Source organism: Lynx canadensis, chromosome D3 (genome assembly GCF_007474595.2).
Source record: "Lynx canadensis isolate LIC74 chromosome D3, mLynCan4.pri.v2, whole genome shotgun sequence".
Lineage (NCBI taxonomy): Eukaryota > Metazoa > Chordata > Mammalia > Carnivora > Felidae > Lynx > Lynx canadensis.
The window spans coordinates 71,547,672-71,685,508 of NC_044314.2; the positions used below are offsets into that span (position 1 = coordinate 71,547,672).

Sequence of the window (137,837 nt, forward strand, 5' to 3'; positions counted from 1 at the left end):
GGAGCTGAGGTTTAAAAGGTAGACAGTTTTAAGCGCCCAGAAGCCAATGAAGAGTAGGCAAACTATAAAACTTCCTTATCCCTACACTGAGAATAACAGTTAAGATTCTTTTGGTCCAAGTGGCAGCAGTCCAAATGGGCTTACCCCCAAACTGCATTTAGTGGGTCCTATAACTTAAAAGAAATTCATAGGCAAATGAGCTTCAGGAGCAGTTTGATCCAGAAATTGACAAGGGAGAGCAGCCTCATTTTCCTCTTTTCCCTTTTCTTTTTGTCCTCCTTCCTGTGGTTACCTTCATCTGAAGCTAGAGCCCCTCATGGCAGCAGCTACAGGCTCACATCCTTCCTCCACACATCAATACAACAGAATCTTCTGGTAGCTTCTGTTCAATAGTGAGGTGGAGGCATTCCTTCATGTATCATGTTCACACTAGGATACGCGCCTAACCCTAATCTAATCACCATATCTCAGGGATAACACTGACTGGACTCAGTTAAAGGCAACAGTAGTACCTTCTCTGTAACGATACAAGGAATAGGAGTATCTCTTGTCTTGCTTCATGGATTATATGGCTCAGGAGTTATCTATAATTATTCACTTACTTTTTAACAAAATATAACAATATAGAATAGTTGAGAGCAAATTCCCAAACTAGAGTTAATAACGTTAATTTCAAGATGGTACATTTTAGGGGTGCCTGGATGGCTCAGTCAGTTGAATGTCCGACTTCAGCTCAGGTCATGATCTCATGGTTTGTGGGTTGAGCCCTACATCAGGCTCTGTGTTAACAGCTCAGAGCCTCGAGCCTGCTTCAGGTTCTGTGTTGCCCTCTCTGCCCCTCCCCTGCTTGCTGTCTTTCTCGCTCTCAAAAATAAACATTAAAAAAAATTTTTTTAAACGGTACATTTTACTTGTATTAAAAAAAATAAACTAAAGGGGCGCCTGGGTGGCGCAGTCGGTTAAGCGTCCGACTTCAGCCAGGTCACGATCTCGCGGTCCGTGAGTTCGAGCCCCGCGTCGGGCTCTGGGCTGATGGCTCAGAGCCTGGAGCCTGTTTCCGATTCTGTGTCTCCCTCTCTCTCTGCCCCTCCCCCGTTCATGCTCTGTCTCTCTCTGTCCCAAAAATAAATAAACGTTGAAAAAAAAAATTAAAAAAAAAAATAAACTAAAAATCTTATATACTAGTATGTGTACCCTTAAACACGTTAAGCCGTATTGTATTTTGCCTTTAATTGTGAATTATTACATATGAGAACTGCTATCGAGTATGCCTATATTTCCATTTAAGTATATACCCTAATGTAACCTAATATAACTTTTATATATATTCCCTAATACAATATTTAATTTAAAAAAATGAAACGGGTATAATCATAGGTGGCTTCCTCTCGGCTACATGACAATTCAAGCAGCTGGTAGAGTTGAAAGTGAAATTCCTAATGTCTATAATTCCCAATGTCTTCTTTGCCTAAGTCTAAAATGACAACCACTCTGACAGCATTAAGTCCTGCCCATTTTCCCAGCAGTCCCACAACAGGAACATCTCTCCCTTCCACTGGTGAGGCAGTAGGACAGCGTGGTCTCCAGGAATATAAGAGCTATTTTGGCCTTCCAGAGCCCTCACTGGCTACATGACCTTGGGTATCCACCTAATCTTAAAAATGGGGCAGATAATTCTCAGAGAATTGCAGCGAGATTCAGAAAAGCTGTGTGAGCAAGGCATTGCCTTCATGTTGCATACCCTAACCCAGAAGTACAGAGTGCTGTGCCCGAGGCCAGTGATGGTCACAAGGCTACCCTGGTCAATGGCCCTTCTTCAACAGGAGTAAGCCAGGACAGATGTCCACTCAGGAGCTCTGGGAAATTGGGTTTGGGCCCCAGAGGGTGGCTCAAAGGACCCATTCACTCATATTCTACCCAAATACATTCCTAGCCTCCAGTCACAGCCTCCGTGATCCAGAGCCCTTGGGATCTGCCATCTGTGGGGGACAGTGCCCAACACCACACTCTACTCCCCATCCTCAGAGTCAATCTGTGGAAGAAAGGAGAGCTTGGAGCACAGGACTCCCCCAGGTCTCCTGACCCCCTTCCCAGGTGGTGTTTAGTGTTTTTGGTGTTGACTACAGAGAAGCAACCAGCAGTGCCTTCATTTTAGGCACCCAAACCATGGAACCCACTCTGCCCCTGGGGGGGAACTTCCAGTAAATGTCAAACAAGGTGAGGAAGAACATCCCTCTGACCAAGTTAAAAATGTGAGGGATCCAGCAGTGTGTAATGGAGCCACGCAAGTGGCCCTGCAGAAGGGCCATCTGTGCCCCAGGTCTAGAGTAAGAAGCTTTAGCTTGCAAGTGTATATTAGGTACAAGGAATAGGAGTATCTCTTGTCTTGCTTCATGGATTATATGGCTCAGGAGTTATTCACTTACTTTTTAACAAAATATAACAATATAGAATAGTTAATTCTATATAGTGTGCAGAGTAGAGCAGGGTGGTGACTAGAATACTGGTTCTATGACCTTGGGAATGGCCTCACCCCCTGAGCCTTGGAGAGGACCTCATGGAGCAGCTAGGAAGATCGAATGGAGGGACTGCAAAGGCATTACAAACTCTCAAAAGATAAACACACGTGAAATCTTCAGAATAAAATGGGATTTAGGTTTCTTTTTTTTTACTTTTATTTTTTTTTATTTTATTTTTTTTTTTTTAATTTTTTTTTTTCAACGTTTATTTATTTTTGGGACAGAGAGAGACAGAGCATGAACGGGGGAGGGGCAGAGAGAGAGGGAGACACAGAATCGGAAACAGGCTCCAGGCTCTGAGCCATCAGCCCAGAGCCTGACGCGGGACTCGAACTCACGGACCGCGAGATCGTGACCTGGCTGAAGTCGGATGCTTAACCGACTGCGCCACCCAGGCGCCCCGGGATTTAGGTTTCAAACCAGGAAACAGTTTTCAACAGGCTCTCACCTTCCTTCCTCTAAACACCCACAGCGGCGCCTATGTCCCTGTGATAGCATAATTCCAAAAATAATAGCTGGCGTCTGGCTCTTACTAGGGAGCAAGGCCTGTGACAAGCATTTTGCACACATTCTTTTCATCTTCTTACTGCGTGGCTGTGGGCATATGATCCACCTTCTCTGTGCCTCAGTATAAAACAGGAATACTCAAGATTATGTAGGTTAAAACTGATGAAACACTTAAAACAATAAACAGTAAACTGGTTAAATTTTATAAAATCCTTGGAATGGTTCAAGGCTGTGGCACAATTTAGCATTTTGTAAATAAGTAAGTTTAAAAAACGTCATGTCCCTGTGCTCACTCAGGGTAAGCCACCTGCCTAAGGTCATAGAGCCAATCAGGTGATGGGTGATTCCAGGTCTGCAGAAAACTATACTGCCCCCCCACCCCCACCCCAAGTCTCATCTACATGTATCTCTCTGCTGCCCACTGGCCCAGGAAGTGCATCACACTTGTCCTTGTTCTTCTGTGATCCTGGCATGTTAAAGGCATTTTGTAGTAATCTGTTAAATACGCAGGGTATGCCTTTGAAAGGTCCAAATGTTTTAAACGAGCCATAAAAAGAAATCTAAGACGGATTCATGAAAGACTTGGTGGCAACAAGAATTTAGTTAAAAGTCCAGCACTCCTCAGAGCAGAAGAGGAGCCAAGTCTCAGGACACTGATTTCACAAGAAGGACACAAGAGGTTTATTAGACAACCCATGGCAAAATACAAAATGATTAATAATGAGAACAACCATATTCTATCAGCCAAGTGCCACTTGGCACTATGATACTATCCCACAGGACATCTCTGGGTTCATATCTCCTAATATGCTACCTAAAGAAATGAATCCCCTCAAATCAAGACTCAAACACAAAGGGATTCCAGAGACCACTGGGAAGGAGAGTGGCTTAGAAAGCTCAGGACCATTTGAATTTCCAAACTTAGTAAGAAAGAAAGAAATGTGCAAGGCAGGGTCTCCTGGGTCTGGGGCAGAGGGTGGGGCAGTAGGGGATAGTAGAGGCAAAAACGGCAGTGGCTGAGATCTGACAGCAGGTTTCCCTCTACTTCTTCCTCCCGCCTCTCTCCTTGAGGGCCAGGTGGATGACAGCGCCATTGGCCATGTTGTAGTAAGCCAGTGAGTTGGAATCCTTGATGAAAATGCCCTGGAAAACAGATGGTGTGCTTTAGCACAGGGCAATCTGGCCTTTAACAGTATATAGCCTCACAACTCCCAACATCCATTCACTCTGAACTCAGAGAATACAGGGGCCTGAAAGAAGGTAGGACAATGGCAGGGGAGTGGGGGGGTGGGAGGGTGTAAGGGTGGGACTGAAGGTCTCTGGTTCCCTCCCAGAATGCTCTGCTTTTCCCTCCTTCCTAGTAAGTCACGCTCTTCCTCTTTGTCAACTCCCCAAGAAGTTGGCCCAGACCAACCCCCATGAAATTCTGACTCTCAAATCAGAAGATCTTTAGAGATCAACTTGTCCAAGTCTCATCTGACAGAGCAGGAAACTGAGACTCAGAGTAGGGATTTGTCAAAGTACTGAGACAGAGAATAAAGCATGCCAGGCGGACACCAGGTTGAGGTGGACTATGACCTCTGTGTCCCTGCACAAAGCCAGGCTACCCCAGACCACACTGGCTGGGATGGCTCTACCTCCCGTTCGTACCTCTACCTCTGGGCCAGAAACCGACCAAATGTCCACCCTAGTCATTAAGGCAAAAAGTTTTTTGGGCCTCACACAAGACTATACTGTGACCCCAGCAGAGTTTCATTCTGTCAGGCTAACCTGCCCTGGCACTCCTAGCCAGCATCATCACTTCTAGGATAGACTCACATGGCCACCCCACACGTCTCCCCACTCCTTTAGATTCCACAGGTCATTAAGCTTCTGCGATGGCAGAGGTGTTGAACCCAAGGGGCAGGAGCACTGACATGTGACCCACCTCATACTGCAGCTTCTGTTTCCCTGCGGGCATACCCGTGGCTTCGTGAATCTTCACCTTGATGACAGAGACCTGTGGGACAGAGAGAGGTCATTCACCTCTTTGCTAAGGTCAGCTAAAGAAAGCTGCCCCCTGAATCCTGGGATCCAGTGCACCTGATGCCAGTTAGCAACACCAACTCATACCTGATCTGTCAGAGGGAGGGTGAAGACCAGAACTTGTCCATTCAGTTTCCATTCAGTCTTATCCTGCATGTTGGGCACTTGGACTTTGATGGACACTGGACCCTGCAAAATAGGACATGGCCATTATGGCCAGGGAACCCTGAGCCCATCAGCAACTATGCTCTCCTATTCCTGGACCAGTCTGAACAATGTCTCCTGTCCATGTGAACTCCTGGACTCTGCTCCAATTCACTATTAAGGCCATTAGTATGATGTCACAACTCATCCCCCCCATTTTCAAGATTTGGGATTAAAGGTCTCTGGTTCCCCCCAGCATGCTCTGCTTTTCCTTCCTTCCTAGTAAGTCACATTCTTCCTCTTTGTCAACTCCCTAAGAAGTTGGCCCAGACCAACCCCATGAAATTCTGACTCTCAAATCATAAGATCTTTAGAGATCAACTAATCCAAGTCTCATTTTACAGAGCAGGAAATATCTTTCCTTACCTTTACAGAGCAAAGAAATCTTTAAAACGATCTCTACCCTGCCTTTTGGTGAGTCTGGAACTGAAAAAGTAGTAAGAAAATGCCCTGCAAACCCCAGAAGCACCACAGAGAGAATATAAACTGCAAGATCAGAGACCTAGGCTCCCAACTCAGTTTCCCTGCTAACTAGGTCTCTCTGAGCCTCAATGCCAAGTTTATAAAACAAGTGATCACAACGACTGCATGGTACTGTTGTAAGCACTGAAGAAACAAGTGCCCATAAAACATGTAGCTCTTGGCACTTCAGCTGGTACTCAGAAAATGGGAACTGCTATCAGAAAGAAAAAAAAAAAATCTGGTCAAATGCACTGGGGGAGTGCGGCTAGGACTGTTTCTGCCTCCTCACTAGAGGCGGACAGCTTCCTTAGGCACTGGAAGTATCAAAGTTCTCCTTATTTCTAGCACCCCAACAGGATCCCCACAACAGGGAGAACTTCAAAGGACTGGAGCCACAGAAGAAGGTCGCAAAGAAATTAAGAACTACACCCGGGATTTCTTCCAGTATTCAAGGTCCCTTCACACTCAAGTCCTGCTGCCTACGTTAGTCCTGCTGCCTACCAGCTAGTTTTCCTACTGGTCTCCATGATAGTTCACAACAGAGGGACTGCCTATTTGGTCCGGTCCTTCAACTGTTGACTATGCATCTACTGTGTACCCAGAAGCCCTTACAGGCTTCCAATAACTGACCCAGGCCCCAGAAGCCAAAACGGTGGGAGAAGAGGGTGCGCCAGGGAGTGTGTAACTGGGGCAAGACTGGGTCCCCCCACTAGTCACTCCAGGCCACAGGTGGCACTCTGGTATCACATACCTTATTTCTGCGTAGGAACTCCTCCTCAGGCACAAGGCTGTCCTCTGTCTTCAGTTTCTTGGAGGCAGGCTCATCCTCCATGGGAGGTGGGGGGTGGACAGGGGGCATGGGGGCTGGAGCTGGGACAGGTGCCACAGGAGGAGCAGGCACAAATGCTGCCAAGACAGGAATAAGCAGCCGCATGAGTGGGAGGAAGGGCCCTGGGACTCAGGGATGGTGATAAATGAGGAAAGACTGCAAAGGTGTCCCACTTCTCACACTCAGGGGTGTGAAGAGTCACTCCTGGCTCAGTCTGAGAGCCAGTAAGTTCCCTGGCAGGGAGACCTAAGAGACTGCCCACACTGGGCAACAGAAGCCTAGAAGAGGGGCAGGATTGATGGATGGAGTAGGTGCCAGCTGACAGCAAGTCTCACTAGGCCTCTGCACCTGTCTGGGGCCTGACCACTCTAGGTGCACAGACCCCAGCTCTGCCACATCAGCCTATCTCCCCTAGGACCACCAGTTCCCCAGCTCCTAGCTCAGGGATTGTTCACATGGGGAAACCAAGGCTCTTCTCTGAGCTGGACGCCCAACTGGAAAAGCTGGGCACTACCATCAGCCACTGCTGATGTGCCTGGTCCAAAGTCCTGACCCAATGGCTTGGAAAGCTACATGAGAGACACTGACCTGTTGGCACAATCATGGGGGGTGGGCGGGGTGCCATGATAGGAGGGGCTGAGGGAGGCATGGGCACCACATTGATCCTGGGTGCATGGATGATTGGCGGCATGGGGGCAATCACTGAGCCTGGGGGTAGTCGGACCACTGATGCCATCGGGGGGCGGGGCATGACAGGTACTGCAGACACAACCGTGGTACGAACAGGAGGTGGCATCTGTGGGGAAAAAGGGACACATAGATCACAGAAAACCAAAGGTGGACCTCAATGGCACATATGGCTGGTGATTAGCCACCAGCAACCTTTGAGGATGGGGGCTGGAAAGCTCCGACTCAATCCCCTGGGACTGACAAACTGCAGCCCATGACTAAACTCTGACAGGAACTACGCCAAGAGAGGCCCAGGGTGACATTCTTTCCTCCTGAGACTCAACCAGCTGCTTGTGGCAGACACTGAAAAAGCCACTAAAGAGGCTGACCTCAACTTAGCTTCCTGGAGACAGGCCAACAGTCCTCGAAGACATGTTAAGCCCTGCAGCCCTTCTCTGCCCCAAGCCTGCTTCTCACTTTTGCCTCCTGCTTCCCTCCCTGTTCCAATCCTCCCACACAGACTAGAGGTTCCCACTTACTATTAAAGAGTTCTTTGTCTCTCAACTTAACCCAAGCAGCCCTTGGGCCCCACTGCAAAGAAGCTGTCCTTCTCAGCCAATAGTGTCCAACCCCAAAAAGCAAATGCTAAAAGATTAGTCCCAAAGTGGCTACTGGCTTACTGCGGGTGGCCGAGGCACAGAGGTAATGGGAGGGGCAGAGCTAGGAATGTTGGTGGCTGAAGATGGAGGTGGTGGCTGCTGAGGAAGTTCATTGGGTTTGCTGGGACCAATCTTCTCCTTCGTATCATCCTCTGGCACTAGGCCCTTGGCCTTGTGGATGGCCTCAATCTGCTCCTGGAGGGTGATATTGGCCTGGGCAGCCTGCTGGGTCCGCGCCATGCTGCCTGAGTGACCGTCCCAGGTCACCTACAAAGGAAAGCAAAGCCGCAGCTTGTCAGGGCTTCTGAAACTGAGCCCAAGTATAGGAGTGTGAGGGTGGGGAAAGTACTAGGATCCATCAGAATGTCACCTTTTCCTCTGGCTTCTGGATCTCCTCCTCACCAATCTTCTTACCAATAGCTGTTTCCTCTACACCGAAGATGTCAGTACGCCGCTCAGCCAACTGTTTCAAGCTGCTTTCGATATCCAGACCTGGATAGTCACAAAATGGAGGCAGGGAGCAAAAAGGAAACTAAAACCAGGTGTCCTTCCAACATACCAGCAACTCTCATGGTGCAGGGTAGAGGCTGGTCCCATGGAGCAGGCCTGAATCTGGGTCCCAACATAGCATGCCTATCCACTGAGCCTGGGGAAGGCTGCCCAACCAGCAAAAAGCCCGTACACTAGAGGCTATCCAATTGCTTAACTTACGAAAAGCAACTGGGAGGACAGGGTCACAAAAGCGACAAGTAGCAGTCAGGACTAAAAGCTTAGTCTCTGCTTCCGGGACAGTTTTCTCCCTATCGTGTCTCATTTCAAATTGCTCAAGGTGCTCCAGCCACCAGAGCCCTCATTCTAAGACAACTCCAAGACGAGCACCCTTCCAACTCTGGGATGTCTGGGATGCCATCCATGTCAGGTGTCTGCCTCTGGAGGAGTCTTACGAAGAGTCCTTCTGGAAAACGGGCAGTTCTTTTGTAGCATCACAGACTATACCTATCCTCCAAAGTTTTTGTTGACCTCAATTCTTGCTTTTCGTTTCTTTAAAGTCTAGAGGTGCCCATGGGTCAAAGGGAGTCAGGGCGGAGTCAGAGAAGGGGTGTGGACTGGGTGGGAGAACCCCCACCTCACCTGGTGCATACACCTCATCATCGCTCTGCTTCTCACGGATGGAGCGGTCTCGCTGCTCCAGCCAGCGGGGATCGAGAAGCCCGATGCGCATGTGTTCCTGCATTTTGCTGGCAGGGATCTTCTCCCCCGTGATGGGAGACACGAGATATTCATCTGGTGCAGGGGCTGGAGGCAGGGGCTTGGAAGCTAAAAAAAAAAAAAGCCAAAAAACAGAGATGCTTGAATGAGAATACTGGGAAGCAACAGACGTTAAGAAATTATTGTTTTATTCATGTGTTACTCATCCAAGACCCATCCATTTAGTGCCATGCTGTACCTAGCACTGTGCAAGGCACCTGGGCACCAAAGAGGACTAAGCTCTGTTCCCTATCACCAGGCCTGCAAAGGAAAAGACTATCAATGCCTTCGCGACCAGCAACCTTGAGCCCTCTTAGAAACAGAAGGTCTGAGGAATATGTGAAGGGAGGAAAGCAGGCAGGCCCTACCTTTAGGGTCATAATCCTTCCGAACAATGACTTGGTCTGGAGTCGGGGGCAGAGGAGGAGGCATGGGTGTCTCTGGGGGTGGGGGCACTTTCTGCCCTTCTTCTTCATCATCTGAACCCTGAAAAGCAAAGCAATGGCAGGACTTAGAGAAGGGCCGACAGGCCATCCCCCTGCAGCTGAGCCCTGGCAGCTCTCAGAGTGGCAAGGAACCTAGGTCCCTGCCAGCCAGTGTCCATGTGCTAAGCCTCTGGGGGCAGCCGAGGCCAGCCGGCAGCCAGCCAAGCTGCTTCCTCACAACATGAATGAGAGTGCTGGGGGCTGTGGTGCTAACACTCCGCCCAGGCATTTCCAGCAGCTGGCACCAGGCAGTCCCAGGAGGCCAAGGGCACTTAAACATGCTGGGGAGGGGTGCGGGAGGCAAGCTGGCACTCAATGGTAGCTGCTCATGGAGCAATGCTGGGAGGGAGAGAAAAAGTCAATTCCCACAGACACAGGAGCCTTTCTTCTCACACACAAATTCTTTCCAAGGGGAGGAGGCAGCTTGGCTCTAGAGGCTCTATGCCTGCTCGGAGGGCCTGCCTCGGAGGGGGTAGAGGCGGTCGAAGGGAAGCAACAGGCTACACTTAGAAAAGGTCTGGGAACTGCTGATCATTTGGGCCCAAGCTCAAATGTATCAAAGCATGTGGTGCAAAGCGTTCCTTAACTGAGAGCTGGCACAGGAGCAGTGGGGAGCAGGGCCTCTGGGCAAAGGGGGAAGGTCACAGAACAGAGCCAGCACAGCTTTCAGATCATTGCCTGTGAATGAATCTTTGTTGCCTGAGCTGGAAAGAGGTTCTATGCTGCCTGAGTTTGGGCAGCTGCTCAACCAGGATGCCTTATTCAGGACCTGTGCCTCCTTCCAAGGTTCACAAGGGAGGTGGATCTCTGACTCTGGTGGAGAACACCCCCATCTCCTTAAGCTCCAGAAGGAAAGGCCAGCCCCACAGGCCCTCCCAGAAGCACACCTCATCCATGTCTTGCACTTGGGTGTCCTGGTCCAACTGGGAAGGAGGCTCCTCCGTTTTTTCTTGTTTCTCATCCTCCTCATCAGACTCGACCTCCATCTCAACCTCTTCACTTTCCCCGAACTTCTCATAGCGCTCCTGAATAAGGATTCGGGCCCCCAGCTCCTCCGGCGTGGTAGGGGGAGGGAAGTTTCCTGGCAGAAAGCAATCCAGAGTCAAAGGGAGACCTCCACAGACGCTCTTTATCAAAGGCCCATCCGTCTGCCCTTCCCGCACTGTGAGCTCTCCAAGGGCCAAGGCTGTCTGACTTCTCTCCCAGCTCTAGACATCCACCCAAGGTCTGGCACTAAGTTTGCTCAATTGGGTTTAAGTGGGGGCAATGTGGTAAATCTAAAGTCTTCTGAGAGCAGAGATGAAACATACTGATAAAACCCTCGGGGGCACTGTGCTGCTCCCTGGGAAGAGATGTGTATCTGAAATATCCCAGGATGGTTCTAAGCTCCTGGCTCCCCATCTGGAGTCACACACCTCCCTTCCTCACAGACCTACCTTGCTCATTGGGTTGGAAGTCTACTGTTTCTACCACAACAAAATCATGCCAGTCGATCTGTGCATACGCGACCCGCTCCTTCTCCTTTTCCTCTTCTTCCTTCTTCCTCTCTCGCTCCTGGAACTTGGCCCACTCCACCCGGTAACACACCTGAAGAAACAGAAAACAGCATGATACTATGCTGAATCAGGGTCAGCTCCTGATGGAGCAGCCACCTTCAATACCTTTACCAAAGCCAGCATCTCCCTTGGAAGAGGAGACTGTTCTGCCTACAAGAGGAAATTCCTGATATGTGCATCTGGTCTCAGTCAGGCCCAAAGCTTGGACAGAATAAAAATTCTAAATGTCGGGGCACCTGGGTGGCTCAGTCGGTTAAGCATCCGACTTCGGCTCAGGTCATGATGTCACAGTTTGTGAGGTCGAGCCCCATGTCAGGCTCTGTGCGGACAGCTCAGAGCCTGGAGCCTGCTTCGGATTCTGTGTCTCCCTCTCTCTCTCTGCCTCTCCCCCACTTGTGCTCTGTCTCTCTCTCAAAAATAAATAAAATGTAAAAAAAAAAAAAAATTCTAAATGTCACAGAAACCTTGTGTCTGGGCCCCAAGGGCAGCCATTTGTTATAACCTCAGAGTTTTCTGCTTGATTTGGCAAGAGGCTCTGTTCTCACAGAGCATCAAACTCCGTCCCAGGAAGTCTGTGTGACAACCAAGTACCCACAAAAGCAGCAGCAATCTGAGAGTCTGAGAACAAAACCTTCATGCAGCTACCCAAAACAGGCAGCACCAATATGCCTTCTCTCCTTGACTCTTGAGAACTTGGGGCCTCAAAAGGCATCTGTCACCAGAAAACCTGCTCAGGAGTTGGCTTCTAGTGAGGGCAAAAAAGAGAAAGATCCAGTAAAGCTGAGAGAAAAACAGAAAGTTAGCGACCAGACAATCTAGGTTTCTTTGGCTTTTTGTGGCCACAAGGCCTTTCTTCTCACCACTCCTGTGCCTGGAACACAGCAAGGTACCACCTCAGAGACTATTTCCAAACATGAAACAACCCAAAGTAACTTGCACCATCAGTAACTGGTTATAATTCAGTTTACCTGGTCCAAAACTTCTCGGGGATTCTCAGCCTCTTTCTTGAGCTTTGTAAATAACCCTTTAGGTGGAATCAAGATCTGAAACACAAAAGAGTTAAAGCAACTGTCAGTGCACAACACAGGACAAAGAGGTTGCCTTCTGGAGCCTGTGGAAAGGCATAAGAAAAGTGAGAGCATAGGGTTCCAGGTCCCAATCTCAGCTCCACTTGGCTATGCAACAACTTTGGGCAAGTTACTTAACCTCTGTAACTTGGCTTCCTTCTACAAATGGTGACACCACCACTTAAAGTCAGCATGGTCAACATTAAAAGGTTGCTGCAAGAATCAGCAGGAAAATACACAAATGCACTGCCTATATCACCCAGGGTACAGTCAGCATGTGCTGGCTGCTCTCAGGGCACAGAAATGCTCCTACCCTTTTGCACATGCTCCCCTGATGACCCTACCCAAGACTGCCACCCACAGGCCCTATCTCCTAGATCTCTGTCCCCTGCTTTCTATTTCTCCACAGAATTTATTACCAGCTAACATCCACTGACATTGCACTTGCCTGTTGCCCCCTCACTAGACCAGAAACTCCATAGACAGAAATTAATCTGTTTTCTGTTCACTACTAATTCCAGAATTTGAAATGAATTCTGACAATGAACATACGTTTGACAACAAATGATGGCTTTGTTCAAAACAGCCAGTCATTCTACTGCCCCAATAGTTTTTTTAATTTTTTAAAAAATACTTATTTTTGAGAGGGAGACAGAGAATGTGAGCAGGGGAGGGGCAGAGAGAGAGGGAGAAACAGAATCTGAAGCAGGCTCCAAGTTGTCAGCAAGAAGCCCAATGCAGGGCTTGAATTCACAAACCGCAAGATCACGACCTGAGCCGAAGTCAGATGCTTAACCATCTTGAGCCACCCGGGCACCCCCCTCCCCCCACAAATAGTATTTATTGTTACTGATAAACTGGCTCAGCCCACCCCTCCCCCGCCCCCATCCTCTCTATACCTCTATCCCAGGAATAAATCTGCTCCTGGAATCTCCCATGGCTAAAGACAGACACCAGTGCCCTCAGGTTAGAGTACTAAATGTCTATATCCAAGTTCTGAGGGAGAAGAAACAGGAAAGTAACAGAGTAAAAACGTATCTGGGGACCTTTAACCCTGGAAGTAGTCCACTAGGGAAAATTAACACAGGGCTCACTTAAAATTGATACTGTGTAATTACACTAACCCTTTGGCCTTCAAATGATTGTTTAAATTTTAGCTACTCTACCATTTTTGGATTTGATCATTTTCTAAACGCATACATCTTTGTAATTCTTTCTAGTTACATACTCAGATCAAAATTAGAGGAAATCATTATGAGTCCTTTTAAGTCAGATCTTTAATGTACTGTTTCTAAATAACAAGAAAAGATGTACAAATCATGCCACTAATCAGGAAGACAACCTCCACTACATGTATAACAAGAAAAACAAGCCACTGGCAAATCTGTTATCAGTGTTCTTTACAATAAATTAATGATCTAATTTTTTTAAATTTATTTTGAGAGAGAGAGAGAGAGAGAAAGAGAAAGAGACAGAGAGAGAGAAAATGGGGAAGGGAATCCCAAGCAGGCTCCACACAGTGTAGAGCCTGATGTGGGGCTCAAACTCACAACTCTTATGTGAGATCATAACCTGAGCTGAAGTCAGACATTTAACCAACTGAGCCACCCAGGGACCCCAGATCCAACTATTTGTCAATACCAATATTGACTTGTCCAGATTCTTGATTACAACAACGTAGTATAATAATTAAGATATTTTTAACAGGATAATTAAGATCCAGGTCTTAGGGTCTGGAGTAAAAACGCCAGAAGTCATGTCCCAGCTCAGCAAGCCCTGGCTGTATAACTCTATCCAAATTAACTTTGCTGTGCCCATTTCCTCTACTGTAAAATAAGGAGACCAGTGGCTACCTTAGAGTTTATTAGGAATTAAATGAAAACATGCTACATATACAAGTATTCCATCAATACTGGCTATGCTTATGTTGAATTGTTTCTCAATACCTACTTACATTATATTCTAATTCAAGGTACTTTTTAGGGTGAAAAACAACATAGGTGTTAAGAGTCAGTGCAGCCACTTACTAGCTGAGACCATGAGTAAGTGATTTCAACTCTCTAAGCCTGTTTCTATTTCTGAAAAAGGGGAGAGGGGAACACATCCTAGGTTCTTGTGAAGATTAAACTGGGCAAAAAGGAGGCAATTATTAACGGCTTGCTTCTTCTCAGGTACTATGCAAGGCAACTGAAAATTTAAATGTACTTAAGAGCAGCTAGTACCACTTGGCCTTGTCACATAGCAGGCACTAACCTAATGACAGTTATCAATCACACGTTTCACTTCTCTTTAAAACCAGCAATCTGTTACATTTAAAAAGAAAAACTCAATAGAAATCAAGACTTTACACTAAACTGGAATTTTTACATCTGCCCAGGGACCCACGGTGGAGTACTGTCCTTGTAGATATGAATAGATTCAGTGCTTCCGCAAGATGCCTTCCTTCCCTAGGCCCAACACCCCGGCCCCTGCCCTGCCCAGGCACCTTGGTGTACTGCTCCACCAGCTTCGTGAAGTAGTTGAAAAGGCTGTGCTGAGGGCGGAGGAAGTCAAACTGGTAGTTGCGCTGTTCTTTCTGCATCAGCTGGGTCAGAAACTGGCGGCCATTCCTGGCCACAAACTGAGCCGTCAGCTTCACCACATCCAGGTCGAAGGCTGAGATGGAGGGGGGGTCTGCGATGAACTCAAACTCAGGAGGGGGCTCTTTGGGCACGATGGTCTCTTGGATTACCTGGGCTTGGACCTACGATGCAGATAGAGGGAATGTGAGGCTCGAGGGGGGTGGGAAGACACCCCCGATAGGATGGCATGGACCTCTACGCTTCTGTTAACCATGTGCACATCACTGGCCCATGGTGTGAGAGAATACTAACTCACAAGAGCACCAATTAGTTGGCCAACTGTGGCCTCAACTCCCTGCATGGCTTTGAGCAAGAACCATGCCCCTCTGTATTTCTGCTGTTGCCCTGAAACTGAGGGCCAAAACTTGGTGGCAGAAGATTCTACAGGAACATGCCATATTAAATCCCATCCGAGGGATATGGAGGCCACGGTAAGCCCTACATGTGTGCAGAGGACCCACTGGAGAGGACTCCACGGTTGTTACCTCATCTGGCCTCCACACAAACCACGAGGTGGACAGAACAGGTACTGTGAATCCTTTTTACAGATGAGGAAACTGAGGTAGCCTGAGGCCCTAGGAGTAGTAAATTGCAATGCAAGGTAACAGAATCTACTTGAACCTTTATTTCCCACTGTAAAACAAAAGGTAGCCTTTGCCACCATGGTTCAGGAAAACAGCAAAGAGAAAGGACCAGTCCAGGTCTATACAGGAGGGAAATTGTGCCAGCCCTTCTTGTCCACACCGACAACCCTTAATTGTCCCTATTTGTGGACCTAGTGAGGATTAGGGTATTAGGGCAGGCCAGATGGAGGGGCCCTGGGAAGGTGAGATGGAAGGGAGGGATGCTCAAGAAGGGGATCACAAGCCACTGTCCTCACTCCACGGTCAAGGCAAAGAGCAGGGGCCAAGAGTTTGAACTCTGGACTCCTGACTGTGGCCTGGGTAAATTGTATTTCCCCAAGCCTTAGGTTCCTCAGCTGTAAAATGGTCACTTTGCTGTCCTCCTTAAGCAGCTGCTGTGAGGTGACAGGAAGACTCCTAAAGCACTGAGCAAAGAGCTGGACAAGCAGTGCTCAGAAAATGCCAACTGTCAACAGTACTTTGCTATCTGAGCCTCAGTAGATAAAAACCTCGTGTCTCTCCCTGGCTGGTAGAGAGGTTTGGAGAGCAGAGTTCATTATCCTCCCCTCTGTGTCCAGGCTTCCCTCTTAGCCCTGGGGATATGAAGGGAGGGGTGAGCTCCAACCTTCTGGGGCAGCTGCTGCTGGGTGGCCTGCTGCTGCTGCTGCATGACCTTGGGGATGGCAGCCGAGGGCTCCTGAGCCTTCCCCTCCTTGAACTCGCTGACCTTGTGGCGGTAGTAGGCATGGTAAGGGTCATTGGGGTTCAAGAAGTTAAACTTGGGATTGTTGATCTCATTCTGTCGTATCCTAGCTTCAAATTCAGGTCCATTTCTACAAGGAAGGAAAGAGAATTAACACTACAACCCTTACAATTGCCTAGACTCAGATACCCATTCAAGCCCCCTTCTTGTCACCACTCATCAAACTAGCCCATCCCTAAGCACTGTAGAGGTCCTCCTGAAACTCTTGGTGTCACCAGCCAGAGTTGTCTACCTCCTTCAAGCCTGGGCCAGAACACCTCTACCACAGGGTGTCCCAGAGCTCTGTCATTCCTGCAGCCCTTCTGCTAGTCTTGCCATTCCCAAAATTATCTAAGCTACTGTGTTCTTTTAATGAAGTTTATTCATTTTAAGAGTTACTCAAAAAGGAAAGCATATACTACTACTTCAAGTAAAAATCAGTATGGCTTTACTAACAAAAGGAAACATAAAATTAAACATAATGAAAACAAAATACTATCATTAAAGTCTAGTTCAAGGTTTCCTGAGACTGAGGCCAGATCTTAGTTAAAAAGAGAGAGGACAAAAAAAAAAAAAAAAAAAAAAAGAGAAAGAAAGAAAGAGGACAGAGGGCTGGAGTACTGTTAAAGATACACTAGCACCAAACTGACACTTTGTCCTTTGGGTAACCACAAGGATTGAGAAAAACATCAAAACATAGACCATTTGATGTAATGCTTTGTCAAAGTACTACCTTGTCCAAAGTAGTACTTTGTCCAAGTACTACCAAATCACCCCATTTACTAAGTGAGGCCCACACTGGAAAAACTGCTCCCCAAGGACATGATCTGTGCTGCTATGTAAGGCACATTCAGATAACAAGGGGAGCGGTAAGAATAGAAGGGAGGTCTCTACCTCTCTCGGTAGCTGAGACAGTTTTCCACATAAACCCTAGGTCCCCAGTTTGCATTCCTTTAAAACTTCAGGATAAAAAAAAAAAAAATCCCTGTCGTGAAATTTAGGAAACCCTGATTTTTAGAGAGCCCAATGGCAATACTTCAAGGTGTCAGACATATACACCATCTGTGTCAGTCAGAAAGCACGTTAACCCTAAAGACATAAGATATGGACAATATTCATATTTTGGGTTCACTAATGATTCTTCAAGTTACCAACCCTCCCCACTCTTTTTTTTTTTAATTTCCTAGATTACCAGTTTATTTAAAAAAAAAAAAAAAGATATTTTAAAGGGTAAAAATGAACAGCCAGATGAAAAGACACACAGGGATAGGTCTGGTAGGGTCCTGAGCACAGGAGATTCTGTCCCTGTAGAGTGTGGGGTGCACCACCCTCCCAGCACCCCCTCAGATGTGTTCTTACTTACCGACCTGGAAGCTCTCTGAATCCCATCAGTTAGGGTTTTTTATGGAGACTTAGTTACATAGGCATGGTTGATTAAATCACTGGCCACTGGCGAGTGAACTCAATCTCCAGCCCCTCTACCCTCCCCACCCCCAAAGTTGGGAACCCAACCTTCTCTTTGACTCAATTTCCCATGTGTAAGATGCAACTAATACTACCTTCTCTCTCTACCCTGGTGTACTGAGAAGATCAAATCAGCTAAGGAGATGCCAAAGTTTTTCTGAATCATAGGGTGGCCTGAAATCCAAGGGTTGTCACTCCTATGAAACTTAGAAAGGGCTGTTCCACAAACATTAGAGATGATCTGGGTATTAGATGTCTGTGGGGCTTCCCTCACTACTCCAGACAGAGCCCAACACTCAGAAGATGCTCCAAAATCATCAAGGGATGGTTCTAGGGGCTGCTGGTAGCAGGTTGCTCCCTTTCTTCAGACTTTCACACCCTGGCCCTATTAGTTGAAGAGAGGGCAGGAGACAGGGTACATAAAGGCAACGCTGTGCCCCAGATTAGCAACCATAACAAACTGCCATGGCGGTGGTAAACACCCAGGCTAGCTACTTTGCAAGCTCTGGCCACACCCTGTAGCATGAATAACACCATGAGGTCTCAATTTGACAGTGTATTAGTCCAACTGGAACCTCCTACTTGGGGAAGAAGCATCTTTCCCTTTCTTATAGTGCAAACCATATATGAAGAGGAAGGTAAGTGCACACTTAGATATTGCTAAACTAGACAATCATACCCAGCAAACGCCCAGGGCAGACAAAGGGCTGCTAAGAAAAGGGGGCTCTGGTTGCTTCTTCTATCACTGCCTCCTAAGCCATAACCTTACCACATCTGGGAATAATCTGAAAGAAAAAAAGAAGGCAAGAATGTTTGTTCCAAGAGATTCTGTTCTTTTAAATTAACTTAATGTTAATTTTAGAATTATGTTCTCTAACACAAGGAATAGATTTCAGCAGAAAAAGACATGATTCTGAGTCAACCCAGCTGGTGGGACTTTTTAAGGGTAATTTCCACTTCAGTTTCTTGACAGGAAAATTCAGGAAAGACCAAACCAAGAGAGAAAAAACTTCTTTTGGAAAAACATACTCAGTGATTTTTACTGTATGCTCCATCAATCAATATATGTGACCCAACAGAAGTGAAGTAGAGGGTCCTGCATGCTTTCTTTATCCCCGAGTGGGATGGTGCTGGTCTGTTCCTTCATTGCAATGTACATGAAAGCATGTCCAGATTTTAAAAATGCCTACAAAGCAATCACCTTAGCCAAAAATAAATCTAGAAATATGGAAGCATACATTTTTATTTTTAAGAAAACTTGGAAACTCTTATTTCTATGGCAGCAGAGGCTGGCACAAAATTATTGGAAAGCTACTTGACAAAATGTTTAAGAAAATCTTTAAAAACCCTCTTTCAGCCAGTTATGTGCCACACAGAATTCTCTTCTAAGGAAACAATCTAGAAGGGAAAGAAAATGCTCAGATTTCCCCACAGCTTCATTTGCCAAATTGAAATGTTGGAAACAACCTTGAAGGAAAATATAGAGGAGACTGCCAAGTCCAGGAAGGAACATCACCTCAGCATGGTGTATCAAGGACGGCGCAGCATCAGGGGACCATGGAGCTACATGGGAAAAGGCTTATAACACAACACAAAAGGGAAAAGCAGGATGTGAAAGTATCTACTAGTATTAAAGGATCTAAAAAAGGATGCCAAGGCCCAGAAGGAAACCGGAAAGTGAAAACAGCTGGTAGAAACTATTCTGGTAGTGAGACTGTGGTGATTCTTCCTCTAACACCCTATTTATTCTGTTTTTAAATTATCAGGGGGAAGAGAGAAGTATGAGCGTTGCTATGAGATACTAAACATTTATCATAAACACAACACTTACTGCCCTAAATCTGACTGTTCAATCAAGCACAGAACAGATTTAACGCAATACCCAAGTTAATCAAAGCCTTTGAAATGTAATAATATGAATCTGCATGGAGCCTGACAAGTGAAAGCCATCAAGCAGAATAACTTCTACCTTTCATTATATTAGGGGGTTGGGAAAAGAAGAAGTCCTGTATTACATGATGTACTGTGATGGGGATGCTGCCTTGGGGTCAAGGAGTGGCCCTTTGGAGTATAGGCCCTGACTGAAGGCAGGAGTCTATTCTAGGCCAGCTACTTCTTCCATGCATTGAGCTGTCTGGTTGCCCACAGAAGCCAGAAATCCAGATTTATTGTGCAATCTCCACATTTTTCAACAGTGGCAACTAATTCTAGTTTTAAAAAAATATACTGTGAAGAAAAACAAGAGCTCTGTAGGTTGCATGAGGCCTGCTGGCTGCCAAAGAATATTTTAAACTAGGGGACGTGTTGACCTTTGGAGTCAAGTGGCCATCAAGAAGATTCCATCTGAGGAAGTGGGAGCGTATATAAGATGCGGAAGAGTGAGAGGAACTCAGACTGACTTCCATGCCATCCACGAAGACTGCTGACACGTGCAGCTCAGTCCCACTCCTCCTCTCCTGCCTTACAACAACTCTGAGGTGGTATTTTATTCCATTTTACAGATGGGTCAGTTGAAGCTCTGAGCACAGTTCTTACATAATGAGAACAATCAACTCCTTTCTTTGTCTTCCTCAGGTCAGCAGCTCAGACTATCATACTATCATACAGTAGTACAGACACACATACTATCCATGACAAAGCAACTTTCCAGGCACTTCCTCAGGCCCATTTTGGAAGCACAGGTTCCTGGTGACTCTGGGACTGGGTGTGATTCACATTCTGCCCCTACCATGCTGTGCTGTAGACACCAATCTTGCCCACTGCCTACCTCACCGCCAGCTTGTGGTGTCAGATGAGCTAACAGGCCTAGGCTGACAACGCAGAAGCAGCTACGTTACCTGGCCACAAAGCTGGCAGTCTTGTCAACGATATTCCTGACCTCTGGAGGAGGATAAATAATTCCCACCACTGGCTTGGAGGGAGTAGAATCCTCCTTTGAAGAAGCTTCTTCTTCTGTGGGCTGTGAAAACAAGAAAAGGAAAATAATGTCTTAAAGTTCCTGATTTGGGACTGGATCCCCACTGTCAAACTCCTCTAAGATATTATTGAGAATATAGACTCTCTTCCGTGGACATTCCTCTAGTTAGGATCCTCTGTTCCAGAAAAGTGGTTATCTTAACTGCACTATACTTGAATGGGACTCTCCTGGGGAAACCAGTGAAAAAAGCAGCCTCCTTGGCTCCCTCACAGGCAAGTGGTCTCAGTGACACTGGGAATCTACATTTTTACCAAGTGCCCCGGTGATTAAGATGGGGGATGGGGGTGAGAATCTGACCACATTCTAAGAAACCATCTCCCAGAATTCAGAAGGCCATGTCTGCACCTAGGGATGTGCCTGGCATGGAATATTTAATGATTGTTTGCTGAATAAAGAAACAGGAAACTCTTTGCTGACAACTCCTTATGCCCCTTTCCTCTGCATCTATTCCAGTCTTAACTACCACTCAATGCACAAATGTTCTGTGAAACCCCACTGGAATACCCAACATCAACTGTCCCATAAACTCCAATATTCTTTCTTTACTAGCTTCTTCTCCTTAGTAAACAAAGGGTCCATCTCTCGTCTTAAAAAAAAAATAGCAGCACCCCTGCCCTCACATTCTTTTCTGCTGTTGTCCTCTCCCCCTCTTCCTCTGGTAAATATCCTGAGTTCTCTGTCTTGCCATTCCTACCTCCTCACGTCCCATCCATTTCAAGTGCTCTTGCCAAAGTAAAAAATGCCAAATACAGCAGCCATCTGATCATGTGACCAGTGACCATGCCTTCACAAAACTCTCTACTCCTCAACTCCTAGGTCCCATTCTCACCTGTCTTTCCTTCTTGCTCACCATTCCATCCAAGTTTCCTTCCTAGCTCCTGTTTCATCTTCTGCTCTAGGGCTCCCCCAAATTCTATTCTCCAAGGTATTCACACTGTACTCAGGCACTCACAACCATGTCCTCTACTTCCCCTACCACCTCTAGGTTGAACAATCCAGCCCAAACTGATGTCCCAGATCACTCTTATGTGCCAGAGAACTCTAGATCCAGCTGACTCCCGGGCACTTTCTTCTCTAACCACTTTCCTTATGAATGGTCAACCATGCACTCAGTCATTCAGGCCAGAAACGTGGGTCTCCTCTCCCTTCCTCAGCCTCCACATTCGATGATAACATTTACCAAGAACGTAGTGGGTTCCATATACTTTTCTAAAAACTTTAAATAGATTAACTCTTATAAGAGCCTTATGACGTGAATACTCCCATTTACAGATGACAAAATTGAGGAATGTAACGCTTAACTGGACCAAAGAGCAGAACCAGGATTCCAACACATCACTTTAGCTGCAGAGTCTGCACCACCAGCCATTTTGTGACTTGAGCTTGCCCATCCCGTCTGTCTCACCCCCTGCCACGATCTAAGCTAGGCCCTCAGCATCTTTTGAATAACTGTGCTCCTAGCATTTCTCATCACAACCTACCTGAATTTCTGAAACACAAACATGTCATTATCCAGCTTAAAACTCTTCCCTTTCTCCCCACTGTGTACTAGAAAAAGTTCAAATCCCCCCAAATGCATCTTTTGCCACCCCTTTCCAACCCTACGCTTCAACCACACTTTTTAATTTACTCTTGATCTGAGACACCACCTGATGCCTACCCTGGTGTTTTTGCAATTATCTGGTATTACCTTGTTTACTTTTCCCCAAATGACTGGGAAAATACCAGGGATACTGACATACTTAAATATTTGTGCTAAGGGTATGGACCTCTTCTCTCCCATACTCTGCTGTATACTGAACCCAAAGCAGTAATCAGCACACCTGTATGTGCTCAATAAAGGTTTGCTGAATGAATAAAGGATGCTATTTCCCCTTTCCAATCACCTATCTGACAAACCAATTCATCTTTCTAAAAACAATTTACTTAGCATTCACGTGGGCTTCACCTACAGGGCATATCACACCACACTGCAATGATTTACACACCTCTTTCCCTCTCGGTTGATTTAAGAGCTGGCTGGTATCAATTCTGGTGATTAAAGCAATAAACATTTGTTGAGAATTCACTTATATCTGTCTCCCCACTAGAACCGTGAACTTCATAAACTAGCTGTGCTCCATTCATTCTGGTTCAGTCGGAGCCTCACACGGTGGTTGGCTTAAGGGTACGCAAAGAGTAGATACTGAGAACTACCACAAATGTACCCTACAGGCTGGGAAATTAGGGATTACTGGGCAAAAGCCAGAGGGCAGGGTGAGGAGAGGCACTACCACAGAAAACCTGCAAGTGAGCTGGATCGGTGTTTCTCAACCTTTAACCAATCACCTTGAGATCTTGCTAAAATGCATTAGTATTTAGTTCTGGCATTTCTAATGAACTCCCAGGTGATGCTGATGCTGCTGGTCCGCGAATCACACTTTGAAAGACCGCTTGTTTCGCTACCCGAAGGCAGCGTACGGCGGGAAGCGCGCTGCCTCCTGGGACTTGCAGTCCCTCCAAGCCCTCGTAAGCGGCCGCTTCTTCCTCTACATGAGTGAAGAGCGCCCGCGCCGGAGAGGAGGGCCCAGGCCGAGGCTTAGGCTGCCGATTAAGGTGCGGGGGTCGCGGTACCTGTTTGGGCTCGGTGGCCGCCGGCGGCGGCGGGGGCACCGCCTGCACGGGTCCGGCCGGCATGACTGCGACGCTCAGGGCTGCCAGTCCGCCTTGTTGAAGGTGAGCGGTGCTGCGTCAAAGCAGCTCCCCGCACGGACGATACAACAAGCTCGCAAGATGGCGGCGGCCGAGAAAATCGTCGCCGGGGAGGAGAGGCTGACGCACTTCCGGGACCGCCCCTTCTTCGTGATGCAACTTCCTGCCCCTTTCCTAGGGCTGCCGGCGCGAGACGCCGTTGCCATGGCAGCGGTCGGGGCACCAGGCTAGGATTTGTTGGCGATCACAGGAGCAGCAGGCGCGCAGGGGACAGTTCATGAGCCGACCAGACACTGGGCTGAGGCTGCAACGCAGGAGACTGGGGAGACGTCCTATATCACCCTCCGGACACTCTCCGCCCGCACCTCACGACCTTGGCCCCCCTCTCCTTTAGTCCTAAGGTGGGTTCCTCGCTCCCTCACATTGGCCTGTCCCTTTGGAGAGCCCCTTCCCCTCGAGGCTGCCTTCTGAAAACCCCGCCTTCCTTCTCCCTTAAACTCCTCTTTTGCTTCAGGTCCACCTCCTCTATACCCCCTTCCCAAGTCTCAAGCCCTAATTCCCACTGGTCCCTTTTCCCGTGGGACTGCCTTTCTTAGGTTCCACCCTCTACCTCCCATAGTCCCGCCCTCAAGCCCCACAGACCATCTCAAATCAATACCTTTTCAGGTGCGTTCCTGCTGACCCCAGCTTCCCCGAGGCTCACCTCGAATCCCGCCCATTCCACTTCCTCTCCTGAGATACTGTCTTCTTTGTCCAGTCACCCCTCCCTCCCAGCTCCTTAATCCGGGCCGGCTTTTACCCTGTCTGGATAGTTTAACAGTTTCTTCACCTGTGAAATGGAGCCCGGGTAGGAAGAGATGCCCTCCCAAGTGTCTTACCCCAACCCTCTTTCTCACACGCACACACTCCATAGCTGGTTTATGTCATTGTTGTTATTATTAATGTAGAACGATGATAGCTAGGATTTATTGACCCTGTGCCAAACACTACATGCTTTACATCACTTATTTCTTATAGCAACTTATTTACAGATGAGAACAGTGAAGTTTTGAGTTGGTGGAGTGGAAATCCAAACCCATTCTTGTTCCTTTACTAGTGCAGCTACTTATTCCTTTGTCTTCATTCAGGTCCTTTATTATCCCCAGGGATCCAGGCAATTAGCAATCCTGAGTCAGAGGCTGACAACTCGTTTTAGAATTTCCAAAGTGTTTGATGACCTTGAATCTCAGCAGGGGCACTGACCAGGAGGTAGGCAAGATCTTTTTTTTTTTTTTTAAACGTTTATTTATTTTTGAGAGACAGAGACAGAATGCGAGCTGGGGAGGGGCAGAAAGATAGGGAGACTCAGAATCCTATGCAGGCTCTAGACTCTGAGCTGTTAGCACAGAGCCTGACGCAGGGCTCAAACCCAAGAACCTCGAGATGATGACCTGAAATGATGACCTGAGCCGAAGTCGGACGCTTAACAGACTGGGCCACCCAGGCACCCCAGAGGTGGGCATAATCTTTACCAGAGGGGTAGGGTCCTATGGCTCAGAGAAGGAAAGAGCTTTCATGTTGAATGGGAGTGGAAGAAAGGCCCCTTCCCTTCTCTGCAAGTCAAAAGTCCACCTTAAGCATGAGGGAACTCAGAGGCAGGGTTAGCTGCTGCTCCTTCCTCAGGGCAATGTTAGCACAATTAGTGCCATCACCTATATGATCTCAGTCAGTACAGGGCTGGCAGCTTCAGGCTGAGGGTTCCACTCAAGACCCAGGAATTACAGAGAAAGCCCATGTCAAATGCTTCTTCACTTGACACAAAACTAAGTGGTTCTCAAAACACGTTTATAACTGCAAATCTCTAGTGTTCAGAAGAAAACGACGGGTGGTAACCTTGGATATTTTTCAGTGTTGTTTTCCTTTCACATATTACTGATGCTTTGGCATTTGTTCTACTTAACAGAACCAGAGTTCAGGAGTTGGTATCTCAAATGGTCCCAGATGGCAGCTATAGTTATTTGAGGGTGAACAGGTCAGTGTTTCTTGATGTCTTCACAAGCAAGCTCCTGAGTTCCAGGTGCTTTGCCACCTGCATATGCCTCCTGCCAGGATGGGATTGCTTGCCTTATTTATTTCCTCCCTCCCATTCCAGGAAGGAAACCCAGAATCTTTCAGTCTGTTTTTTCTGTTTGTTTCTGCCTCATTCCTTGGGGATATAAATAAAATCTCACAGGTGGCAATATCTCACGAGAGGCGGTCACCGCGGCAACATGAGTTTGCGGGATGTGAGCCAGTGTGTGTTTATGAGTGTTGGAGGGTGGATACTCATTGCCCCGTGGGTGGAACTGACAGAACTGACACACCAAAGACCTGCCCCCCGTAGGGGTCCTCAGAGGTGGTCCCTGGGGACAGGGCTCTGTGTGTCCTTCTCTGTCTGTATTCTTGACACAGTGCCCAGCATTCATAGGTGCTCAGTCACCATTTGCTTCGTGAACACACAGGATGTGACCCTCTATATCTGCACTGTCCAGTACAGTAGCCACCAGTCCATGTGGTGGTGCATTTGAAGATGGTGGCTGGTCCAAATTGAAATGTGCTGTGTCACATAGACACTGGATTTTGAGACCGAATGTGGAAAAGACTGTAAAATAATCTCCTTAATAATGTTATTTTGATTTCATGTTGGAGTGAGAGTATTGGGGGTTTATTAGGTTAAATAAAATATAGAGTTAAAATTAACTTACCTGTTTCTTTTTACTTTTTTATGGCTAGTAGAAAATTTAAAATCCCATATAAGGCTAGCATTACAATTCTTTTGGACAGTGCTGCTCTAGAAGCAGCATGGCCTGAAGACAGAGCAGAAATGTTGGACTCAAGAATCCTAGCTCCCTGAGTGACCCCTGGTTAATCCCCTAACTTTCCAGAGCCTCAGGTTCCTCACCTGTGTAAAGGAGGCAGATTCAGGAAGTAACACACACTAGGTCCTTGTGGTCAGGGCCTAACACCATTAAAGTACAACCTCTGTGCTCAGGCTCAAGGTAGGTGGCCCCACATGTGCTTTCTCTCACTCCATTCCTCTAGCCTGGGACACCCTCTTCTTCTTCTGGGACAGGCTCCTCCCTGCCCCCACCCCACCCCAGGAAGTCTCCCTGAGTGCCCACTCACTCACTCTTGCCTTCATCCATTCCCAGACACTGAAGAGCTACTTGGGGCCAGCCCTGCACTGGATATAGGAAGCCAGGGACCTGGATGAGCCTCTGACCCTGAACCCCAGAGCCCACAGGCTAGTCTGACAGCCAGACATACTCGGGCATTCAGCTTCACCGGCAGGCACCTGTGTAGAGCTGAGGACAGGGCCCAAGTCCTCTGGGAAGCCAGAGAGGCCAGCTCAGCCCTCAGGAATCACCTCTGGGTGCCTTTGAGCATCCCAGGAGCTGTGGGCACAAGCAGTCCCTCAGGTCTCTCAGCCCAGGTGGCCAGGTCATACCACAGTGAACTTAAAAGACAGTCCATGCACTTGTAGAGAAACAGACTGCTAACTACAAATAATTATTCAAATAATAATTCAGTGCCAGTGTGGCGTATGCTGGGAGGGAAAAGAACAGAGTGCTCTGAGAATGTGTAACAGGTGAACTCACCTGGCCTCGGGACCTGAAGGAAGGTGTCTTATCTAGAGAAAGTGTCGGAAGGTGAGGGCACATTCTGGATGGTAAAATGCTGAAGTGGGAACAGACCACACAGGGGCAGAGCCCAAGGAAGTGTTCCAGTGTTTATGCTGTAGAAAGCCATTCAAGAGTTCTAGGCTGGGGGGTGAGTTGCCTTTTAAATGATCACTCTGGCCACATACAGAATGAATGGACGAGGTGGTGCTGGGCAGAGGGACGAGGGTGACTCCTAAGGGAGGCGGTGGCAGTGGTCTAGGGAGAAGATGGGGTGTGGAGCAGCACTAACGAACACGGTGGTGGGTTCTCAGTGTGGTCTGGACACAGGATTGGCAGCACTAGGCGCTTGGATGTGAGGGTAAAGGAAGGGAGTACAAGGAAGTGTCCAGTTGCACATAGTGGGGGTGCCATTTTCTGAGATGAGTGAGGTTGGGATAGAAATAGGTTGGAGGAAGAGAAACTTCTGTACCAGGCCTGGACTTGCTGGGAATCAGGGAAACCAACCATGACCTAAATACTGCCCAAGCAGCCCATGCAGGGAAGGGAAGAGCTATGGTACAAGGAAGTGCTTTCTGCTGCTAAGAAACCCACAAAGGACCAGAGACCCTGCTGCAGGGTGGGGAAGAACCAGGGCTGCCCAGCTCTGAACAGAGGGAAGAGGGTGAAACTGGCAGGGCATGCGATGAGCCACTGGAGGGGCAGGACAGTGTCATGCTTTTCCACCTTCTGAGTCAAGGACTAGGGACCATTTGTCACTTTCTTCAGACGTCCACAGATTCCAGAGATGGACAAGAAGCATTCTGTATGGGCTGCAGGGGGAAAGGGGACATATAGAAGGCAGGCAGTGGCTCCAGACAAGGATGGTCTTTGTTGTTGCTACTGCTAATAATAGTAATCACAAGAATAATGTTTATTATTGCTTGAGCACTTTTACTGGTGTCTTGCCCTAGAGGGTGGTCAGGGAGGGCTTCCTGAAGGAGGTGATATCCAGGAAGCCCAAAGGATGAGAGGAATTAGCGGGGTGATGGGAATTAAATGGGGAAAGCATGATATAGACAGAGAGACAGATCGGGCCCAGGTTTAGAAATGAGTGCTGGCACTTGAACTGCTGTTTGGAGCTGATGGTGGTTGGGACGCAGAGTATGGCGGTGGGGGAGATGTGGCCAGAGGTGGCCTTTCTCCCAAGGGAGTCCTGAGGGGGTGTTGGCCGGTGTGACATGCTCGGGTCGGGTTTGGCCCAGATCTCTAGAGCTGAAGTGCATCACTTGGAGGGATCAGACCTGCGGCCCTGCTGGAAGATGCTGCAGCTGTCCAGGCAGGAGCTGACAGTGGCCCAGCATGATCCAACCCTTCCTGTCACCCTGTAACTACCACTCTCTTTTAGGTGTCAGTTGCCTGTTCAGTGGTTTGCTCAGGGAGAGAAGGACTATAGGTACTTGTTCATAGCTGTATCTGCCCAGCCTTTAGCAGGGGTCTGGCACACCTGGGCCCTTGGAGGGACTCCTGGAGCTATGGAATTGGCAGTGTGGGCATCGCGTTGGGGGGATGAGAGGGACTTTGGTAAAGTCTACCCACCAGCAGGTACCAAAGGGCCCATGACCCAGGCCTGGGAAAGACTTTTCCCCAGGGTCTAGGTTGGACTTTCGGCCTAAGAACAGGGCAGATCGGGGTTTTAGGAAGTTTCCTCCAGCAGCAGCGACATGGCTCTGGCTAACGGGGATCCTCTCTGCTCAGCAGGAGCCACGAGGATGGCGCACTTGCTGGGCAGCCAGTCCTGCATGGACAGCCTGCGCAAGGACCTCACCGACTTACAGGGCGCCATTGTGGATGTGTTCTCTCGTGCTGGGCCTGTGCGCTTCCCCTCCTGGAAGTTCCCTGACCGTGTGGCTTGCGACCTGGACATGGTGGCCCTGCTAGAGCACTATGACCATGTGCCAGGTGACCCCGAGTTCACGCAGCTGTCCCATGCTGTTCTGCTGGAGCTGGTCATCGACAGGTGAGGGCCTCCACCAAACCTGGTGATCTCAGGATGCTGGCATCTGCCCCTTAAACCAGTAGACCAGCCTTGGGATCCCCCTCAGCAGGGATAATGTTGGTGACAATAATCACCTTTAACTGAGTACCTGTCAGGAGGCTGGTCAGTTCAAGGCCCTCATAGTGATCTCTTCTGTCACGTGCTGTACTTTCCTATCGTGCCTGCCTCAGGGGGTTGCCAGCAACCTCCCCCCCACCCCCGACCCCACCACAACAACTGCCTCTCCAGCTGCCGTCGCTGCCTCCTCAGGGTTTCTGTGCCTTGGGGACACCACGGCTGCTGCTCAGAGTTTCCATCCCAGGCTCTTTTTCCTGGTGTCTTGTGGGCTATGCTATTCTCTGTGTCACAAGGTCAGACATGGGATATGTTTTTCCAGATTCTGGCCCTGCTGGGAAGAGGCCAGCAGATTTCCCTGAAGCCCCTCCACTTCCACACTATCATTAAACGTAACATGGTCATCAGGCTTCCACTTCCTGGGGCCCGAAACCCAGGCTCCCTGTGCTCCAAATCCATACACGTACTGAAGTCATGGGGGCCTGACAGGCAAGGACACCAGCGGTCTGGGGATGACCTGCCTGGGGACAGAGAAGCCAGGGTAACCACTTAGAAGAACCCCCAGTATGAAAGCATTATTTGGAGCCTGTGAAAGGCTAAACACGGATAAGCACAGAACACACCTTCCTTCCTCTGTGCCTTTACATACACTGTGCCCTCTGCTTGAGCACCCCTGCCCAGCCCTTCCTGGTCCAGCCAAGCCCCACTCATCCATCAAGGCCCAGTCTACCTATGCCCCTGGGGAAGCTGTTGCTGACATGTCTTCTCCACTCCCTCTGTCAAGGCCATGCTCTGTCTTCTTTCCAGGCTCTTCCCCCTGCCCCCCCCCCCACCCCGCCAGTGCTGCCCAGCCCTGCAGCAGACACAGCTGTCCCCATTCACAGAGGAAGACACCTTCGTCCAGAAAGGAGTGGGCCCTGGAGGCATTTGGTGCATCCTCCCCAGGCCTTCTCTGCCCAAGGCCCCGGTGGGTTTAGGATGACCCTTCTGCACTCGGAACAAGACAAGGTGGCTTACCTGCCCAGTATGCTCTGTAAACATAATTCCTCTTCCTTTAAAATAGCTTGGTTCCCATGCAGATCCAAGCTCATCCTTCTAATGCCTCTCTTCCTTAAAAGTAGCCTGACTCTAATTTTGAACACTGAGGTTAACATAGACACCCAGCTGTCTTCATGTGTCCCATGTCACAGGAGCAGCTTGCCCTGCAGGAGACCCTGACTAGAATCAGGAAACTCCAGGGCACGCCTGCCCTGCATGCTCGCCCTGAAGCTGTGGGCAGGCCCTTTCCCCTCTCAGAGTCTCCGCTCTGTCCTCTGTAAGGTGAAGGCTCTGAGCCATGTGATGTAATGCAACCACCCACCCAGCACCTTCCGAGCACTCACAGCACAACTGAAGCAAGACCCTGTCTCCCAGAGCATCCCAGTGTAGTGGGGAACAGCCAGGTAGCAGTGCTGTTACCCAGGAAGCCTGGAAGAGGCCCCCAAGCGCAGCCCTCAGGGAGGGCTTCCTAGAGGAAGTGGCTCTTGGATTGGGTTTGAAGCTGGTCCAGTAGAGCACATTTTAAGGCCCTCTAAGTCCTCAGAGCCAGAGGCTGCTAGTTGCATGGTGTGTAGGCATGCCTGCACCAGGCTCTACCCTAGCTGACCCTCCTGTCTCTGCCCACAGGCTCCTGCTGCTGCTTCAGAGCTGTGCCAGCTACTTGGAGAACCTTGGTTCAGAGCAAACGGTGCCCTCTGCCCAGGCCGTGGGGCGCTGCATGTCTGTGGGGCTCACAGCGCGGTGCTTTTGGAACAGCCTACTGAGGCTGGGCATGCTCTACAAGCAGGCAGCCCCACAGGTGGGTTGGCTCCGCCCCACTCCCCAACCATGGCCACCCTCATACCTGCCGCAGTCCCAGCTTCCTTGCACACCATGTGTGTACCACATCCTTTGCTGGCCCCGTGCTTCCTGAAGGAGATAGTATCAACTCTGGAGCCTTCCTATCAATGCCAAATACAGTATGCAGTTAGCAATGCAGGCCTCAGGGGTCATGTCTGGGCTACCTGGCTCTGCTCTTTATGCATGGGACTTTGGGGAAAATCCCTACCTACTCTGAACCTCAGTTTGTTCATCTGTACAGTGGGAATAATAGCAATTCCTACCTCTCGGGGCATTGTTGGGTAATACTGTTAATGTTAGCCCCATTTGTTATGGCTTATCTCGTAATCTTCACAAATCCCCAGTGAAGGAGAGGAAAGGAAACGGGGGGGAGGAAAGGAAACAGGGAGGAAAGGAAAACTTCGAGCAGCTACGGTGACCTGACAGCAAGCAAGTCCACTAGGCAAGACCCCAGTAACTGGCAGCTGCAGCTTCACTGTTAGACACCTAATGCCATGCATGTAACTACACGGAGCCTAGGGCAGGGGGCAGCAGAGAAGGGGCCTTGGCTTGGTAAATTGAGGCAGTAGAAAGGAGAAGTTTCTCTCTCTCATTCACATTGGTGTCAGATAATGAGGGTCTGAATATCAGGAGAGGCTGTCACAATATCCCCAGGAAACTGGTCACCTTCCAGGCCTGTCTCCCTCATCTGCTTTCCCTTTCTTTTCCTGACCACAGAAAAGGGTAAGCCAAGGGGAGACCCTCACCTCCAAGCCCACAGCCAAGGGTGAGCCAGCCAGGAGCCCTGAAGTTGTGACTGCCAAGTTCATCAAGCCCCCCTCCCCAATGCCGGGCTCGCCCCAGACCTGCCAGGAGCCAGACAGCCTCCCTGCCAGAGTATCCCTGCAATGTCCAGCCAGGACCGTCAAGAACAGTAGGAGCGTCCACTCCCAGACTGTGGAGACGGCCCTGGTGCCCTGTGATGCATGCATCAGTGTCCAGGGAAGCCTGCGGGAGGTGGGCAACATGGTCATCAGCCTATGTCAGAGCCAGAACTTGCCCTCGTCCTTAGGCCAGTTCCAGCAGCTGGTGCAGGACAACATGGGGCTCAGGCCGCTGCCGGCCGCCACCATGGCCCACTGGGCGGCAGAGCAGAGCAAAGACCTGACACGCCTCAGTAAGCATGTGGGGGCCCTCACTCAGCTTGTTGGGCCCCTTAGGGCCCAGCTGGAGGAGGCTGAGGGCCAGAAGGATGGACTGAGGAAGCAGGTGGGCGAGCTGGAGCAGGCACTGCAGCAGGAGCAGGGGGAACGGCGGCAACAGGCAGATGAAACCGCGCAGCACCTGGTGGAGTGGGAGCGCAACAAGCAGCAACTGCTCACAGGTCTGTGCCCCAGACCCCGGACCCTTAGTGCCCAAGGCTCTGCTATGGCCTTAGCGCGGGCTCTCCCAGAAGCGGCCCCCACAACAGGGCTGCAGGTATCAGTAGTCGGTGTAAAGAAACCCAGGCTAAAGAGTGGGCAAGAGACACAGAGGGAAGGCAACTCATCAAGCTGGTGACACTGCAGGCAACTGGAGCTTGATCCCAACGGGGAACACTGGAGCTGGTGGTATAGAACACGCACCTCAGAGCTGCCCCATAGGAGGGTGAGGGAGCCAGGGAATTAATCCACTCACTCCGGTGTCGCTGAAGTAGCTCCTGGCAGAGCTACTCCCCTGGTACCTCCAGCCAGCAGAGCAGCCTCTTTGGCTTCAGTGGAAACCGTCAGGCAAAGGTACAGCTATGGCACCAGAAATGGGCCAGCACCCACTGATGCGGTGTGGCCTGACGGATTTGGGCAAGCCGCTGCCTTTTCTCAGCCTGTTGCCTCTGTGGAGGACACTAAGGCCCAGAGAGGTATAGAAGCATGGCAGTCAGCCAGGAGATAGGGTAAATGGGGGCCCAGGCCTCCTGGCATCTCCCTAGAGCTTCTACAAGCTCAGGGAGCCCCTCTGCACGGCAACAGCTGCCACTGCTTTGCAGGGTACACCGGGTGTGAAGGCACTGGCCGGGGCCAAGGGAGCCTCTGAAAGACCCCTCTCTCTCGGCTGCCATAGAAACAAGTGACCTCAGGATGAAGGTGGCCACCCTGGAGAGGGAGCTGAAGCAGCAACAGGAGTCCATGCAGGCTGTGGGTGAGGAGTCCCATCGTGTGGCCCTGAACCCCGTGCCATGTGCTCGGTGGTGCAGCAGGATGAGCACCCTCCATCTCTGTCCCCTGGGCTTCTGGGGCAGAGAAAGGGAACCACAAGGAGAGTGGGCCTGACTGGCCACGCTGTTGGGTGATGGCCAGAGTTGGGGTGCCACCTCCCGCCCAAAGAGCACGTTCTATTTTCACAACCCACTTCAGGCAGTGTTCAGGGCCCCATTTTGTGGCTGAGGACACTGAGACCCAGAGATGAGACCCCTCCGCACCCCACCTCAGGTCCCATCCGGGTCAGAGGCAGCACAGGGACTTGCACCCAGGCTTCCCTGCACTACCCTTTCCCATGCCCACCCAACCCTGCAGAGACCAAGGCCCGGCAGCTTCAAGAGGAGGCCGAGCGCAGGGCAGAGGCCGAGAGGCAGGTACACCGGCTGGAGGAGCAGGTGCAGGTGCTGGCAGGGCGGCTGGATGGGGCCAGCCAGCAGATCCGCTGGGCCAGCACAGAGCTGGACAAGGAGAAAGCCCGAGTTGACAGCATGGTCCGCCACCAGGAGGTGAGGCCCCCAGCACCTGAGGGTATCTGCAACGTGGGCTGCAGGAAGAGAGAGCTCCATTGGTGGGGTGTGGGGGGTTATCCGTGTAGGGTACCTACTCCCCAGCATGCACCCAGGTTGTTTGATTTTTACCAAGAGTCTGAGCCTTTCCCTGAGCCCTGGGCCCTGGGGAAACAGTGATCCAGGAACAGATATAGCCAAAGGAGGCCTTGTTCTGGAGGAGCTCCCCACCCAGTGAGGACAAGCAGTTGGGCCACCGTAGTTCTGCTGCCAGATGGCTAACAGGGGCAGGAAAAGTACTGCAGGAGTACAGAGGGACAGGCACATCTGCCTGTGGGAGTCCAGGATGGCTTCTGGGAGGAAGTGGCCTTTAAACTGGATGCCAAGGGCTGGTGATTAGTCCATCAGTCAGAGGAAGGATAGAGAGGGCAAGGGTGAGCCGAAGCCCAGAATACAGCTGTGCCCTTGGCATTGGGGCCTTGCAGGAACCCTCAAGAGTATGGCTGAGGGAGCAAGTAACCTGCCACCTAGAGAAGGGGATAGGTCTGGGGACTGTCCTGACTGTTCTTAGTCTCAGAGGCTCATTTGGGAAGCCAAGACCCCAGGTGGAAGTCCCCAGCATCAGGCATGGCCCAGTATGGGAAATCCTGTCAACTGCAAGCAGGTGCTTTTCTCAGTGCCCTGCAAACAGTCATGGTCACCGTGCATCAGGTGTGTGTAGTGATCCAGATGGTAGGCTTCAGCCTCTGGAGCCCTCTTGTTCTTATTCCTCATCACAACAGAAGGAGGCAGATACTCTTGTCATATCCCTATTTTATGGATAAGGAAACAGGCTCAGTGAGATTAAGGAAATTGCCAAAGCTGAACAGCTATCCAGAGGTAGAGCCAGGACTCAGAACGGACCAGCTTTGGTTCTTCCTGCTTTGCACTCAGTGGGTGTCAGGAAATGTGGGTCCCAAGTGACATGGGCTGATGGGACACTGAAGACCTAAGGAGAAGAAGAAAAGCATATTGCCCAGAATGCCTCTCCGAGTGGAGACTGTGACTGTAAAGAAGGGGGCGAGACTGATAATGAATTGGCCAACTGCTCTACAAAGGGGCAGCGGTCTGCAGGTTGAGGGGCTTGGCCCTGACTGGCCTGGGGGTATACATTAGGGTATACAGCTGTGTTCCCTGTGCCCCTTCTTCTGCATGCTTGTGCACAGCCTCCCCTCTACACAGGCAGGGCACAAGGGAGAGGGCTTGGAGGGTCAAAGATACCATAGCCTTCTTTGTACCAGCCGGCTGGGCCTCACCCGCCTGCCCACCCCGGCTCAGTCCCTGCAGTCCAAACAGCGAGCCCTGCTGCAGCAGCTGGACAGCCTGGACCAGGAACGTGAGGAGTTGCGGGGCAGCCTGGACGAGGCCGAGGCCCAGCGGGCCCACGTGGAGGAGCAGCTGCAGAATGTACGGAGCGAGAGGGAGCAGGGGCAGAGCCAGCTCCTGGCCCAGCAGGTGGGAGCGGGCAAGGCAAGGGTGTGGGATGGCTCTTCCCTTTCACCAGAGGGGTATCCAGCCAGCTGAGTGCCTGTGGGCCAGTCCCCTGTCTGGAAGGGAAGGGGGTGTCCCCAGGGGAGTCAGGAGCCATTCCTTGGACAAGACGAGGCTCTCCCTGCCCCAGGAGCTACTGCAGAGCCTGCAGCGGGAGAAGCAAAGCCTGGAGCAGACCACGACAGATCTGCAGTTGACCATATCGGGGATGGAACGGGAGCTCGTGGAGCTGAGGGAGCGGGAACGACTGCTGGTGGCCTTCCCAGACCTGCACAGACCCATCGAGGCCCAGATCCCAAGTAGGGACCCAGAGGTGGTGGAAAGGGCATGTCAGGGCCCGGACGGGCAGCTGAGGGTTCACCTGGGCAAGACACTGGGTCTGCAACTCCCCAGCCTGCAGCGTGGCCCCTACCGAGCTCCCAGGACACACAGTGCATCATCCACTCTGTGTAGATGGGGACACAGAAGCCCAGAGGTGAGGTGACCGCCCACTGTCACACAGCTGAGTCCAATGTACAGTTGTAACACCGCAGCCTGTGTTCTTTACCATGTCACATGCCAGTCCTTGCTCAACTTCCTCGTGTCCCCCATCCTGGTGTCTCCCCAAACCACACCACGGAGCCAGCTCCAGGGGTACAGCCCCAGTTGTCCAGTGTCATGCAGCCCATGGCACAGGAGTGCTAGTTACCCATCTTAGCAGAGGACTGGATGCCAGGCAACCTGGGTTCTCATTCCAGCCCCTCCAGCCCTCACCCAAATGGATGGGGGTGAATCCATTTGCAAGGCTGCCAGGAAGATCCACCACAATTTAGTGGTCCTGAGCACTGTGTTCCAGGCCCTTCCACTGTCCCTTCATCTGCCCCACAAGGCGGGCAAGAGCCCTTTTACAAGCCGTGAAACTGAGAACCACAGCAAGCAACAACTTGCTCAGGTTCATAGAGTCAGAGAAGAAACCTCCATCCCCCAAGTGGTGAGAAAGAACGTCTTTGCTGAATTCCTGTGACTCATACCCAAGAAGAGCTGGCTGTGTGACTTTGGACAGCTCACTGTCTCTCTGGCCCTCTGAAAACAGGCGGTTTTGGCAGAGATTTACTCTCTTGCCTAGTTACAAAGTCTCAGTGAGCTGGAGGTCCCACCCAGCTGTCAGATTCTACAATGCTGCAGTCACCTCCCAGCAAGTAGGGGTGGGAAGCAGAGACAAGGCCTCAGGAGAAGGAAGATGAGGTGGAAGGCTCTGCACTGACTGTGCTCAGCTCACCTGTGCTTGCCAGGCCACCAACCCAAGCCATACCTCAGCTGGCATGTGTGCCCTCTGAGGTCCTGTTCCACGGGTTGGGGTGAGGTACCAGACAGCTTGTCTCCATAGGCTCCGGCAATGTTACAGACGACATGGAGAGGCAGGTGCAGGCCAACGACATCCGCATCCGGGTCCTGCAGGAGGAGAATGGGCGGCTCCGGTCCATGCTGTCCAAAATCCGGGAAGTAGCCCAGCAGGGCGGCCTTAAGGTGGGCATCCTGGCTCCCCAACCTGAGAGGGACGACCCTTGGAGACTTGGAGGAGGTACCTAACTGGCAGGTCTTCAGACCCCACCCTGGGAACCTGTTGAAAGCCTGCCTCATCACGTGGCTTACACAGGTTTCAAGCAGGCATGAGAGTGTTACAGTGCCTGCGAGCTCCGAATTTCCCCCTCCAGTCCTTGGTACCTTTATTTCAAGTGCAACCTGGAGTTTGTCAGAAAGCAAAACGTCCCACACTTACTGCAGGTGGGGTAGCCCTGGAAGGCTTCCCAAACCCTGCCCCTCAGAGGAAGGGTGTGGGTACAGGTTTGGGCCCTCCCTCTCCTCCATGGTGATGATACCCTCTCTGAACAGTACAGAGAATTTCCTGAGCCTTTCTGATATTGGTTTTTTTTGCAGCTGATTCCACAGGACCAGCTCTGGGCCCCTCACAACAAGGGCATCCACGGAGCAGCGCCCCTGGCGCAGGCCCAGAACGCATCCCCAGGGTGAGTAAGGCTTTGCCAGAGGTGGGGCAGATAGGTGGGCTGGTCCCCCTTACTCACAGGGGATCTTGCCATCTGGTCCTCCCTCAGGCCCCCGGACAGGCAGCACCTGCCCAGCAGCAGGACAGCCAGTGCGGGCAGGACCCTACCGTGCCAGCTGCGGGCATCCCCACCTCAGCAGCCCTGCAGCCGGCCCAGCAAGCCCTCCTTGGAGGACATGACCCACTCGACCAACTGTGCTCAGAACCCCATCCGGGCCTTGGCCAGGCTGAGGAGGAGACTGTCACCAGGCCAACGCCAGGCCAGCCCTGCACATCAGCCCCAGGAGCGGCCCACGTAGCCTGCTGTGGGGTGGGGCTAGAGGGCAGGTGTCTGGCAACCCACTCAATGTAATAAAGCCTTGGCCATCTGCCCACAGCAACCTTGATCTCAAAGCCCTGGCTGAGCCAGGGGAAGAGTCCTTCCTTCCCCTTTCTGGGCAGGGACCACCTAGTCCCCGGTCATGCAGGTCACCTGCCAGGAGAGGCCTGGCACACTGTGGGCCCTCAGTAAATGGGTGTTACCTGCCTCTGTCCTGACAGGGCAATGGGAGAAGAGGGCACACCAAGGACAGAAAGAAGCTCCAGTACCTGGGCCAGGTGAAAGGCCCACAGCAAGGGCAAAAGGGTGATGTGGAGTCGGTGATTCCTACCAATGAAGAGCAAGGTCAGGGTAGGGGGTATGTCAGGGAAGGAGAGCAGCTGCCAAGGTAGGCCCAGTGAGGATGTATGAGGCAGAAGGGTGTCAGAGAACAGGGTCCCGGCTCTGGGCTCACAGAAGCAGGCAGAGGGCAGGGAAGCCTTCCCCAGCCCCAGACTGGGCCTGGGGCCTCCTGCCCCAGCTCTGAATCTGGGATGAGGACATTAAGGACCCAAGAAAGGCAGCCCTCCTTTTACCGAGGATCTGTTCACCTTCAAGAAATGTAGGCGTTTTCTAAATCCAGGAGGTTGGATTCCTAGAAGGCAGGGCAAGGCCTCATCTAATCAGACACCCAGCAAGCCCTGGCTTCCAAGGCCTGTCTCCTAAGACCTGGGCATAGATGCTACCAGCCACACCAGGCCCATGGTCCAGTTTTCCTCACGAAGCCTCCAGCCTGCCCTAAGTTACCTCATCAGTGAAGGATAAGCTCTAAGGCCTTACTGAGGACTTCTCAGGGTAGGCACTCTCAGCTTCCTGTGACATTTTACCCTGGTGAGGAGGCCAGCACGTAGTGTGCCTCAATTTACAGAGAAGGGTTGAGAGGGGCCATGTGTGTAGCTCAACTGGCATGGCCACTGTCTGCCCGACTCTCGCTTCTGTGGAGCCCGGCGGTCCTGGGATGCCCTGGCCCTGTCCCTTATAGGTGAGAGCCAGCCCTTGGGGTGGGATCCCTGAGGTAGGAGGCATGGGCCCCAGGGGGAGGACCTGTCACAGCTAAGCTCCCCTCTGCTCACAGTTCTGTAGGTCAGAAGTCCAGGCCCTGTGGCTGGGTTCTCCATTCAGGATCTTAGAAGACTCACATCGAAATATCTGCCAGGTTACATTCCTTTCTGACAGCTCTGGGAAAGAACCCATTCCTAGGCTCATTCTGATTGTTGGAGGAATTCCGATTCTTGCAGCTATAGGACTGAGGTCCACTTCTTTGCTGGCCACTGGCAGCAGGGGCCACTCTTAGCTCTTAGAGGCTGTCTGTCTTCCTTGCCCCCTCTGTCTTTAAGTCAGCAACAGAGAATTTCTCATGCATTGAATGCCCTTCCTGCTTCAACTTTTGACTTCTTCTTCTTCCATCAACTAGAGAAAACTCTCTGCTTCTAATGGGCTCTCGTGTTAGGTTAGGCCCTCTTGGATAATTTCTCTACCTTAAAGTCAACTGTGCCATATAACATAACCTAATCATGGGAATTAAATCCATTAGACTCATAGTTGCAGGTTTATAACAGGGGATGTTCAGGAGGGCTGGGAGATCTTGGGGCCCATTTTAGAATCCACCTCCCACACAGTAGAGCCCAAAGTGACTCTTCTGTCTTAAAACATCCACACAAATCTGATAGCTTATGTTAAAATATATCCATGTTTACTTCAATATTAAACCTCCCCCCTACCCCAAATCTAAAAAAACCGGCTGCCCCTAAAAGATGCACCACATTTATCCTGCAGCTTCAAGTATCCTGGGCGGCAACCTATAGCCCGGCCAAGAAGCACAGGACTTGATGGCTCTTGAGGCCTCTGATCCCAGCCAGGCCTGGGAAGGGAACCCCGCTGGACAGGCAGTAGCACTCATAGCTCCCAGTGTCCAAGGGCTGAGGGCAGTATCAGTGGAGAGGCCTCTCTGGGTTGACCATCACAGCCTTGACCAAGAGGTGTCCCCAAGGCTGGACAGCTCCTCCCACAACCCAAACCCCAATAAATAAGCATAAAGCCTGGCCAGCCACTGCAGCCTCAGCCCCCAGGGATACCTGGACAGGCAGGTCAGAGAGCCGCCAGAGCCCTGGGAACAGCTGCGCTGCCCCACACCCTCTTTCCAGGGTTCCCACCCAGGGTCATGGGATCTGTCTGTGGGAAGGGCAGACACAGACACGCCAGGATGGCAGAGAAGGGCCCCAAAGTGGCTTCTCCCTCTTGACTGGCAGGTCCAGACCCTGCATCCTTAACTGGGGGCTGTGGTCCCTCCTTCCCAGTACAAATATGATGGGGTGCCTTGCCCCCCAGGAGGGGAGGCCCCTATCCTTCCTCCCACTGGCAGAGCTTCCCGTCCATCTGCTGTTGTGTTCCACGAGCCCAGGCCTAGGGCCAGGGTGCAGGCGGGAGGGTCCCTTGCCCACATGCAGAGACCCAGCTGCGGCAGCTAATCATCTGAGTAGCGGTTCCCTGCAGGAGAGGAGGAAAAAACAGGAGGGAAGGGTCAGGTGGGAAGCAGGTATATAGCCAGCCAAGGGTCTCCACCCTTGGTGCTTACCCAGCACATTGAATTTGCACAGAGGGCAGGTCTGCTGGAGCATCAGCCAGGGGTCCACGCAGTCTCGGTGAAACTCATGCTTACAGGGCAGCACCCGGAGCCACTGCAGGGGGTGAGGCAAGAGTTCAGGCCGCAGAGTCAAGCCTCCAAGTGGGGATGCCTGGCCCCCACCTGAGCTGGGGAAATGATGAAAATCCTGTGGTCTATCCCCCGCCCACCATTCTGCTTTCCTAATTATAGCGGGGGCTGGGAGCATAAGGGCCCGGTCGGAATGGTTCTGGGGTCTCTCAGGAGTGGAGTGAGAGACATCATGGGTCAGCTGATGGCTGGCCTCTGCCCAGGGCACTAACCTGCTTGTTGCAGAAGTAGTCCAAACACACGGCGCAAGTCTCAGCACCAGGCTCTGGGGGCCCCTGTGCTGCCCTACCCAGACGGCAGCGCCGGGTCTTAAGGGATGCCAGTCTCCGCACCACGCGGCGCTTGAACAGATCTACCTGTTGGGGGAGGGCAGACACAGTTAAAGGGTAGGTTGGAGGTCTGGGGGCACCGGGGCTCCCAGGAGCTGGCTCTCACCTGGCCTCCGGGCTCCCGCTGGCTCTGCCTTGACGCCTGCCGCTGAGCCTGGACCACAAGGCCTGTGCACAGGAGCATGGCCACCAGCAGGATGGCGTTCCACAGCTGCTGCAGGGGCTTCTGGAGAGGGGAGTAGAGTGTCAGGGGTCCTGTGGCCACTCCACACTCTTCCCACAGTAAATCCACTCAAAGGACCAGGCAGGTAAGGTCCGTTGGCACTGTGTCCCTGCAGCCTCCTGGCTTCCTCTTCTGAAGCCTCTGTTCCTCCCATCTGTGTGCTCCCAGGGTCTGCCCCCGGCTGTCTACACAACTCCTCGTCCAGCAGCTGAGGGGACCCACATGTGTCCCCAGCCCAGGCCTCTCTTGGGCAACAAACTCAGTATGTTTTGCATACTTGGAAGCTTCTCTCTGGCAGCCTTACAGACTCCCCAGCCCCTCCCCAGCTCACCTTCCCATCCCAATCCCTAACCCACACTTCTCCCGGTCTACTTTCTTGAGCGCCATCACTTACCCACTTCCGTGTGGGCAGAACATTCACATGGTCCCCTGTGGCTTCACGCTTAGGAGTCTCATGCATCCCTTCCCTCCGTCCCACCCCTCCACTCCTTGGGTGACCTGCTCAAGCCTCATTAGCCCATTTCCCACAGCCACAAGGATCTCACCTGCAAACTGATCATGGAGGACCCATGCTGGACACTCTTCCCTGCAATGCCCCCACCCCCTGCCCCCACCCTCAGGAGAAAACCCAAACTCCTCTAGCAGCCCTCTGACAAGGCCCTAGATCTTCCACCCACTCTGTTCCTTGCTTCTTCTCATGTTCCCTGTTCTTCCTCACCCCTTCCCTTGGCTAATGCCTTTGGAAGTCCCTTGCTCCCAAGCTCTCCCTGACCACCAGGGCTAAGCAAATGCTCCCACTTGCCTCCCCCTGCCCAGCCAAGCCCTCCTCACACTCTTTAGTGTGTACTTCCTTGCCGCCGCCCTTGGTGGTCCCGCTGGTGGGAGGGAACCACATCTGACCTGCCTCAGCCTTTGAGAGTCCCCTTAGGGCCTCAGAGTTCTGGGGCACACAGTGACTTTGACTGAACTCCCCCCACAGCAATGTGGCAGCTGGACTTTGACTACAAAACAGCTGGCTCAGGAAATGATGCAGCAGAGTAAGCAAACTCCAGCCAGCTCACCCACACAGGCTCACCTTTTCACAGGGTCTTTGGATATGTTAGGAGGAATGAAAGCATTCATTTAAAAGCTTTCCGCATTCCTAGTAGCTTTCTGCCATCATGTTCTTCCTCAGCCAACAATGAAGTTCAACTATCATCATGTTGGGGGAGAGAGACCGAGAAATGATTTGCTACCAAAAGAGAACACCACTCTGGATAAGGCTCGGTGTCACTAGTGTCACAAGATGTTAATCTTGCTCAGTGGTGGCACCCAAGAGACCATTATCAAGAGATGTCAGTGAGCCCCAGCTTCCCACTCCTCACCCTCTCCCCTGTGGTCTTTGTGTCCCTGTCTCCCTTGTGCACCTGCTCCAGGAAGCTTTCCCCAGCGCCTTAGGCTGAGCTCAGATGCATTTGCTGTGTCCCAAGGGCCGATGCCCACCATCAGCTCGGTGCTCAACCCAGCAGAGGGACAGCCATGGCCTATCTCCTCCCCAGATGGGGCCCAGGGCTGGAGCCCAGGGCTGGAGCTACCCTGCTGAGCCAGACTGACACGTGGCAGGACTCCATGGCCATAGCAATGTAAGCTCTCCAGGGTGGAACCTGGACTTCCAGGCTTCGGAGCAGCCTGTGAGCACTGGGTGGGTGGAGGGCATGGCCGCCTTGGAGCTCTGCTGCAGGCTGGAGACCAGCCTCCCCAGGCTCAGCCCATCTTAGGGACCCCCAGGTGAGGAGGGAGGGCAGGGTCTGTCCATCCGAGCAGTAAGGGAGTGGTTCATCTGACCTTTCTGATACACGGGTGCTGTAGCTCTGGATTTTGAAGCTGGAAGGATGGTGACTAGGCCCTGGGGTTGGGGCTGAGAGCTGGCTTCAGCCACCCTTAAGATTCCTCAGCTATCATGGCTAGCCAACAATTGTATGGGTCCACCGTGGCCAGCAGCATGGCTGTTCAGCTTTGCCCTCTGTACCAGCCAGACTGACCTGAAGACTGCATACATTCCCAGCTCCAGGCCCCTTGCCCAGCCTGCCCCTTCCCTATCTCCAGTCTTTCTACAGGCACTCTCTACAGGCACTCTCATCTGACAGCCCTTCACCAAATGTCTGCCCCACCCACAGGTCTGAGTGGGCTGCCCTCCAGGGGGAAATACGGTGGGGCTCCCTTTTCTTCCAGAAAGCCCTTCCATTCTACCAGTCCCAGTGGCTGCTCCTTCCCTTCACAGAACTGTGGTTCAGTTCCTGCTGCTCAAACAGTAAATACCACAAGCTGGGCTGAACTGCAGAGGCCTTTTTGTGTGAGAGAGCCCTGCTCATCTTTGAGCCCTTCAGGTCAGAGCCCAGGTGTCTCAGGTCTTTTGGACCCTCCACAGCCCTTCTCATGGAGCCCTAAGTGTCCTAAGATCTCAAAAGTTATCTGATGACTGCTAACTCATTCAGGAACTTCTAACAGTGAAGATATTCAGGGTAGCAGCACCTGCCCATCTGCTCCATGCCCACTGCGAGCTTTATGTACACGACTCCCTGACAACCCTGTGGCTGTGTGCTGGCCTTGGTTCACAAGCGAGGGATATGAGACCAGAGAAGTTAAACACACAGCCTGAGATCACTCAGCTAAAATTGCAAGTCTGCCTGACTTGAAGTTGCCCCGCATGGTCCACATCCAGCAACATCTACCGGAGGCTGCCCACCAGGAGACCAGGACATGCCTGCCCTGCAAAGAGTAGGGACTCGAGAAATGCTTATGGATGGAATACCTTTGAACCCTCTCGATGCCCAGCATTGAGAAATCCAGAGATAAGTAAGACATAGCCCCAGCCTTCAGGAGACACCCATTCCCCAACACATATACAGGATGGCCTGTCCTAAGAACCCTGTGAAGGGGTTGACAAGGCACTGCTGTGATTTTGAAGAAGGAGAGAGGAACAGTGAGCGGAGGTTGTGAGGGAAACTTTCCAAAGAAAGCAGGCAGACAGAGACATATGGAGACGGAGAAAAAGAGCAGGCATGGGCAAGGCCTAGCGGCAGGAAACCAGGGTATGTGTGAAGGCCAGTAAATGGCACAGGATGCAGAATATAAGGAGAAAGCTAGAAAATAAAGGATAGGTGAGTAATTAGGAGCGCTGGTCTGAGCTTTATTCTGTAGGCAATGGGCAGCCAAAGAGGGCTTCTGAGCGGGAGAATAACATGACAATAGTAGTTGACACTGTGCATGACCCTGGTCAGGCACTGCACGGAGCACCCACCATGTCAATGAACACTCATCTCAGCCCTGGGAGGTGGAAGAAGTGCTCCTGGTCACCAAGGCGAGGAGAGGCCACAGGATCTGAGACAAGGCATGTGTGCGGCCCCACCTGAGTCTCCTCCCCCCAGGCACCCACCTGCTCCTGGGCCCGGCTGCCTCCCAGGCACACCAAGTCCTGCCATCCTCCGTAGCCATCCTTGGAGAGGCCACAGGTGGTCCACAGGGTCAGCTTCCACTCGATATTGGCTGACAGGGACTCTCCGCTGGTGATCTCAGCTGTGGCCTGGGTCCTCCTGGAAGGGAAAGCCACAGAGGGGCCAGACGGAAGGACTCTTGGGAGGAGAGGCCCAGACCCATCCACCCCAGCCTTGTAGAAAAAAAAGGATACCCCCAAGTATCCTCCCACAGCCCTTCTGCTTTGGCTTCTAGGTCCTTCCTGGCTATTGGTTTTTCCAGTTCTTGTATCAGCCAGGCCAGGGAGGCCTGCAAGTCCCAGAAAGAACCCGTCAATCAGGAATCCAGCTTCCTCCTTGCTAGAGCCAATTCCCCTCTGTCCCTAGAGCTGTCTCTTTGCTCCAGGCCTTGGTATCTTCTTTCAGTCCCCTCACCCATTTTTCAGACTAAGAGACTATAGCTTTAAGGTCAACAAGAAAATCCCTGGTCCTGAGACCTCTGAACCATGGCAGATTCAGGGACCCCTCAGTACCCAGGCTCCCAGGCCCAGTCCTTTGGAACCCAAACCCCAACTCACTGCAGCAGTGCCTCCAGTAGCTTGGTGACATTGGAGGAATAATGGAGGACAATCACTGGTCTGAGCAGAAGCTGCGATATGTCTAGCTGTTAATGGACAAGAAGGTCAGCTGGCCTTGGTCCCCTCTTCCCTGGCCTGCACACCCCCACTGCCTGAACACGTTTACCTCTCGGACCACGTTGTGGTTCAAGATGAGGAGGAGCAGGGCAGAGGCTCCCAGGAAGAGCGCCCTCTGCATCTGCAAGGGGACAAAGGCAGAAGCTAGCAGGCACCCTGCCCACACACCTGCCTCACCACCCACGACAGGGTTCTTAGTTGCTGGCTCTGCACCAGGTGTTTCCTCTGAACAGACTGGCTGTACACTCTTTGAGGTCAAGGGCAGAAACTCTTATTCCTCCTGCCATTCCCCCAGATGCTCTGTGGGACTCCAATGATTCTGTGCCTTCCCTGGTCCTAGCAGGAAGGGCCTGCCCCCAGACCCTGGGCAGGAACTCCCCATCTGATACTCTCAGAGCCTGATGAAGTTTCCTGACTCTCTGGCCTCCTCCCACCTCCGTGCTTCCACTGACTCAATTCTACAAACTGGGGGCCCTTGCCTCACCCAGGCCCAGGGTTTCTCTGGAAGCTCCTTAGGGGCCCACATGGTAGTCTGGCTCTAGCAGATGCCTTGAAACCCCTTCCTCCAGCCCCCTTTGCCACCTACACCCTCTGCACCTGCTGAACCAGGGCCTTAGGATAGGCCTGCGGGCCGCTGCCCTGACTCTCCTGGTGGAACTGGGCCGCCTGCTCCTTGCCCACGTATGCCACTGCAATCCAGCCTTCTACCGGCACCTCCTGCTCAGCATCCACGATGTCCATCTGTGGGGCAAAGGACCATGGGCAGAGGGAGGAGGGGGAAGAAGAGGGGACACACGGAGGATTCAAGGCCAGGGTTTGGAAGCGAGTTTGAAGGGGAGAGCATCTGGATCTCGGGTTTTGGAAGCCGGAATCTGGGGCCTGGGCAGCCTGGGGAGGGGGCGCTGCACTGCTAGGGCTTGGTCCAGGATGAAGGCCAGATCTGGGTGCGGAGCCAGATGGCTCGGCTGCGCTCACCAGCAGCAGGCGACCGCCCAGCGTGGGTGCTGGGTCGGCTTCGGGGCCAATCCTGACGCCCTCCAGGATCAGAGCGTCCTGCCGCGGCAGCCTCACGTCCACCCTCACGGCGCGGGCCCCGCCCCGCCCCGCCCTGGCCGCAGGCTCGCTGCCGTCCGCCGCGGCGCCGGGTCCCGCCAGGCCCAGCCAGAGCGGCAGCAGGGGCAGCAGCAGTAGCAGTGGCGACGGCGGCGGCGGAGGAGGCGGCGGGGGCGACCTCAGAACGGGGCGAGCGGCGGGGCCCATGGCCGGACCCTGCGAGCAGACGAGACGGGAGCCGGGGGTCCGGGGCGCTGGGGGGCGAGGGGGTGGGGAACGTAAGGAACGAGGCCGCGGCCGGACGGGGCGGGGCGCCGGGAGGGGCGGGGGCGGGGCCGGACGGGGCGGGGCGGGGCGCCAGGATGGGGGTGGTTCTTTGCGACTCCAGCGCTCAGACTGAGCCGCGCGCACCCCCTGGTGGCGGCGGAGAATTCAGGCGCCGGCGACCGCGGAGGCAGGAATGGGGCGGAGCCCGGGTAGAGGTCTGTGCAGAGGTGGGAAGTAAGAGAGTTAGCGGTCACCGCCTGTGGCCGTTGTCAGACCTGCGGAGACCAGAGCAGGGGAGACCGAGGGAAAAAGTTGGTCGCAAGGGGAGGCGGAGGCACGATGAGGGCTCCAGAAGGGCAAGAACAAGGGACAGCCCTTGCTGTGCGCCAGCCTTAACGGTTACACGGTCATACGGTGTGGCCTTGGTCAAGTCACAACCCCCTCCTTCCTGGGTTTCTGTCTCTCCTCCAGACCAAGCTCCAGGAGACAGAGAACCAGACATTGGCGTGGGAAGAAGATGGGGGAAGGGTCCTGAAAGGGCTGAGAAAGGGGCTCGGGGTGCTTGCCTAGACAAAGCAGGGCAGACACAGCTCCTCAGTGGCTCCCACAGGCTGGGTCTTCAGGCAGGTCACTTTCCTGGGTAGTAAAATGAGCGCGATATTAGAGCAGCACTGCCTCATCTCTAACAATTTCTGATGCCTAAAGGAATGTGAGAGGTCCACACGTCCTAAAACTCATCCTTTTCTCCCAAAGGTTGTGGCTGCTGGGAACTACCTCGTCTGAAATCTGAACCTTTTAAAAATTGTATCCTGGAGCGCCTGGGTGGCTCAGTCTGTTGAGCTTCCTACTCTTGATTTTGGCTCAGTGTGATCTCGTGGTTTGTGAGTTCCAACCCCATGTCTGGCTCTGCGCTGGCAGCACAGAGCCTGCTTGGCATTCTCTGTCTCCTCCCTCTCTCTCTCTCAAATATAAATAATTTTTTAAAAATAAAAACTGTATCTTGATAAAAGGGCAAAGGCCAGATAAGCCACAACACTCTTTCCCCAGTATTTTATTTTGAACATTTTCAAATATACAGAAAATTTGAAAGAATTTTATAGTGAACACCCATAAAACCACCGATGATGAACTGTCAAGATGCCCCTGAAGAATAAGATGGAGAGAATAAGACAGTCCGATGTAACTCCAAAGACAGACAAGCAGGCATCCAACAGAGAAGCCAGAAACTGGCCTCCATACCTAAAATGTGGCTATATCAGAGGAAGCGCTGCAGTTGGGGGGAGTGGGGAGGGCCAGTATGATCACTGTTTGGCAAATTGTGCTAAGAAAATGAGTTTACCATAAGGAAAAGAAATGAAATTGGACCTCTTCTGCGCATCATACACAAAAAAATCAATTCAGTATGAATTAAAGATCTAAATATGAAAAGTAATACTTCAAACATTTTTAGAAAGCAATATAAAAGGCTATCGTATTTCCTTCAAGGTCAGGAGAGATTTTTTACAATGTAAAAACAGATTATAAAGGAAAATATTGAAAAAATGCATCTACAATAAAATGACAAACTTCTAAATTTTATTTTAATGTTTATTTATTTTTTAACCTTTATTTATTATGGAGAGACAGAGACACACAGAGTGTGAGCAGGGGAGGGGGCAGAGAGAGGGGGAGACACAGAATCCGAAGCAGGCTCCAGGCTCTGAGCTGTCAGCCCAGAGCCCGACCCGAGGCTCGAACTCACAAACCGTGAGATCATGGCCTGAGCCAAAGTCTGACGCTTAACCAACTGAGCCACCCAGGCACCCCTAAAATGACAAACTTCTGTTAATCAGAACCTTGTAATAGAATGGCAGGGGAAGCCACAAACTGGGAGAAGGTGTTTGCAACCAAAGGATTCCTCTGCAGAATGTACAAATGGATAGATAGTTAAGGGCCTGGGGTACGCTAGGCAATTGACAAAAGAGCAACAAGAATGGTCAACAGATATAACAAGGTGCTCAACGTCATCAGTAATCAGGAAAATACAAGTTAAGATCACACGAGAGATCAACTGGCAAAAATTTTAAATCTGACATGTCATGGGTTGGTAGGGATGTGGAATAATGGAATCTGTACTATTGAGGGTGGTATGGCTTGGTTGTACCATACAGTTGGCAATGATTTTACATCAAATCAAACTGAAAATGTACACTCCCAGGAATCCCACTCCTAGGTATACACTCTAGAGTAGTGGTTCTCAACACAGACTGAACATTAGAATCATCTAAGGATCTTCTTAAAAATGCTGCCCAAACCCTACTCCAAATCAACAGAATCTTGGGAGGTAGGGCCTTGTTGCTGGTAATGACAAAAGACTTGTACTCCAGATGACTCTAATGTGCAGTCCCAGGTGAGAACCATTCCCTGGGTATATGCAGAGCAGCCCTGCTTGAATAGTAAAAGACTAAAATAGCCTGACTCGTCATCACTAGGAGAAGAGATAAACTGTAGTATCTTCTTATGTAAAATACCACGCAACAGAGAAAAACAAATGTATTAGTTGTGCATATCATCATGGACAATTCTAATAGAATGCTTGGCACAAAAAGCAAGTCTTCAAATAATAATATCATTTAAGCCCCAAAACATCAGGATTTAAGGGCGCCTGGGTGGCTCAGTGGGTTAAACACCCGACTCTTGATTTCGGCTCAGGTCGTGATCTCCCGATTTGTGAGATGGAGCCCCTCACTGGACTCCAGGCTGACAGCATGGAGCCTGCTTGGGATTCTCCCTCTCCCTCTCTCTCTCTGCCCCTCCCCTGCTTGCACATGCTCTCTCTCTCAAAATAAACTCTTAAGAAGTCAGAATGTATAAGATCAACACACAAAAATCAGTTGTGTATCTCCACACCAGCAATGAAAGATTTTAAAAGAACATTAAGGTAACGATCCTATTTGTGATAGTTTCCATAAAAAAATTAAATTACCTGGGAATAAGCTTAGGCAAGGAGCTGAAAAACGTGCATTGAAAACTACAAAACATTCCTGAAATAAAGAAGACCTAAATAAATGGAGAGACATCCATGTTAATGGGTTGGCAGACTTAATATTGTTAAGATGGCCCAACTACCCAAATTAATGTGCAGATTCAATGCAATCCCTATTGAAATCCTAATGACCTTTTTTGAAGACATGGAAAACTCATCTTAAAATTCATACGGAATTGCAAGGAGCCCTGAATACCCCATATTGAAAAAAAAAGGAACAGGGACGCCTGGATGGCTTGGTGGTTGGGCATCTGACTCTTGATTTGGGCTTAGGTCATGATTTCACGGTTTGTGAGTTTAAGCCCCATGACAGACTGCACTGACAGCATGGAGCCTGCTTGGAGTATTCATTCTCTCTCTCTCTCTCTCTCTCTCTCTCTCTCTCTCTCTCACTCTCTCTCTCTCTCTCTCCCCACCTCCCAAATAAGTAAATAAACATTAAAAAGAAAAAGAAGAGAACAAATTTAGAGGACTCACACTTCCCAATTTAAAAATATACTACAAAGTACAGTAATCAAAACAGTGTGGTACTGGCATAAAGCGATCCATAGATCAATGGAATACAATTGCCAGTCCAGAAATATACCCAGACATCTATGGCCAACTGATTTTCAATAAGGGTGCCAAGACTATTCAATAAGGGAAAGAATAGTCTCTTTAACAAATGGTGCTGGGACAACTGGACAGCTACGTGCAAAAGAATGAAATTGGACTCCTACCTCACGCTATATACAAAAATTAACTCAAAATGGATCAACAATGGGAATGTAAAATGGTACAGCTGCTATGGAAAATAATATGATGGTTCCTTAAAAAATTAAACGTAAAATTACTATATTATCCAGCAATTCTACTTGTGGGGATATATCCAAAATAAATGAAGGCAAGGACTCGAACAGAGATTTGTACACCAATGTTCATAGCAGCGTTATTCACAATGATTGAAAGGTGGAAACAACTGAAATGTCCATTGATTGATGGATAAATTTTGATATGTCCATATAATAGAATATTATTTAGCCATAAATAGGAATGAAGTACTGACCCATGCTACCATATGGTTGAAGCTTGAAAACGTTATGCTAAGTGAAATAACCCCCACACAAAAGGCCTAGATATTGTATGATATATCCAGAATAGATAAATTTGTAGAGACAGAAAGCTGATTGGTGACTGGGTCAGGGGGCAGGTAGAGGAAATGGTAAGTAACTGCTTAACGGGTATAAGGTTTCTTTCCGGGGTGATGAAAATGTTTTGGAACTAGATAGAGGTGCTGGCTACACCACATTGTGAATGTACGAAGTACCACTAGACTTTTTTTTAACTCTAAAATTGTTAATTTTATGTTATGTGAATTTCACCTCAATTAAAGAAGAAACACGCAAGACTGACTATATTTTTAAGAGATAAATTCATCTGTAACATAACTATAGAGAAAATCAAGGGAATGAGAAACACAAACTTCAGTTCAGTGGGATATAATTGGGGAAGGGCACCCAGGAGTATTCTGCTTTCTAAATCACATCAGTGTTCATTATATCATTCTTTATTTCTTTGCGTAGGTTACTAACATTCTTTCATACATCAAAGAAATCATTCTTGGGGGGCCTGGGTGGCTCAGTCGGTTGAGTGCCCAACTCTTAATTTCAACTCTGGTCATGATCTCACAGTGTGTGAGTTTGAGCCCCACATGGGGCTCTGTGCTGACAGTGCAGAGCCTCCTTGGGATTCTCTCTCTCTGCCCCTCCCCCACTTGTGTGCATGCTCTCTCTATCGCTCTCTCTCTCAAAAGTAAATAAATATTTTTTTTAAAAAAGCATTCTCCATAATTTGCAAAATGCACTGTGCAGTCTCCTTGGTGTCCACTGACAGTCTTGTTTCTCCAATTCTGTGGATGTCCCAGCCCATCTGTCAGCCCCAATGACAGGGTTGCAAGGACACACCCTGTAATCAGCCAGGCTGCTGGCTCCACTGTCTGCCTATCCCCATTCCCACTACTTGCTCCCTAACCCCCATCCTGCCCACCCAGGCAAGGGGTCCTCACTGCCCCCTTAATGCACATACACAAACCAGGCACAGAACCTTGCCTGTATCTGTCACCAGCCTGGAACAAGTTTCTGCTTCCCCACGAATATACATATCCTGGCTTTCCCTCAGTGGGAGCCTGAGCACCCTTGTAAACTTGGTGAGTAATCAGAGTTCCTCTGTGGTCTGTCCTCCCACTGGGTAACCCTTAGTTACCCTCGAAGAGACAAGTGCTTGTAAACGTGGCAGGGTATAGCCCAGCCCAACTAGGGCCCTTCTGCTGTTTTGTGTGGTGGGTTGGGGTGGGGGGCAGGTAGAGGGGCAGTGAAGATGGGAGCTACTGCTGGAGGGAGTATCAGCCCAGGGACAAGGCAGCAAAGGTCAGGAGACTGACTGAAGGGAATGAATGCCAGAAGAGGTCCTGCTTGGGATCACAGCATCTGAGGAGGAGGAGACTAGAGGACCCAACAGGGAAGGAAGGGATCCCAGTTGGGAGAAGAGGCAGGCAGCTAGACCTGGTGCCGTACCTCGGGCTTCCCTGCTCTCAGGGAGGGACAAACAGGATGCTCAGCCCTGTGGGCCGCTCCAGAGGAGCCAAGTTCCTCAGATCCTAGCTTGCTTCACTTCTGGGGCTGGGTGGGGAGCTGGCAGGGACAGGGCTGTCACTCTTTCTGCCATGTTCTTCTGAGCAAGCCACTTCCCTTTTCTTGGCTCGTGTCTCCAACTGTAAAGTAAAATGGGAGTTGGACCAAACACTTTGGAGCTGGGGGAGGCTTTCACCAGAACATGCTGTCATTCCAAGTGGCTTGTGTCTTGGGTTACAAGGTTTCCTAGCCCTGGGCTGGGCTGTGAACTGTGTGGAGGAGGCCCCAATGCACCCTATCTCCTTCACCCCCTTAAGTTGCAGGGACCTAGGAAGAAATGAAGCTGTTAACAAAAGTGTGAGGCATGGCATGTGTTCCCCCAAGTGGAACAGGGTTGGGCCAGTGAAATGTTTTAGAATCGACACCAGTAATAGAATATGTGGTAAGGCCGGTGAATTCCACAGGCACAAGCCCATGGCTGCTCTTCCTTTGCTGTGAAATGAATTCTTCAATGTGATGCCAGGCTGTGCATAAAAATGGACAAAGCATTCCGTGAGCGATGCTGGAAGTAGGATGAAGGGCAGGGAAGGCAAGTCCATATCCAGAATGTGTGTCTGCCACCCAGGAGTACCCTCCCGGGATGGAAGAGGGCCAATGTAATCAAGCTGCCACCAGGAGGCAGGCTAGTCCCCGGGGACCACGCTGGGGCCCCGTGCTGCACTCTGCTGTTTTCAAAAAGGGCCTTCAGGAAGGCAATGCCTAGCTGAGGGGAGTGCGCCCCGCCCCTACCCCCATGGGAGCTTTCGGGACCAGTGGCAACAAGAGAGGGCTAGGCTGGGGGCTGCATTTTCAGACCTCAGAGATCCTTGAGGTCCTTTCACTTAATAGGTGTGAGCTCCGGGACATGTAACAAATTTTCTTAGAAAATTCTTAGACTGTCAGGGCATCTGGGCGGCTCAGTAGGTTCAACATCCAACTTCGGCTCAGGTCATGATCTCACGGGTCATGGGTTCAAGCCCTGCGTCGGGCTGTCAGCACAGAGCCCTCTTCAGATCCTCTGGTGCCTTCTCTCTCTCTGCCTCTCCCCCACTCGTGCTCTCTCTCTCTCTCTCTCTCAAAAATAAACATTAAAAAAAAAGCAGATTTAAAAAAATTTGTCTAGTTAACATTGCCCTCTCCCTCCCCTCCCCCGGATGCCCAAAAAGGGGTGGTGACTTTCCAAAGATCACACAGGGCAGGGTCAGAGGTACAGAGTAGCAGCATCTTAACTGTGGTGTCAGGGGGAGGAAGGGCTACCAAAGGAGGGGTGGCCAGGGGCCTGCTCCTTCCCTGGGCCCAGCCCTTGGGGGACAGAGTGAGTGCTGGGTCCTGCCCACAAATGGATATGGAGCACCTGCTGGGTTCTAGGCACTGGACATGGAACAGTGACCAGGACCAGCAATGGCTCCTGCCCTTCCTAATAGATAGGAAACCATCACCACATATACAAGCAGGGTAATTTCAGGCCACGGTTAGTGCCATATGAAGGAGATAAAATAGCATGGGGGGTGGGTTGCTGGGGGCTACTTCAGTTTCAGTACCAAGGGAGGAAAGGCCTCTCTGAGAGGTGGTGTGTGTGTTAAGATCTGAATGGCAAGAATATCATGGGGGGAAGAAATAAGAAGTACAAATAAAAACAGCCAGTACATTTAATATGTTCCAGGCACTGTTCAAAGTCTCTTTGCATGAATTAGCTCATTTAATCTCACCAAAGGCATATGAGGTAGTAGATTATCATTGCCATCTAATGGAAGGGAAATTGAGGCATGGAGGTCAAGTAACCTTGGTAGGTGATGGAACCAGGACCTGAACCCAGGTAGTCTGACTCCAGAGTCAGGGGGCGCTTATCCCATGCCATTCTGTTTCTCAAAGGCACTGACCTGCCCTGAGCAAGTCTGACTGTAGAATCTGGATTCTATCTCGGATGCAGGGTACAGGTGTAGAAATGAAAACCCACTCTGCCCAAGGGAAGTCTCCAGGCTCATGCCAGCTAGTCCAGAGCCAGGGTAGGGTCTCCAGTACCCTTCCTACCCTCCTCCACTGTCCCCTCCACTCGGGGGGAGTCCTGAAGTCCCTGCTCCCTGCCCCCAGCTTCTGGGTTCACAGCTAACTGGGCCACCTCATTCTAAAGGGATTTGAATCCCTGGGACAACTGGAGACGGGTGAGAAAAGGCTTAGGGATTAGATAATGATAGCTGGGAAGGTAAGGGACTTAATTAGGGGGGTTCGGTTGTGGGAAGTGGGGCGGGGAGAGGATTTGCGCGTCTTCACAAAGCCAGGATGGACTGCGGAAGTGAAGAGGAAGTGGGCTCCTTGGGAGGAGCTGGGCAGGCTCAGTTTCTCCAGTCTGTTGTGCCTTCAGAATTAACACATAATAGTACTAATAATCCCCCACATTTGTGCACCCATCACTTTTTCAGCCATTATTTCACTTGGAATTCTCACAGCAGCCCTGGGAAAGAGGCAAGGATTATTTTTCTCCCCAGGAAACAGGCACCTGGAGAAGGCAGGTGACTTTGCCCTCTGAAAAGGTGGGATTTGGCTCCAGGCTTCCTTGCTCTCACTGCATTTCTTCAGGGAGAGAGGCAACAGCAGGGGCCAAGGAGCTGCCTCAGGGGAGGAACCCCAGCTGCCACCTCCTATCCTGAAGTCCTTGAAGACTCCTGCCCTCCTCACTGGGAGCTGGGGAGGAGAGGAAAGAGTAAGGGAATAGAGAGGTTGCCAATCTGTATTGTGGGCAGTTGGGCAGGGCTGGGCTGGGACCTGAGGGGTCTGGCAAGGGGGCTCTTTACCCCACCCCTTCTCCTACACATACCCTGCCCTCCCCAAGGGAGATCCATTTGTGGCCCTTCAGTCTTCAAAGGTACTTTCTGCCTGCAGTCTGAATTTACCCTAGCAGATGTCCCAGTATTATTCAACACCAAGGATGTTGAGGCCCCAAAAGGGAGAAGACTTCCCCACCCCTGCCATCCACACAGAGCATCCCCAGCTCAAGGGTCTTAGAATAACCCCTCACCACCGCTCAAAGGTCCTTCCTGACCCCTGCCTCTCCTACATGCATGTACCCCCAAGTCCTGATTCTTTATCTGAGCCCCTACTAGCCCCTCTCACTTCTCCACAGCCCAAGCTCAGTCTGGGCATGGCCCCAACCCCAAGTTCCATGCGGGCAGTATTTTTACTCCAGGATTACCACAGTGCTCAGTGAAATATGGGAAAGAAGGAAGGAAGGAAGGAAGGAAGGAAGGAAGGAAGGAAAAAAGAAGGAAGGAGGGAGGGAAGGAGGGAGGAAGGGAGGAAGGGAGGGAGGAAAGAAGGGAGGGGGGAGTGAATGGTTTCCAGGACTCCTGCCTCCTCCAATATGGCAGACTCCTGCTCAGTCATTAGGTCTCTTGACTGGGTGTAGAACTTCCTGACTGCACCAATGTGGTGGTGCTGGCTGCACTATACTGGAATGACCTGTTGCCTTAGCCATTCTCCCTGTGGACCAGGAACTCCTTGAGGGCAGGACCTGGTTGGCCTCATTCTCTGAGGTGTCCCCATGCCTGGTGACATGCCTGTTGCCTAAATACTCATGGAGCCAAGGCACGAAAGGTGCTCTGGCTCCCAGCTCCAGTTAGGAGCTGAAGCCTTGACCATCTGGAGGACAGTGCAGGCAGGAACAGGAGTCAGTCTATCACTGTTGCCTCCTCATTCTGCTGCTGTCACCTCCACTGTCAGGGTCGTGTCATCCCAGGTAGGGTAGATTTCTTCATTCCTTCCCCCACTTTGTTGGAAAAAAACTTAAGGCAGCTGAAACTCTGCATGGCAGGCTTGGGATAAGGACAGGAAGCATGGAGGCTGGAGTCAGTGCCCTTCTGCATGGTCACAAGGGCTTTCTAGAAAGTTCTGTCTGGCCCTATGGAAGTAGAGTTTTCCACAAATATTTGTTGAAGGGTTTAAGAGACTGTTCAGGTCTCAGACCACTGTGCCAATCTCAGCACCACCCCTTTCCCGCTGGCACCAGAGAATCAGAGGACAATGCACCTAGGGGCCTCTGATCTGGAGGTCAGTGCCCTTGTTTTAGAGAAGAGTCAACCAAGGCCCAGAGGTCAAGGCAGATAGCTCCGAGGTGCACACCCCCTCTCCCCAGTATTCATTGCTAAATAGTCACTGTAGCACATTCACTCAAGAACACAGTCAAAAGCCCTAGCTCTGGGGAGTCTGGGTGGCTCAGTCAGTTAAGCATCCAACTCTTGATTTCGGCTCAGGTCATGATCTCACAGTTCGTGAGATCGAGCCCTGCATGGGGCTCTGCACTGACAGCATGGAGACTGCTTGGGATTCTCTCTCTCTCCCTCTCTCTGCCCTCTTCCGCTCACTCTTTCTCTAGAAAATAAATAAATAAACTTAAAAAAAAAAAGGGAGAGAGAGACCCCAGTCCAGTGCTCCTGCCCATGTCTGTAGCCATGTCACAGAGGAATCTTAGCCCCAGGGCACTAACTCCCAAGACTAGAACCATCAGTGACCCCACGTTCCTTCTAGACCTCCTAGGCCCAGCAGCCTTCTTTCAGCTGTTAACATCACCTTGCCTGGCAAGGTATACTCAGCACAGCACCCTCGTCACACAGCTGGCAAGCAGTAGGGCCTGGATCTCACCTGGGACCTGCCTGACTAAGGATGCTGGGCTCTTCCTATTGGGCCAGGCCATTGCCTGATAGTCACCACTGCAATACAGAGTAGTCAGTGTCAAGTTCAAGAGAGAGGGGCTACTGTTTTGCAGGGCTCATGTTGGATTGGTTAAATCAGGGAGAGGTTCCTGGAAACAGCAGGAACAGGGTTCTGATGGCCTGGGAGGATCTGGCAGGAGGATCTGGCAGGAAGAAACAGAAGAGAGAAGCAATTTTGATAGAGACAGGAGGGCCAAGGTATGTCTGAGGAACAGCACAGACCTTCTTTGACTAAAACGAAAGTGTGTGGAGGGGAGGAGCGGCAGTGAAGGCCCCAAAGGATGCTGGAATGAGATAGGCCTTGGCCTTGAATGCAAGTCAGTGAGATTGAGCTGATGCCTGAAGGAACTAGGGAGCCACTGCAGAATCTTGAACAGGGGAACAACATAACTAGCAGGGAGAGAGAATTGCTGGACAGGGGTAGGGGGATAGAGAAAAGGTAGGGATGTGGAGGAGGGGTTCTCTCTTAGTAACCAGCTCAGAGGAATTTACCAGATTATTATTCTAGGATTTATATTATCAGATTAACTAGTCCTTCCATAGTGGGCCAGAGATAGGTAAGTTTCAGTGGAGGAAGGAGAAGCAGGTAGCCACAGGACTTGGAAAAAGCAGACTGGAAGAAGGGTACTTCACTTAGGCCTTTATCGTAGGTAACTCCAGATTCCTGGGGGTTTGTTGGGGGCTGAGGGTGATTTCCTGCTGTGTAAACGTTTTCCTGGGTAGCCTATGCAGGTAACTCCAAGGCTAGTCCACACCCCAGCCTATGGGTGCCTGGAAGCATAGGGCCCAGAAGCCAGAGACTTGGGTGCAAGTCCTAAATTTGCACATATTCTTACAGGATCACTTCTCTCCCTAGGTTCCTCAATAAATCACCTGACTCAGAGGGTCACCATAGGCTTAAATGAAAAGCTAGATCTGAAAGTGCCTTCTAAACTGTAAAGTGCTGTAAAGGGGCTATTCTACTATTTTCCTTTGAATGGGCCCTACATCTTGTCCCTGGGAGGGTCTTATATAAGGATTTGAGCCACAAGTCCAACAAGGAAGGCAGCCTTGTCCTGCCCTAAGCCAGAAGGCGATGGTTCTTTCTTTAACTAGGGAAGAACAGCTGGGACAACCTGAAAACTCCTCCCAGAGGTGGGAGTTGGGGGCTTCTCAGTCACAGAGCTGAATCTGAGACCCTCAGCTCTGCACCCTCAGGTCTGCACTCTAGCAGACCCTCATGGTAGGGGGGCCTTGTCAGGTGCAGAGCAGAGTCCTCCCAGGTGTCTTTAACAGGCCTGCTGTAGCCGGCCTCTGCCTTCTAACTGGGATCCTCCTGCTTTCTACTCTCCTGGAGACCGGAGCGTAGAGTTGGCGGGAACCAACTCTGAGAGGTGGGATGCCCACAAGCTCCTGGGCCTAGCTCTGCAGGCACTAAGTGGTGGTTTTCCATGTGCCAGGCACCGGGCAGAGTTCTCCACATCCGTCACGCCACTAACGATTTGGGGTCGTGCTCTCTCTGGGCTTCAGTTTCCACAGCTGTCAAGTGAGGTGAGCTGCCTGATCCCTGAATGATCTGTGCTTAGGTCTTCTTCCCTGGGCTCCCTCAGCACCGGGCTCCATGCCTATTGGAGCATTTCTCACTTTCATTCATTCAGCATACATTTATTGAAAAGCCCCTGTGTATAGGATGCTCTGCTGAGGGTAGGGGGCTTGTGGGGGTTCAGAGATGAGTAAGCCAGGACGGTGTGCCCAAGGACCTCACGGTGTAGCAGGGCCAATGCTACTAAGCAGGGCCACACTGTGGTGCTGCCGGTCCCTCCTGCCTATTCTTCCTCTCCCCTTCTCTCTGGCAGGAGCCATGCTTCCCATCAACCACCCGAACTTTGCTTACGCCATTGTGCCAGCATGGAATGAATGGATTTCCTTTCCATTTCCTCCCTACCCCATATTTTAGGGTGCAGCTCCAATGTCTCTCCCTCCACAAAGCCTTCTAGGATTCTTACAACCCAAAGCAAATTCTCCTCCTTAACCTCCCAGGCACTTGTTCTGTTTGGAACATTTATCTCGCTCCTATATTCTAGGTGATGGTGCCTATATCTTATCTTTGGGAGGCAAGATGGTGTCTGATTCATTTCAGAATAGTGCCTAGGGCCTGGCACACAGTAGGAGGAAAGAATGGTCCAGGGTATATGAGCAGCTGCTACCACAGAGGTAGGAAGGGAGTATAGTGTGTGTGTTATGGGGCCGGGGGGGGGGTGGGGGAGGCAGGAGGGGGCAGACAGAGGGAGGAGGCTGTTGAGCACAGAAAGGAGGAAAGGGCTTCATTGTATGAGGAAGGGGCTGTCAGACATGGCAAGACAGTCAGATGGCACTGAAGCATCCATCACACAAGTCAGACTTGCAATTATAGGAACCCAGAGCTCTGGCCCTTGGGCAGAAGCAGGGGAAGCAGATAAGCTGATAGCAGGCCTGCTTTCATTGAGTGGTGGCTTTACTGTGGCTTCCTCCATGTCCACCCTACATCCCCACCCAGAGGCCAAAGCCTGGCCAGGCAGGCGGCAAAGGGAGGTGTGCAGGGCAGACTAGGGAGTGGTCACAGAGGCAACCCCTTTGTTAGGCACTTGAGTGCATAAGGCACAGAGTGACTTATATATGTTAGCTCCCTTGATGTTCTCAAGCTGACTTGAAATCCAGATCATCACCTCCATGTCATGAATGAAGAAGCTTGGGTGCACAGAGGTGAAGTCGCTTGCTGAAGTCTGACAGACAGAAGTGGATGATTTAGGATTCAAACCCAGGACTTCTGATTCCCAGAGAGGAAGCACTCCTCTCTGCCTGCTGAGGAGCAGCTCTTGGAGAGCTGGGAAGGTCAGAAGCAGAGGTCAGGGCCCTGGGTTGGGAGACCTGGTCTGTGGTTCCTTGTTCCCTAGGCCTGCCTGCCTCACAGGTGGAGGGAAAAGTCTGTCAACACTGAGAGGCCCCAAGCTGGTTGGCAGCAGTGGTCCAAAACCAATGGCAAAGAGAAAGAGGGCAGGGGCTCCAGAGAGAAATGGCCAATACCATGGTTCATCACAGGGCGATGTCTAGGTTTCAGGACTTGGCCCTCCACAGCGGCACCAGGCAAGCTCTCCACCATCTGGGGCAGTGAGGTTCTGCCCTATGGGGTCTGATTGCAGGAGAGGTCATTAGATAGCACCTAGATGGGGAAACTGAGGCCCAGAGAGTCTCGTCCAAGGTCACAGGGGAGCTAAGGATAAATTTGAGACCAGAACCCAGATTTCCTGACCCTCTAATGTCCACTGACCTCGGCCCCGGGTGGGGCACTCCTGGTCGCCTGCTGCCAGGGTCTCCGACTTCAGGAGGATAGAGGGCAACGCGCCAGAGGCTCCCGCGCCCAGCGCATCCCTCCCTACTCCACCCCTCGGGATCCTTTAAGAGGCGGGGCTTGGCGGCCGGCCCCGAGGCCCGGGCAAAAGGCTGGGACTTTACTCCGGCGGCAGAGAGCGACCCGTGCTCCATCAGCTGCCGCAACCGCCGCGCCCGCGCCGGAGCCACGATGAGCGGCAGAGTCGGCGATCTGAGCCCCAAGCAGAAGGAGGCGCTGGCCAAGGTGAGTCCTCATCCTGGCCCGGCCCCCGCCCCCCGGCCCGGGGCCTCACGTTCCGGCAGCAGCTGAGAGCTGGGAAGGAACTGGGCGGGGGGCGAGGGACGGTGCGGGACCGGCGGGAGGCTGGCGGAGCTGCGGCCGGCAGCACCTGGCGCCTCGCGCCCCTCTCCCCGAGGCCCGCCCCTCCCTCCCCCCGCCCGCCGAGGAGGCCCCGGGGAAGTTTGGCCACCCCAGCCTCAGCCCCGAGCGAGACCTTGGCGGTGCCACCTGGGAAGAAGTGGTTGCTTGGAAGCCCTCGGAGGTAGCTAAGGGCACAAAGGCAATATTCATTCACAAGACTGGCAGCCGGGCCCTGGGGGCTGGGGCAGGGCCCCAGGTTTCCTTCCATTTCCGGGAGGTTTTCCTCTTACGGGGCAGCGGCACCCTGAACAGGGCCCTGACAGCTCTTGAGGATACTTGGAGAGCCCTTTCTGGGGCACCAAGTCTCTCTGCCGACCTTGGGCAAAACCCGTCCTTCTCTGTGTGCTCCTTGATGAGACGAAGTGAGGGGTTGGACCCGATGATGTTGAAGGGAGCACCCTCATGTGAAGGCTGGAATCCTATCAGCGACTCACTGGGTTGAGGTTAGTTTGAGCTCAGACCAGCCCTCCCTTGTCCTGCAATCCAGGCCCCTCCCTGGGACTGGGGCAGATGCTCTTCAGAAGGCTAGAAGGTAAGCCTGGCTTTGCCTTGGCGCCTGGGCAGAGGAGGGGCCAGCAGTTTGAAAGCTGGACCCCCTCTCCACCAACTGAATCTACTTTTTGTTGCCCTTGAGGAGAGGGGAGGTTGGCTGTTCTGGGAGCCAGAACCCATTGGGTCCGGTCTGAAGGTTTGGAATCTTCACAGCTGAGCAGTTTTCCATCGCTGGACAGGGGGTGTGGGGCCAGATGTCTCCTGCCATGGCAGTGGGCTGAGGCACCAACCCCATGAAGGCTCTGCCCCAGGCTGGGCCTCCCCCATCCCAGGGAGGCTGGATAGGGAGGTTTCAGGTTTTACTGCTGACCTGCAGGGGAAGTCAGGCAGAGGAGGGATTAGGTGGTGATTAAACTGGAAACCAGGGGCTGGGTAGGGTCCTTGGTGAGGGGTGGCTTCATGCCTGGGCCCTGGATGAGCAGTTCCTCTGGGAGTCTGGGAGTCTGGGGGATGGGATGGGATGGTTCAAGTCCCTGGCTGACCTAGGCAAGGGGTGGAGGTGGCAGGTCCTCATTGGTCCCCTCTGGGCTGTCCTGTAAGGTCAGTGAGTAGGGAAAGGTGAGTGGCCAGGAGCAGGAGGCATGGGGAGAGCACGTGGGGGTGTGCTCACCTACTTGGAGGTGGATGTCCACATCCCTTGTTTGGCACTCCCTGCACTTTCCCCCTTCATGGCTTCCTGTTGGAACTGTTCCCTCCACCTGGATTGCCCTCCTCCCTCCTCCTGCTGCCTTTGAAGTCCTTCTAGCCCAATGCATATGCCATTTTTTTTGAAGTCATGTGAGACCACTGTCTTCCTGGGCCGGTCATAATCAAATTTTCTCTTCCTCTGCTCCCCCAGCACAGTGCTCACCAATCCATTACTAAAGGGCAGAAGACTACAGTGGCAAGAGTGTGCTGTCTGGCCTCGGACAGACCTGGGTTTGCATCCCAGCTCTGCTGATTACTAGCTGTTCAGCCTTGGGAATGTTACTTAGCCTCTCTGAGCTCTAATTTCTTCATCTGTAAAATAGGGACAGTGAAACCTCCAGGGACTGTGAGTGAGGCATGAATAAGATAAATGCCAAGTTCAGTGCTGGGCACACAGGGAACGCTTGGCAAACTGATAGCTTTTACTGTGGCATGTGCCAGAGTGTCTATTATCACAGCTGGGAACACATATGCCCACCTGCCACACTGGAGTGGAAGTGCACACAGCCAGGCAGAGGTAGTGTCTTACTTCCTTCCTGCCTCCTCCTTGCTATCCACTGAGGCAGCAGAGTGTACTATGCAGCCCATGTGCTCAGCCAGTGTCTACAAGTTGACCCGTATTGAAGAGAGGTCTAGCAAAGTCCCTGCGGAGAGCCCCCGGCAGAGGGTGGTTGGGGTGGGACCTGCCGCTCACCCTACTGCCTCTCCCTACAGTTTCGGGAGAATGTCCAGGATGTGCTGCCCACTCTGCCAAATCCAGATGACTATTTTCTCCTGCGCTGGCTCCGAGGTGAGGGAATCGGGGCTGCGGGAGGCTGGGGCAGGGGCTTGTCCTGGGTAACAGAATGGTGCACTCTGGAAACCCTGCCCCTGGCAATCTGAGAATCTGGAGAATTCAACCTTTAGAACCCAAAGGGCTCTTGGCAATTATATAACCTAGATCCTCCTATTGGGTAGATAACAACCCTGAGGCTCAGAGAGGTGAAGTAACTTGCTCCAAGTCACACAGTGCTTGAATTACAGGCAGAGAGAAGACTAGAACTGGCGGGCTGACTCCCAGCCCAGTGCCCTTTCCATCCATTTGATAAATGCACTCTCCCGATGGACTTGGGGAAATGGGTTGAAGAAAAGCCTAGGAAGACCAAGCCACGTGAGTAGTCAGAGGCAGAGCCAAGTTTAGAACCAGAGTGCAGGCCCCTGGGAGAGGCCGGCCCCTTCTGTGACCTCTTGGGATGGCAAGCCACCTGCTGCCAGCAGTTTAGGCAGCTTGAAGGAGGGGCAGAGTGCACGGGGAACGTGGGAGCACTCAGCCAAACCTAGGTTGATAAGACTGCCCTCAGGCCACTACCAGGCTCCAGAGCCTCAAGTTCTAGCTCTAACTCTGCCCTGTTCTGGCTATGGCGTGTGGGCCAGGGGCACACATCTGCTTTAGGCTCCTCTCTGCTAGAACAGGACCAGACAGGGTGCCTTGCCTATTACAGGACGTAACATGACAGAATTCTGTGTGTGGTGATGAAATGTACATGTTTCTACTAGCTTCAGAGTCCAATTCAGCTCCATGCCCCAACTCCTGAAATCTCTCCTTTCTTTTTTCCCTTTTTTTCCTCCTGTGGTTCAAGGCATGTGCTACCCTCTCTGGTTCCTGTGACACACTTTTTTTTTCTTTATAGAAATTCTCTTAGCAGACACTGAAATAATAGAGAAAATTCCACTGTGTTAGATTGGCAGAGATTCAATTATGATGTAGAATCATAGCCCCAAATATTAAAGTACAAATCATGCCTGATTATTTATTTACAGACACAGACACACATGTACATACCTTAGGGGTCTTGGGATAGGTGAAAAGATGTATTTTCCTTTTCTGTCCAGAAAAGGTACTAGTATGTATCCTATGGCAGGTGCAGCCAGGGAAGCCACACGGGGCCCTGTGTGCCTCTGGAAGTGCCACTTGCCCTTTCTCCCAAAAAGAGCTGTGACCACCCCACCAGCACCACCATCAGCCCACTTGGATTGGGTGAAGGGGCGGCACAGGGGCTCACTGGCCTCAGTCCAGGGGTGGAGGATGTTTTGCTGAAGGGGCTTAGCTAGAAGTGGGCGGGTAGGCAGCGTGGGAAGAATGTGCTGCCTTAAAGAGCCAGCTGTAAGATGATCAAACACCCCACTGAGCTGCTGTTAGGTAGGGACGTGTGGTTTCAGAGAGATGAACAAAATAACACAGCTCTTTTATCTAAGAGAAAGGCCACCTGGGCTCCTGGCACTTGGTTTCCCAGGCATTCCCAACTCCCCAGTCCTTGGATAACCCCTCTCTTTGCAGGCATACGGAAGAGTATAGTCATCCTCATTTGCCAGTTAAGACAACTGAGGCTCAGAGCAGGGAAGGCACTTACCTGAAGGCACACAGCTAATGAGAAGCAGAATCAGGGCAGAAACCTAGGGCCCCAGACTCCCAGGCCAGCAGTCTCTCTAGGAAGCCACAGCTGCCCTCTGAAGACAGGCTCTGCCTCTTCAGAACAGAGGAAGTGTCTCCTCTGCCCTTTGTGCCTCACATTTCCTGGGCAGGAGCTCAGGCTGGGTCAGACTCTGCTATGAATTTCAATTACGGTTTTTGTTGCCCTTTTTTTTTTTTTTTTTTTTTTTTAAGGAAACATTTTCCCTCTTACCTTTGATTCTAAAGGAAACATTTTCAAGGCGCATGCCAGCAGAATGTCTTTCTCTAACCTAGGTGTGAACTCGGGCTTCTACTCTTGGCCCCTTCCCCTCACATGGGTTGAGTTTTCTGCTGGCCCCAAGCCCTGAGAGCAGGCACATGAATCTGTACTGCTTCAGTACAGGGTCAGGTGGCCAGATGAAAACGAGGAGGTGGTAGAAATATTGTGTGTGTGTGTGTGTGTGTGTGTGTGTGTGTGCATGCGTGCGCGTGCGGGGTGGGTCAAAGGATGTCTGAGTCTTCTTCACTAGGACTAGGAAGTGATCAGATAAGAACCCAGGACAGCTGCTCCTGGACCAGCTTCTTTGGCAGTGCCCTAAGCCATGCTTTGAGCTGTCCCTGACTGGGGCAGCAGGAGCTCTGGAGAGGCCCGACTCAGCAGGCATGGGGAGGCAGTCAGGGCCAAGTGGCAACTTGGGGAGGGCCCTCAAAGAAGACACTGGATGTTGGACTCTGGCAGATATTAGGGAGCGCCCTCAAAGAAGACGCTAGATGTTGGACTCTTGCAGATACCGGTTAACTGGAGAGCCACCTGGAGATAAGGGGGCTCACAGTTCACTACCACTCCTTCACAGACCAGCTGGGTTCCCCCATCAGGATAGCATGTTGCTTTGCATCTTTCATGTGTTTCCAGATCATTAGATGATTCAGTCAGAGATGTGCAGTATCTTGTGCAAGGTCAAACTGCGAAAAAGTGGAGGGGCAGAGAGGCAAACCCAGATTATATTCCTCTAAAAGCTGCCCCTTGCTGCCATGATGGCACGTAAAGGGTGGCCATCAGAAGAAACTTCCTAAGAGCAAAGGCTGTTCACCAGTGTGTGTCCAGCACCAACGAGAGGAGTGGCATTGGTCAAATCTCTTGATATACCCTTTGGGTGCAGGAGCGTGGACTGGATTTCATGATAGCAGAGTCAGGGAATGTGCTCGGCCACTCCCAGAGATCAGTGATTAAGGTGACAGTCCAGAGGGCAGCCTGTCTGGCCCAGCTTCCAGGGCTGTCAGCAGTTCTAGATACCAATCAGATCCACAGAGGACATGCAGCTGGGAGGCAGAGTTCATAGATCAGTTGGCAAAATTGGTAAGAGTCTGGATCTCAAAAACTCTTTAAAGGATCAAGTGAAGCTGATTGTAACAAGAGAAAATCTGATAGGGATGGGTCCAGAAAACCACCTCACAACATATGGGATGGAGGCTTCCCAACAGCACAGCTGAAAAGGATTTGGGGGTTTCCGTTGACTGTAAGCTCCATCTGAGTTAAGGGTGGGACTGTTGCCGAGAAATTTCTTAGGCTTTGTTGGAGAAGGGTAGACAACACCTGGTGCTGTGCTCAGTTATGGACAGCACACTTTATTTTATCATTTAAAAAAATTTTTTTTAATGTTTATTTATCTTTGAGAGGCAGAGACAGAGACAGAGACAGAGCATGAGCGGAGGAGGGGCAGAGAGAGAGGGAGACACAGACTCTAGGCTCTGAGCTGTCAGCACAGAGCCTGACGCAGGACTCGAACCCACAAACCACTAGATCATGACCTGAGCCGAAGTTAGATGCTCAACCAACTTAGCCACCCAGGTGTCCCTGGACAGCACACTTTAAGAAGGGCACTGGCCAACTGGGAAACATCTAAAGGGAAGTTCTGTAGATGGACTTGAAACTGGGCTGTGAGAAATGGTTAGAGAAAGGATCCATGGATGGGCAACATGATAGCCGAGAGGACTCAGGTGGCAGCACAGAGTTCACTAGTATTGAAGAGGCTGTCACATGACTGAGGAAGCGACCCTATTTTCTGAGTGTCCCGGCAGCAGATCTCAGTGTAACAATGAGGACTGAGTGCAAATAGCAGTGCAGATTACCTGGAAGGAGGTGGCATTTGGGGTAGTGAGGTCTTTGTGTTCAAGTTTGAGCAGAACGACTTGGGGCTGGAACATAAAATGAAGACTTGGCCCAGGTGGACTTGAATTCTGAAGCTTTCCAGGAACCATGGGAGGAGGGCCCTCTGTGTCTCATTAGGGTATGCATGGATCCTTTGAAGATAGGGCAAGGTCGACTCAGGCTCATCAACTCTATCCTACTGGGATGTTCTGCCAGATCCACCCCAGACTGTGGGGCAACTATGCTCATCTTTGAACTGTGGATCAAGTTCTCAGAACTGGATGTTAGACCATGAAGATTAACTTTGTGTAACTGGAGAGGCAGAATGATAAAGGGGTCCAGGGTTTACTTTCCATGAGAAAAGATAAGATCTTTCACCTATTGCATCCACTAGGGTAAAATTCTTTTAATCCTGAAGTTGCAAGGCTCTAGCCACCTGCCCTGATCCTTGACCTTCAGGGGCTGTGGTGTTCCAGAAGCACCCAGTGAAGGTCTTCATGTTACCTTCTGCTTGTGGGGTGATCTGGGAGTCAGCCCCTATGTGGGAATAGGGAAATCTCCCTGTCCTTGGATGCCCAGCCTGCTGGTCTAACCCTAACCACGTTTCCCTGTTACAGCTAGAAACTTTGATCTGCAGAAGTCCGAAGCCATGCTCCGGAAGGTGAGATCCATTTGGCTTCATATCCCGCTGTTGCCTCCATTCCTGCCTGTCAGAATCACACTGTGCTTCCTTTGCCCACCCTGCCCATCCAATCACAGCTTTTGGCTTGTGTGACATATCTGAGTATTAGCTGACCATTGTTACCTTATACCTCTGTGACAAAGTGCATTCCCCTCCTTGGAAACACAGAACTTTAATAGTTCTGGGCCAGCCAAGAATTATAATCCCTTCTTCCCAGACCTCTAAACCATGCAGTGCCTTCTTTTCCATTCCTGCCAGTTGCCTTCTCATGACGTATCTGAGATGTGATGGTGGCCTCTTCATACTGTCATCTATTGCTAGATACTCCTTAAGCGTTCCCCCCACTCCTGCTCTTTTAAAGCCCTGACTGTGTGTTTGCAGCACGTGGAGTTCCGAAAGCAAAAGGACATTGACAACATCATGAGCTGGCAGCCTCCAGAGGTGAGGACAAATGATCTTGCCCCATCCCTATGTTGGGTCTGTTAGACCCACAATCTGTGCCCGAATCTGGTGGACTGGGACCTTCAGAGGAAAGGTCTGACAGTTCTAAGTGAGCCCCAGTGGTTCCCAGGGTGAGTTATCTATTGGCACCCAGGAGAAGGCTGTGGAGGGAGAGCTTGATGAACCCCTGGGAAGGCCCTGGGATACAGGGAAGGCACAACTCCCTGGGCCTGCTGACCAGGTGCCTCCTCTATGTTTTTGCCCAGGTGGTCCAACAGTATCTGTCAGGGGGCATGTGTGGCTATGACCTGGATGGCTGCCCCGTCTGGTATGATGTCATTGGACCTCTGGATGCCAAGGGTCTGCTCCTTTCAGCCACCAAACAGGACTTGCTCAAGACCAAGATGCGGGACTGTGAGCGGCTTCTTCAGGAGTGTGTCCGCCAGACCGAAAAGGCAAGTGGGCTTAGCACGGTTGAAAATGAGTTCATCACAGTAGAGGTGTTCAAGCAGAAACAGGCATATCACACAGGGATTTAAGCACAGCTTCAGGACTGGGGCCCAGACGTTTAGATTTCACAGACGAGTGAAATTACAGAGTTTTGGGGACTGACATACGTTGCCAAATTTTTATTTTTCCAAGTAAGGACTTAAAAAGAAAATGTACCAGCTACTATTGCCATAATCAGCCCCCAAAACTATAGGAATGGCATAATCTCAGAATAAAGAGCAGTCCTTTAAATTGAAGAAATTTATTACATTATCATTGTTTTTCTCATTCATCTGGGCACCAGTAAAATCTTTGTCACGGACCAGCCTGTCCTCAGACAAGTGTTTGGGTACCGCTGGTGAGATGAGCTCAGAGTCTGTATTCAAAACAAAAAGGTGAGGACAGGTGATTCCCTCTCTAAGAAAAAGACTGAAGGGAGAGCTGGAGCCACACTGACCATCTCTTCTGCCTTCCTCTTCAGCTATCATAAGGATCCGGTGAAATGATGTGATAAATTTGGGAACACTCCAACACCGTCATTCACAAACATGCACTGAGAGCCCAGTGTGTGCAGAGATCCTGCAGGCTGGGGACACAGAGAATCATTAGGTGGGCATGTACCCTTAAGGGCTTAGGTTGGATGGAGAGTCTCAGTGCCTGCTCACCAGAAAAGTTGCCCAACGAGGCCCCACGGACTGAACACTACCAGGTGCTGCACACAGAGGAAGGGGGGGCCACGAGGTCAAACTGCAGAACAGAAGGGACCTCAGAGAGAATCTAGATCCACCCAGTTGTTTACTGGACAAGAACAGGGACACCGAGGCAGGAAGAGTGACTAGCCTAGGCCACAATTCTGGCCTGGGGGTGATTATTTCAACATGGAAGGCCCTTGGTATGGCCCTGTCCAGATCTGGGCCCATGACCAAATCAGCAAGATGTGACTCTGCTCCTCTGTCCTCTGCAGATGGGGAAGAAGGTGGAGACAGTCACCCTGATTTATGACTGCGAGGGTCTTGGCCTCAAGCATCTCTGGAAGCCTGCGGTGGAGGCCTATGGAGAGGTGAGGAGCAGGGCTGGGAGGGGGCTGTGAGGAGGAGAAAAAGTAGGAGTGAGCCCCTCTGCTAGGATGCTCTGTGGGTGAGGTAATGGGGGCGGAGTTTAGCCTGAAGGAGGCGGGGCCTGCCTCCCTCCTGCCTCCCTGGTACAGAGGTCTGGGCCCTCTGGACTCCGTGATTTGTTTCCACAGTTTCTCTGCATGTTTGAGGAAAACTATCCTGAGACACTGAAGCGTCTTTTTGTTGTTAAAGGTAAGTTGAGGGGCGCCTGGGTGGCTCAGTCAGTTAAGTGCCTGACTTCAGCCCGGGTCATGATCTCATGGTTTGTGGGTTCAAGCCCTGTGTCAGTCTCTGTGCTGACAGCTCAGAGCCTGGAGCCTGCTTCAGATTCTGAGTCTCCCGGTCTCTCTGCCCCTCCCCTCCTCATGCTTTGTCTTTCTCTGTCTCTCAAAAATAAATAAATGTTGAAAAAACAATTAAAAAAAAAATAAAGGTAAGTTGGGAACTATCTGTGATGAAGTCAAATGGGAAAGAGGGGCCCAAAATGTTACTGGGACAGGTCCAGGGGAGTAGAATGGGTGAGCCAGAGGAGGGGATCTGGGGACCCCTGACATATGCAGACTGGGTTACAATTCACAAAGCTTTTAGGATTTATTACCTCCTTGGAGCCAGCCAGACGGGTGAGATAGGAAGGCAATACCCACTTTCTAGATAGGAAAGCTGGATGTCAAAGAGGTGCCTGTGCCAAGCCTCACACCTTGGGCTGTGTGGGCTCCACAGCACTGGGGAGCCTGTGGCCTGACACAAGGGACTGTGGAGGACACTGTTAGGGACAAAGTGAGCCTTGCTCCCGGTCTCACATTGCCTGGTCTCTGTTCCAGCCCCCAAGCTGTTTCCTGTGGCCTATAACCTCATCAAGCCCTTCCTGAGTGAGGACACTCGCAAGAAGATCATGGTCCTGGGGGGTGAGTAGCCCAGACTCTTCTCAATGCCACTGGATGCTCTGTGGGCCAAATTGGGGACAGCTTTAGATGTATCTAAGGTGAAGGCTTCCTTTGCTGGTTTGGTAGCAGAGAGACCCAGGAGCAAATAGGGGCCGGGCTAGGGTCTGCCTTTCTGTTTTAAAAAGAGCTCTTTCACTCAGACACTCTAGAAGAAAGTACTGAGCTTAGCACTGTAGATGCAAAGATGAACAAAATACCAGTCTTGCCCTTAAGGAGCTTACAGGGTAATAGAAGACAGAAGACCTTTAGAGAGAAAGCGATGATACAAGCTAGAAAAGGTACTAGAAACAGCAGAGAGAAGGTGCATGGAGGAAACAGGAGCAGAGGTTGCTTTCAGTTAGGGGCAACTAGGAGTTGCTTCCTTTGATGAGCACCTACTGTGTGCCAGGCCCCCTGGATTAGGTGACAAAGATGAGTAAGATAGAATCCCTTGAAGAGCTCCAGGCCCTCTTGGGGAAGGGAGATGCAGACAACACATTACATGTAAAAGAGAGAAAGCAAGTGGGTGGGGACACTGAGCAGGGACACTCACCTTCTCCTGACCCAGGAAGGAGCAGATGCCTACCTCACCTGAGTGCTACAGAATGAGTTAAGAGGCAGCAAGATGATGCCAGGCAGGAACCTGTTGGGCAGAAAGAACAGCACTGAGGAAAGACCTTACACACCGTGGTTTAGGCAATTGTAGAGAGCACAGCAGGGTGTGACAAGAGAGGGGCCACACTGGAGAGGGGCTGAGAGCCAGGGCACAGAGAATCCAGGGCACCATGCCGAGAAGCCTGGACATGACTCTATAGGTCACTGGGAACCACGGAAGATTCTGAGCAGGGAAGGTACTGGCATCAGATTCTGAAATTAATTAATTAACTTTCTAGCCATTTTATTATTATTTTTAATGTTTATTTATTTTTGAGAGACACATCGACAGAGTGCAAGCAGGGAAGGGGCAGAGAGAGAGGGAGATACAGAATCTGAAGCAGGCTCCAGGCTCACAGAGCCCGACGCAGGGCTCAAACCCACAAACTGTGAGATCATGACCTGAGCTGAAGTCGGACACTTAACCGACTGAGCCACCCAGGCGCCCCTATTTTATTATTAAAAAAAATGTTTTTAATGTTTTTATTTATTTTGTTTTATTTGTTTTTATATATTTTATTTATTTTTAATGTTTTTATTTATTTATTTATTTATTTATTTATTTATTTATTTATTTATTTATAATGTATTTATTTATTTTGAGACACAGAGTGAGTGGGGGAGGGGCAGAGAGAGAGATGGAGACACAGAATCTGAGGCAGGCTCCAGGCTCTGAGCTGTCAGCACAGAGCCCGATGTGGGGCCCGAATTCACGAGCCGTGAGATCGTGACCCGGGCTGAAGTTGGACGCCTAACTGACTGAGCCACCCAGGTGCCGCCCCTTATTATTTTTTAAAATTTATGCTCAAGTTAGCTAACATACAGTGGTCTTGGCTTCAGGAGTAGATTCCAGTGATTCATCATTTACACATAACACCCAGTGCTCATCCCAACAAGTGCCCTCCTTAATGCCCCTCACGCATTTTCCCCCACCCCTCCACCCCCATCAACCCTTAGTTTGTTCTCTGTATTTAAGAGTCTCTTATGGTTTGCCTCCCTCTCTGTTTTTATCTTATTTTTCATACCCTTCCCCTATGATCATCTGTTAAGTTTCTCATATGAGTCAAATAATATATTTCTTTCTCTGACTTATTTCGCTTAGCATAATAGCCTCCAGTTCCATCCACGTTGTTGCAAATGGCAAGATTTCATTCTTTTTCATCATTGAGTAGTATTCAATGTAGTAGTATTCAAAGTAGAATTGTATATGTGTACCCCATCTTCTTAACCAGGATCAGATTTTTACTTTGTTTTTTAATTTTTTAAGTTTATTTATTTTGATAGAGAGTGAGAGAGAGCACAAGCTGGGGAGGGGCAGAGGGAAGGAGAGACAGAATCCCAAGCAGCTTCCATGCTATCAGCACAGAGCCCGACGTAGGGCTCAAATTCACATAATGTGAAATCGTGACCGGAGCTGAGATCAAGAGTCAGATGCTTAACCGACTGCACCACCAGGCACCCCAACCAGGATCAGATTTCAAATGGAGACACATTTTACTGGCAAGCTTGCAAAGCACAGGTACCAATTTGCAGTGTGGCCACAGTCCATGCAAGAGGTGTTGCAAACCTGAGCTGGGGAGGTGGCAGTAGGGATGGAGAGAAGAGGATGGACTAGAGACTTACTTAGGAAGTGAAACAGCAGAACTCAGTCGACTGGATAGAGGAAGGAAGAGAAATCTAGAAATGACTTTCTGGTGTCTGGCATGAATGACTGAATATCACAATCATTCTGGTACAATTCGTTCAGCTAGAGAACACAACTGGAAGAATAAGCTTGATGTTGAGTTTGGGGAATCTCTGAGATACACAGATGTTGGGGTTACTTGAGCCTGAAGCTGAGGAGAGAACTCCAGTTTGGAAATTTGGGAGTTATCGAATATAGGCAGCAACTAAAACCTTGTGAGTAGATAAAGGATGCCCACAGAAGAGTGGAGGCTCAGCCCTGGGGACTGTCCAAGCTCAAGGGCAGGCAGAGCCAGAGGAGCCCACCAGGGAGAATGAAGAGTGATTGATGAGGTTGGCAGGACCACACCCGGCAGGGATTGGATGTGCTGGGGAGCTGGGAGAACATCAGGGCACAAGAGGGAAGCTGGAGCAAGAGACGCATAGGAATCAAGCCAGCCACGGACAGAGAGGAGCTGAGTTTTACCAGAACATTAGGTGAAGTTGGTGGGAAGAAAAGACCACAGAGGTAGATTGGGACTGGCTCCTGGCAGACTCGATGTCACCCGTGGAGTTGAACTTAGGGGTAGGTAATACAGATTCTGAACGTTTCTGAATGTTCACCATTAGGCAACACATTGAAAGTGGAAATCTTGGGGCGCCTGGGTGGCGCAGTCGGTTAAGCGTCCGACTTCAGCCAGGTCACGATCTCGCGGTCCGTGAGTTCGAGCCCCGCGTCGGGCTCTGGGCTGATGGCTCGGAGCCTGGAGTCTGTTTCCGATTCTGTGTCTCCCTCTCTCTGCCCCTCCCCTGTTCATGCTCTGTCTCTCTCTGTCCCAAAAAATAAATAAACGTTGAAAAAAAAAATTTGAAAGTGGAAATCTTCCCAGTGCATATTAATGAGCCCCGGGAGCAGCGTGGAGCATTCTAGAAGTACAGGACTTCTGGGATTTGGTCCTGACTCTGACAGCAACAAGTTCTGCTTCTTGTTGCCTCAGTTACTCTCTCTGTAAGATGGGAAGTTCTTTTTGGCCTTATTCCAACTCTCCAGCTGAACTGGGGGAAGACATACAAAATCTGAGCAAAAGGCTCTGATGATTCTTGGCTTTTCTGCTGCTACCACCCACCATGAGCATGTGGTGGTTGGGTTTCCTGGCAGCAGAGCTGTAGAGAAGGTGCCGTCTGTTCTCCCACCCACACCTGAAACCCTTTCAACCAAACCCATCTCAGTCTCGGAAGATACAGGATCTTCAGCAGAGGAGGGAAGACATTCATTTTGGGTTGGTCAGTGAGGCTTAGAAGCACAGATTAAATCACTCCCCAAACCACAGACGCTGTGTCGCAGGAGTTGCATGGTCCCGGGACCCTAGAAATCAGAGGGTTGGGAGATTCTGGACAGTTTCTGTGGGCTTCCAGCCAGTACCAACAGCAGAGGATACTGGGTTGTACCCCATGACTTGGAGCTGCTGCCTATTTATGGTCTATATAGTCAGCATGGAAAGGTTTCCAGCATCAAAATATTGTACTTGGCTGATAATAGGTTAGGAATTTGGTTCTCAGCATTGGTTGCACTAGAATCAAACTCTCCGAGTCAGGAAAGGGCTTGGTTATTTACAAAAAAAAAAGGGGGGGGGGCGAGTCACTGGCAGCTTAGATAGCCTGAAAAACAGCAGAAGTAAAGTCGTGGCTGGGGTAAAGCCAAGGGAACCCATTTCAAGGGCCACTCTATAGTGGTGCATTCAGTAACTCACGACTGAGCATGATTCGTATAGATGAAAGTAGGGGATGAGACACAGGGTTGTGCCCTCCTGGAATTCAGTCTACCCAGGACAGATTATGTTGATTCAGGCCCTCCTGCTTGATGCATATGCTGTTCCCTCTACGTGGGATGTCCTTCCCTTTCTTTGTTCCCTCTGCCTGCACTGCAGGTATTTGTATCATCTTCCAAGGAGTGATAATATATTCTGATGTGCGTAGGGCACTTAACAGTTTATGGCATCTTCTCAAGTACTTAGTTCACTTCACCCCCCACTGAAGCCTTGCAAAGTGGGAGGAATCAGGCTCAGAGTGAAGCAATGCCCAAGGTTGTTCAACTGGCCAGAGGCAGGGGACACACGACTCAAGGTGTTCTGATTCTTAGTTCAGGGCAGGGCAATCCTCTGGGTGATGGTTCCTCCTGAATCCCCTGCAGATCTGTGTGTATACTGTGTACTCCTAATGCCTGTGTTTTGCGTCCTGGGGCAGACAGGGTTTTTCCTGCCTCTTTTGTGTTGACCACCAGGGCCGTGAGGAAATCTTGCCTAGTGGTGACCCTTTTTTTCTCCTTCCTTCCCTCTACTGCCCAGCAAACTGGAAGGAGGTTTTGCTGAAATATATAAGCCCTGACCAGCTGCCTATGGAGTATGGGGGTACCATGACTGATTCTGATGGAGACCCCAAGTGCAAATCCAAGGTAGGGGACTGCATGCCCCCCACCGCGTAGCCCATAGGGCTAGGGGATCGCCCGGGAAGCCTGGCTCAAATGCCCATTCCAGTTCATTCTGTGTTCTGCTTCTAGATTAACTACGGGGGTGACATTCCGAAGAAGTATTATGTGCGAGATCAAGTGAAACAGCAGTATGAGCACAGTGTGCAGATTTCTCGTGGCTCCTCCCACCAAGTGGAGTATGAGATCCTCTTCCCTGGCTGTGTCCTCAGGTAGTGCTCTGGACCCTAGGAGGCAGCCTGTGCCTTTGAGCCAGTGGGTGGGCCGGGCTGGGAGAAGCCCTGAGGGCAGGACCCCAGAGAGTGCACACATGGACGGAATCACGTCTCAATGGGTGGATGTCTCCTGCAGGTGGCAGTTCATATCAGATGGTTCAGACATCGGTTTTGGGATTTTCCTGAAGACCAAAATGGGGGAGCGGCAGCGGGCAGGGGAGATGACGGAGGTGCTTTCCAACCAGAGGTACAATGCCCACCTGGTCCCTGAGGATGGGACCCTCACCTGCAGCGATCCTGGCATCTGTAAGTCTTGGCTTAGAGCCCCTGCCCTAGCTGTCTGCCTGTGAGGTCCCTCTTTCTCCATGGGTTTATGCTCTCAGACTGTTAGAACTAGACACAGGGCTCCATCAGATCAACCCTCTCCTGACATAGATAAGGAAACCTAGGCTTGGACAGGTACAATGACCAGGTGACCCTCCTGGTTAGCAGCAGGGTGGGACTCTGACCAAATACTCCCAGGTAGAGATGAGTCATGGTGCTAGGTGATCACAAGGTTCAGAATATTTGCTATCTGGTTCAAGACTAACTGGATCTATGACTGTCATCAGACATTTCTTGGGGATGTTCCTCTCCCCAGACATCAGAGAGGCAGAACTTGCCTGGGTGGGTGCAGGGATCCCCGGGTGAGCAATGCTGAAAAGCCCAGTCTTGATCCCTCTGAGCTTCATTTATCTCCACCTTGATCAAAAAAAATGGGCACAGACCATGAATAGGAAGTTTGGGCAAGAGGAATAAGAATGGCAAACAGGCATTTGAAAAAGTGTTTGACCTCACTCAACTTTGTAGTATCTATTAAAATTCCCTTTTAGCAATTCTAATTCTGGAAATTTAGTCTACAGGAATGTTTATACAAAGACACAAGGATATAGGTACAGGGATGTTCCTAGCAGTCTGGGAAACTGGCAATAAACTAAATGGCCTTAATAAGATCTCGTTAAATGAATTATGGTCCATGCATACACGTATATGGAACACAATATACACATTAGAGGGAATAAATTGACACATAAGATGTCTGGTACATGTTTTAAAAAAACAAAGAGTGAAGCATAGCATATGGTATACACTCTGCTTTTTTTAAAAACATGTATATTAAAAATAATTCTGGGGAATAGTGGTTATCTCTGAGATGGTAAGAAGCTTATAGAGGGCTTTAATTTTTTTACATGAGTTCTGCAAATAGTTATTTTACGATGACCATGTACTACATTTATAAGTAGAAAAACTACACACACACACACAGACACACACACACTTCCCTTCCAGTCTCCAGTTTCCTTTCTATTAGAGCCAATGGGCCAGGCATGGAAAGTCAATGAGAGCAAGGGCTTTATCATTAAGCCACTTGGACTTGACTATAGACTAGTCCTTAGGCAAGTGACAGCCTCCCCAGGCTTTGGTTTCCTGATTGCTAACTGGGGATCAAACTCTCTACCTCATGGGGATAGGTCTGTGCAGCACTTAGCATAATGCTTGGCATACAGCAAGCACTTAACACACTGTAGTCACCATTATTACTATTAGGGCAAGACCTGGCAGGGAGAAGGGCCATCCTGGAGATGGTGTTGGAGACGGGAGAAGCCCTGTGCCCCATTTCTAGGGCAGCATCACCAGGAGATCTGAGCTAGCCCCCAGATGCCTCACAACATCATCCCGATCTCAGATGCCGTGTACTTCCCCACATGCCAGGCAATGTTCAGTCTCTACAGCCCCTTCCTCAGATGCTCTGTGGTATGGCTCCCCACAGAGGAGGAGTATTCTTGTTAGTGAGCAAGCAGCTAGGTCCTTGGAGGAGAAGGCATATTACTACATGCTTCAGTAAGAACAAGTCCTAGCACACCACCCCAGATACTATTGTCCACAGAGCATAAAGTATTTTGTATATAAGCTTCAATTTTTTTAAAAAAGTTTGTAAAAATGTTTTATTTATTTTTGAGAGAGAGAGGGAGAGAGAGAAAACAAGTGGGGGAGGGGCAGAGAAAGAGGGAGACACAGAATACAAAGCAGGCTCCAGGCTCTGAGCTGTCAGTACAGAGCCAGATGTGGGGCTCAAACTCAGGAACCATGAGATCATGACCTGAGCCGAAGTCAGATGCTTAACTGACTAAGCCACCCAGGTGCCCCAAGCTTGAATTTTTTAAAATATTTTTTTAACTTTATTTATCTTGAGAGAGAGAAAGAAAGAGCGAGCAAGCCAGGGAGGGGCAGAGAGAGAGAGAGAGAGAGAGAGAGGAGAATCCTAAGTAGACTCCATGCTGTCAGTGCAGAGCCTGATGCAGAGCTCAATCTTACAAACCATGAGATCATGCCCTGAGCCAAAACCAAGAGTTGGACGCTTAATCAACTAAGCCATCCTGGTGCCCCAACTTGAATTTTTTTTAATGGACGGGGAAGCTGAGGTATAGAGAAGGGATGTCACCTCTCCCACAAAGTAGCTTATATGAACACCAAAAGACAGAGGACATGAGGCAATCCTAGAGTCCTGGTCCAGATCTCTAGGCCATAGCTATCTTAGAGATGATCAGGTCTGCCCTGATGTTACAGAACAGAGAGTGGAGTCCCAGACCAGGGAAGTAATTTACCCAAATTCATGCAGCCAACAGCAGTGCCCCACCCATTTTCCAGCAGTGCTCATTACCAATTATAGTACCGGAAGGACACAGCCTGAGAGAGGACCAGGAACCTTATAACATAACCAGGCTTAGGTTTGCAAATCCCAAATATATTTTAGCTCTTCTTGGATACATTCCCAGATGGAACGTTTATCGGCCTGTGGGGCCTTGACTGCTGCTTCTTGTCCATTCCAAGGAGGATTAGAGGCAGGTCAGGGCATCCACCTCCCAGGTGTAAAGACAATGAGGTGGGATCAGCTGTTGTCTGGAGCCGTGGCTCAGGTTAGACCTGAGCCCAGAGAGAATGCAGTATTAGGTTACAAACTTACCTGTGGGAGGGCAGTGCCCTTGGAGAGCCAGGTGACCCCCTGCAAAGTGGAACATAATCGCTCAGTGGAGAAATTAAAACTCTGTGCCAGCCTCCAGTGGTAAGAACACATTAATCCTCCCCAGGCCACACGGGTCCTTGCCCAAGTGTACTTAATGGCTGAGAAGGAGAAACAAAGTCTGAATTGATTTCACTTATTTTTTTTCTCAACTAAAATTTCCTGAGGGCTTGAGTTTAGAATACTTGGAAAGAAGATTCAGAAGAAAAGATACAGACTTTGTCTGCCAGGAGTACTTAACATGGTCTAGAAGACCTAAAAGACTAGATGAAGGTTCAACAGTACTTCCAGGCAGTGTTGGGGAGAAGAGAGTCTTGGGGAGAAGAGAGTCTTGGGGAGAAGAGAGTCTAGCCAGGCTCCAGGAGGCTTGGTTTCTGAGTCCCCCTGTGCCACCAACTCTCCAAGTGTTTTGGGCAGGTGTCTCTAAGTAGTTTTTGCTTTCCTCCTCTTCCCCCTCCCCTCCCCCTCCTCCTCCTTCTAAGTTTATTTGTTTATTTTGAGAGGATGAGCAGGGGTGGAGCAGAGAGAGGGAGAGAGAGAATCCCGAGCAGGCTCTGCAGTGTCAGCACAGAGCCCCATGTGGGGCTCGATCCCACGAACTGTGAGATCATGACCTGTGTGCCAAAGTCAAGAGTTGGCTGCTTAACTAAGCCACCCAGGCGCCCCAGCTTTTGCTTTCCTTCTTAAAATGAGGGGAGTGGGCTAGAGCAGGAGGTCTTTTTTTTTTTAATTTTTTAAGTAGGTTCCATGCCCAACGTGGGGCTTGAACTCACATCCCTGAGATTAAGAGTCACATGCTCTACCAACTGAGCCAGCCAGGCTCCCCTAGAGCAGGAGGTCTTAATCTGGGGTTTGTGGACTCCCCATAGATGTGACTGTGAATCTTAAAAGACCAAACCACCTCCCTTTTATAACATAGAGTGTCTAACATCCCCTTTTCTATTCTCAAATGAAATTCATGGATAATATAACCCATCTAAACACATGATTTAAAAAGCAATATAATCTCCCACTGGGAGAAATAAAAGGAAGTTAATTTAGAATATATATTTGTTTCCATACATAAATGAGAGGGCATGATTACACCCATGTGCTGAGACTCTTCAGAATGGTGCCTTTCCCATTGGGACCCCCTGCCCCCAAGGGTCCATGATGGGGTCCAGGGGATCTGAAGTTGTATGATTTCATCAGATTCTCAAGGGGCCAGTTCCCCAACAAAGGTTGAGGAGCCCTAGCCTGGAAGGATCTCTGAGGGCCCTACAGGCCTGTGAGTACATGATTAGTGTCAAAATGAACCATGTAGTTCATGAACTCCACTTCCCTTGGGCCTGGGCCTTAGAACAGCCTCTTCCTTGTTTCTGAGAGCAAAATATCATACAAGGCAGAGCCATCTTGATCCTGGTGCTTGGTCCAAGGAGCTCAGACCTTTCCTCTAGCATGACTGATTCTAGTTGCTAGGGCTCTGTTGTCCAGGACAGTGAGGCAGTGTCTCTCTTTCCGGAGGGACTACTGGTTCTGAAAAACCTCTGGTGCAGAGAGAAAATCAATGAGTAATACTTCCTTCATACCGTGAAAAAAGTGTGGGTGGAGTGTCTACTCAAGGTCTAAACTATGTATTTTATTTAGGGGCAGGAAAGAGGAGAGGTTAATTCTCAGGATTAAATATACTTTTTTGCGGGGGGGGGGGGCTTGTTCTAAATTTTTATTTTTGCTGGGAAAAGCGAGAGAAGTCCTGGATAGGGAAAGGGCAGAGTGAGTGTTTTTGTTCTCACACTCTGTTCTCTTGAAGGGGTACTTGACTGAAATGGAACAACTTCTCAACAAAAAAAAAAAAAAAAAAAAAAAAAGGGGTTAGATTAAAAGCAGTCTGTTCTTCGGCCAAGGCTTCAAAGCCTTCTCTGCCAACTGCATGCCCACTTTGAGTTTTCCTAATCATTTATGATTACAAACAGGGGCGAAATGAGCATCTTTGTCCATTTATTTGGGACAAATTCACTGGGATGAATTCCTGGTTCAAAAATTCTGTGTATTTTTTACCTTGGCCAGAAACTGAACAGGGCTCGTCTTTTTCCAGGGCCCAAGGCAGGCAACAATGCAGACCAGAGGGAAATTGCAGCTCTATCACCTCACCATGTGACACAGTGACCTCCTTTTTATACCCTATAAAGCAGGATTAATACTGAATTCATTGTTACTTGGAGCAATAGTCTAGTAGTATATATAGATTACCAAGCCAGGGCTGAGACACATAAGTAGGCATTTTCCCATAACTATTATTATTTTGACAACTACTGCTGCTACTAATTCTGCTATGCCATTTCAAGGCCCAGTTCAAGTTCTAACACCCCTGAAAAGCCTTTTTACATGATTTCAGTCAATAGGGCCCTCTCCTTCCAAGCTGTTAACAGATATGGTTGTCTCTCTCACTCATCTGGCGCTCGGCATGTTCCGTCTCATATATTTTTTTCTCTCTGTGAATATCTTGTCGACCCAGCTTGATTTAAGTTTCAGAAGGTGAAGGACCATTGCTTATGCCACCTTCATCCTCATTATGGACCACACTGCCTTGTTCAGTCAACAAAACTCGCTGCCCTTTGTTAGAATTGCCTGAATGTCTGATTTTCTGCCTCCCCTCAGATGTCCTGCGGTTTGACAATACCTACAGCTTCATTCATGCCAAGAAGGTCAGTTTCACTGTGGAGGTCCTGCTTCCAGACAAAGCCTCAGAAGAGAAGATGAAACAGCTGGGGGCAGTCACCCCAAAGTAATGCCTCCTCCCACAGAAGGCCTGGCTCCCTCAGTGTCTCCCTGTCAGTTTCTGTCCCTTGTAGCAGTCATTTGCCCAGTATCCAGATGCCTCCCAAAAAACTGGGCTACAAGAAAGACGCTGGGCTGGATTTGGGAAACTTTCATTTCAGAATTAGGAAGAGGGAGAGTAGCAGGAGAGGGTCCCCTTGCCTCTCAAATTGCTAAGAAGTCCCAGGGGCTGGGCACCATGATAGGATCTACCATCCTATAAGCTGTGCCAACTTTACCTGTCCAGTGACAGCTGAGACAGGAAGTGAAAGGGGGGGAAGATGGGGATGGCAGCAGGGAAGAAATTAGAAAAGGGGGGAGAGATTGAGACCTAACACTTCGGGGAAGCCAGCTGTAGGGGAGGAACTTGTTCCCAAATGAAAATGTTAAGTCTAGATCATAATGAGGAGTATAGCAAGGTAGCAGGTTGCTAGAGTTATGGTGGGGGTCAAAAACTCTTCTAAACTTTCTATCACCAAGGCTGGGATCTTTTGGCTTTGCCTACCAGGTCTCAGAAGATGGTCTGAGTCAGTGTAGATCTTCCCACTCAGGGGTAGACAGGAAGGCCACCTTGAGATTTTTGCAATTCTTGGGACCCACTGGCTGTCTCTTTAATTACTGATTGTCAGTGACTCAGCTTCTCAGGACAGTGAGATTTGGTGCCCAGCCACTGTCCTCCAACGTAAACAAAGCACAGGGAAATTACCTCCAGGGATCCCAGCTCCATGATGGGTTAGGGGTGGGGGTGAGTCCTGAGGCTTCCACCCCCCCCCCTTTTCAGTGCTGCCGGCCTCTCATCAAGTTAACTCTCCATTTGAGCACCCCACACAAAAATGACAAGTGGGCTCAAAACAGTAGATCTCAGTGAGTGCATTTCCCAGTCTGAGTCTCCCACGGTGCTGGCCAGGCCGCTTCCTGACTGACCTCAGCAATGCTTTGGCAGTCCCATGTCTGTGGGAGGCATTCGGCTGGTGCATTGGGTTCCTGGTGTCTGGCGGGGAGGCTGCCCGGGCAGGGGGCCAAAGCCCGGGCCAGCATCTGGGGGCAGCCACAAACGGCCTCACAGGTCCCCAGCCCCTCCAACCACAGTGACGAACAGGGGGCGCTTGGCGACCAGGGACTGGAGGGCACGGACCCTGGGGGCAACCACAGCACTTAACACCACGCCCTGCAAACGAACACTGGAAAACGAACCCGCCTGGGCCCTCGCAGGGACTGCTTTCCCTCCGAGACCCAGGCCCCGGCCCAGCGTGGGGAGATGGTCTGGTGAAACTGAGTAGGGGCTGGGCTGCGTGGACAGCAGCCAGACCGTTTGGCAGGGGTCACCCCGACCTTGGTTTACAACGCTCTGTTAGGAAAATTAACCAATGAATAAAGCAACATTCAGTGCACAGGAAGTGGAAATCAATGCCCGCCGCCTCGCTCCTCTCTGCCCCTCCCTCAGAACGGCAAATTTACGCCTCAGCAGCACCTAGCCGGCAATAGGGGGGGCGCATGCGCAGAAGTCACCCGTTACTTCCCTCTGGCGCACGCTTTCCCTTGGGGCCCAACAGCCAGCTTGCCTCCAGGCTGGCCCAGCCCGTTGCTGTCTTCCGCCATCTTTGTTAAGGGCACCAGGGCGCGCTACTGGCCGCCTTCAAGGTCAGGGCGGAGGCCCCGCCCCACTCGGTCCCTCGTTACGCGCCGGAGGGTTCTTGCGCGCTGTTAAGTGCGGGTCTGGGGAGTACGTGCAGCGCCTGAGGTGGGCCCGGGGGGGGGGGGGGGGGGGGGGGAAGCGGACGAACGACGCTCACGTGGTGCTAGGGACCGTCTCCTAATTCCGCGTCAGCATTACCGATGTTTCCGGGGCTGGCGATCCCTTTGGGCCCAAGCCCAGCTTCCTGCGAGGTCACCGCCAACCGGCTGACCTACACGACCGAACGATGACAGAGACGGCCAGGGCTGAAAATGGGGCCCTTAATATTGAATCAGTGGTCTTTATTTTCTCTGTCTTTATTTGATGACAATAAAAGCTAATTCTTCAATGAGCGCATACTAGGTACCATGCAACAACCCTGTGCTTCGTTAGGGCCCTGGGTTGTTGCAGAAATTCAAGGAAATTACGTGCAAAGCGCTTAGAAGAGAGCCTTAACAAGTGAGTGCTCAGTAAATACTGACTACTCATAAATTTTACTGACGTGGCTAATAGGTGGCACAACTGGGATTGAACCCAGGACTACCTGCCTTTAATGGCTGCATCTTCGCTGGCAAAATCCAAAGGATTCAGAGCTTTAGTGAAGTGCACTCATTGCCCACATGAGTAAACCGAGGTCCAGCTGGGGAAGAGTTTCTTAGTAACCACTACCCCCCCAAGACCACACATTCTGTTCTGCTCATTTCCCTGAAGTCTTGTTTCCCTTGATTCATTCATTCGTTCGTTCATTCATTCATTCATTCATTCATTCAAGGTCCTGCCCCCAGGAAGCTTGCTCTGAGGGTTATATGGATCCAGTTAGAACCCAGAGCTTGATAAATGAACACGGCACCTGCCAGGAAGGCACTCGAGTCCAAATACCCACTGCTCCAGGGCGCTCACCATTCACTCCCCAGACTCATTAACTCAACTCTACTTAAGAGCGTGGAATCTGGAGCCACACGGCCTGGATTCAAATGCCAGCTTCACCACTTAGCTGTATGACCTGGAAAGTGACCCATCTTTTTTGGGTCTCTATTTCCTCATCTGTAAAATGGGGGTCCCAGGTTGGTGGGAGGCTTTAAGAAAGTAATCTGTCTAGAGTCTTTAGTCAATGGTCTGATCAGTAAACTTAACAAATGGTTACCTAAAAATAATCCTTGCAACTGTCCGAGGAGTGAACATTGTGTTCCGCATTTAATACATTAATACATTAATAAAATGAGGCTTAGCGAAGTACAGCCTATTGCCTGAGGTCACACAGCTATGAAGTGTAATTAGGAAGTGTAGCTTCCCGCATTTGAACCCCCTTCTCTTAGGCTTCAAAACTACAGTCAGTCAGTCGTGGGAAAGGACTGCGCCAACCGCTCAAACCCAGAAAAAACGTGAAGAAAATTAATCTGTAAAGCCCAAGCCTGGGAGAGGGGCTTCAGTGCGCGGGGTAATTTGCAGACGCTCCCTGCTGGCGGGGACAGCGCGACCTGTCCTTCAGTCCCGGACCTTCACCCGGTCCTGCCGCGGCAGATTGGAGCGGTAGTGGAAGCTGAAGTGGTATCGGCGCAGGACCGGCTGCAGTGGCTGGTGCGGAGGTGGAAGCGCCATGTCCGAGCCGCCCCCGCGGGGTGCTGAGCGCGACATTTTCCGAGACACGTGGGTGCGGTACCTAGGTGAGAGGGGGCCGGGGGTGCGCGAGGGGCTCGGCGACCCCTCACCATGTGGCTGGAGAGGTAGGGGTCGCCAGACGCTGGTCAGGGGCCTGGAGAAGGTGGAAGGATCTTAGTTCTCATTCTGCCCGGGCCAGAGACTGGGCTCAGAGAGGGCTAGGGACTTGCCCAGAGTCACACAGCTCAGGTCGGCCCACCCCTGCCCTCGGGGTCTGTCTGTACAGATCAGTCTCCCAGGTGTAAGCTCCAAACGGGCTAGGAGGAACGGGGTGGGGGGGTTTACTGGCTGTAGAGTCAGATTATGGGGCCTCATACCGATTCAGTTTGACTCTCGGTTTTCTCAGCATAAAGGAATGAACGCAGCGTCTCTCTCATGGGGTGGTAGTTTAAAGGGTAGAAAGAGATAAGGCACAGGAAAGGCCTGGCACATGGTGAGTACCTCATCAGGGAACTTGCTCTTAGTCTCTCCATTAGTGCTCATGCTTCTAGAACCCAGACTGGGAAGGCAAGTGAGTGATGACAATGGTGACTGTACTCAGCGCTCCCACAATGGCCCTAGAATGGAGGTGGGTTTCATGGATGCCTCTTTATAGACTGGGAATCCAAAGCTCGGAGAAGTAAAATCACTTACCTAAGGTCACCCAGCTCCTCCTTAGCAGGCTGGGAATTAGGACTAGTGCCCCCTTGTGGAGCAAACCATACCCACTCCTACCCCTGGAATTAAATGTCTCCTCTCCAACAGGCTATGCCAATGAGGTGGGAGAGGCATTTCGCTCCCTGGTGCCAGCGGCTGTGGTGTGGTTGAGCTATGGTGTATCCAGCTCCTACGTGCTGGCGGATGCCATTGACAAGGGCAAGAAGGCAGGAGATGTGAGTGTTAGCTTGCCTCTCAACCCCCGACCCTAGTCCACTCCCTTGTGATTTAGTCCCCAGCCTTGCATGTGGTAAAATCCCTTGTGGGAGAGTCCAACCCCTACAACCTTGCCTGGTGCAGTCCATACCCCCATCCTGTTTGTAGGGTGCTACATCCTGCCCCCAGCCCTGAATTGGTACAGTCCAGAACCCGACACCCCCAACCGGCCACTTCCCTCCCCTGGTCCAACCTCATGCCCCTTGTCCACAGCATTTCCCACCTCTACCCTGCTGGATGAAGTATCTCTTGTCCGTAACAGGTACGAAGCCCTGAAGCAGGCCGCAGCACCAGGGTGACTGTGGCTGTGGTGGACACTTTCGTGTGGCAGGCTCTGGCTTCTGTGGCCATCCCAGGCTTCACTATCAACCGTGTGTGTGCTGCCTCTCTCTACATCCTGGGCACTGCCACCCGCTGGCCTCTGTCCATCCGCAAGTGGACTACCACTGCACTGGGGCTTTTGGTCATCCCTGTCATCATCCACCCCATTGACAGGTGAGTGCCCCTTCCAGCCTCAGGGATCATCCACTCTACAGGTGGAGATAAGCTCTGAGAGACATGGTGTCCCCACTTTGCACACAACAGTAGCAGCAGAGGCAGGGCTGGCACTCAGGACTCCTCACGTAGAAAGGACAGTCTGTGTCCTCGTCATATGATCCTGGCAGGTACTTTGGCAGTAAACATAAGGAGGATGCCTTGAGGGTATGGGACACAGGACCAGTAAGTTCTAGAAAGAAAACCCAGTGTTACAAAACAACCGGAGGCAGGCAGGAACAGGTGCGCATTGGAGGGGATGGGTTTGGGGAGATTTTGGTGACAGGAGCCCACCTGAAACTGGGCTAAGTAAAATAAGAATTAATTGCTTCATGAAACTGAAAAGTCCAGAGTTATGCTGCTTTCAGGCATGGCTGGATCTAGGCACCCAAATGATGTCATTAGGGGTCTTGGTCTCCCCATCCTTCCGTCCGTCTTCTGACACCACCCCCTATTGGCTTCACTCATATTCTCCACAGGGGAGCAGAGATGGCTTCCAGCAGTTCCCAGCTTCCATCCTACCAGCTTAGCAAGACCCATAGGAAGCTTCTTATAGTTGACAATAAATAAATAAATAAATAAATAAATAAATAAATAAATAAATAAAATCCCAAGGAAGGCTGTCATTGGTCTATTCTGGACTGAGTGCCTAGTCCTGAGCCAGTTTCCCTTTTCTGATTGGCCAGGCGTGGGTCATGTGCCTGCTCACAGACCCAAAGATGGGCCAACCTAGATCAACATAGAGTGGGAGGAGCAGTCTTTTTCTGAGGGAACATAGCTGACCCAAAGGCCCAAGGGTGAGCCTTTTAACCTCTCTGTGCCTCAGTTTCCCCAACTGAATAGAGAAATGGCACTGTGTCCTGCATCTAGGAATCCCTTCGCTGGCCCTGACCTCCTGCCTCCCATTCCCCCACTAGCACCCATTGGTCACCTGCTCATCACTGTCCACTGTCCCACAGATCAGTGGACTTCCTCCTGGACTCCAGCCTGCGCAAGCTCTACCCTTCAGTGGAGAAGCCCAGCTCCTCCTGATCCTGCCCTGGTACCTGGTCTGTGAGTTGGCCTACTCCCTGCTCTGGTCCAACTTCCTCCTCTTGCCAGGGGATGTGGATGCCTGGCTTTCTGGGGTCTGAAGCCCTGGCGTCTGAGTGTATTTGAGCCCAATGGAAAGTGAGAGACAAAGGCCTCAAGGAGCAGCAGCTGCAGTAACTCACAGAAAGGGGGCACCTGAACCCTATTTGCTTCCATGGAATCCGTGATACTGAGTGGGAGTGGACCTGTCTTTTGACAAGGAAGTAACATCCTCCCATGGAGGATAAGCAGACTGAGGCCCAGATAGGGCCAGGAATACAGCCAAGATCACTTGGCAAGCTGGGGACCCAGGAGTCCCAGTGGCTTGGCCCCATGGCAGTATGGCTGGACGGAGGAGCAGCAGACACATGGAGAAATGTAGCAGTGCAGTGGCGGGCACCCTCAGGACTGATTCTCCGGCCAGCCCATCCCTGGTGCAGGAGCTGCTCGGACCTGCCTGGAAGACAGGACAGCCCCCGGCCCAATAAATCCTCAAAAAGTTGAGTTCTCTTCTCCTTTCCTCTTGGGGATGAGCAGGGATGTGGTGGTGGGGAGCAAGCCTGGGGGCCCTCAGAGGTGGAGGCCAACTTTGGCTATGCATTGCTTGCAATAGCCAGCACTGGGCCTGTCTGTACCTCCTCACCCACCAGTGCTCCCCTGCAGATGCCTGGGATCCCACCCTTGGTGCTGTCAGCCTCCTTTGGGCATTGACCTCTTTGCAAACCTAAAGCACCAATACTTCTGGAAGGGGAGCCTGTTGGGCAGGAACCACCTGCACCTGAAGGTGCCTGAGGTGAAGACAGCCCCCATATGAGTATCACAGAAGACTCAGGAGTCTTGGAGAAAAAAGAGTGACCCGGTAGTAGGGCGCAGGGGCTGTCCCTGGGAGCACTGTAGGAAGGGAGACATTCCTCCTTGATTCTGGGCCAGCCCCTTTTTTGGCTGTTAACAACTCGGAGGGGTAGAGAGGTGGGGAATGGGGTTTTGGATGTGGAGCAGAAACAGGCCTAGGTCTCTGTCACTCAGCACTGCTCCAAGCCACAAATCGGTTCCAGCTGAGACCCTGGCCATGCCCCTTGCAGCCCAGGTACAGACTGGGGGGGCTAACCCTACCCCAGAGAGACCCCCTGCACCTGGATGGGGACTTATAGGAGCCAAGGGACTGGGCAGGACGGCTAGTGAGACAAGATGGGGGCTCCAGTTGTGGCTCATGCTCTGGGGGTGTCTGCAGCTGCAGGGTGAGTCTGATGTCTGGGGGTCTCTGACGGTGAGCCTTTCTCTGCTGCCCTTCTCATCCCACAGCAGCTGGGTTCCTTTCTCAGGCCCTCCCTGACCTCTGCTCAGTCTCCTGCTGCTCCCTCCGGCTCCCTTAAATGCTCTGAGCCCCCGCAATTCTCCAGCCCTTTCTCCGCCCCCTTCTATGCCCCTCTCCAGTCCTGCATCCCCCTGTACCCCTCACCAGGTTCACACCTGCATCCCTATGACATCTGGGTTCTACCACCAGTTCCCTGCTCAGTTAGTCTCTAACCTTCCACCCTCTGAGTTCCCCCTAAAACTGGGAGCTGCTGGCCAGAGTCAGACCTCTGTGTTTTGGGGCACAGCTCTTGGACCTGCCCCAGCCTTGTGTTCTTCCCTATCACCTGCCTCCTAGCCTCTCTTATCCCACCCCACACTCTTCCTCAGCTGGAAATACTTTTCCTCTTAGTCAACCTTGAACATTCTTCATAACCAGCCCCGATGCCCCTTCTGTATTGCCCCTCAGCTCTTTCTGAGAGTGTGCACCTGTTGTGTGGTTACCTGCCCCTGGTCACCCCATCAAAGAGCCTTGGCAGGTTGGAGTCTCTTGGTTTTGTAGGTAGGGGTTAGGGGTAGGCTCTGAGGCACTCATAGCAGTGGGGGGATGGGCCTATGGAAGGTACTGTCATGCTTCTGAAGACCTTTGAGGAAGCTGACCTTGGCCCTTCCAAACTATGAGACCCACTCAAGTTATCTGTTGATCAGGAGAATCAAAGAGGGATCTGGCCTCTGGAGAGCCCCCTGAGCCCCCTTCTATGTGTGATCTTGGGCAAATCCCTTCCCTCTCTGAGCCTCAATTTCCCCAAGTATAAAATGAGGGCATTAAGCTTGGTCTGCCACTTTTGAGCTTCTGGTCTCATCTTTATTAAACAGATGCCTAGAGACTCATTCAACTCCATTCATACAATCTTGGTAAGTGCCTTACTGAGAGAAGGCTCTTAGTCACTGACATCATGGTGTAAACATGTTCTGTTCTTGCTTTGAGATAAATAGCTTCATTTTCTCTCAACTTTCAGCACCAGTGGGCAGATACTAGGTCAGAAGGTTAGAGGTATGTAGAGGTTGGGTGGGTGGATGGCTTAAAGCCTTCTGGTGGGATATCTTTATCTTCCAGCCTCCAGCAAGGCCACTGAGGAGGCTTCCCACCAGATGACATGGTCCTTTTAGTTGAGTTAGGCTTCTGACTCCAGGGAGCCCAGAGGTGAGCGAGGGAGTCCCTTTCCAGAGTTTGGGCCCTTTTCAGGGTCCCCTTCACAGTGGAAGACACTGGGGCCCCAGGTTCGGGGACCCTTGGCAATCCCAGTAGAACCTGGTTCTGGCTTCTTCCTTCCCCCTTCCCCCACTTGGCCCTCATTCATGGCCTGCCAGAGTAAAGCCCAAAATCTCAGACAAGTTAGCTTCAAGCTCGCTCACCCCATCACTGTGGAAGCCACTCACCCCTCAGAGCCTCCTCACCCTGAAGAAGGGTAACTGCCACCCACTATATATTAATAAGTGCTACCCTTTGTTGCCTGGCAGCTTCCATTTTTCTGTGATGACCTCATTTGATTCTCCTAAGAATCCTATGCAGTAGACGTGGTAAATGACCAGCCCCATTTTAGAGATGAGGAAACTGAGCTTGAGGTCACATAGGCACCACTTAGCCCAGTACAACCGTTCTCTCCAAGTCAACGACACGGTCTGGGGGGTGGAAGCTGTTGCCCAGCCCTTTTCCAGCCTTTGCTGGTGTACTTACTGCCTCTCCAGGCCCTGATCAACCTCTGCCTCTTACACCAGGGAGTCTCCCCAGCTTGCTGATGCTGTTGCTGATGCAGATGTCAGGGACTCTGCTCATGGTGGTGTTGATGTCTATACTAGGCATGGGCTTCTGCGTCTTCACCCACTGCCGCTGGCTCAGGGCACAGAGCCTTGCAGACACGTCCAGCTGCAGGCCTAAGCAGCGGGGTCTAAGGAGCCCCCAACCCCTACCGAAGTTTTCCAATAAAGAGATGTTCACCAATGACTCTACCACTTATGATTTTCCTGAGGCAGTTTGGGGAAATAAGGCCCCCCAAAGCAGGAGCTAGTGTTGGGTCTTCTGTGAGGCGATGCCCCTGGGAATAAGCAGGTCTTGTGCCTGCCAAATGTGAACCTGGGTAGGAGTGGTGGGGTGGTGGGCAAACCTGTGGCCTACCTGGGGACACTGAGACTAGGGTGCTTCTTGTCTCCTCTAATATTTGCCCAGCAGCCCCCTAGGCAGAGGTTGGGCCTCTCCTGGATGCCTGAGACCCGGGCCCATCTGGAGGCTTACTTTGCACATCCTCTTGCAGTGGGCCAATGAGTGGTGTGCTACTGCTGTTCATAGGGGCCAGAGCTGATACTGTTACCTTTTTAGGAATCATTTTAAACAGAGCCATTATTAAAAATTAAATGATGGGGCGCCTGGGTGGCGCAGTCGGTTAAGCGTCCGACTTCAGCCAGGTCACGATCTCGCGGTCCGTGAGTTCGAGCCCCGCGTCAGGCTCTGGGCTGATGGCTCAGAGCCTGGAGCCTGTTTCCGATTCTGTGTCTCCCTCTCTCTCTGCCCCTCTCCCGTTCATGCTCTGTCTCTCTCTGTCCCCAAAATAAATAAACGTTGAAAAAAAAAATTAAAAAAAAAAAAATTAAATGAGGGGGAGAGGCTGGTGCAAGATGCCTGCAGTGTGTCAGAGTGTCAAGGGCCTGGTTGCTGTAATAACCGGAAGAGTCTCTGGCCCGGGTCTGGCCACAGCAGAGTGGCAAGGGGCCACTACTGTGCTTCTGGACCCACCCAGTTCCAATGGGGAGGCCCAAGCCAAGAAATTAGGGAAGAGCTGGAAAAAAAAATTAAATAAGGTGAAAAAAAGAAGGATATAAACTTAGATTTAAATGCATTATATTGGGGCACGTGGGTGGCTCAGCTGGTTAAGTATCTGACTTTGGCTCAGGTCAGGATCGCATGGTTCATGAGTTCGAGCCCTGCTTCGGGTGAGCACAAACCCCTCATCGGGTGAGCTTGAACCCTGCTCAGATGAACATGAGCCCCGCTTCTCTCTCTCTCTCTCTCTGCTCTTGATTACTTGTGCCCTTGATTTTCTCCCCCCAAATAAATAAATAAATAAATAAATGTGATATATTGGGGCACCTGGTTGGCTCAGTGCAGCTCTTGATCTTGCGGTCATGGATTCAAGCCCCATGTAGGGTGTAGAGATTACTTAAATAAGTAAAACTTTACAAAAATGTGTTACATTAAAAACAAAGGTACTGAAAAGTTATCATCACGAAGAAAAATTTGTAGCTATGTGTGGTAATGGATGTTCACTAGACGATTGTAATCATTTTGCAATATATCCAAATTGCAAATCATCTACACCCAAAACTAATATAATGTCAATTATATCTCAAAAAACCACACACACACACACACTCAACCAAAAAAGAACAGGTAGTAACACTCAAAACATGTTGCTTCTTGGTGATTTTACTAGACTTTATTATTATCTACTCTCTTGAGGTTATTTATATTTCTTGTTATCTGTTTGGTGGCTATACTCTCTTAGAGTATTAGCATGTTGCTTCTACAACTCTGTGTTCAGTAACTTCTCTTGGGTAGCTTGAAATAGGTCACAATGGGACTATTAAATTTTTTTTTTAATGTTTATTTTTGAGAGAGAGCACGAACAGGGGAGGAGACAGAATCTGAAGCCGTCTTCAGGCTCTGAACTATCAGCACAGAGCCTGATGCAGGGCTCAAACTCACAAACCATGAGATCATGACCTGAGCTGAAGTTGGACGCTTAACTGACTGAGCCACCCAGGTGCTCCTTGATGGCACTGTTTATACCACGAAGATCAACAAATCAGGGTCCTCTTGCCTGGGGAGCCAGTAAATGAAACATTTACCAGCACACTACTGCTCTGGCCCTCCTGCCAACCCAGGAGGTGGGTCATAGCACCATCATCCCCCTGTATAGACCCACATCTAGGATCAGAGAGGGCAAGTGACCTGGCAGAGGCCTCACAGCCTGTAAGGTCATAGGTAAGACTCATCCCTGGTCTGCTCCTTCTCCCAAAAAAGCCAGGTGGGGAGAAGGGAAGGTGGCCTCGGCTGCAACCCTTGCTCCTCTGGAGCCTTCACTCCAGCTTTCCTCCGGCTGCTACCCCAGCACCTGATGCTCTGTCTCAGGCCCTTCTCGCTCTTCCCTGGGTGTTCCCATTCACTCATATAGTTTCTGCCCCAATCCTCTGCCACCACGTGTCCTATCTGTCCCCTCCAGGCTTGGATGAGGGCAGCAGCCTCTGGCTTATCTCCCCACCCCCCCCCCCACTCCCGCCCCTGGCTTTTCTATCTAGCCAACATTCTTAAAATGTTCAGAACAGAGTCCAGACTCCTTGTGGGGACTCTTACTTAGATCCCTACATAGTATGGATGACCCCACTCTTGCCCATTCCCCTAAATCTTCATTTCAGCCATTCTGTCCTTTTTGGTTTCTTAGATCTGACGTTTGTCTTGACTGGGCTTTCTCATACAGTGTTCCCTCCTACTGGACACTCCCTTCCGACCTTTACCCCACCTCACACTGTAGGCCCACCCTCCCTCCCCTGACTACAGCCTACTCAATTCCTTCCCCCTCAAAGTACCCTCTGACCCCCTAGTGCTGGCTTGGTAGCTTCCTCTGGGCTCCCTCCAGCCTGATACTTCCTCCATTGCCTGAAAGGAGGGGCAGGCCCCTTTTGGGATTCACAGGCGGGGAGGCTTGTCTTTTCCCAATGCCCCCCAGGCCTTTGTCCGAGAGCATTCTGGGAGTTGGGTCTCCCCGGTGGCCACTTCATGCAATGCTCAGCATCACCACAAGGAGGCAGCACCACCAAACATGCTTTGTTGGCTGTTTCAAACTGCCTCCAGGGTTTTTGAGAACAGCATGTTAGTGAACCCCTGGGGGCCTGCACCAAGTCCTGTGCTAAGCACTTCCTGCCATGTGGCTCATTTACTCTTTACAACCACATCATAGTTAGGTCTGTGTTTCTTGGAGTTGGAGTCACTAGCCTAAGCTCACACAGTCTGTCCCCCACCCCTACCTGCCCTCCCACGTAACTCAACATTCTCTCCAGTTCTTCTAACTTCCCTCTCTCCCTCCTCCCCTAACCTCTCTCCCCCCAGCCCAATTCTGATTCTGTTCCCATTGTCTTCCAACTCATGGTTCTCTACACAGCAAGGGCAGAGCTGATTCACAGGCTGTGTGACCATGGGCAAGTTACCTAACCTCTCTGAGCCTCGGTTTCCTCACCATACAATCTTCTATAATGAGCTCCTAAAACTGCTGCCAGGATTACAGGAGAAATGGCTCACAAAGCATTCAGCCAGAGCAGGGCTCACAGAGAGAGCTCCACAAACACTGGCCATTATTAGTGTGTCAAGAGACCTCTACTTCAAGGGCAATTGATTGAATCATTCCATCTGATGACTAATCCAGATATAAATTATGCCAGTTATATGCTTCAAGGATTCCACTCCCTAAGAATTTATTCAGAGGAAATAATTGGATGATTGTCCAAAGATGTGCAGCTGAAGGTGATCGTCGTGGTCTTATTTGTACGAACTAAGATCTTGGGAACTCCTTAAATGCCCAATGCATAAAGGAACATTCTTCTGAGCTGATCGTGCTGGTGGCTGAATCTCCCCAAGGGCCTTCTGTTCTGATACCTCGAATGACTCCAGGCAGCCTCCACGATCCAGTCCGAACACCTCAGCGTGGCATTCAGAGCCTTGAGGCCTTGACAGCCTCATCTCTCATCACGACTCACCCCTGCACCTGCATTCCTGCCTCTGCTGACTCCTTACCGTTCCCTGGATGTGCCCTGTGCGTTAGCCTCTGTTCCTTCACCCAGGCTGTGCCCTCTCCACTTCCGTGTTCTTCTGTTGCCAGCCCCAGCTCTGATGGTACCTGCCCCATGAACGCTTCTCGACTTTTTCTCCAGACAGCATCATCTTGCTGTGCAGCACCCTCCATCATCATGCCCCTCCCTCCCCTTGGACAAGAGTTATGAAAGACTGAGAGCAAACATGGATGCAGCACTTACTGTGTGCCAGGCACTGTACTAAGCACTGTGTTATACAACCTCCACCAGAGCCAGTGCACTAGGTTCTCATCCTACAGATGAGAACATGAAGCCCACTGTGCGGTAAGGCTTCCATCAGCATTAACTCTTACAGACCTCACTAAATCCTCATGAGTAAGGAGGACGTTGGTATCTTTTCTAAAATCAGGAGGCACTGCAGGCAGATGGGGGAGTGTGGAACTATTTGGCCTGTGCCCAGTTCAGCCATGCCCTAGGCTCACCTGTGGGCTCCAGAGGAGGCTTGTTCCCTCCCCAGCCTCCTCTGGACCATTTTAAGGGGGCTTGTGGAGGGGGGGGCAGCAGTGTTTCTTTTCATTATCACCACCCCCAGGGGCCTTCTGCAGGTTGCTCTGGTCTTGCTGCAGCTGGGTAAGTTCTGGGCAATGGGGATCCCTTGGGACCTGGAGTGCTGGGTGGGGGTCCTTCCCCCCCCTCCCTGAGCTGAGCCTCCCCCTATCAGCAGTGCACCTGGTGAGCCCCTTTGAGGATAACTTGAGGAGCAGCAGGAGCAGACTTGGCATCCTGGGGATACCTGGAGGAGGGGACTTCTTTCCTGATGGCCTGTGAGTGGCTCTGCTGGTTGCCTTTCAACACTTGGCTTCACCTCCTAACGCCTCCAGCCCCTGGAGTTCCTTGCTGCTTCCCCCACTGAGAGCTAATGACACTAGAACCCTGGGTCACCCATTCTTCTTCCCTGACCTTCACCCTGCTTCTTGGGAGTCTTTCAGCCTTGTCCTAGGCTGAGCAGGATCCTCCTGGAGTCCAGGAAGTCCTGCTTCTTGAGGCTCGGGGTGCCCAGCCAGGCAAACTTGGGGGGCATAGGCCCCCCCAGTTATGCACCCCTGGCTTCTAAGTCAGAGCTTGTCATGCAGTAAACACCTAGCAAACGCTAAACAGATGCCTTACATTCGTATCTTAAAAAAAACAAATGAACACCCAAAAAGCCTAAAACTCCTTTCTGGTCTTTGGTCTGCCATTGCCCTCTGGGATGAGATAATCCTTCTTCAGACAGGGTGGCGAGGTGGTCAGGAGCCCAAGTGGTAAAAAGAATTAATTGGGGCTATGCAGGGGTGAGTGTGCTTTTACACCATTGCTCACACAGACAAGAAGAAATAGGGAAAGGTAAACTCAGGTTTCATTTTTTTTTTAATTTTTGAAAAAAAAAATTTTATTTTTGAAAGAGAGAGAGAGAGAGAGCACAAGTGGGGGAGGGGTAGAGAGAAGGAGACACAGAATCTGAAGCAGGCTCCAGGCTCTAGGCTCCATGCTGTCAGCACAGAGCCCGGACGCAGGGCTCAAATCCACAAACCAAGAGATCATGACCTGAGCTGAAGTCGGACGCTTAACCAACTGAGCCACCCAGGCACCCCAAACTCAGGTTTTATTTTAATGCTGTTTGGTATCCTTGGAGTCTTGCCATATGAGAACTCCAGCCTTTAAATATTTCTGGAAGAGGGGCACCTGGGTGGCTCAGATGGTTAAGTGTCTGACTCTTGATTTTGGACCAGGTCATGATCTCACAGTTTAGGAGTTTGAGCCCTACATTGGGCTCTGTGCTGACAGCTAGGAGCCTGCTTGGAATTCTCTCTCTCTCTCTCTCTCTCTCTCTCTTTCTCTCTCTCTCTCTGTCTCTCTCTCTCTCTCCCTCTCTCTCTCTGCCCCTTTCCTGATCACACATTCTCTCTCTCTCACTCAAAGTAAATAAACATTTAAAAAAATATTTCTGGGGCACCTGGGTGGCTCAGTCAGTTGAACATCCAACTTCAGCTCAGGTCATGATTTCACAATTCATGAGTTCAAGCCCCATGTTGGGCTCCGTGCTGACAGCTCAGAGCCTGGAGCCTGCTTTGGATTCTGTGTCTCCCTCTCTCTCTGCCCCTCCCCTGCTCTCTCTCTCTGTCTCTCCCTCTATCAAAAGCAAATAAACTATAAGAAAATAAAAAAATTTTGAATTAAATATATTTCTGGAAGAGACCTTGCTTGGGAGTTTGAATCTGAGTTCTGCAGCTGAGAAGCTGCATGTAACACCCATGGGCAGATGGCAGCAGGACATCCTGCCTCAGTGTCCACATCTGAAAAATAGAAGTGGTTGTGCAGTTCACAAAGTATGTGTGCAATTGCCCCAAATGGCAGCTATGATGATACTCAGTGCTGGTCAAGCTCATTTGAGCAGCTTCTCTTTGGCCTTCCCACCCCCATTACCTCCCCTGGGGTAACTTGCCCAGGGCTTGCCCTTCAGTCTGGCTGTGGGGACCCACCAAACGCCCTTGACCTGGGGTGCCTCTTTCTCTGCAACCACTCAGCCTAGGCCACTCCTTGGGCAGGAGGTGAACAGTTCTGTTGCAGGTGGCCTGTCATTGACCCGGCATGGCCCTCTGAAGAACCCCTTCCAGGAGCCTTCACCCTGTATCTCAAAGCCCCAGCAGGTGACTCTCCAGGTACTGCATGGTGAGTCTTGGGCTGTTGTGTATATGCGTGGGGGGGGGGATGGAGTGTGGGCCCCCGAGGATTGCCTAAGGGGGAGGTCAGAGTGTGGTCTACCTATACCATCTTGTGTCTGGCCTCAGTCTTCTGCCCTTGGTGGAACAGGTGCGCACCCACTTGGTAGATGAGACTGGGGTAGAGAACTGAGGTTCAACCGTCTCTCTGAGCCTCCATCATCCTACCTGTAAAATGGGTCTAGCAAACACTTCTAGGACCATTCAGGAATAAATGGAATTATGGTTGTGACCTAACAGGCATGCAGTATATACTTGTTAGGAGGTGGCCATGACTACTTACCAGGAATAACCCTCTTCCCTCTCTTCCCCCAGATGCCTTGCCACCTCCCCATGTAGAAGGCTCATGGCTGACTCTTGAAGCCTACATCCAGCTTGTGTCAAACTAGACCATGAAATTCTACGTGGATGAGTGTGTGGGCTCTCAGAGCCATTACCTGAACCACTCCCAGAGAATATACACCCTTGTCTTCAACTGAGGGTCTAAGAGGCTACAGAGGGAGTAAGAGGGAGGGCAGGGGCTTATCCCTACCCTGATGTCTTGCTGAGCTGGGCCATTGGTGTGATAATGTAGAGGGGTCTATCTTGTTGTACTTGGTCATTGGTGACCAGCCTTTTTTTGTGTCTGATCTGAACTTGTCTGGGTCTGAACCTGCCACCTGGGCTGTGAGTTTGGCAAAGGATGGGCTGTTCTTGCCAGCCAGGATTCAAGCTGTTGAGTGACTATAGAGGCCTTAGGGTCTTGTCACTTGTGGCTGATTTTGTAACATCTGCCCTTTGCTCAGGCTAAACACAACTGTCCTTGAACTCTGGTAATGGGGTGGACATTCTTTAATGAGGCTTTACGGAGCAAGAAGGTCCCATAGTATGAGCTTCTCTGTGGATTCACAGGAAACTTGTTCCAGCCAGTCTCTGAGTTGAAGATCCCTGTGGTCCCCTTGGCTGTCCTCCAGGTGCCTCTCAATAGGCCCCAGATCTGGCCCTTGGTCCAGGCAGGATAATGAGACACTACAGTTCAGCGTGGAGGCCTTCATGCTCAACAATAATGTGGAAGAGAATGAGGCGAGGACCATGCCTCAGGCCCAGCTGGAGGTGTTGGGGACTCTCTTCCTGTTACTTTGCTTCCTTTCCCAGAGCTATTTTGGGCAGAGCTGGAGGTCAGCCCAGAAAGGGAGTGCTGGATCCCCTGATAGGGTCTACAAATAAAAATATAGGATATCCAGTTAAGCTTGAATTTCAAATAAATAGTGAATTTTTTAGTATAAATATGTCCCAAATATTGCATGAGACTGATTTATACTAAATTTTGAAAGATTTAACTGGGTGCTCTGAATTTTATCTGGCAACCCTAACCCCTGAGAATGGCAGTGGGATAGGGATCCAGAGTTGGGATAACACCCACAGCACTGGCTTTGGCTGCAGCTCTGACCATAAGGTGAGTCCCTCAGGGTCTCACATTTCCATGTGTGGGATCAAGTTTGGGATCAGGCCTGGCTCAAGGATTGCATGTTGGGGGTGGGTGTTGGGAATTACCACTCACCCCAGAGAGATCTTGATAAATGTGATTATGAGTGAAGGAACCTGGGTAACCATGGCTTCTGTCCCTCTGGATGCTGAAAGCCTGGGGCTACTTGGAGCTTCCTTCCTTTGTATCTTCCTAAGATACTGTCATCATGGGAAGTACAGATGTGCAACAGACAACTGTCACTGCTTGATGGTTGTCCCAAGATGGCACTGGAATTTCCTAAGTGTATGTCTATTTATAAAGAGCTATACTTGACACTTGACTCTTCGCTTTCTTTCTTTTCTCGATTTACTTGTTAACTCATGCATAGAACAGGAAATGAAAATCCTGAAATCCTGAGAATCACTAATATTTGTATATACGCTAAGTTAGTGTTTTGTAAAATAGGATTCTTTTTTTAATGTTTATTTATTTTGAGAGAGCATGCGAGAGTGCATGTGAGTGGGGGGTGTGCAGAGAGAGAGAGAGAGAGAGAGAGAGAGAGAGAATCCCAAGCAGGCTCCGCAATGTCTACACTGAGCCTGACGGGGCTCAAACTCACGAACTGTGAGGTCATGACCTGAGCCGAAACCAAGAGTCGGACACAACCAACTGAGCCATCCAAGAGCCCCTATAAAATAGAATTCTATGTGCCATTACAGAATTTGTGTCTGGCCCCCACTCTCAACATTAAGCACATTTCTCTGCATAGGAGAACATTTTTGTATTCTCTTATGAAAGTTAACAGCTACATAGAACCCAGTGTCTGACCAGGTTGTAGCTTAACCAGGGCCCTGTTCAAAACCAGGACTGCAGTGAGAAAATACTCATAGATAAGGGAAAATAAGAATTTTCTTTCCCTCTAAGGACCTGTAATAGACTGGGGCTGTGCCTTCCACAGACTGGCCGGACTTCCTCCCTGCAGTGCCCAGCTCAGGGAGATAAATAAGATATAACATGGTTCTACACGTGGGTGGCTGTCAGAGGCCATGGGTGCCCAGGAGGAACCTCTAAGTGGGTGTTGGGGTCCCAGATTCTTCCTTAATCCATCCTTCCAGGTGTATATCACTTGCTGACTGAGCACCTGGAGTTGGACAAGACCCTTTGAGTCTGGTCGGAAATCCTGTTTTTATAACACTTCCTCATAGAGGTGAGTGTTCTCTGTTTCAAGCTGTGGGACGCTGGACAAGCCCTTTCACTATTTTGGGTCTCCAGGACCCCCATTTCTAAAATGAGCATGTTTGCTACCATGATATGTGGGCCTTAAGTCCTGGAAGCTGGCCAATGGAGAGAGGTTGAAAGGCCTCACCTGGCCCTGTACTGGGATGCTTCATCTGGACCAGTGGAAATCCTTACCCTGGAAATATAGGTGGCCTCTCCCTGGTATAGGCAAACCAGGGAGAGGAAGGTCCAGGGAGGCCAAGTGATGGCCTGCTGTCACCCAGCTAATACTGCCATGCTGGAATCGGACATGGGGTAGACTGTCCCCCTCCTACCTTCCTGACTGAGCGTGTCTTTTTATCTGGACCACTGGCAGCTGACAACTGACAGGTAAGTGGGAGAGCTCTGTGTGTGACTGCTGTGACTTTGGCTGTTCCCACCCAAAAAGAGGCCGGCGCCGTGGTAAGGCAGAGCGGGACCAGGTTAGAGGGGCTACTGGGGGCCTTCGGCTTGTGTGGGCAGATGGATGTTACTGAATCTGCCATGGGCACAGCCCCTGGGCTGGGAAGGTAGCAAGGTGGTGAGTCAGGGGGCAGGGGCCAGGAAGAAATTGTAGCTTGGGTGGGATGGGCTGTGGGCTGTTGGGTAACCCATGTGGGTGCCTTGAGGAGGAAGCTTGCTCTGGTGAGGGCAACCCTGCTTGGTGCCAGGACCTCATGATATGTATACTAATAACATCCCCCTGCCCTCCTTTACCAAACAAATACAATAAGTATGTAACCATCCAAGACAATTTAGAGACTTCAAAAAGATCTAAACCTACAACTCAGACCATTGTTAACTAGCATCTTAGTGTAACCATATCCAGACAGCTTTTGTTGTATATACACATTAATATAATGGTCCAGTTTTAATTCTGTATTCCAGTATTCTCTAATACTCTGCAGACAGCTCTGTAGGTCAGATATCTCTTTTACATTTATGACCGTACGAACCGTGGAATGGAGGTATTAGAATTTACTCGGTCCCTTGTGGATGGATATTTGTGCTCTTTAGGTATTTTCTCTTAAACCCTGTTAAGTGACAGCTCACTGTCCTTTGCCCCCTGCCCCCATTTAGTAGTTGAACACACACCTGCTTAGGAGTTACCTGGCTCCGGGTCTCTGCCAAGGGCTGGGAGGGGAGGAAGATGCCAGGGCTAACAGCTTCCCCTCCACAGAGTTCCAGGCGAAGGGAACACCCATATGGTAGTCGTGGGACCACTGACAATCAAGAAGCTGCTGATGTCATGGTTTAAAAGTAGGTGCAGGGCTGGGAGGCAGCCTAGGCCCCAAAAGGTCTGGTTCCACCATCCAGGTTCGTGGACACTTGCTCTTGGTCCTGATCTCCCTGCCTTATCTTATCCCAAGCCACATCCTGTTTTTCCCCACATGTTCCTGGTTTTTCTTTTTCTCCTTTGACTAACTCTGGGCTCAAAGTCTGCCCCAGCTGTCTTGTGTGGTCTGCCCTAACCTCCAGGCAGTCCTGAGCCACTCCCTGGCCCCATCCTTCCCAGCCTCTTGAAAGACACTGAAGCACTTGGTGGCAGTGGTGCTGGCCTTCAGCTGTGTCACTCAGCTACCGATCCTGTTCCTACTGGCTCTGAAGAAGTTAGTCCAGGCCTTTGCGCTGCACTCTCCCCTTGGCTGCCTAGGGAGCATGCTGGCTGACCCAGGATGCCAGGAGTTGAAACCAGTGGCTGAAGCAATGGAGAGACCCTCTTCTGAGGAGGAGATTGATATGGTGTCCCAGTCTGCCATCAAGGAAAGCTTGGAGGCAGCAGGCCCTTCAGAAGACAACTAAACCACTCTTTTACACACAATAAAATTTTCTATTTCTCTAGTGCTCTGGTCTTGGGTTAGCTCTCTCTGGCTGGCACTTGGGGGGGACAAATCGGACTTCTTAACTGCATGATGTGAAAGTGGGTTCTCTGGAGAGGCCACTGCAGTGGTGGCTTCCTGAGGAAGGTGCCTGTTTGGCACCATTTGGCTTGTTCTCTGCCTGTGGGTTGCCCTGGCCTGGGGCCTGCATGGTAAGTGTCCCAGACTGCCAAATTTGATCCCTCTTATGGGAAACAACCCGTAGCTACCAAGGGAAGCTGAGGCCTTTCCTTCCCAGTCAGTTCTGGGCCGTTGGAACTGAAAGGTAATTGACCTTCACACACTGTAGGGAGCATGCAGACCTCAGTCTTTCTGCCCCTACACTGCTTGCCGACCACTGCTGTAATGGGGTGTCCGTCAGCCAAGGTAACGAAGTAGGGCCTTTTCCCCTCCCCCTACACCACCTCCTGGACATTCAGAACTGGAGCTAAGTGGCCCCTGAGTGAGGCTGGGAGCTGGGGAGGGCTATTTCTCCACTGGTGGTGGAAATGAGGTGGGAGCTGATTTGCCATGGCTGGGTGTCAGCAGATGCTGAGGGACACTTTTTGGTTCTCAGCTCCAGCCCTGGCCTGGGCTCCCTGTGCTGCCCTGTCTTTTGGTAGCAAGTACCCTTCTGCTCAAAGTGATATCCCTGAGCAGCAGTAGAGGAGGTGAGGCAAATGAGGGCATCCAGTGGTGCTTATGGCTGCCTCAGCTTCGAGGGTGCAAAGGTCCACCCCCTCATCCTCTTTCTGACCCCTCTGCAATGTGGGATCCTTTCCCTCGGGGGCAAGGGTGACAGCGCCATGTCCATCTACCATGCACCACTGATGCCTGAGCCAACCTCTCCCAAGGACCCCTTGGCCCACATTGCTGATGCTACTACAGTCTTCCAAGACAGTGAGCCCATCCTCCTCTTCCCTTTCTCCCTTGCTTCACCCTCCCCTCTCCCTCATTTGTAGGGTGGCCAGATAAAATACAGGATGTCCCATTAAGTTTTAATTTCAGATAAACAATAAATTTTAAGTATGTCCCAAATATTGCATTTCCCCCCATAAATCTGACAACCCTCTCCTCCTTTTCCTCTCTTTCTCCCTCCCTCACCCTCCCCACCTCTGAGAGTTGGCAGTCTTATTCTGGCATGTTGCTGTAGTAACATGAATTTGGTGGGAGTGAGCATGTGGGGAGGGGAGCCTTAACTTCAGTGCTATTCCTGCCACGCATGGGCCAAAGGAAACAAGGCCAGTGCCTTTTGGGAGCTCAGTTTTCCATCTATAAAGTGGAGATAAAATCCTGTACCTGTAAGCACAGATGGAAAGTGCTAGCTGCTACTGAACATTTGCTTGATTGGTTTCAGAGTCAGGCCTCCCACTCTGGCTCACTCCAGCAGCCTTGGTCCTGGGCAACCCATTCCCAAGGACCAGTTAGCCCTTTGGTTCCCACCCACCCATGTTCTCTGTGTAATTTGTTTCCTCCTGGCAAGAGTTGTGTCAGGATGTAGGGCTCAAGCCAGTGCCTCCGTGTCCCTGACTTGGAGTAGGAACATCGGGGAGACCCTACTTCTCCCTCAGTCACCCAGGGCCATAGTGGGTGTCAGAGGGTCATGCTTCTCAGAGGCCATGTGAACAGTGGACAGCATGCTAGGTTTAGAAGCATAAGGTTTAGAAGCATAAAGTTTAGAAGCTGGCCCATTTTCCCATGAGTTTCCTTGAACAAACATTATGCAGTTGAGTACTGGTGGGTCTCTATTGCCTCAGCTTCCCAATGGGCATAACACATATTTTGTCCTGGGTGTCAACTAAGGACACGTCTACTGGAAGCTCTAGGACAAACAAATCATTCCTTCTCTCCTTCTTTGTGTAAGTAGGCTCTTAGGAAGTGGTATTAAAGGACAATTAAGAGCAATGTCTTCGGAATAAAGAAACAACAACAACAACAAAAACCCTGGATCTTGAATCTGCCACTTAAGAGTTGTATAACGTTGGGAGTGACTTCACCCCTCTAAGCCTTAGTTTTCTATCCATAAGATGGCCATGATAAGTGGTCCCAGGGAAGGTTTCAGTGTGAAATGGGCTAAATTCATTAAGCACTTGGCACCATGTGTGATATGCAAGACATCACTTACCAGATGATAGCTGTGATTTTTAAATTTTTAGTGCCAGGCAGCAGCTAGAACCAGATAGGACTTCCTTTGCTTCCAGTAAAATTTCTTTAATTGTTTAAAATATAAGCTGTGAATTCCAAGGGAAAAGGGTAAGGGTCAGAGTGATGGGTTGGGAAAGCTGTGTGCTGAGTCAGACAAAGCCTTATGCAGGCATCTCCTACCCTCCTGAGGGGGCAGCCACTCCCAGAAACCTGGGGGCTAGATCACCTGGGTCCTGCAGGAGAGTCCCCTGCTCCCACAGCCCTGTCTCTGTCCGAGGTGCTGAAACCTGCTCCGGGTAAGGTTCCTTCTTGTCAGGCATACCCATGAATTACTTGCTCATTACCTTAATTCAACTTCACAAGTATACACTGAACATCTACTGTATATGGAGTAGGAGTAAAAAGAATTTAGATATACCTGTAACCCACGTGGCTCATAGATGATAGGGAAGAAATTCAAACACACACAAATGCCTTAGAAGAAGTGAGGACAAAAGCTAAGGATTCATTTCCTATTTCTTGGGTTTCAGTGACATTCACCTCTTGCTTTTGCCTTGCTTCTTCCCCTATGCAATCTTGGCATCCTCCAAAACTGTGCCTCTCATACCTTTCCTGATCTAACCACAGCATATAAGTCTTCCCCAAGGCAGCTTTTTCTCTACTCACTAGTCTCAGTGTCAAGAGGAGTAATGATCAATTTCTGAGGGGATAGTATATAGATAGACAAAGGAGAGGGTCAGGGGTCTCTGAGAAGTGAGGGGGCTGGCTAGACAGGGGTGAGCTCCTTGTCATACTTCTGCATGCCCTCGTCTGGGAGCAGCACCTCCACTGTGAAGCTGACCTTCTTGGCGTGGACAAAGCTATAAGTGTTGTCAAAGCGCAGGACATCTGGGGGAACAAATGGACAGATGGGTAGTTAGATCTGGCTTCATACTCCCCATGTCTCTGCCCTGGCCACCGGAGGGATGACAGGCTCTGTTCCTAATTGCTGTGTTTGCTAAGCTGGGGCAAGTTCTCACTACTCCTGTCCCTTTCCCATGGGAGCTGTCACCCTTGAGCCATGTCTGTAAACAGACACTGACCTCCTCTTGGCATGTGCCCAGGCTGGCTTTAGTTGCTCCAACCGACAATGAGAACAATGGCCATCGCATCCTATTGTCTCTACACATGGACATCGCATGATAGAGGTGTGGGGTGGGCAGTTGAGAATGTCAAAGGCCTCTCAGCCTCCTTGGATAAAGTGAGATGCTGGATAAGGCCTGTGCACACCCTCTACTTCCTCACAACCACCCCAAAAGGCAGGGTTTGTAACCTCTGCTTCACAGATGAGCAAGCTAAGGGTCTGGATTGGTAAGATTTTGCCCAGTGTAATGCAGCTACCATGAAGCTGAGGTGGGACCCTGGCATCACACTCAGCTCTGTGGCTCTGGACAAGTTGATTTACTTCTCAGAGCCCCAGTTTCCTCCTGCAAAATGTTGCATCTGCCCTATTCTCTGCCTGTGTCCTGAGTGCTCTCACTCCCTGCAAGGCCTATGTGTCTCTGGCTCTTGGTGTGTAGCAAATGCTTGAGAGTGGGGCCTGAATCAACAACTGTGTGAATGAATAGCACTAACCTAGGCTGTATGTTCCTGGGGAAGGGGGTGGTCACTGACCCTCTTTTTCTCCCTCTAAACTGTGAGACAGGTGGCCTTCCAGAGCTGGGGCCCAGCCAGTGTAGACTTACATACACCAGCTTCTGAGCAGGTGAGGCTCCCGTCTTCAGGCACCATGTGGGCATTGTAGCGCTGGCTGGGCAGCACTTCTGTCATCTCCCCAGCCCTCTGTCGCTCCCCCATCTTGGTCTTCATGAAAACACCAAAACCAATGTCTGCACCATCAGATGAGAACTGCCACCTGGATGAGCGGGAGGAGGACAAGTTCCTGCTCAGTCTAATGGGAACTTGGGGGTCTAAGGCACAGCCAGGGATGGGTTGGTGGCCTGGCGCTTACCTGAGGACACAGCCTGGGAACAGAATCTCATATTCCACCTGGTGTGAGGAGCCACGGTTGATCTGCACTGAGTGCTCATACTGAGTCTTCACTTGGTCCCGCACATACATGGACTTGGGGATCTCCCCACCGTAGTTAATCTGCAGACAGAGGACAAAATGGGCTTGCTTCTCTCTTTTGGCCATTGCATTGTTTGCGCTGTTTCATCTGCTTGAGATGCTTTCAACATCTTCTGGAAGTATCCTGCTCACCCCGTCCTCTCCCACCCCCTGGGGAACCTTCCCTGACCCTACAGGGTCAAGGCCTCTTCTGGAAACTTCCCCTTCCAGTTAATCCCTCTGAGTCAAATTTTCCTCATTTCTTGTTTGCCTATACAGCTTCTGAGAGCTCGGTGACGGTAGGGCTGGGACTGTCTAGCTCAATACCTGGCTCACAGGGGTTTCTCCATAGACATTTGTGGAATGAATGAATGGGTGAGAAAGGAACTCAGCTCTATTCCTTTCCCCTCCCCTGTCTTGGGCTCTTCATACCTTAGTTAAACATTTGGGGTTCCCATCTGGGTCAGTCAGAGTCCCCCCAAACTGAACAGGCAGTTCCTCAGGACTGATTAGTTTCAGCAAACCGTCCTTCCAGTTGCCTGTGGGCAGAGGGGTTGAAGAGTTGTTACCAGGCATGGAGGGGACTTGTCAGCCCCTCATTCCCACCAGGGGGACCTGAGCTTGGGGAGAAACCCTACAAGGATTAGGCTTCCAAGGCCAATTCCTCAGCTTCCCAGGCCTCAGACTGCAGGAAATGTCTTCCAACATTATGTTGCTATGGAAACATGTTTCCTCCTAGGTGATGGGTTGGCACATTTTTGAGGGTCTTCCAGTCATGAGTAATGAAGATAAGAATTATCTAATTGTCTCAAGAAGACTTTATTTTTTAAAAATGTTTATTTTTTTTTAATTTTTTTTCAACGTTTTTTATTTATTTTTGGGACAGAGAGAGACAGAGCATGAACGGGGGAGGGGCCGAGAGAGAGAGAGAGACACAGAATCGGAAACAGGCTCCAGGCTCTGAGCCATCAGCCCAGAGCCTGACGCGGGGCTCGAACCCACGGACCGCGAGATCGTGACCTGGCTGAAGTCGGACGCTTAACCGACTGCGCCACCCAGGCGCCCCAAAAATGTTTATTTTTGAGAGAGACAGAGCGTGAGTGGGGGAGGGGTAGAGAGGGAGGGAGACAGAATCCAAAGCAGGCTCCAGGCTCTGAGCTGTCAGCACAGAGCCTGACGTGGGGCTCAAACCCACGAATAATGAGATCATGACCTGAGCCAAAGCTGAATGCTTAACCTACTGAGTCACCCAGGTTCCCCTCTCAAGGAGACTTTAAAGCCTTATGAGGTCAAGGACCTCGTGGGGGACCATACAGCACATAAGTGGCATTTATTGACCTTTCCTTCTCTGAATCACATCTTCTCTTCTACTGTTCTTCCTCATCCTCCCCAGTCCAAATTAGCTTTAGAAGCACTAAGGTGTTGAGTGTTGAAAGGAAAATGAGGCTCATAGGCTCATTGGTTGATTGACTATCAACCAAACTGAAACTGATAAGGAAGAAGGTGTGAAGGCCTTAGTCACCAAAGACAGGGAATGAAGCAGAGGTAATTGAAAGACTTTGTCATGTAAAATACATTTTGCTTCACTTTTGGGGACACATTTCTGAGTCTAAGTGGCACAGAGCTCAGGGGATAGAACTGGAATTACTTACTTCCCAATACTATAATTTTTCTGCGAGTGTCTTCACTCAGGAAGGGCTTCATGAGGTTGTAGCCCACAGGGAACAGTTTGGTGGCTGGAGAGATATAAGCAGAGATAATGGAGGAGAAAATAATTCCATTGGGCCATTCTCTCCATAACATTCATAGCCAATCATATGGAGGAGTCATGAACTGGAAAATGCCCTGCACCTGACAAACCATTCAACAACTGGTCAACCAGCCAACAAGCAAGCAACCAACCAACCACCCAATCATTCATCCAATCTATCAACAAACCAACAGAATGGCCAATCAACTTATCTTCTATTCATCCCACCAGTCAACCACCAACCTGTCAGCCAACCTACCAAAGAGTCAAACAACCAATTATCAAATCAGCCAACCAGAAAACCCATCAGCCTGTTAAGCAACCAGCTAACCACCCAGCCAATTACCTTCTGCAGCCAGCAGAAGATCTAGCCAAACAACAAACCAGTCTGCCAACCAACCAATCTGCCAACTAGCTACTCACTTACCTACTCAACCAAAAATGCCAGCTGATCACTCAGTCGACCAAACTAACAACTATACAACAAACCAACCAGTCACCCAATCAACGAACCAACCAACCAACCAACTATCCAACCAAACACCAGTCATTCAACTAGACAGCCAACCAACTTGCCAGTAAACTAGACAATCAACTAAGCAGCTAATCAACAAATCAACCAATTAACCAGCCAACCATCAAATATCCACACACCCTTCCATCTACCAATCCACTCAAACAACAACACAAATACCTATTGAACATCCACATGGTCCCAGGCCTACAAAAGATACAACAGAAGTGGAAAATCAGAGGCCCTGCCTTCAAGGAGCAGACAACTCAGGAAAAAAACCAGGATGAACACACATAAGACAACTAGAGGCCTCCAGAAGACAGCAGACAGGAGAGGCCAGACTTGAATGTTCCAGATGCCAGTACCACAAGCAGTTTGGGAATGGAGAGATCAATGTGGGTGGGAGAAAAGAGGGAGGATTCCTAGAAGAGCTAGTGTTGGAACTGCCTCTTCTTGCAGTAAGGCCAACCATAGAAATCGCTATTTATGGAGCACTTACTTTGTTCCAAGCACTCTAAGTGATTATTATGAAGCCAAGCAACCAACCTGCCTCACTACTACCCAGGAAAGAAGGCACTTTTGTTGTCCCCAGGGCTCAAATGAGGAAACAGAGGTACAAAAAAGTGAAGTCACTTGCCACACCTTTCACAATGAGCATGAACTTCAGGGTCTCCGGGTAATTCTCTTCAAGGAGGCCAAAGAACTGTGGAACCAAGAAAGACCCCATCAGAGCCTACATCTCATCTTCTCGTATCCCTATCACCTTTGCAATCTCCCATCTGGAGTGTTCAAAGAGAGATAGAGGGTTTCCCTTCTTTTCATCACCTCCACTGGCCTCTGGAGGACAGCTTCGTACCTCAGACTATAACAACCACATTTTAATAATAATTATTTTTAGAGTAAATCTTATAGTAATTATAGTATAGCAATATTAATGACTATTATATATTAAATGTTCATTATTTGCCAAGCACTGTGTACACATTTTATATATCAACTCACTGGAATATCCCCACATCCCTTTGAAATGCAGAATATCAGTATCCCCATTTTGTAGGTGAGGAAACTGAAACATGGAAGGGTGAAGTGACTTGCTGGGGTCACAGAGCTAGGGATGACAGAGCTGGGAAGGGTTGGCAGAAGGTGGTCCTGGTGGTGTCAGTACAGTGTTGAATCTGAGGCCTGATTTGTGGGCTCTTTCAGGAAACACATTAAGGCCATTTAGGTCCTGAGTCACAGTGCTGGGGCCCAGAAAGTCCACTGTCTTTTACCAAATCCTGGCTCTGAGTGAGCAAGAAGGTCACTGCAGACCGAACTCATCATTAAAGTAGGCAGGGGTCACCCAGGGGCCTTCTCCTCACCTCTTGGTACACTTCCACCAGAGGTTTCCAGAAGTGCTTCAGTCCCAGGCCCTCACAGTCAAATATCATCACAATTGTCTCAATCTTCTTTCCCAGCTGCAAGGATGAAAACAAAGACCAGTACCCAGGTTTAGGTACTTGGGAAATGGTGACCCTAGCACATGACCCCTCAGAGATTCTTCCTGTCCCCTACTCTGAACAAGTGAACAAAACAGTGAATGCATTTACCCACACATCCACCCACCCATCCATCCATCCATTCATCCATTATCCATTTATAATCCATCCATCCATCCATTTGTCCATTCATCCATTAATTGGCCCACCCATCCATCAATTCACCCATCCATCCTTTCTTACTGCCATTCAATCAACCATTCATCCCTCCATTTGTCCAACTGATATTTATGAAGCACCTATTTTGTGCCAGACACTGAGAGTATAACACATAATACTCAATAATCCACAGTTCTGGTCCTCAAAGCGTTCACAGCCTGCTTATAGAGACTGACAAGCAACTAGATCACTATAAGTTCTGAGATAGATGCTGCAAATAAACGGCACAGGAACTGTGAGAATATATGTTAACCCATATATGACGGGGACATCAGAGAAGGTGACATCTAAGTTTGAGACATGAAAGATAGAAGGGAAAGAGCCAGGGGGAGTGTGGGAGGTAGGGGTGTGCTGGAAGTAGAGTTATCCAGACAGAAGGAGCAGAAGGGGCAGCCTCAGAGGGAATACCAGTAACTAGGGTTGAGAAATATGCATGAGGCTCTGTGTGCTGGGCCATACATTTGCATTATCTCATTTAATCTTTGCAACCATTATTTATTATTTATAGGTGAGGAACAGGCTCAGAGAGGGGAGACCACTCTCCAAGACCACACAGCTAGGAAGCAGCAGAGCTGAAATTTAACTCCAGAGTCCTTTGATGGTGATAGTAGAGAGCACAGGTGTATTCCTGGGACCATGTTCCCTGGCAGCCTCACCTCCCTACACAGGAGCTGGCCTTACCCGCTCTGTCTGCAGGTCACATTCATGCAAGATGCGCTCGCAGTCCCTCATCTTGGTCTTAAGTAAGTCCTGCTTGGTGACTGAGAAGAGCAGGCCCTTTGGGTCAAGCGGTCCAATGATGTCATACCACACGGGGCAGCCATCCCGGTCATAGCCACACAGGCCTCCAGGCATGTACTTCTGGATCACCTGGGCATGGAAAAGATACACAGAACTTGGCATTATTCACCTCCCGGAGACCCCCAGACTAGGTTAACTTGGGTGGCCCAAGCCTACACACAACATGACACAATCACTGTCCCTTCCCTGAAGGTGGCACTATTGTCCAGGTGAGAAAACTAAGGGACCTTCAGGGGAGGGCCTTACAATGAGTACATGGCAGAGCCAGGCCTTACCTGGGCCTGGCTGAAGGCTTCTGGAGTCCTTAATGTTCTGGAGTCCCCCCGCCCCCAACATCTCCCACGTTCTTTTCCATTGAGAGAAGTTAGGTTTAGTGATGGAAAACATGGATTCTGAAGGTCAACATGTCTGGTTCAAATACAGACACTACTGCTTCCTTGTGCATCCTTGAACAAGTGACACTATCTCTCTGAGTCCCATTCCATTCCCTCTTCTGTAAAATGGTTTAGATACTTCCTCCCTTAGGGGACTGTTGGGGAAACTCCCCAGTATCAGTGACTGGCCCACAGTTCACGCTCTACAAATGCAACCATGTCCATTGTTTTACTAAGGTGCCAGTGGGTGGGACTGTTCTCTCCAACTCCTTAGTGGGTTAAGTTTCTTTCCCACCAGACAGGATGTTCTGAGCAAGACCCTAGAGGTGAGGGCTCAGAGGCACAAGCTGACTGTGGTGGTGAAGAACCCAGCTTCATGAATTCAAATCCCAGCTCCACATTGGGGCTGTGGGACTTTGGGTAGGCTGCTTAACCTTTGCTGGACCTCAGTGTCCGCATCTGTAAAATGGGGACACTTGCACCCACCTCACTGAGCTGTGAGGACTAAATAAGTTCATGCGGCTAAAGTTTTAACTCAGGTCAGAATCTCATAAACACCCAGGAAATATTCATAATTATCATAGGAGAGGTGCCTGTAGGCCTGTGGGCAGTTCCACAAGCTTCCCAGGCTTTCTGGCCTTCACTCATGCTTTCCAGTGAGCCAGAGGCTGTTTGAATGCTGTGTCTGTAAAAACTTGGGATGTGTGTGTGTGTGGGGGGGCGGTTGGCTCACCTCTGGGGGCTGCCAATCAAGGATGTGATCAATGTCCATGGACTTCCGGAACTCCATGTACTGAAAGAGAGAGGAGAGGTAAGGTCTCACAGGCTCCCAGCACCTCTGAGACGGGGGCTCAAGACATGGATTGCCCCCCACAAAGCCTTTCCCCAAATCTCCGGGGGTGGATGCGTCTCACCTTGCGGAGCATGGCCTCTGATTTCTGCAGGTCAAAATTTCGAGCTGTGTGAAGGTGGAAGGAAGGTGTGAGGTGACAGAGAGGCTACCTTGTGGTTACCTCGTCCTGGTTCTGGGCTGTGAGGAGCTAGGCATGGCACTGGGGGCCCGGGGAAGGACCTTCATTCTCTGCACCCTCCCTTCTCCTGGACCTGAACATATGAAGTGAGATGGCATGGCTGGATTCTGAGAGCCATGAGTTGTTGTGGAACAGTTGGGACAAGGCCCCTCTTGCTGCCCCTCAACCTGATCCGCCCCCCACCCCCAACCTCTGCCCTCACCTCGGAGCCAGCGCAGAAGGAAATAGTCATCAGGATTGGGCAGGGCAGGCAACACATCCTGCACATTTTCTCGGAACTGGGAAGGGAGATGCTGGTTAAAGTGGCTTCTGCACTTAGCCTTTGCCTCCAGGCCCAATAATTATTTTCACCATCCCTTCTCTTACACGTGCAGTCTGGTGCATAATGGTGGAAGGATGGGTGGGCAGATGGGTAGAAGGAGAGATGGATCATTGGATGGATATATGGATAGATGGGTAGGTGAATGCAAGTAAGGACAGATGCTAAGTAAATGAATAGAAAGAAGAATGAATAGAGGAATGGGTGGGTGGATGGAAAAAGAAAGAAGGAGAAATCAATGGATGGAAGGAGAGAGAGATAGTTGAGTAGAGAAAGGAGAGATTGGTGGGTGAATAGAGAGCAGGGGGGATGGATAGATGGGTGGGTGGGGTGCAGGGTTGGATGAAAGAAAGGATAAATGAGTGGGTGGGATGTGGGCAAGTGGATTGGAGTATGGAGGTATCCATAGTTCTTTCCATGTGCTGACTCACCAAGGCTTCTGCCTTTTTTCATTCCATTTTCTACAAAAGCATGGTTAGTGATTACGTGTCCCCTTCCCCATTGACCATGGGGATGACAACACACCCTGCCCTATCTCGCTCTTCCAGACAGGTTGTCTTTCAGGGTCCTGGGGAAGGAGGGGGAACAGACTCAGAGGTGCAGACCATTAGCATCCTTAGTCTCCCACCTAAGGGGCCTGGGAGGGATAGGAAGGGGGCAGCTGTTTGGTAGAGCTCTCTAGTTCTGGTTCCTACATGAGAAGTCAAGTTTGATCTGGCGCACACACTATTATTGCTTGGATGCGGTACTGTTCCATCAACTCCTGCCCTGGACAGAGCTGATGTCACTGGCCGCTTTGGAGCATGGCCCTGGGTAAGGTGACAGTAAAGGGAAAATATCAAAGACACTCTAAGCCAACAGAGTGGGCCAGGGCTCTGGCCACCTCCTCCCCTTGCCCCTCAACCCTTTTCTTCTGGGGGTCCAGGGAAAGGGTCTCTCACCTTGGCCAGGGTCTCTGCCTGCTTGGGGCTCAGGTCTCCGACTCGGCCACTCATGGTGTCTGGTTGTGGCTGGAGGAGTGGGGGACGCTTCAGGCAGAAGCCAAGCTTGATCTGTGGCCCTGACCCAGCTAGAGCCTTTTGCCCCACTCCTGGGTGTGGCTCCAGGCCCCTCCTCCTTAGCCAACTGTTGGATTGCACGTTACATAATTGGGATTAAGTGAGGTCCCGTGCTTGGCTCTGAGACAGGTCTGGGGGGCAGGCGGGCACAGGATAGCATGCCAGAGGGCATGGTTGTCCAGGCTGGGTGCCTGTAAAACCTCTATCCATGCTCCCAGACCTCTAGAGAGGGGGGCAATGTCAGGAGGAGTGAGGACTTCTCCCTGCAGGCACTCTTTCTCTCCCATCCTCAGTCTCCCCATCTCCCTAATGAAGAGACCCCCACACCTGGAGTTATGCAAAGGTCACCCCCTACACCCAGCTCTGACTGGTAAGAGTCAGGGACTTGGCCAATCCAGTAAATAATTCATTCAGTTTGTTGGGGGTGGGAAACTCACATCCTTTTTCACCAAGCATCCATATTTAAGAAGAGACAGGCTAGGGCAGAAAAATGGAACTCAAATGTGTCCTTGCTGAAGGTTTGTTTTTTTCCACAGGATCATAGGATTTCTATGATGCAATGCTGACCCTGAACCTTCAGCATGAGGAAGGGCTGAGCACCCCCACCCTGTTGCCTGCTTTCCCATCACTGCGATCCCTCATGCCCTGGGCCCTAAGGGAGAGGTGGTGCATATTGATAGTCTTGGGGGACAGTGAGGGTGTTTTTTGAGATTTTTTAAATGTTTATTTATTTAACAGAGAGTGTGCACAAGCTGGGAGGGGGCAGAGAGGGAGAGGGAGAGAGAGAGGATCCCAAGCAGGTTCCATACTGTCAGCACAGAGCTCAACACAGGGCTCAGACTCACAAACTGTGAGATCATGACCTGAGCCAAAATCTGTCACCTGATCTAAGGAGACAGAGTCAAGTCGGATGCTTAACCTACTGAGCCACCCAGGCACCCTTCGGATTTCAAACACCTGATCAGTGAGTGGTGTCCACCAAGTATTCGAGGTGATGAAGGAAGCCCAGAGGATTTCCCTGCCTTTTGATTTCTGTCATGCTGCTTGATGTTCCACCATTAGAAATGCCTGCGAGGCCCGGCCCTCCTCCCCATTCCTCTATGAGACATCCCTTTCAGGATAACATCTCTGAGTGTCGCTTGTCTCATTTATGGAATGGGGCTATCAGTGCTTGCCCTGTCCTTATGCAGTCAGAGAGAAGATCTAAGGAGACATATAGACTGTCAAGGGTCATAACATCTAAGGGATTATTCTTGTCCAGCTGCCAGAAACTCCAAGAAAGCAGAGGCCACATTGTCAATGGCTACCTATAAAGAAACCAGAAGTGCACCTGCTTGAGATCACAGCATATCCATGTGGTCACCTCTTCCAGGACTTGAGGTGGTCCAGGTGGGCTGAAATGGCCCCTGGGCTAGCCCAGGGCTCTCCCAGTTTCCCTGTCTGTAAGCATCCTGTGTTCCCATCCCTGGACTATCTTGGGACTTCTTTAGGCCAGCTGACATCAGTTAGTGCTGCACACCTTCTTTGCTCTGGGCCCTGATAGAGTCTGGCCCAGGAGAAGGGGGGACATCTTTGGCCATCTCCTTCCATCTGAGGCACCTGGCCAAGCATACTCAGGAGCAGTTAGGTAACTCCACACCTCAGCCCCACCCCACTTCACATTCCAGTGTCTTTCTGCAAAGCCCCGGCTGCTGTCCACACCCACTTCCTGCCAGACTGGTGGCAGATGGAGATTGGGTTTCTCCACTGCTCTCTCATTAGCCCCTAATCCTGCCTATTTCCCACCAGTCTCCTTTCTCCCTCTCATCCCTCTAATGTGAGGTGCCCCAGTTATTTCTAGGGACATCAGAGGCTGGGCAGGGAGGGTCAGGAGGAGTGCCTATTGCGCCCACAGCATCATCATTCATAGCAGCATCCAATAGAACTTTCCACAATGATGGAAATGTTCTGTATTTGGGCTGTCCTATTGGACATATTTGGTAGCTTCTAGTTAGATAGGAAAATGGTTAGTGAGGCTGGGAAATATAAGTGTGCATTGAATTAAATTCAATTTTGATTAATTTTAATGAATTTTACTTTAAATCACCCCATGTGGTTTGTGGCTACCATATTGAACAGTGCAGGTTCACCACACTTATTGAAGGCTTATTCCATGCCAACCTCCATCCTAAATGCATTACCTCGTTGGAGCCTCAGAACACCCCTAGGGGTAGGTACCATTATTAAGCCCGTTTTACAGACAAGCAAATTGAGGTATAGAGAAGTTAAGTAACTTAGCCAGAGTTAAGCCCAGGCAATTAAGTGCTCTGTTGTTGCACAGTCTCAGCTCCAGGAGTTTCCATCCTAATCAGGGAGAGGACCCAGACACAGAAGTCACCCCAATGGGATGCAAGTGGTATTTGAGTGAAAGGAAGGATGTGAGTTAGTGGATTGGAGTAGAGGAAAGGGCATTCCAGGTGGAGGGACCAGCATGGGCAAAGTCATGGGGGTAGGAAAGTGAGGAGTGTGTGCAATGCTGGAGATATTGCAGTAAACAAGATGGATTAGGTCTCTGCCTGCATGGAGCTCACAGTCTCCCATTTGTGGAGCATTTCCTCTGAGTATTATTATATCATTATGGGACCACTTGGAAATAGATAAGGGTATCCCCATTCTACAAACAAATGGAAGATCAGAGAGATTAAGAAAATTTTCTGAGGTCACTCAGCCAGGAAAAGGGGAGCCAAGATATGAACCCAAGCCTGTTTGATTGTGGAACCCACAGCAGAACCACAGCCCAACCTTGCCTTCCCTTGGAAGGCACATTTGTTCCAGGCACATTGTGTCTGGAACATTGTAAGTGCTCAATAAATGGTCTAAATCATCATCGTGTGCTAGGAAGCCTGGGTCCACACCCCTCGGGCTACAGAGTGTTTTGAGGCCAGCAGAATTAATTTTCCTCCTCTGAAACAAAGGCCCTGGCAAAGGAGAACCTCCAACCTCCAAACCCAGTACATGTTTTCTCCAAGTAAATCCCCAGATTGTGTTTAGCTACTAGCTTGCCAAACTCTCAGGGGAACATGGCAACAGCCACAGAAGCAAACAGTGGCAGGGGGGCAGATGGGGCCACCCACACCACACCCTGGAACCCCTCCTTCTAGGCAGTTACTAGGAAATGTGAAAAGGCTGCCCCTCAGGCCCCTTGGGCCCCAGCATGGTCATATTTCTGCCCACCTTCCCCTAGATAAGTCATACCAGAACCAGTTGGGTGAGTACAGAGGGGGCCCAGGAGAAGCATCACCATGGGGTGACTGTTGCTGGGGAGAGGCAAGTAGGAAGGGTTCAGATGGCTGTAAGGTGAGATGGGGATGGCCTGAAAAGGGGATATGGAGGGGAATTGGGGGTGCCTCACCAGAGTTCTAATGACACTCTGGGTAGCAATCTGAGACAGTATACTTCCCATCTATACTTTTGGGCAGTTTTGTCTCCTTCTTAAATTAAAAAACTTTAGGAGTGCCTGGGTGGCTCAGTCAGTTAAACATCCAACTTTGGCTCAGGTCATGATCTCATGGTTCATGGGTTCAAGCCCTGTGTTGGGCTCTCTTCTTTCAGCGTGTAGCCTGCTTCAGATCCTCTCTCTCCCTGTCTCTCGGCCCCTCCTCCTCTTGCACGCTCTCTCTCTCTCAAAAATAAATAATTTTTAAAAAATTTAAAAACTTGTGGTGTTATAATTCACATACCATAAATTCACTATCCTTGAAGTGTAAATTCAGTAATTTAAAGTATATTCACAAGGTTGTGCAACTATCTAATTACAGAACATTTTCATCACCCCCCCCCCAAAAACAACCCCTGTACCCGTTAGCAGTCATTTCTCATTCCCTGCTCCCCTACTCCAGCCTTTGGCAACTACAAATCTACTTTCTATCTCTATAGATTTCCCTGTTCCAGATATTTCATATGAAGAGAATCATAGAGTCTTTTGAGATTGGCTTCTTTCACTTGGCATAATGTTTTTAAGGTTCATCCATGTTGTAATACACTTGTCCCAGCACTATTTGTTGAAGAGATTATTCTTTTCCCATTGAATGGTCTTTGTACACTTGTTGAAAATCACTTGACCATAGTTGAGTGGATTTTTGTACTCTCAATTCTATTCCATTGGTCTGTATGTCTATCGTTATGCCAGTACCACATTGTTTTTGACTACAGCAGCTTAGTATTAAATTTGAAATCAGGAAGTGTGAGTCCTCCCTAACTTCATTTTACTTTTCCAAGATTGTTTGGGCTATTCTGAGTCCCTTGTGTTTCCACATGAACTTTGGGATCAGCTTGTCCACTTCTGCAAAAAAAAGCAGTTAGGATTTTGGTAGAGATTGCACTGAAATTGTGGATCACTTTAGGGAATATTGCCACCTTCACAGTATTAAGCCTTCTGAAACATAAACATAGGTGTCTTTTCACTTATGAAGTCTTTAATTTCCTTCAACAATATTTTGTGGTTTTCAGTGTACAAATCGTGCACTACTTTAGTTAAGGTTATTCTTGAGTATTTTACTTTTTGATGCTGATGTAAATGAAATTGTTTTCTTAATTTCATTTTTTGAATGTTCCTTGTCAATGTGTAGAAATACAACTGATTTTTGCATACTACGCTTGTATTCTGCAACCTGGCTGAAATTGGCAGCTCTAATTTTTTTTCTGGTACATATTCCTCATTGTTTAATTTCCTTTCTTGATCAAAGAATAAAATTAAGTATAACAGTGGTGACGATGATGTTGGTGGTACAGTTGCTTCTGATGTCTGCACCATGGAGTGCCAAGAGCCATGGAGAATCAAAACTCTCGCTGGAGGAGATCTCAAAGAACTCTCTGAGTTGGTGACAAAACTGGACTGGTCAAGTTCATAAGCTCTTTCCTTCCTTCTCTCATATGCTGCTTATCATAGGAATGGGTTGCTATGGTGATAGGAACATGGGGGCGGATAGTGAAGGAGACTGCAAAGTAGGGTAGCTTATACACTTTCCAGAGCAGGAGCTGGCATATCCCTTCTCACAATACCTGGGGGCACCATAAGAGTATTGAGTATTCTGAGTTCTTCATGCCAAACTGCTCTCTGCTTTTATTATCACCCTCGGGAAACCTGGAGTGCCCAAGAGTACTGTGGGGGAGGCTGAGTCTGGGGGTGACCACAAAAAAACCACCCAAGCAGCTTAATTCCTCTCCCAACACTGAGCAAATAATCCCCAAGTAGTTCAGAAATGGATGGTACTGAAACATAGCCTGGGTGCCTGGGTTTGAATCCTGGCTTCACCTTTAATGTTCTGTATGATTTTGAGTCTCAGTTTTCTCACCTGTAAACTGGGGCAAATAACATCCCCCTCTTATAGGGCTACTGAAATGGTTAGAAGCCAGTCACCACCCACTGCCTGGCTCACAGTAAGTGACCAACAGTGCTGGCTTTTATTTTATTTTTTTAAAGTTTATTTACTTTTTAAAGTAATCTCTACACCCCAAGATCAAGAGTTTTATGATCTTCCAGCTGAGCCAGCCAGGTGCCCCAATAATGTTGGCTTTTATAGTTATTGTCAGGCTGGTCACCCAGCCCACCATCCACTCCAGGACGAGGGCACAGCTAGCCGAGCCACTCCTTTCTGGTTCCTACTCCTCTGTTCTGTGGCTGTCCAACCCTCTCGTTGGGTCTCTTGCTGGTGCTGAGTCATGCTGTTATGCTCCGCTTTTTGGCAATGCTCCTGGTATGACCCAACTTCTGGGAGTGGATGGGCAAGGGAGACACCTTGCTCTGGAGTCAAACATCCTAGATTCCAGTCTTTTTTTTTTTTTTTAATGTTTATTTATTTTTGAGACAGAGTGTGCACTGGGGAGGGGTGGAGAGATAGGTAGAATCTGAAGCAGGCTCCAGGCTCTGAGCTGTCAGCACAGAGCCCAACGCGAGACTCGAACCCACAAACTGTGAGATCATGACCTGAGCTGAAGTCGATGCTTAACCGACTGAGCCACCCAGGCACCCCCTGAATTCCAGTCCTGATGCCATCACTGAGCAAATAACTGTCTCTGAGACTTACTTTCCTCCCCAATATGACCAAGATGACTATATTTATTTGACAAGGCTGCCATGAAGATTAAACAAGATAGCACAAGGCCAGCAGGCCTACATAGGTGCTCAGTAAATGGTTATCTATTGTTTTTGCAAGGCTTTATTGAGCATCTGGGGAGTGTAGCCTGGACTGGTGGCTGGTGGGGAATAGGAGACAGACACAAGGCAGATAATGACTCTACTGCATGATAAACACTGGCCCTGTTGCTCCAAGAGCATGCAGAAGAGACTCTAACTCTGCTAGAGACTAGGGGGGGTTGGATAGGCAAAGAAGGCCCTAAGGACCTTGAGGGTGAACAGAACAAGACTGGGAAGGGAGTCCTAGACTGAGGGAACAGCATGAGCAAAAGCAGGGATGCAGAAACCAGTCTGATAGATTGAATTCAAGTCGTTGATAGAATTCAAGTCATTGGGTGAAACTGCAATGAGGGTGTCATAGCCAGGTCACAGAGAGCCTTATAAGCCACCAATGAAACTGAACTTTCCCTGGGGGAGAAATGAGGAGCCAGTGAAGGGCCTATATAGGAAGTGATGATCAGATTTTCATTTCAGAAAGATTTTGTCTGGCTATCCTGTAGACTCTCATGGGAGGCGGTAGGAATGGGCACAGGGAGACTCATGGACTCCTTTCTAATAATCCAAGCAAGAGATGATGGAGGCCCTGACTAGGGTGGCAGGCACGGGATAGAAGATGGAGCCCGCAGGGGTTTAGAAAGAAAGCCAGGCAAGTGGCAGAACCAGGATCTGAACCAAGGTGGGACCACCTCTTTCTGCTGCTCCAGATGGGCCCACAAATAGCTCAGGCCCAGTGAATTTTGCCTCACCCCCCCTGTAAAACCAGCCTTCGTGAGCGGGATGCTGAGGGGCCTGGTTCCTGCTTCTGCCACAGGGAGAGGCACAGTTGGCTCAACACTACCCCCCGGTGGCTGAGAGCAGAGATCGCCAATGTTAGCTGAATGCCATCGGCTCAAGCCTGCTCTCTGAGGTCACCAAGTGTGAAGCCTGCTCACCCAGTGTGCTCAGTTAGCACCTGGCCTATCTGGATGGGTGAACCCCATTTCACGTCTTTTTTTCTTTGAGTTTATTTATTTTGAGAGAGATAGTGTGAGTGAGGGAGGCACAGAGAGAAAGAATCCCAAGCAGGCTCCACACTGCCAGTGCAGAGCCCAGTGCAGGGCTTGAACTCATGAACTGTGAAGTCATGACCCGAGCTGAAACCAAGAATCAGATGCTTAACCAACTGAGCCAGCCAGGCGCCCCTGAACACCACTTCACGTCTTACCTTCCCCTCTTTATGTTGTGAGACATGACAAGTCACTTCCTGCCCTAGGCCTCCCCCTCCTCATTAGTAAACAGGGGATGATGCTTCCTGTATCAGCTTGGGCCTGGCACACGGTAGGCATGGAGCGGAGCTGGCACTGTCCCAACCCACAGAGAGGCAGCTTCCTCAGGCTCTGGTCAGTGCCACTGTGTCCCACTGGGTGCACTCTGGCCCAGGCTGGACCTCCCTGGCAGGAGCACACCTGCCCGCATTGGCCCTCTCCTCCCTTGCAACACAGGGCCGGGTCACCCCTGGCAGCTAACCCGGGTGCTGGCTCTAACTCTGCCACAGGATACTCAGCCTTTGGCCAAGGCACTCCCCCTCACTGAGCCTTCGTTTCCTGACTATAATCCCTGTCTGCTTCAGGGATGCATGTAAAGGAGCTGTACAAACTGTGGAGGACCATGGCCTGGAGCCCTGCTGAAGACTTGTTCTGGGCTGCTGTGATTGTCCCACACTGGTGTCCCTTCTGGCCTGGGGACTTGGAACGTGAGCTGAACTGAAGTAGAGTTTTGGGGGCAAGGGAGCCTTTCCAACTGCCCTCAAAAATCCCTAGCGGTACCCCCCTGCTTATCCGCCTGCCTGCCCTGGAAGACTGTGGGGCTCTCCAGTTAGGAGATACGCCCTGGGGAAGGACAGGCCCCGCCCCCATTCCTCTGGAAAGGTAAGGCCTATTTCCAACCACCTCATTTTGAGCAAGAGTTTTGATCCATGGCTTCCTGCCAAGATTTTGTCATTCTTTCCTGACGAACAATAAGTCTCTGTTTTGTAACCTCCATTATGAAATGGTTTTATTAACGACTACCTAATGTGTACTCAGTTGTTCACAAAGAAATAGCAAACATCAGTGACCTATTACCTGTGTCACCCAAGGGCCCTCCTGGCTTTCCTCTGGCTTCAAACACTCCACGGTTGCCCTCACCCCATTCCTCAGTCTGGAAGGCTCGCCCACACCCTCAGCTCTCCCTTCAGGGGTTCCTGCCTTGGGCAAAGCATGTCTGATCCCCCATCAGGCTTTTTTTGTTGGATGCTCCCCCAGAATTTGGCTCCTGCCCCACCAAGCTGCCCACCTGAGAATGCCCATCAGAGTCATTTTGGCCTCCCTCAATACAGGCAAGCTTCCTGCTTGCAAAGTCGGGTAAACCCAGCATCCCCCGTGTCCCCAGGGCCTGCAGTGCCTGGGCACTGGGGACAGACTCAATAAACATTGACGAATGAATGGAAGGAAGAAGCAAACTTTAGGTGAGCCAGCCCCTCTCTGGGCTACTTCTTTTTTTTTTTTTTTCCTGTAAAGAAGTGATGGTATTGAGTAAGGGATGGAGTTGTGGAGGACATGCCCCCTGTCCACCTTGCCAGATAGGAGGTCCTGTCCTCACTTCCGAAGGTGACCACTGTACTCACTGCTTAACATGAGGTGCACTCTGCCAGCTCCGAGATTCATCACTGGTTCCCTGCACCCGACCCCTCTGTGACTTGCTACTCCCCAGGCAGTCCCGTGCAAATTAAACCCTTGGGCATGGTGTGAGCCAATCTGCTACCTACAAGGAAACCAGAGGCTGTGCTGATGGTGGAAAATGAGCGTGGGTGGTTGGAAAAGCACGGATCAGGGTTCAAATCCATGAACACCTTGTTTTTAGGCCGGGGTTGTGAGGTTGAAGGGAGGCATTGTGAGCTCCCAGTCAGGACAACAGGTGGGCCCAGGGAAACCTGTCAGGGGAAACCTTACAACCCCCGCTGGCCCAGTGGGAAGATGGCTCTGGAACACCCAAGTGTCTCTGCATCTGGGGAGGCTGTACAGAGGGTGGCCACACAGTGCAGTGGGGGCGCTGGGAAAGCTTCTTGCATCGGGGATGCAGGAGCGGCGCTTGGACACAAGGATGTCTTGTGATTTTCACCTGACAGCCCCAGGCTATCTCCTTGGAGCTGGCACAAAAGTGTTTTTCTTGCCAAACTCCTCAAACACTGTTGGGCCAGGAATGCCTCAGTGCACCAGCTTTTCGTATTTTATTTCCTTTAGTTAGTTTGCTTTTGACAGCAGCAGAGCCCCTGTTCAGACTATGTGCTGAACCATGGGTGATGCGGCTGCCACAGAGGGCGGGCCTGCCACAAGGACCTCACAGAGCTCACCTGAAGACCCACCTTCACAAGCCTCATCATTTTCTTACCTGGGAAGAACAGGCCCTGGGAAATCAGGAAATCTATTAAATAGTGAAAATGAAATCACAGAATCTGAGAGCAAGAAGGGGGCTAGAACCGGGTTCTTATTCACAAAGCACCTGGATATTGCTGTTTGCTGAGGCTTCCGGTCTCTGGCAAGGGTCTCGATGGCCAGGATGTTAATCCTTTGCAGCAAGGATCCCCTTTGACAGGGACATCTGACCACTCAGCAGCTTCACTGGCTCATTCCGGGCAAGGTCTGCTCTGCTGGGTGGGGTTTGTCCAGAAGAGCGGACTGCGGTCCTGACTGTGGGCGTGGGGCACCAGGAGAGCCAGCCTTTGGGAAATGGAAGCCATCACTGGCCAGCTACGGAGTCGCATTTGGGGTGGGTTGGTGGGGAGCTGGCAGACATTAGCTGTCCCTCTAGTGACACACAAAGACGGAGGAAAAGCTTGATGTTTCTCCAAGAAGTAAATCAGAGTCTAGGATGAGCACCCTGGGATGGCAGCCCCACCCAGGTGCGTTCTACCTTATTCCAGCATGTTCCACCTCACTCCAGCTCTGCTACGATCCTGGTGCTTACTCAGAGCCAGAAAGAACCCAAGCTGAATGTCAGCTGGATCACAGCAGGTGAGGAGGAGGCGGGGGTCACTGAGAATTCCGAGAGACTCAGTCTTCACCCATTTAGCTCTGTGTGGCTGAGCGTGGCTTTTCCTGATGGTTTTCCTGGGGGACTGGGCCTCATGCTCCATTTCTGATCTTCCCTCCAAAGGCAGTAAGGCAACTCTGAAGGGGCTTTGGTGCCCTGCCAGAACCAAGACCCTCAGCTCCACCACCTGGCTGGCCCCATCCCTCCACCCAGCTGCCTCCAGCTGGCCTTGTCTATCCGTGTCGAGCCTCCACATGCAGAGATGGGGGCTTCCCTGCTCTTCAGACTTGACGCTGTGCTCCCTGCCTGGCCTGGGACTCATGCACACGCCCCCAAGCCGGGTCACTAGGTGTGGGTGAGTCCTGAGACTGGTAGACCTCATCAGGAGTGACATAAGGGCAGCTTCTGTGGGCAGGACCCTCCCTCAGTGGCTCCTGGTTCATCCTCAGCGTCCCCATTCTCAGTCTCTGCAAACAGGAGATCGGGTGCCTGTCTGAATCCTCAAGGTGGCCTATGAGCTGGATGTCCCCTTCCTGCTCTGCCACCATGCCAGGTGAGCCCACGAAGAGCCGAGATGGTGATGCGGGGAGGGGGGTGGCTCCTCCAAACACCACGCTGCTCAGGAGGGAAAGGGACAGGGAGGGGGTACTAAGGGGTTGAAGAGCACAGGGACTGAGAGGTATCAGGGGTCTTCATTGCGCTGGGGACGGTCTCCTTGCCTCAAGACCCTGAATCTTCTCTTCAGAGGTCTTGTCTGGGAGCAGCACCTCCACAGTGTAGCTGACCTTCTTGGTGTGTATCAGGCTGTAGGTGTTGTCGAAGCGCAGTACGTCTGCAAGGACGGAGAAGTCGTCAGGCGAAGTAAACCCAACTCATCTGCACGCCTGGTGCCCTTGAGAATGGGCCCAGGGCTGTGGGTGGTGGAGGGTGAGCCATGACCCAGCCCCCAGCCCCCAGCCCACTGCTCAGGACCATCTCCTTGTGCTAACTAAAGGAATAATAATAACCAGCCGGCACGCACCAACCCCTGCTATGCACCAGGCATCACATCTGCACTCACAGCTGTCTGAATCCTCAAAGCAGCCCCACAGAAGGTACTGTCACCCCCATTTTAAGGATGGGGAAGCTGAGGCCTACAGAGGTTGATGGAACTATCTAATGAGTGCCGAGCTAGGGAAGGGAGGGACTAGGATTCCCTTATCCTGATGCTCCAACCCAGAGAGGAGCCCTGCTCTCACCAGAGGAGGGGGCTGAGCTCCTTAAGCCACTTTTCCGTCTCGCCTTTCAAAGAAGGCATTCCCTTCAACACCAAGATGCAAAGTGAACTCTGGGAGGTGGTAAGTCATCCAGATTTCTTGGGCTCCACCCTTCTAATTCTCCCTTTCCACAAAGGTGAACTAGGTATGTATTAAACCAAAGCATTAGTAAAACCTGTGCTCCTCAACCTTGGGTTCCCCTTCTCCTAGCTCTGTTGCTGATTGAGGCGGGAGGTCAGCACGGTTCCTGGGGAATGTTCATCTGGCCTGGGTGGCCTGAGAATGAAGGATAAGCACATGGAAGAATCATCTCTTTGGGACTCCCACAGTGGGTCTGCTTATGCTCCTGGGCAGGCTGGGACCCCGGAAGCTAAGCACACGGCTGTTTACTTATCTGTCTCTTAGCTTGTTGAGTGCTGTGTAAGGGCTTCCCGGGAGTTGAGTTTATGGTTCTGGGCTATGCATCCCACTTTCCAAAATGCATCTCTGCCTTTGTACCCACACCCAGCGGCCACTCACCAGATCCAACACCCTGAAGCCAATTCCCCTGGCAACCACGGGATCTAGGAGCTCACACAAACCCCCACACCCTCCCCGAGAGCCAGAAATAGAGGGCAAACAGGACAGCCTGGCAAGAGATATCAGCTCATTTCTCTGCCAGAAGGAGGAAAAGAGATTCCAATGAATCCTACAGCTCTTACAGACGCCGGGCTTGAGGCAGGTGAGGCTCCCGTCCTCAGGTGCCAGGTGGGCTTTGTAGCGCCGGATGGGGAGCACCTCCACCATCTCCCCCGCCCGCTTCCGCTCACACGTCTTGGTCTTCAGGAAAACCCCGAAGCCGATGTCTGCCCCATGAGATGCGAACTGCCACCTGCAGGGGACAGGGCCCTACTAATGACCACCCGCTGGGGCTCCGGGCCGCTCCCAGCTGGGCCCAGGTGTGGAGTGGCCGCCATCCCTACCTGAGCACACAGCCCGGGAACAGGATTTCGTTCTCCACCTGCACGAAGGAGCCTCGGGCCACCGTCATCTTGTGCTCATACTGCATCCTCACCTGGTTGCGCAGGTAGTAGCTCTTGGGCACCTCACCCCCATAGTTGATCTGTGGGTGAGGGCTGCTGAGTGAGCACTGACCCCAGCCATCAGCCCTCCCTTCTCACCCTCTGGGCACCCGGTACCTTGGTCAGACACTTGGGGTTGCCATCAGGATCAGTCATGGTCCCCCCAAACTCCACGGGCAGCTGCTCAGGGCTGATGAACTTTGGCAGCTCCTGCTTCCAGTTGCCTGTGGGAGTAAGGTGGTGGGGGGGAGCTGTGGGGAAATCAGGGATGCTCGACAGAAGGGAGAGGAGCCAAGTCCAGGGAGGAAACCTGATGTGACCTTGGCTTGCTCCCCTATGCACCTACTGCAGAGAACACCCAAATGCTTTATATGACCACTCAGGCTGGGGTCTCGGGCTGAAATATCTGAGTGTGCAAAGGCCAGCAGGGTCAGGCCAAAGTCAGTACCTGAGTAAAGAGGATGAGCCAGGGAGAAATGGGGCCTTTCACATTGACCTCTGCTTCTCTGGTAGATGCGGAGACAGGTACGGCCAGGACACCAGGTCACTCACCTCCCAGAATCACTATCTTCCTTTGTGTTTCCTCACTCATGAACATCTTGACCAAGTTGAAGGCCACAGGGAAGAGCTTGGGGGCTGAAACACATGAAGCTCCTTTGGGAAGCTGGGCTAGAGGACTTGGAGGTATAGTCATGGCCAAGGGCATAAGCTGAACAGGGGTTGGATAGATCTAGATTCTGCTATTTCCTGCTGTGTGACCTTCAGCTAGTTACTCACCCTCTCTGAGTCTTAGTGCTATTAACTAGAAAATGGAGAAATTTAACCAATGTATGCATAATACTTGGCATAGTGTCTGGCTCTCAATAAATGGGTGCCTCCCCTACCCAGTTGGAGGGTGCCAATAATGTGGATTTTCCAATGGTGACTCTTTTTTTTTTCCACACTCACAGTTTTCCCAAGTTGTCTTGGAATTCTCTGGGGTACAAGTTGATGTGGCATCTGCGTTAGACCTCATGTCCCACTTGAATTACTTATACTTACTGGTTCTTTCTATGGGCCAGACTCTGTGTGACTCCTCCATAAAGTGTCTCATTTAAACTCACAGCTGCCCTACAGGGAGGTGCCACTGCACCCCTATTTTACGGGTTGGGAAAACTGAGGCTCAGTAAGGTTAAGTAGACTTGGTCAAAATCACAGAGCTAGCTAGATTGGAAAGCAGATCATCTGACCCCAGGACATACATGGTGGCCCCCTCACTCTACAACCATCACAGACAGGGAACACGCCCACTCAGCGCACGTCTGTCAACCAGTGTGATCCACGAACTGTCTGTTGCCACCAATCCACACCCAGAGAGGTAAAGAAAATAAGGGTGTATGTTTAGAAACAGAACTTATTTGATATTTGCTGCCACGCACCAGAGCATGAGTTTGTATACTCCAAAAGTATCGGTCTGTGAAAGGCTGACTGAAAAAACAAAAAACAAAAACCTGACCTTCTCAAAGCATGGCTTGAGAAGCCCTGTACTGGGTGATTTGTCCACTGTTCCCCCCTATTCCTCTTCCCCCTTCCCCAAAGAGTCATTCCCATTATGGGCTCACCTCGAATGACAATTAAATTCTTCAGCGTCTCAGGATAATTTGCTTCCAGGATGGCAAAAAACTGTGGCAAGAAAAGTCTCGTCAAGGTCACACTCCAACACACTCTATGCCTGGACTTGGTGGCTTCTAATCCTGCTGAGACCAGAGCCCATGCCAACCCCCACGCCCCCGGCCATCCACTTCCCCCATGAGATGTACTTCGTTCTCTGTGATGTTCGTGCTCCTCTTTCTCCTTGGAGGGGGAAACCCCAGGCCAGCTTCTCTGGCTGCTCTGGGGGCCTCTGGGGGGCCAATTCCTCCTCCATGGATGGGAAGCTGGTGTGGAGAGTGGCTCCCCGTTAGCCTCGAGCCAGCTGCCTACCTACCTGCTGGTAGATCTCTACAGCTGGCTTCCACAGGTGTTTCAGGCCGAACCCCTCCAAGTCAAACACCATCAGTACCATCTCGATCTTCCTGCCCAGCTACATGGGACAGCACAGATACATAGGTCAGACAATAACTCCAGCCAGGAGGTCCTGGTCAGGGAGACCTGGAACTCACTGCTCCCACCCTCCAGCTACCCTCAACCCCAATTGCCCACAGCGTTTTCTAAACAGAGCCCACCCAGGATCTAAGAAGATACTGCATCTGAGCACTGGCACAGTCTCCTTTATCCCACTGTTTGCTCAACACGATTGCCTGGAATTAGTTAACTGTAGAATTAAAGATATCACTCATCGCTCATTGGGCATCTTCACGTACAATAGCACAGTGTCTGCAGTCCCATGGTGTGTCAAACCAGAGCTACACTGCTGGCAGGCTGTGTGGCCTTGGGTGGGTTTTTAAGCGCTCTGAGCCTTATTTTTTTCCTCTGTGAAGGGGGGATAGTTCCAGGTTCTGACGGAATTTCTGTGAAGATTCAGTGAGATAACTCACAAAGAGCCCTGTGCCTGACACACGCTGGTCCCTGGCAAATATCAGCAGATGTTATTACTAGTATCATCATCACCACAATTATCAGCTCCAACTGGAAACGTCCATGAAGTAGAAGATACTGTTGTGACCCCATAAGATCAGCCACGTCGTTCGAAAGACACACATCTGTTCAAACTAGGCACTGAATAGGGTGCTTTGCAATTTTCTTAGGCTTGCCACACATCTTTGTGCAGAGGGCCTACTTTGTGTCTGACACCATGACAGACACTGGGGATGCATGCCCGGTCCTCGTCATTAGGCAACTCATCCCACAGTGACATGACAGCTCCCTGCCAGTGTTCTTCTTAGGCTCACGTAGACACTTAGACTCAAGGCCAACAGATCATGCTTGGCATTGGATTCATTCTGAAGGGTATGAACTGGGAAACACAGAGCCAGGGCAAAGAGAAGATCTGCACAGGTGGGTGTGGGTCCTTCTTGGCTTGGAATCCCAATGCCCCACAGAACTCAATATTTTTTTCTGTAGTAATTCCATATTAGCTTCTAGGGATCCACAAAGGATGCACCAAGTTTCAAGGGTCACTGTTCTTGGGGATACCCAAAGCAATGGCTCCCCCGTCAGGTGTTATAGTTAAGCAGTTTACAACTGGGGACATCTTTTCCATAGGCAAAGCTGACCATCCACTGTTCCTAGAGTTCCCAGGGAACAGAACTAGAGCATTCACTGCACCCAAGGTCAACCTCTCACCCAAGGTCAGAGGGGAAAGGGCTTTGGTGTTCCTTGGCACCTGCCAGCAGAGAGTGCCATGCACATGTTAGATGCTCATGGATGGGTAACTTTGGGAGAAGCCACGTTCCACCAAGGCCCAGAGTGCTGAAGCCTGGGGAAAAGCAGAGACAGGGTGTCCTTCCTACCTGGTCCTGGTGCCACCCTTTAGACAGATCGGGTCCACCATATGCTTCCCATCCTAGACCCAGTCACTTACCTTTTGACTCTGCAGTTCACACTCCCGCAAAAGCAGCTCACAGATCTTGATGCGCTTCCGGATCAGCTCTTCCTTGGAGGCTGACAGGAGAAGACCCTTGGGGTCAAGGGTCCCAATGATGTCGAACCACACGGGGCAGCCTTCAGGGTCATAGCCGCTCAGACCACCAGAGTCGTACAGCTGGATCACCTGGGCACGGGAGTGAGATCTTAACTCAAACCAGTCTACCAGGCCATGTCCCTGCTCCATCAGATGGCTGGATGTGAGGAGGTCTGAGGGACATCTGCCTGTCTTGAGGGTGCTGCATGGGGCTCACCTCTGGGGGCTGCCACGTGAGGATGTTGTCCAGGTCCTGTTGCTTCCGGAATTCTATGTGCTGCAGAGAAATTGCAGGACCTGAGGACTGCCTGCTACAAAGGTCTTGAGGGCACCTGAGGGCATCAGGCCAAGTCCCTCTGCCTACAGCCCCAAGACCCTGCAAGAGCATCCCCAGGCTCTACTCACAGAACCGGGAATGGCAATGCCAGGAGGAGGGCTGTGGGAGACCCAGGTCTGATGCATAAAGGGATCCAAGGAGGAAGGGAGGAAACACATGAGAACAGAACAGGACAAGAGTCCCCACCCTTTGTCGATGATCCCTGGGGTACAGTGTGTGGGAGGCAGGACACTCATGAGTATGGGGCCTCACCTTCCGGAGCATGTCCTCAGATTTCTGCAGGTCAAAGTTCCGAGCTGCAAGAAGAGCCAAGGTAAGAGGAGGCTTGAGGCCGGACTAGAACTCACAGTTTCCTGAAAACTCATGAGGAAATAGCGGGGGTGCCTGAGCCTTTCATGACATCCCGAGAATACACTGGGGGTCTAGACATTATTTTTAATTTTTTTAAATATTTATTTATTTTTGAGAGAGATAGAAACAGAATGCGAATGGGTTAGGGACAGAGAGAGAGGGAGACACAGAATCCAAAGCAGGCTCCAGGCTCCGAGCTGTCAGCACAGAGCCCGACGCGGGGCTTGAACTCACGAGCTGTGAGATCATGACTTAAGCCAAAGTTGGACGCTCAACTGACTGAGCCACCCAGGAGCCCCCTAGACATTATTTTTAAAAGCAAGGATCTTTGGGGCGCCTGGGTGGCTCAGTCCGTTGAGCGTCCGACTTCAGCTCAGGTCATGATCTCACAGCTCGTGAGTTCGAGCCCCACGTCGGGCTCTGTGCTGACAGCTCGGAGCCTGGAGCCTGCTTCTGCTTCTGTGTCTCCCTCTCTCTCTGCCCATAACCCATTCACATTCTGTCTCTGTCTCTCTCAAAAATAAATAAAACATTAAATAAATAAATAAATAAAAGCAAGGATCTTTAATCCTGTAGAAGATGTTGGAGGCCCTTGATTTCAGTATCCAGGACTTTTTAAACTGTTCATTCCAGAGGCTGATCTAACCTGTAATATTTGACATCCCCATGGGAGCACAGACCTCCTCAGTGTTAAGGCTAGTGAGGAGCATGGACTTTGGAGTCAGACAGACTTGGGTCTGAATTCTAGTTTCGTCCTTTTATTTGCTGTGCAACATTGAGCAACTCACTTACCTTCTCTGACTCTTAGTTTTTTAATCTGCTAAATAGGAATAGTATCTTTTTCAGGTATTCAAAGGATGACATGAGATAAAACATGTAAAGTGCTTGGCAAATTACCTGGCTCCCAGTAACTTCTTAGTAAATAGAAACTATTGTTGTGACTACTTCTTGTGAAGAAATAAATTCCTTTTAATTGAAAATGTGATGCTTTATTTTAAAAACAAAATTTCTAAATTTAGAAAAGAAATTTAACTCCTCCCTTCTAGTCTTTACACCACTGATTACTTTTTTTCTTTCCTTATAACATTGGCAAGGGTCTAGTTCTATTTAAACTGTAATGTTGTTTGACATCCTTTCCTTGTTCCTGATTTTATTTATCTATCTATCTATTTTTAAATGTTTTATTTATTTTTGAGAGAGAGAGCACGAGAATGGGAGGGGCAAAGAGAGAATGGACAGAGGATCCGAAGTGGACTCGTGCTGATAGTAGTGAACCCAATGTGAGGCTTAAACCCACAAACCATGAGATCATGACCTGAGCTGAAGCTGGATGCCAAACCGACTGAGCCACCCAGGTGTGCCTCCTTGTTCCTGATTTTAAAGAAAACGAATCTAAACCTTCTACTTAAGCATAGCATGTATTGTAAGAGTTTTGCTACATAAGCATTACCAAGCCAAGCCAAGGAAATTCCCTTCTATTTCTAGTTTGGTAAGACTTTTATTTTGTTTTTATATTATAAATAGGATTTGAACCTTTTCAAATGTTTTTCCTGCATTAAGATAGTCACATCATTCTCATTTTTAATTCTATTAATGTGTGCAATGACACTGATAGATTTCCTAAAGTTGAATTCTTCCTGCATACCTAAGGTAAACTCCCCTTCACCACGCTGTATAATTTTAATACCCTATCGGATTCTATTATGTAATGTTTTACTTAGATTTCCTTATATCTACATTAATAAGTGAAACAAGCCTAGAATTGTCTTTTATTGTCCTGATCTCATTTTGGAATCAAACTTACTCAAGCCTCATAAAGTAACTTTCACTTTTTTTTTTTTTTTTTTTTTTGAGAGAGAGAGAGAGATAGTGCACGTGAGCAGGGGAGGAACAGAAGGAGAGAGAGAGAGAGAGAGAAAGGAGAGAATCTTAAGCAGACTCCACCACCCAGCATAGAGCCCCATGCAGGGCTTGATCTCACAACTGTGAGATCATGACCTGAGCCAAAATTAAGAGTTGGAGGCTTAACTGACTGAGCCACCCATGTGTCCCAACTTTCAATTTTTTATATATTTTAAAGCAACTCAAACAATTTATAAAAGTAGGTATTAGCTAGTCTTAAAACTTTGGAAAAATTCACCTGTAAAGCCATTGGGGTCTGAGTTTTGGAAGGAGGAAAGCTTTTTAGTACCACTTATGTGTCTTTAATATTTATTGGCTTTTTACTTTTTTTTTACTTTTTTATTTTTAAACTTTTTTTAACGTTTATTTATTTTTCAGAGAGAGAGAGCGAGCATGAGTGGAGGAGGGGCAGAGAGAGAGGGAGACACAGAATCCAAAGCAGGCTCCAGGCTCTGAGTTGTCAGCACAGAGTCCAATGCAGGGTTCGAACTCACGAACTGCGAGATCATGACCTGAGCCGAAGTCGGACATTTAACCAACTGAGCCACCCAGGTGCCCCTTTAATATTTATTAGCTTTTTAAAAAATCTCTGTGGTGTCTATAGATTTTTTTTACTGAGAACCAGGGTGTTTTCTTGTTCTATAGAAAGTGGTTTGGGTGCTGTTGATGGACCCTCACAACTTTTTTAGTAGCACCTACTATGTGTCAGGCTGGAGGTATGTGGCAGGCACAGTCCCTGCCCTCATGGGGCTGGCATCTGAGTGGGAGAGATGGACACAGTCATGGAATGGAGATAAAGAAAACAAAGGGAAGCGACTTCAGAGAGAGGGTTCTCTGTGTCTGGACTGAGGGGGAAGGTTCCAAGTTCAGCCCCAGTGACCACTCTCCCTGTTGCCTGGGTCTTGAGCTAGTGAGGCAGGAAGTGGCTACAGAGGTGAAGTTGAAGGGGACAGGGCCACATCAGCAGGTCTGCCACAACAGACAATGGGAGGCATCAGGACACCTGGTGTCCTTAGGTGACCTTTTCCTTAGGTCCTTTTCCTTTCCCGTGACCCAGCAGCCTACAGGGTCTGTGACTTCACTCCTTTCTCAAGGACACACCAGGTACCTGAAAAGTTGGTTTTTAACCCCAGAAAGACTCCAAAAGAGGAGAGAGGTCTGATGCTGTATCAAGGGGCTTCAAGAAACCTACTGTCTGGGGGCCAAGGTGGGACTAGGCACGAGCCATCTGAGCACCACCTTGGATCTGACAGCCCAGAGAAGGGCTAGAGGAGTAAGGATGGGGTCAGGCGTTGAGACCGGGCCTTGTGTGAACCCTTAACCCCACCCTGCTCACCTTGGAGAAGCCGTGAGCAAGAACCCTGCTGTATCAAACTTCACAAGATCCAGGCAGCCCAGAACATCTCCAAGACGATTGCCACATCACAGAACCATAATCTATCTCACTGCTGACAACCTTGTCCTGAACCTACAGAATGAAAGTTTTCCCTGGGGCAGCGACAGGCTCATCAAGGGTAAGAAACTCCCTTGGTGACCAGGAACTCCACCCCCAGAGAAGAAGTGGATCTATTTCTCCCCTGGTTTTTGAGAAGCTAGCTTGGGGTCCAACATACCCCCATCTCACCCCCAGTATCATGAGATGGTCCCTTTTACATCTGTCCTCCCAACCCTTCTTGGATGAACAACGCCTGACCAATTTTCAGAGAAATGATTTTGCTCCTTCCTGTGTTAGCCAGAGATGTTGGGATTGTGTGATTTCTGAGCGATTTCCTACAATGTTGGTTCCTCCCTGTAGGTCGGGAGGCGATAACTACCATCCCAGAGATTCTCAATGAGTTTTTGGTTTTTTTTTACTTAAAAAAAAAGGAATCTACTGTCCTCACTCCTTCTTTAGCCCAAGAGAATGACATGGACATAACTTGTCAAAAACAGAATAGAAATTGCCACAGCCGAGAGCGCCTAACAAGTTTAATGTGGCATCCTAGATGGGATCCTGGAACAGAAAAACTCAGGAAATCTAAATAAAGTAGAGATTTTAGTTAATAGTCACGTATCAATATTGGTTCATTAAGGGGCACCTGGGTGGCTCAGTCAGTTAAGTGTCTGATGTCAGCTCAGGTCAAGATCTCACAGCCCATGGGTTCAAGCCCCACGTCAGGCTCTGGGCTGACAGCTCAGAGCCTGGAGCCTGCTTCAGATTCTGTGTCTCCCTCTCTCTCTGCCCCTCCCCTGCTCACACTCTGTCTCTTTCTCAAAAATAAAATAAAAACATTAAAAAAAATATTGGCTCATTAATTGTAACAAATGAACCATAGGAATGAAAAATGTTGATAGGGGAAACTGGGTGCAGCGTATATGGGGGCTTCCTGTACTATCTTCGCAACACTTCTGTAAATCCAAACCAACCTAAAAAATAAAGTTTGTAGAAAATGGTAATTTTAAAAAGTAACCAAACAGAACAGAACAGGAGGGAGGGAGGGTTTCCTCTGTGCAGGCGCTGTGCACGCCCCTGACCTCATATCTGACTCACAGCATCTTGAAGGTGGGAAGCAGTTTTACACCCATTACCCAGAAGAGAAAAGTAAGGCTGAGACACAGTGGGTAATTGCCATAGGCACACTGCTAGCACGGGGCAGAGCTGGGATTCAATAGCATGTGTGCCTGAGTCCAAGGCTGGTTATTATCACCACACTGTGTGTGCACTTTCCAGCCCTGCTTCTGACTTCTCTCCCATTTCAAGTTCAAAATCCATCCCATGGGGTGTGTTGAGTTGAAACAAATTTTTCCCTAAGGTTTCTGTTATTCTAATTTTACACCACTGTGGCAATTCCTAGAAGAAACTGCTTCTCTACCTTTAACTGCATCGACTTCCTGAAGTGTTTGCCAGGCACCTGCTCAGTTTCCAGGTTCCCCAGGGGGATGACACAGCCCTGTCTTCAAGGAACTGGAGACAGACCCAAAGGCAAGTTGTGCAGAGTATATTCAGGGTTATCAGACTCAAAGGCCTGGCCAGGCCAGTCATCCTGAGAAGTTCCCAGGTGTGAACTCTAACCTCACCTGGACCATATGCCCACCCAGTGCCTGGCATTTGACACTGACAACAACCCTCGCGGAGGTAGCCCCATCCCCACTTCACAGATGAAGAAACTGAGGCTCAATGGGTTTTTTATGCCATGCTGATTTGGAGGGGAGCTCAGACTCCAGTCCAAAGCAGGCTGATTCCAGGGCCTACGTTCTCCACTGTCTCCCAAAGCCCCACCCACTTTCCTGAAACCCTTCTGCCCTCTCTCCCTCTCTGCCCCCTGACACTGCCAGCCTCACCTCGGAGCCAGCGCAGGAGGAAGTATTCGTCAACATTGGGCAGGGTGGGCAGCAGGTCCTGGAGGTTGTCCTGGAACTGAGGGGGAGATACAATGGTCAAAGGGGCTCCCATGACCCCTGTGCTCCCCCCCCCCATCCCTGCCCCTTCCCAAACTCAGTCTGCCAGTCAGTCCTGTCCAGGGACCCTGCAGGGTGGGGGACCCTGCACAACTAGCAGCAGCTGCCTGGACCTTTTTGCCACCTGAAAATGGGGCACCCCTCAGCCCACCATGGAGGGAAGAGTTGGGTCCTTCTCAAACTTTGAAGGTTCTACACCTCCCCAAGATCCTCATTCTAGAGGTCTGAGGAAGAGCCCTGCCATCCCTATTTTCAGAAAGATCCCCGGAGAAGCTGATGTGAGCAAACCAGAACATCGTAGGAACCTTGCCCTCGATATACCGTATCTCGAGGGTCTAAATTTGGAAGCAAGTTACTTAACCACTCCGAGCCTCAATTTCCTCATCTGTGAAGTGGAGATAAAGATAAACTTGTGCTAATCAAAGGAGTGTGCACAGGTAAAGCACTTAGTGTCAGTCCTGGCTTGCAACAGGTGCCAAAAAAATGTGGGCACTCAGCAAACTTGGGCTGCCCGGAGCTCTGGACAGTGGAGTCTTTGTGGAAACAACCCCAGGCAAAGGTCAGCAGGGAGGAACTGAAATAGAAGCCAGGGATGCCTCATCAGGCGCCATGGAGGCTGGAGAAAGAGGGGGGCTGACCTGCTGCCAGAGCTTCTTCCTACCGACAAAGTTTGGGGAAGCCACTGAAAGTTTGGGCACGGGACTGAGGCTCAGGTCTGGGACGGAGAAGAGACCTCACTTCCATGGGGACTAAGGGAGCTGAAGGCAAGTCCTGGAGGAGCGGGTTTGCAGGGGGACCCGTGCATGGGAATTTGGGATTAGAAGCCAATGCTAGCAATGCCACAGGAAGCTAGCTGGACAGCCATCCACCAAACCTCCTTTAGCTTCATGGATGATGTTTCAAATAAGAATGTATTCATGTATTGCTCACATAATTAAAAGCGAATAATAGGATTAAACATCTCCAGTGTAACAAGTCACATGAATGACAGCATGTGCTATCATCACCCCCAGTCCACCCCCAGGCTCCTGGAATGGAGGTTCTTGCACATTGATCAACTGCAACCTCTGGGCTTCGAGGAGGTTTTTTAGTGGGAGCGAAGGCAGTAACAATAACGGAGAAACAGTAACTCTGCACCCCTCCGCCCTTCCAGATTACCAGAGTCCCCCCTTTGAACCTCAGGATGTGCCCTAGGGCAGGAGGAGCAAATGTCACATCCCTGCTTTGTGGATGAGGACACTGAGGCTGGCGGTGGAGGGTCTTCCCCAGGGACAGAGTGGGGGAGCTATAAGGCTAGGAGGACTCCACAGTTTCCAATCCCAACGCCACTCCATCTTTGGAAAGCACATCAAGTAAGAGAGAAAGCCACTAAGCAGGTGCTGGAGAGGGTCTCGAGTAACTTGAAGAAAACACTATCTTAACAAAGATGCCATAGGGAGAAAGTAGCCTCTGGCAGTGCGACCAAAGGTGGTAAAAACCAGGCTTCAGAAAAAGCTGGAAGGAAATGCTCCTAGGCATGGTTGTCTAGACCTCTGGGACCATGGGTGACTTCTTCTTTATCCTACTTTTCCCTTTTCCCTAAATTGTAAAACAACTACCATTCATTTTTTTTAAGTAATGGAAAAAATAAGAATAAACTCGTTTTACATTACTTAAAGCTCTTTGACCCACAAGCATCACCATCATAATTCACCCCCAAGTCCAGGTGTCCAGCCCTTCCCATGAGCCTAGTGGCTGGGGCTTCCTTGAGGTCATTGCCAGTGGGGAGGGAGAGGGCTAACCAGGGGACTCCCCCTCCTCCTTCACCTGGGGACACCTCCTTCAGCTCAGGACCCTCAGCTCCTGGCACCTCCTCCTTGACCTGGCAATTCACTCAGGGACCCCACTCTTCACCTGGGACCCTTCTTTACTTTGCTAGGAATTCACCCAGGATTCCCCTCCTTCATCAGGGATCCTCATTCTTCCCTGGCGGACCCTTCCCAGGGTGGGAGTCACAAAAGAAACTATTCTCCACAAGTCTGAAGCTGTCCAAAGTGTGAACCAGGCCTGTAACCCTCACTCCCCTAACCCGAAGTCACAGTTTCTAGGCCTTGCCATCTGCAAACCAAATTAATGCTGTGGCACCTAAGACCTGAATATGCTCCTCTTTCCCCGTGGGGTGACACTCTCAGCTGCAGCCTGCAGGACTGTCACCAAAGCTGGCCCATTCCTGTTTAATGAAAACATTGACAATAGGAAGAAGCCTTGGACCCCCGGGGAGCCAGAAAGGCACAAAAAGAAACCAAACAAATGCTGCGATTCCGGCAGGAGATCTGCTAGTCTGTCTGCCCCAGACTGCCCAGAGGAATGGCAGCACCACCCTACCCCCACAACCAGGGGACAAGGGCCAAAGCCCGGGGGTCCGGAGAGGGCAGGAGTGCAAAGCCGGATACCCCCGCGCGGGTAGCCCAGGGAAGGGCTCAAGTGTGCTGTCCCGCATAAGGCCGCCTCAGCAACTGCGTCCCGAAGGGGGCGGGCGCTCTCTTGGGTCCCTTTTCTGGAACAATGGGGGTTCCAGACCTGGTGGGCAGCGTCAGGCAGCTCGCCCCCTCCCGAAGCCTTCCTGCCCGCGAAGCCCCTCACCCTGGCCAGCGCCTCCTGCTGCTGGGGGCTCAGGTCCCCGACTCGGCCGCTCATGGTGCCCGTGGGTGCAGGGGGTCGCGGGGCGCTGGTGTGTCTGGAGTCTTCGGCCCGCA

The 137,837-nt window shown here is 50.5% G+C and overlaps 7 protein-coding genes and 1 non-coding gene across 19 annotated transcripts in view; 3 read left to right on the top strand and 5 right to left on the bottom strand.

The window, feature by feature from the left end:
- Positions 1-3,683: 3,683 nt before the first annotated feature.
- Positions 3,684-23,445, bottom strand: SF3A1 (splicing factor 3a subunit 1). Its single transcript, XM_030336677.2, has 16 exons — positions 23,271-23,445; positions 20,518-20,639; positions 16,100-16,307; positions 14,716-14,973; positions 12,132-12,206; positions 11,044-11,194; positions 10,495-10,688; positions 9,491-9,608; positions 9,006-9,191; positions 8,245-8,366; positions 7,896-8,141; positions 7,135-7,342; positions 6,469-6,623; positions 5,139-5,240; positions 4,954-5,025; positions 3,684-4,169 (listed from the first exon to the last, which is right to left on the bottom strand). The coding sequence occupies exons 1-16, from the start codon at positions 23,331-23,333 to the stop codon at positions 4,068-4,070; spliced, it is 2,382 nt and encodes a 793-aa protein (XP_030192537.1). The 5' UTR covers positions 23,334-23,445; the 3' UTR covers positions 3,684-4,067.
- Positions 23,446-23,447: 2 nt separating this feature from the next.
- Positions 23,448-37,625, top strand: CCDC157 (coiled-coil domain containing 157). 5 transcript variants are annotated; one of them, XM_030336680.1, is made up of 12 exons: positions 23,448-23,749; positions 24,476-24,596; positions 28,724-28,985; positions 30,744-30,915; positions 31,674-32,319; positions 33,033-33,110; positions 33,485-33,675; positions 34,993-35,169; positions 35,336-35,504; positions 36,572-36,711; positions 37,123-37,211; positions 37,299-37,625. In XM_030336680.1, exons 3-12 carry the CDS (start codon positions 28,738-28,740, stop codon positions 37,546-37,548), a joined length of 2,160 nt encoding a protein of 719 aa, XP_030192540.1. In that variant the 5' UTR covers positions 23,448-23,749; positions 24,476-24,596; positions 28,724-28,737; the 3' UTR covers positions 37,549-37,625. The 5 variants fall into 5 exon arrangements, with proteins under 5 accessions (XP_030192540.1, XP_030192542.1, XP_030192541.1 ...); XM_030336682.1 differs by having other exon boundaries at positions 28,727-28,985; XM_030336681.1 differs by having other exon boundaries at positions 24,494-24,596.
- Positions 34,469-46,362, bottom strand: RNF215 (ring finger protein 215). Of its 3 annotated transcripts, none has more exons than XM_030336691.1 (10): positions 45,995-46,362; positions 45,617-45,760; positions 45,069-45,140; positions 44,903-44,988; positions 44,288-44,444; positions 40,756-40,875; positions 40,533-40,676; positions 40,183-40,285; positions 36,497-40,094; positions 34,469-34,663 (listed from the first exon to the last, which is right to left on the bottom strand). In XM_030336691.1, exons 1-9 carry the CDS (start codon positions 46,277-46,279, stop codon positions 40,072-40,074), a joined length of 1,134 nt encoding a protein of 377 aa, XP_030192551.1. In that variant the 5' UTR covers positions 46,280-46,362; the 3' UTR covers positions 34,469-34,663; positions 36,497-40,071. The 3 variants fall into 3 exon arrangements, with proteins under 3 accessions (XP_030192551.1, XP_030192550.1, XP_030192552.1); XM_030336690.1 differs by having other exon boundaries at positions 36,464-40,094; XM_030336692.1 differs by lacking the exon at positions 45,069-45,140 and having other exon boundaries at positions 36,464-40,094.
- Positions 46,363-60,202: 13,840 nt separating this feature from the next.
- SEC14L2 (SEC14 like lipid binding 2) lies at positions 60,203-88,550 on the top strand. Of its 5 annotated transcripts, XR_003973273.1 has the most exons (13): positions 60,203-60,310; positions 62,441-62,516; positions 66,924-66,967; positions 67,370-67,429; positions 67,696-67,884; positions 68,883-68,978; positions 69,165-69,225; positions 69,855-69,938; positions 74,618-74,724; positions 74,830-74,969; positions 75,109-75,278; positions 80,671-81,568; positions 88,540-88,550. XR_003973273.1 is itself a non-coding variant. In XM_030336633.1 (12 exons), exons 1-12 carry the CDS (start codon positions 60,257-60,259, stop codon positions 80,799-80,801), a joined length of 1,212 nt encoding a protein of 403 aa, XP_030192493.1. In that variant the 5' UTR covers positions 60,203-60,256; the 3' UTR covers positions 80,802-82,220. The 5 variants fall into 5 exon arrangements, 4 of the variants coding, with proteins under 4 accessions (XP_030192493.1, XP_030192495.1, XP_030192496.1 ...); XM_030336633.1 differs by lacking the exon at positions 88,540-88,550 and having other exon boundaries at positions 80,671-82,220; XM_030336635.1 differs by lacking the exons at positions 60,203-60,310; positions 88,540-88,550 and adding an exon at positions 60,589-60,608 and having other exon boundaries at positions 80,671-82,220.
- Positions 78,782-78,854, bottom strand: TRNAK-CUU. Its single transcript has one exon. It is a non-coding gene; the product is annotated as a tRNA-Lys (tRNA).
- MTFP1 (mitochondrial fission process 1) lies at positions 83,760-86,768 on the top strand. Its single transcript, XM_030336638.2, has 4 exons — positions 83,760-84,168; positions 84,908-85,035; positions 85,338-85,570; positions 86,569-86,768. The coding sequence occupies exons 1-4, from the start codon at positions 84,102-84,104 to the stop codon at positions 86,639-86,641; spliced, it is 501 nt and encodes a 166-aa protein (XP_030192498.1). The 5' UTR covers positions 83,760-84,101; the 3' UTR covers positions 86,642-86,768.
- Positions 88,551-103,349: 14,799 nt separating the features above from the next.
- LOC115498682 (SEC14-like protein 3) lies at positions 103,350-112,942 on the bottom strand. 2 transcript variants are annotated; one of them, XM_030292269.1, is made up of 12 exons: positions 112,815-112,942; positions 111,757-111,832; positions 111,438-111,481; positions 111,257-111,316; positions 110,030-110,218; positions 109,013-109,108; positions 108,294-108,354; positions 107,040-107,123; positions 105,820-105,926; positions 105,290-105,429; positions 105,024-105,193; positions 103,350-104,187 (listed from the first exon to the last, which is right to left on the bottom strand). In XM_030292269.1, exons 1-12 carry the CDS (start codon positions 112,866-112,868, stop codon positions 104,066-104,068), a joined length of 1,203 nt encoding a protein of 400 aa, XP_030148129.1. In that variant the 5' UTR covers positions 112,869-112,942; the 3' UTR covers positions 103,350-104,065. The 2 variants fall into 2 exon arrangements, with proteins under 2 accessions (XP_030148129.1, XP_030148130.1); XM_030292270.1 differs by lacking the exons at positions 111,438-111,481; positions 111,757-111,832.
- A 7,449-nt stretch (positions 112,943-120,391) lies between these two features.
- Positions 120,392-137,837, bottom strand: part of SEC14L4 (SEC14 like lipid binding 4) — a 17,482-nt gene continuing 36 nt past the window's right edge. Inside the window, exons 1-12 of the mRNA XM_030336982.2 lie at positions 137,725-137,837; positions 134,986-135,061; positions 129,664-129,707; positions 129,292-129,351; positions 128,976-129,164; positions 127,440-127,535; positions 127,075-127,135; positions 126,026-126,109; positions 125,591-125,697; positions 125,375-125,514; positions 125,114-125,283; positions 120,392-123,988 (exon numbers count right to left, since the gene is read on the bottom strand). The exon at positions 137,725-137,837 is cut by the window's right edge and continues 36 nt beyond it. Coding sequence (XP_030192842.1) covers positions 123,849-123,988; positions 125,114-125,283; positions 125,375-125,514; positions 125,591-125,697; positions 126,026-126,109; positions 127,075-127,135; positions 127,440-127,535; positions 128,976-129,164; positions 129,292-129,351; positions 129,664-129,707; positions 134,986-135,061; positions 137,725-137,778 — 1,221 coding nt within the window. The 5' untranslated portion in view covers positions 137,779-137,837 and the 3' untranslated portion in view covers positions 120,392-123,848. The remainder of the gene's footprint in view (positions 123,989-125,113; positions 125,284-125,374; positions 125,515-125,590; positions 125,698-126,025; positions 126,110-127,074; positions 127,136-127,439; positions 127,536-128,975; positions 129,165-129,291; positions 129,352-129,663; positions 129,708-134,985; positions 135,062-137,724) is intronic.

Excerpts from the sequence above, each read along its gene's own strand:
- SF3A1 (XM_030336677.2), bottom strand. The coding sequence starts at position 23,333 with ATGCCGGCCGGACCCGTGCAGGCGGTGCCCCCGCCGCCGCCGGCGGCC. Across the intron at positions 10,689-11,043 it reads CTTCCAACCCAATGAGCAAG|GAAACTTCCCTCCCCCTACC; the intron begins GTAGGTCTGTGA and ends GCTTTCTGCCAG. Across the intron at positions 5,026-5,138 it reads CCCTCCCTCTGACAGATCAG|GTCTCTGTCATCAAGGTGAA; the intron begins GTATGAGTTGGT and ends TCTGTCCCACAG.
- RNF215 (XM_030336691.1), bottom strand. The coding sequence starts at position 46,279 with ATGGGCCCCGCCGCTCGCCCCGTTCTGAGGTCGCCCCCGCCGCCTCCT. Across the intron at positions 45,761-45,994 it reads TGGGCGGTCGCCTGCTGCTG|ATGGACATCGTGGATGCTGA; the intron begins GTGAGCGCAGCC and ends TTTGCCCCACAG. Across the intron at positions 40,677-40,755 it reads AGCGGGAGCCCGGAGGCCAG|GTAGATCTGTTCAAGCGCCG; the intron begins GTGAGAGCCAGC and ends CTCCCCCAACAG.
- CCDC157 (XM_030336680.1), top strand. The coding sequence starts at position 28,738 with ATGGCGCACTTGCTGGGCAGCCAGTCCTGCATGGACAGCCTGCGCAAG. Across the intron at positions 28,986-30,743 it reads CTGGAGCTGGTCATCGACAG|GCTCCTGCTGCTGCTTCAGA; the intron begins GTGAGGGCCTCC and ends CTCTGCCCACAG. Across the intron at positions 33,111-33,484 it reads GGAGTCCATGCAGGCTGTGG|AGACCAAGGCCCGGCAGCTT; the intron begins GTGAGGAGTCCC and ends CCAACCCTGCAG.
- SEC14L2 (XM_030336633.1), top strand. The coding sequence starts at position 60,257 with ATGAGCGGCAGAGTCGGCGATCTGAGCCCCAAGCAGAAGGAGGCGCTG. Across the intron at positions 67,430-67,695 it reads TGAGCTGGCAGCCTCCAGAG|GTGGTCCAACAGTATCTGTC; the intron begins GTGAGGACAAAT and ends GTTTTTGCCCAG. Across the intron at positions 68,979-69,164 it reads CGGTGGAGGCCTATGGAGAG|TTTCTCTGCATGTTTGAGGA; the intron begins GTGAGGAGCAGG and ends TTGTTTCCACAG.
- LOC115498682 (XM_030292269.1), bottom strand. The coding sequence starts at position 112,868 with ATGAGTGGCCGAGTCGGAGACCTGAGCCCCAAGCAGGCAGAGACCCTG. Across the intron at positions 111,482-111,756 it reads CCTTCTGCGCTGGCTCCGAG|CTCGAAATTTTGACCTGCAG; the intron begins GTGAGGGCAGAG and ends ACCTTCACACAG. Across the intron at positions 111,317-111,437 it reads CAGAGGCCATGCTCCGCAAG|TACATGGAGTTCCGGAAGTC; the intron begins GTGAGACGCATC and ends TCTCTCTTTCAG.
- MTFP1 (XM_030336638.2), top strand. The coding sequence starts at position 84,102 with ATGTCCGAGCCGCCCCCGCGGGGTGCTGAGCGCGACATTTTCCGAGAC. Across the intron at positions 85,036-85,337 it reads AGGGCAAGAAGGCAGGAGAT|GTACGAAGCCCTGAAGCAGG; the intron begins GTGAGTGTTAGC and ends TGTCCGTAACAG. Across the intron at positions 85,571-86,568 it reads ATCATCCACCCCATTGACAG|ATCAGTGGACTTCCTCCTGG; the intron begins GTGAGTGCCCCT and ends ACTGTCCCACAG.